Source organism: Giraffa tippelskirchi, chromosome 4, assembly GCF_054371585.1.
Source record: "Giraffa tippelskirchi isolate mGirTip1 chromosome 4, T2T-mGirTip1v1.2.pri, whole genome shotgun sequence".
NCBI lineage: Eukaryota > Metazoa > Chordata > Mammalia > Artiodactyla > Giraffidae > Giraffa > Giraffa tippelskirchi.
Genome location: NC_137278.1, coordinates 94,493,241 through 94,637,419, shown reverse-complemented (window position 1 = coordinate 94,637,419; position 144,179 = coordinate 94,493,241). Strand labels below are relative to the sequence as shown.

The window sequence follows — 144,179 nt, the reverse complement described above, 5'->3', positions numbered from 1 at the left end:
TGGGTGTACATGTTTTCCCCTTCCAGAACACCCCTTCCACCTCCCTCCCCATCCCATCCCTCCGGGTCATCCTGGTGCACCAGCCCTGAGCACGATGTATCATGCATTGAACCTGGACTGGGGATTCATTTCACATATGATAATTTACATGCTTCCATGCCGTTCTCCCATATCATCCCGCCCTTGCCCTCTCCCATAGAGTCCATAATACTGTTCTATTTATCTGTGTCTCTTTTGATGTCTCGCATACAGGGTTATCTTTATTGATTGACAAAATACCATATATATGTGTTAGTATACTGCATAGGTGTTTCTCTTTCTGACTTACTTCACTCTGTAAAATAGGCTCCAGTTTCATCCACCTCATTAGAACTGATTCGAATGTATTCCTTTTAAAGGCTGAGTAATATTCCATTGTGTATATGTACCACAGCTTCCTTATCCATTCATCAGCTGATGGGCATCTAGGCTGCTTCCATGTCCTGGCTATTATAAACAGTGCTGCAATGAACATTGGGGTACACGTGTCTCTTTCAAGTCTGGTTTCCTCAGTGTGTATGCCCAGCAGTGGGATTGCTGGGTCATATGGCAGTTCTATTCCCAGTTTTTGAGGAATCTCCACACTGTTCTCCATAGTGGCTGTACTAGTTTGCATTCCCACCAACAGTGTAAGAGGGTTGCCTTCTCTCCACACCCTCTCCAGCATTTATTGCTTGTAGTCTTTTGGATAGCAGCCATTCTGACGGGTGTGAAATGGTACCTCATTGTGGTTTTGATTTGCATTTCTCTGATAATGAGTGATGTTGAGCATCTTTTCATGTGTTTGTCAGCCATCTGTATGTCTTCTTTGGAGAAGTGTCTGTTTAGTTCTTTGGCCCACTTTTTGACTGGGTGGCTTATTTTTCTGGCATTGAGCTGCAGGAGTTGCTTGTATATTTTTGAGATTAATTCTTTGTCCGTTGCTTCATTTGCTATTATTTTCTCCCATTCGGAGGGCTGTCTTTTCACCTTGCTTATAGTTTCCTTTGTTGTGCAAAAGCTCTTAAGTTTAATTAGGTCCCATTTGTTTATTTTTGCTTTTATTTCCAATATTCTGGGAGGTGGGTCATAGAGGATCCTGCTGTGGTTTATGTTGGAGAGTGTTTTGCCTATGTTTTCCTCTAGGAGTTTTATAGTTTCTGGCCTTACGTTTAGATCTTTAATGCATTTTGAGTTTATTTTTGTGTATGGTGTTAGAAAGTGTTCTAGTTTCATTCTTTTACAAGTGGTTGACCAGTTTTCCCAGCACCACTTGTTAAAGAGATTGTCTTTTCTCCATTGTATATTCTTGCCTCCTTTGTCAAAGATAAGGTGTCCATAGGTGAGTGGATTTATCTCTGGACTTTCTATTTTGTTCCATTGATCTATATTTCTGTGCTTGTGCCAGTACCATACTGTCTTGATGACTGTGGCTTTGTAGTAGAGCCTGAGGTCAGGCAGGTTGATTCCTCCACTTCCATTCTTCTTTCTCAAGATTGCTTTGGCTATTCGAGGTTTTTTGTAATTCCATACAAATTGTGAAATTATTTGTTCTAGTTCTCTGAAGAATACCGTTGGAAGCTTGATAGGGATTTCATTGAATCTATAGATTGCTTTGGGTAGTATACTCATTTTCACTATATTGATTCTTCTGATCCATGAACATGGTATATTTCTCCACCTATTTGTGTCCTCTTTGATTTCTTTCACCAGTGTTTTATCGTTTTCTATATATGGGTCTTTTGTTTCTTTAGGTAGATATATTCCTAAGTATTTTAAACTTTTCATTGCGATAGTGAATGGAATTGTTTCCTTAATTTCTCTTTCTGTTTTCTCGTTGTCAGTGTATAGGAATGCAAGGGATTTCTGTGTGTTAATTTTATATCCTGCAACTTTACTATATTCGTTGATTAGCTCTAGTAATTTTCTGGTGGAGTCTTTAGGGTTTTCTATGTAGAGGATCATGTCATCTGCAAACAGTGAGAGTTTTACTTCTTCTTTTCCTATCTGGATTCCTTTAATTTCTTTTTCTGCTCTGATCGCTGTGGCCAAAACTTCCAAAACTATGGTGAAGAGTAGTGGTGAGAGTGGGCACCCTTGTCTTGTGCCTGATTTTAGGGGAAATGCTTTCAGTTTTTCCCCGTTTAGGATAATGTTTGCCATGGGTTTGTCATATATAGCTTTTATTACGTTGAGGTATGTTCCTTCTATTCCTGCTTTCTGGAGGGTTTATATCATAAATGGATGTTGAATTTTGTCAAAGGCTTTCTCTGCATCTATTGAAATAATCATATGGTTTTTAACTTTCAATTTGTTTATTTGGTGTATTACATTGATTGATTTGCGGATATTGAAGAATCCTTGCATCCCTGGGATAAAGCCCACTTGGTCATGATGTATGATCTTTTTAATATGTCGTTGGATTCTGTTTGCTAGGATTTTGTTAAGGATTTTTGCATCTATGTTCATCAGTGACATTGGCCTGCAGTTTTCTTTTTTTGTAGCATCTTTGTCAGGTTTTGGTATTAGGGTGATGGTGGCCTCATAGAGTGAGTTTGGAAGTTTACCTTCCTCTGCAATTTTCTGGAAGAGTTTGAGTAGGATAGGTGTTAGCTCTTCTCTAAATTTTTGGTAGAATTCAGCTCTGAAGCCGTCTGGTCCTGGGCTTTTGTTCACTGGAAGATTTCTGATTACAGTTTCAATTTCTGTGCTTGTGATGGGTCTGTTGAGATTTTCTATTTCTTCCTGGTGCAGTTTTGGGAAGTCATACTTTTCTAAGAATTTACCCCTTTCTTCCAAGTTCTCCATTTTATTTGTATATAGTTGCTGATAATAGTCTCCCATGATCCTTTGTATTTCTGTGTAGTCTGTTGTGATCTCTCCGTTTTCATTTCAATTTTGTTGATTTGATTCTTCTCCCTTTGTTTCTTGATGAGTCTGGCTAATGGCTTGTCAATTTTATTTATCTTCTCAAAGAACCAGCTTTTGGCTTTGTTGATTTTTGCTATGGTCTCTTTTGTTTCTTTTGCATTTATTTCTGCCCTAATTTTTAAGATTTCTTTCCTTTTACCAACCCTGGGGTTCTTCATTTCTTCCTTTTCTAGTTGCTTTAGGTGTAGAGTTAGGGTATTTATTTGGCTTTTTTCTTGTTTCTTGAGGTGAGCCTGTATTGCTATGAGTCTTCCCCTTAGCACTGCTTTTACCGTGTCCCATAGGTTTTGGGGTGTTGTGTTTTCATTTTCGTTCGTTTCTATGCATATTTTGACTTCTTTTTTGATTTCTTCTGTGATTTATTGGTCATTCAGCAGTGTGTTGTTCAGCCTCCATATGTTGGCATTTTTAATTGTTTTTCTCCTGTAATTGACATCTAATCTTACTGCATTGTGGTCAGAAAAGATACTTGGAATGATTTCAATTTTTTTGAATTTACCAAGACTAGATTTATGGCCCAGGATGTGATCTATTCTGGAGAAGGTTCCGTGTGCGCTTGAGAAAAAGGTGAAATTCATTGTTTTGGGGTGAAATGTCCTATAGATATCAATTAGGTCTAATGGTCTATTGTATCATTAAAGTTTCTGTTTCCTTGTTAATTTTCTGTTTAGTTGATCTGTCCACAGATGTGAGTGGGGTATTAAAGTCTCCCACTATTATTGTGTTATTGTTAATTTCCCCTTTCATATTTGTTAGCATTTGCCTTATATATTGTGGTGCTCCTATGTTGGGTGCATATATATATATTTATAATTGTTATATCTTCTTCTTGGATTGATCCTTTGATCATTATGTAGTGTCCATCTTTGTCTCTTTTCACCGCCTTTGTTTTAAAGTCTATTTTGTCTGATATGAGTATTGCTACTCCTGCTTTCTTTTGGTTTCTATTTGCATGAAATACCTTTTTCCAGCCCTCCGCTTTCAGTCTGTATGTGTCCCTTGTTTTCAGGTGGGGCTCTTGTAGACAACATATATAGGGGTCTTGTTTTTGTATCCATTCAGACAGTCTTTGTCTTTTGGTTGAGGCATTCAACCCATTTACATTTAAGGTAATTATTGATAAGTATGATCCCGTTGCCATTTACTTTATCGTTTTGGGTTCGAGATTATACACCCTTTCTGTGTTTCCTGTCTAGAGAAGATCCTTTGGCATTTGTTGGAGAGCTGGTTTGGTGGTGCTGAATTCTCTGAGCGTTTGCTTGTCTGTAAAGCTTTTGATTTCTCCTTTGTATTTGAATGAGATTCTTGCAGGATACAGTAATCTGGGCTGTAGATTATTTTCTTTCATCACTTTAAGTATGTCCTGCCATTCCCTCCTGGCCTGAAGAGTTTCTACTGAAAGATCAGCTGTTATCCTTACGGGAGTCCCCTTGTGTGTTATTTGTTGTTTTTCCCTTGCTGCTTTTAATATTTGTTCTTTGTGTTTGATCTTTGCTAATTTGATTACTATGTGTCTTGGGGTGTTTCGTCTTGGGTTTACCCTGGTTGGGACTCTCTGGGTTTCTTGGACTTGGGTGATTATTTCCTTCCCCACTTTAGGGAAGTTTTCAACTATTATCTCCTCGAATATTTTCTCATGGTCTTTCTTTTTGTCTTCTTCTGGGACTCCTATGATTTGTATGTTGGTGCGTTTAACATTGTCCCAGAGGTCTCTGAGGTTGTCCTCATTTCTTTTAGTTCTTTTTTCTTTTTTCCTCTCTGTTTCATTTATTTCTATCATTCTATCTTCTATCTCACTTATCCTATCTTCTGCCTCCGTTATTCTACTGTTGGTTCCCTCCAGAGTGTTTTTGATCTCATTTATTGCATTATTCATTATATAATTACTCTTTTTTATTTCTTCTAACTCCTTGTTAAACCTTTCTTGCATCTTCTCGATCCTTGTCTCCAGGTTATTTATCTGTAACTCCAATTTGTTTTCCAGATTTGGGATCATTTTCACTATCATTATTCGGAATTCTTTATCAGGTAGATTCCCCATCTCTTCCTCTTTTTTTTGATTTGGAGGGCACTTATCCTGTTCCTTTACCTGCTGGGTATTTCTCTGCCTTTTCATCTTGTTTATATTGCTGTGTTTGGGGTGGCCTTTCTGTTTTCTGGCAGTTTGTGGTTCCTCTTTATTGTGGAGGTTCCTCACTGTGGGTGGGGTTAGACGGGTGGCTTGTCAAGGTTTCCTGGTTGGGGAAGCTTGTGTCGGTGTTCTGGTGGGTGGAGCTTGATTTCTTCTCTCTGGAGTGCAATGAAGTGTCCAGTAATGAGTTTTGAGATGTCAATGGGTTTGGTGTGACTTTGAGCAGCCTGTATGTTGAAGTTCAGGGCTATGTTCTTGTGTTGCTGGAGAATTTGCGTGGTGTATCTTACTCTGGTGTCGGAGCCAGCCGACGAGTCAACGCAGGCTCAAACGCGGGATTCTTCGGCGTAGAAAGAGACAGACACAGAGATACAGAGAGACACAGACACAGCGGGGCGTTGAGAGGATCACTGCAACCTGTAATGCCAGTTTTACCCGTTTATTTTTACACACAGAATTATATACCCTTATACTATCATCAAAAATCACCTAAGTAACATGCATCAGAAATCACCTTAGTAACATAAATCTATCAATCAAGATCCCATGATTATCCCATGATTATTTTATGATTTTGTATCTCAGAACTCAGGTAACACCTAGGCAACATAAAGCTATCAATTAAGATCTCATGACTCCGTATCTCAGGACTCAGGTCGTATCTCTGGACTCAGGTCATAAAAGCCATTTGTCCTGCGTCAGATGCGCTCCAAAAGGCTGCAAGAAGTTTCCCTAATAAACAACAAGAGGTGGCGGGACAGAGAACTATGTCTGGACTTGACCCTTGAGTTAACAAAGGCAGCCCCAGCTCTCAAAGCAGAGCCTGCTTGTCAGGTTGCCCTGGAATTAACCCTTGAGTTAACAAGGCAGTTCTTCAAGGCACGTCCTGCTCGCAGGTTGCCCCCCGCAGCTCCCCCTTATTTTTTTACTAAAGCACTGATTTTGTGCTTTAAATGATCAGTATGAATAGCTGCTTTAATGTTAAGCAGCTCTGAAGCTAAGCGCTTAATGCAGCATGGAATGAGATACATCAACAGCAGTAAAACGGCCAGGACAACCACAAGACCGAGAATATAATGCCAAAATGTACTCAGGGTAGGGAAATGGGAAAATAGCCCTTCTAGAAATCCATTAACAGTGGAGCCAATATCAGTGTTTGGAGAGAGCGAATCTTCAATGTTTAGAATTTCTTGATGTAACTTTACCAAATCTATAGAAAGGTTATCGTGACTTCATATTCCAGCAAGATGAGCTTTAATATGTTGCCACGGTGTATCTGATTTATTATACTCTTTTTGAGTGACACATATCCAATAATAATTAGCATGACATCTCAATTTACTCCTAAGCTTCAGCTCTTGCATTTGTTCTCCTAAGTACAATACAGAATCATACAGGGCATTTAAGCGATCTTCCAATCGTTTATCAATATCTTCTTATATTCTTAAAGCATTGGATGCATTTTTGGCAAGCCCATCTACAAAAGCAGCAGTATGAACAGACTGACTAAGAGCAATAGAAGCAGAAATAGTGGATGCTATTAAAGTTATCAGAGAGATTACCCCTATTATAACTAAACCTATTCCTCTCCGAGGCCTGGAGAGTGCATCATTCAGGCGTTTCCACAATTCTATTCCTGTATCTTCATACCAGGATTCTGACACATTTACAGGGATAACAACAAAAGGAGGTTGCTTTATAATAAGCAAGCCTGACTTGTCATCAATTCCTCGAATACAATTTGACACTGTACAGTTTAAACAGGTAATATTATACATACCAAATTGTTTACGAATAGCAACAGACCCCGTTATTATCATGAAAGGTAAAGGTACACAAGCACGAGGATATCTGTAAGGCTCATTCAGATGGTTTGCGCCTGTATACGACAACCTCACTGTCTTGCTTGTAGCAGCAGCAAGCTTCCACAGGTCTGTCTGGAAGATCTTATCATCGCCGAGATTCCAAATGGGAGGATGAAGCTCCCGATAGCCAGACCCTTGTGCAGTCATCAAATCAGGACCCCAGTCCCAAAGCCTTTGTGTCTCATTATAGATGGTATACGTGGTAGCAGTTTTATTCCTACATAATGTCCAAGGCACATAAATCTGCTGTTCCCTTAGTCCAAGTCCACAAAAGGGAATGTCCTTAGGCCCTATTCCATTCCGCTGTTGGGTCTGTCCAGCCTTTTCTATTATTGATGGGAAACGTAGTATCCATGTATTCTGAGCAGCAATCTTGGTTCTGTAGAAGGTTTCTGTAATTAAAGGACAGCTAGAAGCATTATAGTTTTTATACATACATACAGGAAGTTTTGCAGAGAACCCTGTATAATTTAGAGAAGCATTTTGTGGAATAATATGTTTATCTGAGGATCCTCCCAGTGCAATAGTGTCATTAACATATACAGGAATAAATGCCATCTCCCAGGTGACTGGCTGTAACAAGAGAGGGTCAGGGACATAGGCCCAATATACCTTTCCCTGAACACCAGAAAGATTTTGCAAAAGCAGTAATAATTGAATCCACACTCTAAAAGGAGAGGTGTGTTGATCAGACCCTTGTTGGGCCAGCCACAAAAGGGCTTGTACTTGCTGTGATGACGGAAGAGACGAATCAACGCTGTCCGTCATTCGCCTCATCTGAGCTGTCAAGGACTGCCTCCGACGCGCGTACCAGCCTTTCCGGGAGCCAGCGCGGCGCTTCGGCATTCTGCGGAAACACACAAACATGGCCTCTCCCCCATATTAATACAGGATCAGGACCATTCCAAGATCCGTTCATAGGATCCTTCCATCGTACGAGTGGGAACTTCCGTGGTGGATCCTGCATCCAGAAGCGCTGGGCAGCAGTATTGCCTTTATTATCGAAGGTCAAAAAATTCAAAACATATAAAGCATGGCTCAATAGAGAAGGAATACTGCCCTGCACCCAATTCCCCCTTTTTAGTTTTTTCAGTTGATGTTTAAGGGTTAAGTGAGCCCGTTCAACAATTTCTTGTCCTTGAGGATTATAAGGGATACCAGTTTTATGCAGTATAGAAAAAGTGTCACAAAAGGAACGAAATTTATGTCCAGTGTAGCCAGGACCATTATCAGTTTTTAACACACGGGGTATTCTCATGGCAGCAAAACAGCGGAGGCAATGTTGAATACAATTTTTACTAGCCTCTCCAGAAAGTGCTGTAGCCATAAGGAAGCCAGAATAGGTATCAATAGTAACATGAAGATACTTCAGCTTTTTAAACTCAGCCACATGAGTAACGTCTATTTGCCAAAGATCATTAGGACGGAGGCCACGAGGATTGACACCAAAAGAGGGAACAACAAAGAACTGAGGGCATGTTGAACAGCTTTTAACAATTTGTCGTGCCGTTTTTCTAGGAATGTGAAACTGCAAGCGTAAAGAATGACTATTTTGATGATGTATGGCATGAGAAGCTTTGGCAGCTAAGGCTGCATCTTGAAAATAAATGCTTTTTGTCAGGGCATCTGCTATCTTATTATCCTGAGCAAGGGGTCCAGGCAGAGCCGAATGAGCTCGTATATAGCCAAAGAAACAGGGGTTGACACGAGTTTGTATAGCCTTTTGGATACGAAAAAACAAATCAAATATTGAAGTTTTAATTGAGCCAATCAGCGGGACTGTTTCAATGACAGACATGGCTCTGACTACATAATGACTATCTGAGTATAAATTAAAGGCAGAAGAAACTGTATGAAGAGCTCTCAGCACCGCATACAACTCAACTTTTTGTGCTGATTCATAAGTAGTTTGAGTAAAAAATGTTTGTTGACCGACAACAAGACTAGCTATTCCATTAGAAGAGCCATCGGTAAAAATAGTTACAGCATTAGGAATAGGATGCTCTTTTACAATAGTAGGGAAAACAAATGGATGTTGTAAAGCAAATTGCAACAACTTATCAGCTGGGTAATGCTGAATTAGTTGTCCCGGGAAGTCAGCTAAGGCAAGCACCCAGTCATCAGAAAACTGGAAAAGCCAGTTCTGTAGTTCAGAGGAAAAAGGGACACATATAAAGGAGGGATCTTTGCCTAAATACATAATAGAATCTTTTCGACCTCTAGCAATTACCCTAGCAACCTGAACATGGTAGGAATCAAGGGCCCGCACAGGAGAAGCTGCCAAATAAATCCATTTTAATGGCTTATCTTGATATAGTACTCCTGTGGGTGAATGTTGAGTAGCAAGTATATATAATCTCCATGGTCGGGTGTAATCACAGTATGCCGTGTACTGTTCAGCAAGTGCCCTTTCCACAGTTTGCAGAGCCAACTCTCCTTGTGGTGTTAGTTGCCGAGGAGACGTAGGTGATGAATCTCCTTTCAAAATATCAAACAATGGTTTCAAACTTACAGTAGGGAGGCGTAAGTAAGGGCGTATCCAATTAATATCTCCCAGCAACTTTTGAAAATCATTTAAAGTACGTAACCCATCTCTTCATAACTGAAAATGAGGGACAGAGAATTTTTTTTTTCCCAAACGGAAGCCCAAATAGGAGTATGGAGGAAAAGTTTGAATTTTCTCAGTAGCTATAATTAAACCTCTAGACTTTAATGCAATTTCTACTTCAGAAAAGGCTTTTAATAAATAGGCATAATTAGTATGAGCCAAAAGAATATCATCCATATAATGAAGCATGTAGACATCTGAAAACCTTTCACGCACATCTGTTAGGGCTGCATCTACAAACTTTTGGCATAACGTAGGACTATTAGCCATTCCTTGAGGCAATACCTTCCATTGATACCTCTGCATGGGTCGTGAAAAGTTAACAGAAGGAACACTGAATGCAAAACGATAACAATCCTGAGTTGCAAGGGGAATGGTATAAAAGCAATCTTTTAAGTCAATAATAATTATATGGGCTCCCCTAGGAACTGCCATTGGAGAAGGCAACCCGGGTTGCAAAGCACCCATGATCTGCATGGCTTTGTTAACCTGACGAAGGTCTTGCAATAAGCGCCATTTTCCAGATTTTTTTTTGATAACAAAAATGGGTGAATTCCAAGGCGAGTTAGAAGGTTCTATATGGCCCAAAGTCAACTGTTCCTGTACCAGTTGTTGCACAGCCAGCATTTTTTTTATAGTTAGGGGCCACTGATCTACCCACACAGGTTCCTCAGTTTTCCAAACAACAGGATCAGCGTGAGTAACAGGATAATCAGTAGTCCCCACTAAAAATATCCTAGCCCTGCTCCTGGTGCTAGCTTTTGAGGCTGAATTGGCGCAATTTTTCCCTGACCATACTTACCTAGGCCTTGGTGAGGCAAAAGACCCTGATCAAACATTTGTGAACTTATTGCAGTGCTTGGACTGTAAAGAAAAACTCCCATTTTTGACATAACATCCCTTCCCCAAAGATTAACTGGCAATCTAGGTAGTATGTAAGGACGTATCTCGCCCTGATGACCATCTTGATCTTGCCAATGCAGTAGCTCTGCACTCTGTTCTGGATTACTGGACTGCCCAATTCCTTGCAAAGTGGAAATAGCTATATGTTTAGGCCATCCGCTGGGCCAATGATGTTCAGCAATAACAGATACATCAGCTCCAGTATCCAAAATCCCTTTAAAATTTTTCCCATTAATTTTTAGCTCCAATTTAGGCCTGGATTCTTTAATAGCTTGGATCCAATAGGCATCTGAAGACCCAAAGGCAGCAGTGCCACGTGTCTTTTGAATCTCGCGCCCTGTGACTTTAAGAGGGAGGAGAACAAATTGTGCAATTCTTTGTCCTGAATGAATAGTACTAATAGTACGAGGTGATTCTGCCATAATTTTAATTTTTCCATGATAATCTGAATCTATAACACCTGGAGCGACACTAAGGCCCTTTAAAGTGGTACTACTTCTCCCTAACAGTAAGCCTACTGTCCCTTTAGGCAATGGCCCAAACACTCCAGTAGCAATAGTCTGAATTCCTATTTCAGGGGTTAGTACTGTGTAGGAGGAGGCACACAAGTCCAACCCGGCGCTCCCTGAGGTGGCTCTAAACAGGTCTGAGACCCGCTTTCGACTGGAGAAGTCTGTTGAATTGCCCCATAACATTGTTTCGGGGCCAGGGGCTGGCCCCTCACCCAGTTTCCCTTCAGTGGGGGTAATGGATTGCCTTGTGAATCTGTTTTTGACCTACAGTCTTTCACCCAATGTCTTCCTTTCTTACATCTAGGGCATACAGTTGGGGCTGTACCTCTTGTCCCCCTGTTAGTCCTCTGAGGACATACTGCAGCTCGATGTCCTGCTTGGCCGCAGGCATAACAACAATCATTGGATGAATTTTTCATCATCTCCTTCTTGCGCTGCTGCTGAAATAATACCTCTTTTAAGCTTTTCCCTTGCAAAGCAGCTGCAATAGCAATCCCCTGCATATAAGATGGACCAATATCAGCACAAATACGAATATAATCAGACAAAGCCCCCTTCTTTCTATATGGCCGCAAAGCAGCCTGACAGGCAGAGTTAGCATTTTCATAGGCCAATTGCTTAGTTAAAATCATACCTGCTTGATCATCAGACATTATTTTTCCCACAGCTTCCAAAAGCCGGGCAACAAAATCTTGATAGGGCTCGTCAGGCCCCTGCCGTATCTTTGCAAGATCCTCTGATCTATTAGAGGGACACGGCAATTTTCTCCAAGCCTGTCGTGCGGCGTTGGAAATTTGAGGATATGCTCCTGGCTGATAATTCAGCTGTGCATTGGTAGCCTGAAATGCACCTTCCCCTACCAACATTTCATAAGTTGTTGGAGTCCCTTGTCTTTGATTGATTTCAGCTATATTGTGACATTGTTCTGCAAATTCTGATTTCCACAATAAATAATCACCGCCCGAAAGACATGCACGAGCGATTTGTTTCCAGTCATTAGGAGGCAGATTTAAGGCTCCTAAATTCTCAATCATAGCCTGTGTAAAAGGTGCAGTAGCCCCATATTGTGCACAGGCGACTTTAAGTTCTTTTAACTGTTTAAAGGCAAGAGGATCATAATATCGCTGACCAGCATTTTCCAGTACTGGAAATAGAACTGGGAAGCCAGAAACATTTTCTCCATCTTTATATGCCTGGTGAATGGCCTGCTGTAACGGGGAAAAAACCTGAACTTGCACAGCGGCCTGAGCGGGAGGAGGATCTAACCCAGCAATAATAGAAGCGGCATAAGCGGGTGGTGCAGCAGGTACCACAATTTTTTGAGGAGGTGGTTCTTTTAAAGTAAGACGCTCCATGGGAGCACAACAGGACTGCTGCACCATTTTATTAGCAGCAGGAGGTGACTCTTCAGCTAACAGATCCCAATCATCCTGGTGATATTCAGCTGCTTGCTCATCTAAATCTTCCTCATCAGAAGGAGACAGCCCATCCTCCTTTTTTACAAGATGGGACAAAGTGACCAATTTGTCTTGACCCTCTGGAGCAGCAGAAATCGGCTCCTCATCAACCATTTGATTAATTTTAGAACCTTCTTCATGACTAAAATCAAGGCAATCACGAATTAAAGTCCACAATGAGAAAGTTTCTACTGGAACTTTGGAAGGGCCATAAAGTGTATAATGTGTTTGAATCTGCTTACCAATCTTTTTCCAAATTTCTAAACTCATAGTTCCTTCCTCAGGGAACCATGGACAGACTTCCTCAACAAACTGCAAAAATGTGCGTAATTTAGGCTTAGATACTTTGACCCCTCGGTCTCTTAACATTACATATAACATATGAACAAACACTTGACGACTATGATCTTGCCCCATTTTTTACTCTCAACTATAAACCTTCCTGCCCCGTATTTTGCTTTTTCTTTTTTCTTTTACAGGATTTTCTTTACCTATACGCGCGTTTTATCTCCGGGCAGCGGCCGAGAATCTCCTAAACGTCGATGCCCCACGTTGGGCGCCACTTTGTCGGAGCCAGCTGACGAGTCAACGCAGGCACAAACGCGGGATTCTTCGGCGTAGAAAGAGACAGACACAGAGACACAGAGAGACACAGACACAGCGGGGCGTTGAGAGGATCACTGCAACCTGTAATGCCAGTGATGCCCGTTTATTTTTACACACAGAATTATATACCCTTATACTATCATCAAAAATCACCTAAGTAACATGCATCAGAAATCACCTTAGTAACATAAATCTATCAATCAAGATCCCATGATTATCCCATGATTATCTTATGATTTTGTATCTCAGAACTCAGGTAACACCTAGGCAACATAAAGCTATCAATTAAGATCTCATGACTCCATATCTCAGGACTCAGGTCGTATCTCTGGACTCAGGTCATAAAAGCCATTTGTCCTGCGTCAGATTCGCTCCAAAAGGCTGCAAGAAGTTTCCCTAATAAACAACAAGAGGTGGCGGGACAGAGAACTATGTCTGGACTTGACCCTTGAGTTAACAAAGGCAGCCCTAGCTCTCAAAGCAGAGCCTGCTTGTCAGGTTGCCCTGGAATTAACCCTTGAGTTAACAAGGCAGTTCTTCAAGGCACGTCCTGCTCGCAGGTTGCCCCCCGCACTCTGGGACTTGTTGGCCCTTGGGTGGTGCTTGGTTTCAGTGTAGGTATGGAGGCGTTTGATGAGCTCCTCTCGTTTAATGCTTCCTGGCTTCAGGAGTTCTCTGGTGTTCTCAAGATTTGGACTTAAGTCTCCTTTCTCTGGTTTTCAGTCTTATTCTTACAGTAGCCTCAAGACTTCTCCATCTATACAGCACCGATGATAAAAACATCTAGGTTAATGATGAAAGGTTTGTCCACAGTGAGGGACACCCGGAGAGGTTCACAGAGTTACATGGAGAAGAGAAGAGGGAGGAGGGAGATAGAGGTGGCCAGGAGGAGAAGAGGGGACTAAAAAGGGGAGAGAGCAAGCTAGCCAGTAATCACTTTCCTATGTGCTCTCCACTGTCTGGATCTCTCAGAGATGTTCATGGAGTTACACAGGGAAGAGAAGAGGGAGGAAGGAGACAGAGGCGGCCTGGAGGAGAAAAGGGGGACTCAAAAGAGGAGAGACAGATCCAGCCAGTAATCAGTTCTCTAAGTGTTCTCCACAGCCCGGAACACACAAAGAGATTCACAGAGTTGTGTAGAGAAGAAAAGGGGGAGTGGGGAGATGGAGGCGACTTGGTGGAGAAAAAGGAGAGCTAAAAGGGTCTCGGAGAGAGCAATCAAGCCAGTGATCTCGTTCCCTGAAGGTTGGGTTCTCGAAGATACAAATTCGATAACAAATACTAAAAAGTAAAGATTAAAAATCTAGAGTAGAGGTTAGGTTCTCAAAAATACTCTTTAAAAAAGGAGACAGAAAAGAAGGGAAAAAAAAAGAGAAAGCAAAAAGAAAAAAAGAGAAAAAACCCACCAAATTCACAAAAATTACAAAAGATATATATCTATATCTATATCTATATCTATATCTATATATGGAGTTTACTTTAAAAAATAATGTCTTAAAGAGAAACAAATAAAAATAGGGTCTTTTTTTGCAAGGTTAGAGTAGGTTATAAAAATGAAAATTGAAGGAGTAATATGAGACTTAAAAATAAAATAAGAAAATAAAATAAGATTTTAAAAAATTAACAAAAAAATAATAAAAAAATTTAAAAAATTTTAAAAATGGTACTAGTAAAAATACATCTCGGACTTTCTCTGGAGCTGTAATGGACTGTGTGGGGTCAGTTCATTTTTAGATAGTTCCTTGGTCCAGCTTGTACTTCTCAAGGTCTCTAGGCCCCTTCCTATGTAGTCGGTGCCAATTACAGGGTTTTAATCTGTTGCATCTGTCATTTCCAAAGCAATTCCTTCTGTTTCTTTTAGCTTCTTCTGTTTGAGGGTCTCTTCAGTGTCTAATTTCCGCCCTGACACATGGGGGGCGGTGGTGGTCACTTTTTTTAGTCTCACTTGTTCAGTCGTGCTGTGGGGAGGGAGGAACTCTGCAAACAAATCTCACTGGCGTGTGCTCACAATGTTTCGGCCACTCTGGGTTTGCCCCGCTCACGGCGGGTGTGCTTTCCCAGTCTATACTGCTCAGGCTCTAGGTTGCACTGCCGGGAACTGTCTGAAGCGGCCCCTGAGGTTGCCTGTATTTCCCAGGTCTAAGCCGCTCAGGTGCTGGTTCCTGGGTACTTCACAAAGGTGCAGACTTGATTGATCCTGGGTTTTGTGCCCTTCCCAGGCCCGAGGAGCGCCGGTGACCAGGTTTTTGGCTAGCGCGGTCAGGGGCTGCACCTTTTTCCCTTCCCCCAACACAGCCGCTCGGTTTTCTGGGTGTACAATGGGCGCAGCTTCCCAGGTGTGCCGTGCTCGCCCCTGTGGAGCTGATCTCTGGCTGTGACCCTCTCGGCGGGTGTCGACGACCCTCCAGAGTTCCAAGCTGTCCTGGTTAGCAGTGAGATCTGTTTGCAGTTTGGTATAGAATGCCTCTCTGGGGCCGCGATTCCACCCTTCCGGCTCTCGCTGCCCTCCCCTTCCTGTCTCCTGCTGGGGAAGGGCTGGTCTGTGGCTGGTTTACTGTGCTCAGTCCTTTGTTCTGTGAGCCGGCCTGGTGGTGTCTTAGGTTAGGGCTTTTCGCGGGAAAGGTATCCCACGGTCTAGGTTGTTGTCTCAATCTAGTTCCCTCAGATTGCCCGCGGGGCATTCAGGCTCAGTCCTAACCCAAAGCAATGCGGCCCGCCCCTCCCTGCCCGGTCACCGCTTGCTAGTTGGGGAAGCGCGAGTCTGGGCTGCGTGCCCGCCCCCGCTGGGAACTGCTGCTAGGTACATAAACCGCGGGGTTTAAAATTTTATTTATTTTTCCTCCCGGTTATTTTGCCCTTTGCAATTCCAAGGCTCGCCGCCGACCCGCCGGAGAGAGTGTTTCCTGGCATTTGGAAACTTCTCTCTTTTTTTAAGACTCCCTTCCCGGGACGGATCTCTGTCCCTACCTCTTTTGTCTCTCTTTTTATCTTTTATATTTTGTCCTACCTCCTTTCAAAGACTATTATCTGCCTTTCTGTGTGTCTGATGTCCTCTGCCAGCATTCACAAGTTGTTTTGTGGAATTTGCTCAGCGTCTAAATGTTCTTTTGGTGAATTTGTGGGAGAGAAAGTCATCTCCCCATTCTATTCCTCCACCATCTTTGGACCGCCTCCCCTTTTCCACAATCTTGATGGTCTCTATGGTTTTCATTTTACATTTAAGAAGAAAGAAGATTTTATCCACATATTGTGTTTTAAAAGTCTGGATGAGGGGGTAAGAGGGGAGGGATAAATTAGGAATTTGGGATTAACATACACACACTCATATGGAAAATAGATCATCAAAAGGACCTACTATATACCAAAGGGAGCTCTAGTCAATATTTTGTGATAACGTATAAGGGAAAAGACTCTGAAAAGGAATATATATGTATATATGTATAATTGCATCATTTTGCTGTACACTTGAAATTAACACAACATTGTAAATAAATTATACTTCAGTAAAAACATCATTTAAAAAATAGATAAACAAGGACTTACTATATAAGCACATGGAACTTGACTCGATATCTTATAATAATCTATAAGGGAAAAGAATCTGAAAATATATATATATATACACATGTATATATGTATACACACACACACATACACATATTAAATGAATCACTTTGCTATACATTTGAAATTAACACAACACTGTAAATTAACTATACCTCAATAAAAAGAGAGAAAATTAAAAAATAAAAGTCCACGTAGCATCTCCATGGCACTCACAGTGGTTATTTGGAAAGGAAAGAATTGTAATAATACAGGTTTGATTTCATATTTATGTTTTTACTGTGTGCTATCGATATTTTACTAAAAGTCTGCATATTTTCTTATAGAAACTTTAAAAATCTATAGACTATGACATTACAGGCTCAGTGACTACAATTGGAACACTTACGCATTCCTAACCCTTCTGTCAGAGAAGGCAATGGCACCCCACTCCAGTACTCTTGCCTGGAAAATCCCGTGGACGGAGGAGCCTGGTAGGCTGCAGGCCATGGGGTCACGAAGAGTCGGACATGACTGAATGACTTCACTTTCACTTTTCACTTTCATGCATTGGAGAAGGAAATGGCAACCCACTCCAGTGTTCTTGCCTGGAGAATCCCATGGACGGTGGAGCCTGGTGGGCTGCCGTCTATGGGGTCGCACAGAGTTGGACATGACTGAAGCGACTTAGAAGCAGCAGCAACCCTTCTGTAGCTGCCACTCAAAATGTCCACAAGCACCATTGCATACAGTGCAAGGAAATCAACAGAACACATTGACTGCTTTAAATATTAACAGCCATCATCATCAAATGCATTAGGAGGTGTGCGTGTGTGTGTGTGGCCAGAAAGCATCATTTTCCAAGCTTGCTTGCCTGTGTCTGCTCAGTCGTGTCTGACTCTTGGCAACCCCATGGACTGTAGCCTGCCAGGTTCCTCTGTCCATGGAATTCACCAGGCAAGAATACTGGAATGGGTTGCTATTTCCTACCCCAAGGGATCTTCCCAACTCAGGGATAGAACCCAGGTCTCCTGCATTGTAGGCAGATCCTTTACCACTGAGCCTCTAGGGAAGCCCTTTCTATGCTTATTAGACCTATATCCTCCTAGATAAAGATTTCATGAGCAAAAAACATTAATTTTCCAGCTTGCTGCAAATATGGTTTCAATTATAGAAATCATAAAGGTAAAAAGGTCTAAACATAGCTACAAGCTAACAAAAAGCTTGTGAGTCTACTCAGTTTTTAACTCAGTGCCAAACCCTGTTCTAGAAGTAGTTCTCCTTAGAAGTCAGTTCATAATTATCTTTTTTTTCTTTTTTCTTTTTTAAGTTATGAAAGTATGATAACAATTACAGGAGACTTAGAAAATACAGAACAAGTTTATATATTGTTCCACTACATCAATTCATAATTACTATTGTACAGCAGAGATTAACACAACATTGTAAAGCAATTATCCACCAATTTAAAAAAAGACAACTAAAAAAAATACCTTAAACAATGTAAATGACATGTGAACAGCTGTAAACACAATATAAATGCTATGCAAACAGTTTCCAGTATGTAGCAAATTCAAATTTTGCTTTTTGGGAAAAACAAAGTCAGTTCAATCTCCTAACCATCCCCAGCCCCCTCACTGTTGAGGAATCCTTACTATTAATAATCATGTTCCCGAAAGTGAATGTTTCCTTTTCAGTTTTTCTTTCGGACACCCTTGCATCAGCTTCTCTAAGAAATCCGAGTGCTTGTTGTCTAAGGGATGGTTCTGCACAGCTATTCTCACCATGTTCTCCCCTTTCTATCACCGAGAGGAAAGAGCTCCTCTCCCCCCAACTACTGCCCTGTTCTATAAGGCAAGTATGGGGTGAAATGACCCATAAGAGGTTCTGCGAAATTCAGAGACTATGATTCATTTACTTCTCAGTCTATGCTTAGGATGTGAGCTCACTGCTGAGGCTCAGCTCTATCTTTGACCAGCTGTGTGGCCCTGAGCAAGTTTTCTAACATGTTCCTTTGTTTTACATCTATAAAACAGCAACAATATTTGTATGTTCTTCATTGCACTATGGAGCATTTAAAGTGAAGTCATGTACACACTGCTATGTTTAGGATGGATAGCAAACAAAGACCTACTCTATAACATGTACATGGAATTTTGCTCAATATTAAGCACCAGTCTGGATGGGAGGGAGATTTAGGGGAGGATCAGTTCAGTTCAGTCGCTCAGTCATGTCCGACTCTTTGCGACCCCATGGACTGCAGCACACCAGGCTTCTCTGTCACCAATCCCCAGAGCCTGCTCAAATTCATGTCCATCAAGTCGGTGATGCCATCCAATCATCTCATCCTCTGTTGTCCCCTTCTCCTTCTGCCTTCAATCTTTCCCAGCATCAGAGTCTTTCCCAATGAGTCAGTTCTTCATATCAGGTGGCCAAAGTATTGGAGTTTCAGTTTCAGCATCAGTCCTTCCAATGAATACCCAGGACTGATTTTCTTTAGGTTGGACAGGTTTGATCTCCTTGCTGTCCAAGGAAATCTCAAGAGTCTTCTCCAACACCACAGTTCAAAAGCATCAGTCCTTCCTTATTATCAGCCTTCCTTATGGTCCAACTCTCACATCCATGCATGACTACTGGAAAAACCATAGCTTTGAGTAGACAGACTTTTGTCGGCAAAGTGATGTCTCTGCTTTTTAATACACTGTCTAGGTTGGTTATAGCTTTTCTTTCAAGTAGCAAGCATCTTTTAATTTCATGAATGTATAAGTATGACTGAATCCCTTTGCTGTTCACCTGAAACTACCACAGCATTGTTAATTGGCTATACCCCAATAAAAAATGTTTTTGGTGTTAAAAATAAAATATCCCAAAGAAGTTAGATAATATATATAAAGCACTTAGAATAGTACCTGGTGTATGCAATTATTTACTTATCTGTAATTTTCTTTGTTCTTTTATTTAAAAAACAATGTGCCACAGAAATAAAATGAAAACAAAATTTTCCTTTGGGAGCATCTGACTCAGTGAACCATCTCCATCTACTCTGGTTTTCTTTCTGTCTCTCTGAGCCCTTCTGTATTCTGAATCCTCATTCTCTTCCTAACTTCTAGCTTCCAAGACTCCCAGGAATCACAGCTGCTAAGCCAAGTCAGGCTCTTCGTCCACCTCTTTGCCTTAACCCCCACCACCCACTCCCCCTCGGGAGGATCAGTGTGACTGTATTACCAGCTGAGCTCTGTCCTAGCTCAGACAAGTTTACCCACCCACTGGGTACTTCCCCTGTGGTTGTTCAACACTTCCCTGTCTCAAACTTGTGTTGAGTGCTGAATTGGCCTGAGAATACAGATTTGAAAGCTCCACTTTCAGGAGCCCTACAGTCAAAGGCAGTAGGATATGGGCCAGAGGGCTGTCCCGCGGATGTTCAGTTCAGTTCAGTCGCTCAGTCGTGTCCAACTCTTTGAGACCCCATGAACCGCAGCATGCCAGGCCTCCCTGTCCATCACCAACTCCCAGAGTTTACCCAAACCCACATCCATTGAGTCAGTGATGCCATCCAACTATCTCATCCTCTGTCGTCCCCTTCTCCTCCTGCCCTCAATCTTTCCCAGCATCAGGGTCTTTTCCAATGAGTCGGCTCTTCGCATCAGGTGGCCAAAGTATTGGAACTTCAGCTTCAACATCAGTCCTTCCAATGAATATTCAGGACTGATTTCCTTTAGGATGGACTGGTTGGACCTCCTTGCAGTCCAAGGACTCTCAAGAGTCTTGTCCAACACCACAGTTCAAAAGCATCAATTCTTTAGCACTCAGCTTTCTTTATAGTCCAACTCTCACATCCATACATGACTACTGGAAAAATCACAGCCTTGACTAGATGGACCTTTGTTGACAAAGTAATGTCTCTGCTTTTTAATATGCTGTCTAGGTTGGTCATAACTTTCCTTCCAAGGAGTAAGTATCCTTTAATTTCATGGCTGCAATCACCATCTGCAGTGATTTTGGAGCCCCCCAAAATAAAGTCAGCCACTGTTTCCCCATCTATTTGCCATAAAGTGATGGTACTGGATGCCATGATCTTAGTTTTCTGAATGTTGAGCTTTAAGCCAACTTTTTCACTCTTGTCTTTCACTTCCATCAAGAGGCTCTTTAGTTCTTCTTCACTTTCTGCCATAAGGGTGGTGCCACCTGCATATCCAATGTGAGTGGGGGTGGGGGGCAATTAGCACAAAATCAACTTGGCTACCTGAGCACCCCTTCCGGCTCCCCCCACCCAGGCTCACTCCACACCCACATGTCCCCCTAACTCTCATCACGAGGCACAATTATTAACACTCCCCCAGCCCATCCACACAGGCATCATAATTCTTTTACTGTCATTGTTTCTCCACATTTCATTCTTTAAATAACCCGTGGATATTGACTTGCTGCTAAGTCTCTTCAGTCATATCCAGCTCTTTTGCAACCCCATGGACCATAGCCCACCAGTCTCCTTTCTCCATGGGATTTCCCAGGCAAGAACACTGGAGTGGGTTGCCATTTCCTTCTCCAGAGGATCTTCCCAACCCAAGGATCAAACACGCATCTCACTGTCTCCTGCTTTGGCAAGCAGGTTCTTTACCACTAGTGCCACCTAGGAAGCCCAAATATTGCCTTGATTTTACCTTTAAAATTTTCTTCTAGAGAGGTGGGAAGAAAAGAGACTATCCAGTCATCATTAACATTTTATATGACAGTAGGTTGATGCTATATGTGTGTATATGTATATATATAATCATATATAAATTATATATACATATAAAGTCAGGCACAACTGAAGTGACTTAGCACACATGCAAATGTTGATGTATTGAATGGCTTATATGAAAAACCAATGACCAGAGATTCCCACCAAATCGACTTAGGAACCCTTTTGCCAATAGACTGAGGATAAAGATTTCAACCACACAGGATGAAGAGTAAGATGAAAAGCATAGCATCTCACACAAAAAGGTAGAACTCACAAAGGATTAAAACTTTCTAGAAGTATGAACTCATGAAAGATAACCCTAGAGGCAAAGAGCAGAGAAAACTGGTTGTCTCAGTCTTGTCTCTAGGTGATGGCTGACAAAGAATTGGCATCTCCAACGAAAATATGTGCCCTCTGACACACCTTTGTAGCAAGTTAGAGCCTGATTTTACATGCTTCTATATGCTCTGAAAAGGCATAAGGCAATTTTAGTAGTCCTAAGTCTCTTGGCTGAGGAAATTAAATAACCCCCGGAGGAAGTCACTAGAAACGAGCCTCAAAAATCTTTCACTGATAGATGTCAAACAAACATGCCTTCACAACCAAAAATCTAAACATACAAGTGCATAAGCTATTAAGCATTGACAGAAAAAAAAAAAAGAAGAAGAAGACAAAGAAGAACCAAGCTGACCAAAAAAAAAAAGAAAAAAGAAAAACAAAACCTTCAACTACTGAATGATCAGACATGGAATATAAAACAAATATATTTATATGCAGCCTTCCCTGGTGGTTCAGATGGTAAGAAATCTACCTGCAATGCAGGAGATGCAGGTTCAATCCCTGGGTTGTAAAGATGAGGAAATGGCAACCCACTCCAGTATTCTTGCCTGGAGAATCCCATGGACAGAGGAGCCTGGTGGGCTACAGTCCATGGGGTCACAAAGAGTCAGACATGACTGAGCAACTAACACTTTCACTTTCATATATATGTATGCGTGTATGTGTGTGTGTTTTAAAAATTAAAAGGGAATCAAAACATAGTAAGGGGCAAAAGAGTATAAAAAATACTCAAGTAGACTAAAAGAAGTCACATGTACTATTTAATAAAATTGACTCTGGAATGAGGCTGTAAGTTTAGAACAAATTTCAAATTATTGGTGTCAGACACAGACCCTATTTTCTTACTACAATGCAATTAAGTTAGAATGACAAAGACACACACATATTTGGAAATGTAAATACACACTTCTACCTAACTTATGGTAATAGCAGAAATTATAATATACTTAAAATTAAATAACACTTTTTAAAAACTACATATAAAAAATAACAGTATAAAGGGGCAATTTTTAGCTTTAAGATTATATATTTGAAAAAAGGTTAAAATTAATAAACTCAAGCTGCCAGGTTTCTTTGTCCATGGAATTGTCCAAGCAAAAATACTGGAGTGTGTAGCCATTCCCTTCTTCAGGGGATCTTCTTGACGCAGAGATGGAACCTGGGTCTCCTGCATTGCAGGCAGATTCTTTACCATCTAAGCCACCAGGAAAGCCCCAAAATAACTTTTAAAAAATATTGAAAAATAAAATCAGCTCAGGGCACTTGCATAAAGCAGACACCTAAACTTATTCTAAAGCCCCTGTAAGTAAAGAATTGGTACACAAACCAGGAACAGAACAAAGGACTCAAGAGGAGGCCCACACTGGGATGACAAGGCAGAGACAATTCATGCTCATTAAATAGGTACATGCTCTCCAATTTCACGACCTCCCTTATGGTGCGGTGGGGGCCAACTAGCTCTGGACAAGTGGCTGTGAGCACAACTGACTTGTTGAAGAGTGCAGAGTTTTTAGTTTAAGCCCTTTATACGATACTTTTATTCCATTATAAACTTCAAGTATTTTGTAATTTAAAAACGAAAACTAATCAGTGTCCCTCTCTTGTCTTCTTGCTTTTGTGCTCAGTCACTAAGTTGTGTCCAACTCTTTGCAACCCCATGGACTGTAGCCTTCCAGGCTCCTCTGTCCATGGAATTTTCTTGCTTTCAAAGAAAAAGAAAACTATGTTGTAGTGAAACATCATCAGATAAAATAGAGTTTATTAAAAAGAGGAATTTTTCTCCCTAAAGGAGACATTGGCTTCCTTTCCTTTAATCCTTTTTTTTTTTTAATATTTATTTATTTGGCTGTGTCAGGTCTTAGTTACAGCATGTAGGATCTTTGTTTCAGCCCAAGGAATCTCCAGTTATGGCTCCTGAGTTCAGTTGCTCTGAGGCATGGAGGATCTTATATTCCCAACCAGGGATCAAACCTACATCCCAGCATTGCAAGGTGGATTCCTAACCACTGGACCACAAGGAAATTCCCTCTTCCATTATCATCACTGTAACCTCTTTTTACAGCAGAGGTCAGGTTGGGTGATTTTCCCCCATGATCACTATAAAAATGGCATCATCACTACCACTGTGCAAGAATCGTACATAGGTAACTATCAGAAAAAGTACTTGGTTCATGAGGCAGCAATAAGAAGGGGTACTACAGTGGAGGGAGAGTGTAAAGTTCAAAGGTTACACTCTTGAGAAAAATTCAAAGTGGAAAATTCTTTAAGTTTTGACATATATATAAGCCTGTAAGATCATTACCACAATCAAGAAAATGAATATATACATCACCTCTAAGATTTTCCCACACCCGTTTGTAATTCATCCCCCCATTGTTCATACATATGGATCTTTATTTTTAACATTGTGTTCTATTCCACTAACCTATTTGTGTATGTGTTCAGTTCAGTTGCTCAGTTGTGTCTGACTCTCTGCGACCCCATGGACTGCAGCACGCCAGGCCTCCCTGTCCATCACCAACTCCCGGAGTTTACTCAAACTCATGTCCATTGATGCCATCCAACCATCTCATCCTTTGTCGTCCCCTTCTCCTTCCGCCTTCAATCTTTCCCAGCATCAGGATCTTTTCTAGTGAGTCAGTTCTTCGCATCAGGTGGCCAAAGTATTAGACTTTCAGCTTCAGCATCAGTCCTTCCAATGAATATTCAGGACTGACTTCTTTAGGATGAAATGGTTGGATCTCCTTGTTATCCAAGGGACTCTCGAGAGTCTTCTCCAACACCACAGTTCAAAAGCATCAGTTCTTCGGCACTCAACTTTCTTTATGGTCCAACTCTCACGTCCATACATGACTATTGGAAAAACCATAGCTTTGACTAGACAAACCTTTGTTGGCAAAATAATGTCTCTGCTTTTTAATATGCTATCTTGGTTGGTCATAACTTTTCTTTCAAGGAGCAAGCATCTTTTAATTTCATGGCTGCAGTTACCATCTGCAGTGATTTTGGAGCCCCCCAAAATAAAGTCTCTCACTGTTTCCATTGTTTCCCCATCTATTTGCCATGAAGTGATGGCACCAGATGCCATTATCTTAGTTTTCTGAACTAAGGCTGTATATTGTCACCCTGCTTATTTAACTTATATGCAGAGTACATCATGAGAAATGCTGGACTGGATGAAGCACAAGCTGGAATCAAGATTGCTGGGAGAAATATCAATAACCTCAGATATGCAGATGATACCACACTTATGGCAGAAAGTGAAGAAGAACTAAAGAGCCTCTTGATGAAATTGTTTGTGTTAGTGTGTGTGTTACCGTGTGTGCATCAGAGAACTGTCTGTTGTCACTTCACAAGAAAAAATACTTATCCTAAGAAACAGACTTCTACATACCTCCACTGCTGGGCTTGTAGATTAATTTCTTTGGAAATCAATCAAGTATAAAAGTGTCATCTTTATCATTCTAAGCATAAATGTAGCATCCCCTCACACACAGACACAACGACCCATATTCATGGGACCAAGTCATATATTCTCAGCTTTGACTTAGGAAATAGCAATCCACTTCAGTATTCTGGCCTGGAAAATCCCATAGATAGAGGAGCCTGGTGGGTTACAGTCCATGGGGTTGCAAAGAATCAGACACGATTGAGCATGCATGTGCTCACACACACACACACACACACAGAAATAGTAATGCACACTGTCATTTCCTAAATTCAATATCCAGCAACACAGAACTTTCTTTCACTTTTTGAAAAAATATTTTATTTTTTGTATTAAAGGAAAGTTGATGTACAGTGTTGTATTGGTTTCAGGTATATAGCAAAGAGTTCAATTATTAATATGTACATACATATTTTTGCTGTGTTCAGCCACTAAGTTGTGTCTGACTCTTTGCGACCCCATGGACCGCAACACATCAGCCTCCCCTGTCTTTTCATTATCTCCTGGAGTTTGTTCAAGTTCATGTCCGTTGAGTCAGTGATGCTACCTAACCATCTTATCCTCTGTAGACCACCAGGCTCCTCTGTCCATGAGATTCTCCAGGCAAGAATACTGGTGTGGGTAGCCATTCCCTTCTCCAAAGGATCTTCCCAACCCAGGGATTGAATCCACATCTTCCACAATGCAGGCAGATTCTTTACCGTCTGAGTCACCAAGGAAGACTCTCATCCTCTGTCACTCCCTATATATTATTTTTCAGATTATTTTCCATTATAGGTTATTATGAAATACTGAGTAGTTTTTTGTGCTATAGAGTAGGTCCTTGTTGGTCATCATCATTTTCTAAAATTTTGGTAGCAATAAGTTAATAGCTTTTTTGAAGTAACTGAGTGGCAAACTTGGAGTTTAACAATTGCTCTACATAAAATGCACATGAATCTTGTAGAAGATCATGTATTAGGTGTCTGGTTCGTTAATTTTTTTCAGTTTTCATTTTGTTGCACAAGACCTTTACAGAGTTTTGTGCTTCCTCAACAAAGTAAGTTAGATTGGTGGTATTTTCTTTTCCATCTTGAAATGATGGCTCATCTTCCATTTTCATTTGACCCTCTCTTCGCTTCCCCTCGTTCACCACCTTTTTAAAAAAGAGACACAGATGCATAGAACAGTCTTATGGATTCTGAGGGAGAAGGTGAGGGTGGGACGTTCTGAGAGAATAGCATTGAAACATGTATATTATCATATGTGAAACAGAACACCATTCCAGGTTCGATGCATGAGACAAATGCTCAGGGCTGGGGCAATGGGATGACCCAGAGGGATGGGATGGGGAGGGAGGTGGGAGGGGGGTTCAGGATGGGGAACACATGTAAACCCATGGCTGATTCATGTCAATGTATGGCAAAAACCACTACAATATTGTAAAGTAATTAGCCCCCAACTGAAATAAATAAATTTGTTAAAAAAATAAAAAATAAAATAAAATGGGATATAGTTGCTTTACAATGCTATGTTAGTTTCTGCTGTACACGAAGTGAATCAGCTGTATATATACATATATCCCCTCTCTCTTGGACCTCCCTCCACCCCCACCATTCATCCAACCATCTAGGTCACCACAGAGCACTGAGCTAAGCTCCTATGCCACCTTTAATCACCACTCACGCTGGGCAGTTTGAATCACAGGACCCTAAATCCAGACAAAGTTTCTGCCTCGAGCTATTATAATTACAAAGAAGTCCATCACACCAAATATTATTTTCTCATCAACCACTTAGTAAAAATAGGTGGAAACCAATTAATACCCAGTCTTTTATTTCAAAACCACTCTCAATCTAAAATTCGCTCATTCTAGGCAACATCTATATGGAGCTTTAGTTTAAGTATCTAGTTGTCTTCTTTTCTGGACTCAGTTTCCTTTTCTAAGTGCATCTTAGCAAAAGTGTACCCTTTTGACAAGATACTCTTTGCCTGCAAAAAATCATAGTCTTGGAACTGGGGAGGTGAAAACCATCTGGCCTTGGACACCCCACTCTCACTACCCCACCCTTTCATCCTTTACTTGGACTTCAATTTGCTCTTCTCCCCTCTCATCCACTCTGATACACAGATAAGCCCCACATCTGATGAACAAGAGCTCTGCTTCTAGAGGAACTAGTGTTACAAACATGCTTCCTTGTGCTCTGTTCTCTGAGTTCATATGTTGTGTCCAAAGTAGAATTTTCAGTGTTATTATTGGCATGAGCCACAGTGTTATTCATCTCATGAATGAGGAAATGAATAAGATAGATAAAAAAAAAAACACTGGTTTAAGGAACCCTGAGAAACACGGGCTTATATAACCAACTGGGAAATGGAGATCAAGATAAGACTAGCAAGAACTGCTTCTTCTGTGGAAGATGTACTAGACAAAACACACACTAGGTCTCACCGTGACTGATGATATATACGAATAAATTTAAGAAGCTTACTTTTAAAAAATATCAGAGACTTGTGAAAGTAATAAGGAGCAGGAAGACATTTTTTAGAGAAGAGAGAACAATTACATTACAAACTTATAATCATCAGCTATTTTTTTCTCTGATATTAACCAATCATGACTGCAAGCTGAGAACAGAGCTTGGCTCAAATGTAGGATGTGGCTAGAAAAAGAGAAACCAGTGAAGTTTTTCATAGTCATGTGGGAAAACTCTGACAGCTTAGGAACTCGAGGGCTCTCAAATGCATGAAAGTGAAAGTTTCTCAGTTGTGTCTGACTCTTTGAGACCCCTAACCATACAGTCCATGGAATTCTCCAGGCCAGAATACTGGAGTGGGTAGCCATTCCCTTCTCCAGGGGCATCTTCCCAACTCAGGGATAGAACCTAGGTCTCTCACATTGCAGGCGGATTCTTTACCAGCTGAGCCACCAGGGAAGCCCATACATATGACAGGTTGCAAAATAAGACATTTGCTGAGGCCTGGGTAGGGTGGGTAGCTGGTGAAGAAGGCTGAAATGCTTTTCAAATGCAGAAAGAGATCTCCTGAAGTCTTGAAGCAATCACAAGTCAAAACCTCCCTGGCAGATGGGACCTGTCTCATGTCCATAATCTGTTCTTCCCCTCAAGATCAGATTTTTCACCTCTGGGGACTGGACACTGGAGAGCAGGGTTGTGAGTCTCTGGGGGGCATGCCTGGATCTCTCATAATTTTTCAGAACTAGAGAAACAAGAGATTAACACGGCTGTCTACAAAAATCTCAGAAAAGCCTCAGTGATGACACAGGGGCACACCAAGGTCCAGCTAGTCTTCAAAACTTCCAATCTGATGGGACTGAGTTTAAACATCTCATGTGCCTAAAGAATAACAGGGGACACACTTGACACATAATAACATCATCTGAGCCTCTTTTGCACATTATCTGGCAAAAGTAAAAACTTACTGGGATTTCCCTGGTTATCCAGTCGTTAAGAATCTGCCAGTCAATTCAGGGAACATGGGTTCTATCAATGGTCCAGGAAGCTCTCATGTGCCAAGAGCCAACTAAGTGTGTGTGCCATAACTAGAGAAATCCTTGCACTGCAGCTAGAGGAACCTCCTTGAGCACCATAACCAGAGAAAGCCTACACACTGCAATGAAGAACCAGTGTAGCAAAAAAAAGTAAAAACTTACTGAGGAGGCAAGAGGAACAATAGTCAAGGGGAAAAAAAGCAGGATTCTTTTCTACAAAAGAATCATTTCAACAATCAAATGGAAAAATTAAAACCAGACCTCGAACCACCAACTGACACCATATGCAAAAATCAATAGTAGGTGAACTGCTGATCTAAATGTGAAAGGTAAAACAACAAAGGATTTTAAGGAAAACATAGGAGAACTTCTATGACTTGGGAGTAGACAAAGCAGAAGATAAGTCCAACCAAAAGTGAAGCAATATTGATAAATCAAGAGTGTTCATCACAAGACACTATTAGGAGAGTAAAAATCCAATCCACAGAGTTGAAGTAGAAATTTGCAATTGACATATCTGACAAAGTATTCTTATTTAGAACATATTTAAAAACTCCTGCAGGTCAATAAGAAAAATACAAATGACTCAATAGAAATATGAGGGCTTCCTTGGTGGCTCAGTGGTAAAGAATCCACCTGCCAATGCAGTAGACACAGGTCCCACCCCTGGTCTGGGAAGATCCCACTTGCTGAGGGGCCTGTGCACGACAAGTACTGAAGCCAACATGCCCTAGAGTCCATGCTCCACACAAGAGAAGCTACCGCAACGAGAAGCCCATGCACCACAAGTAGAGAGTGGTGCCCCCACTTGGTGCAACGAGAGAAAAACCCACACAGCAACAAATCCGGGCACAGCAAAAATAAATAATTTTTAGAAAAATAGAAATATGAACAAAAGAGTGAAGAGATATTTACCAAAAGAGAATATTCAAACAGATATTTTTTTAAATGTTCAGCTTAATTAGCCATTAGGGAAACTCAGTTTAAGCCAGAATGAGATACCAGGACACACCTACCGAAATGACAAAAAAGAAAGAAAATACCAGAATGGAGGAAATTATTGCAAAAATCTCAACACATGGAGTTCCCCAACATTCCTGCTGGGAGTACATATGAGTAAAACAGATTTAAGAAACTGAGGCAATATTTACTATTATCTAGCATCACTGAAGCAGAAGATATTAAGAAGAGGTGGCAAGAATACACAGAAGAATTGTACAAAAAAGTTCCTCACGACCCAGACAATCACAATGGTATGATCACTCACCTAGAGCCAGACATCCTGGAATGTGAAGTCAAGTGGGCTTTAGGAAGCATGACTACAAACAAAGCTAGTGGAGGTGATGGAATTCCAGTTGAGCTATTTCAAATCCTCAAAGATGACATTGTGAAAGTGCTGCACTCAATATGCCAGCAAATCTGGAAAACTCAGCAGTGGCCACAGGACTGGAAAAGGTCAGTTTTCATTCCAATCCCAAAGAAAGGCAATGCCAAAGAATGCTCAAACTACCACACAATTTCAGTCATCTCACACACTAGTAAGGTAATGCTCAAAATTCTCCAAGCCAGGCTTCAGCAATACATGAACCGTGAACTTCCAGATGTTCAAGCTGGTTTTAGAAAAGGCAGAGGAACCAGAGATCAAATTGCAAATATCCGCTGGATCATCGAAAAAGCAAGAGATTTCCAGAAAAACATCTATTTCTGCTTTATTGACTATGCCAAAGCCTTTGACTGTGTGGATCACAATAAACTGTGGAAAATTCTGAAAGAGATGGGAATACCAGACCATCTGACCTGTCTCTTGAGAAACCTGTATGCAGGTCAGGAAGCAACAGTTAGAACTGGATATGGAACAACAGACTGGTTCCAAATAGGAAAAGGAGTACATCAAGGCTGTATATTGTCACCCTGCTTATTTAACTTCTATGCAGAGTACATCATGAGAAACGCTGGGCTGGAAGAAGCACAAGCTGGAATCAAGATTGCCAGGAGAAATATCAATAACCTCAGATATGCAGATGATACCACCCTTATGGCAGAAAGTGAAGAAGAACTAAAGAGCCTCTTGATGAAAGTGAAAGAGGAGAGTGAAAAAGTTGGCTCAACATTCAGAAAACTAAGATCGTGGCATCTGGTCCCATCACTTCATGGCAGATAGATGGGGAAACAGTGGAAACAGTGGCTGACTTTATTTTTCTGGGTTCCAAAATCACTGCAGATGGTGACTGCAGCCATGAAATTAAAAGACGCTTACTCATTGGCAGGAAAATTATGATCAACCTAGACAGCATATTAAAAAGCACAGACATTACTTTGCCAACAAATGTCTGTCTAGTCAAGGCTATGGTTTTTCCAGTGGTCATGTATGGATGTGAGAGTTGGACTATAAAGAAAGCTGAGTGCTGAAGAATTGATGCTTTTGAACTGTGGTGTTGGAGAAGACTCTTGAGAGTGCCTTCGACTGCAAGGAGATCCAACCAGTCCATCCTAAAGGAGATCAGTCCTGGGTGTTCATTGGAAGGACTGATGTTGAAGCTGAAACTCCAATACTTTGGCCACCTGATGCAAAGAGCTGACTCATTGGAAAAGACCCTGATGCTGGGAAAGATTGAGGGCAGGAGGCGAAAGGGATGACAGAGGATGAGATGGTTGGATGGCATGATTGACTCAATGTACATGGGTTTGGGTGGACTCAGGGAGTTGGTGACGGACAGGGAGGCCTGGCATGCTGCGATTCATGGAGTCGCAAAGAGTCAGACACGACTGAGCAACTGAACTGAACTGAACTAAGCATCACTGATTCAGTGGACATGAACCTGGGCAAACTCCAGGAGATAGTGAGCGACAAGGAGGCCTGGCTTGCTGCAGGGTAGGGGAGGGCAGCCAGAGCCGCAAGGGTGGAATCGCGGTCCCAGAGAGGCATTATATACCAAACTGCAAACAGACCTCGCTGCTAACCAGGACAGCTTGGGACTCTGGAAGGTCAACACCTGCCAAGAGGGAGGCAGCCACAGATCAACTCCCCAGGGGAGAGCACGGCACACTTGGGAAGCTGTGACCGTTGTACACCCAGAAAACCGAGCGGCTGGGTCGGGGGAAGGGAACAGGTGCAGCCCCTGACCGCGCTAGCCAAAAGCCGGGTCACTGGTGCTGCTCGGACCTGGGAAGGGCACAAAACCCAGGTTCAACCAAGTCTGCACCTTTGTGTAGTACCCAGGAACCAGCACCTGAGCGGCTTAGACCTGGGAAATACAGGCAACCTCAGGGGCCGCTTCAGACAGTTCCCAGCAGTGCAACCTAGAGCCTGAGCAGTGTAGACTGGGAAAGCACACATGCCATGAGCGGGGCAAACCCAGAGTGGCCGAAACATTGTGAGCACATGCCAGTGATATTTGTTTGCAGAGTTCTTCCCTCCCCACAGCACGACTGAACAAGTGAGACTAAAAAAACAAAGTGACCACCACCGCCCCCCCTGTGTCAGGGTGGAAATTAGACACTGAAGAGACCCTCAAACAGAAGAAGCTAAAAGAAACAGAAGGAATTGCTTTGGAAATGACAGATGCAACAGATTAAAACCCTGTAATTGGCACCGACTACATAGGAAGGGGCCTAGAGACCTTGAGAAGTACAAGCTGGACCAAGGAACTATCTAAAAATGAACTGACCCCACACAGTCCATTACAGCTCCAGAGAAAGTCCGAGATATATTTTTACTAGTATCATTTTTAAAATTTTTTAAATTTTTAAATTATTTTTTTGTTAATTTTTTAAAATCTTATTTTATTTTCTTATTTTATTTTTATTTTTAAGTCTCATATTACTCCTTCAATTTTCATTTTTATAAACTACTCTAACCTTGCAAAAAAAAGACCCTATTTTTATTTGTTTCTCTTTAAGACATTATTTTTTAAAGTAAACTCCATATATATATATATATATATATATATATATATATATATATATATCTTTTATAATTTTTGTGAATTTGGTGGGTTTTTTCTCTTTTTTTCTTTTTGCTTTCTCTTTTTTTTCCCTTCTTTTCTGTCTCCTTTTTTAATAGGGTATTTTTGAGAACCTAACCTCTACTCTAGATTTTTAATCTTTACTTTTTAGTATTTGTTATCGAATTTGTATCTTCGAGAACCCAACCTTCAGGGAACGAGATCACTGGCTTGATTGCTCTCTCCCCCTTTTAGCTCTCCTTTTTCTCCACCAAGTCGCCTCCATCTCCCCACTCCCCCTTTTCTTCTCTACACAACTCTGTGAATCTCTTTGTGTGTTCCGGGCTGTGGAGAACACTTAGAGAACTGATTACTGGCTGGATCTGTCTCTCCTCTTTTGAGTCCCCCTTTTCTCCTCCAGGCCGCCTCTGTCTCCTTCCTCCCTCTTCTCTTCCCTGTGTAACTCCATGAACATCTCTGAGAGATCCAGACAGTGGAGAGCACATAGGAAAGTGATTACTGGCTAGCTTGCTCTCTCCCCTTTTTAGTCCCCTCTTCTCCTCCTGGCCACCTCTATCTCCCTCCTCCCTCTTCTCTTCTCCATGTAACTCTGTGAACCTCTCCGGGTGTCCCTCACTGTGGACAAACCTTTCATCATTAACCTAGATTTTTTTATCATCGGTGCTGTATAGATGGAGAAGTCTTGAGGCTACTGTAAGAATAAGACTGAAAACCAGAGAAAGGAGACTTAAGTCCAAATCTTGAGAACACCAGAGAACTCCTGAAGCCAGGAAGCATTAAACGAGAGGAGCTCATCAAACGCCTCCATACCTACACTGAAACCAAGCATCACCCAAGGGCCAACAAGTCCCAGAGTAAGATATACCACGCAAATTCTCCAGCAACACAAGAACATAGCCCTGAACTTCAACATACAGGCTGCTCAAAGTCATACCAAACCCATTGACATCTCAAAACTCATTACTGGACACTTCATTGCACTCCAGAGAGAAGAAATCAAGCTCCACCCACCAGAACACCGACACAAGCTTCCCCAACCAGGAAACCTTGACAAGCCACCCGTCTAACCCCACCCACAGTGAGGAACCTCCACAATAAAGAGGAACCACAAACTGCCAGAAAACAGAAAGGCCACCCCAAACACAGCAATATAAACAAGATGAAAAGGCAGAGAAATACCCAGCAGGTAAAGGAACAGGATAAGTGCCCTCCAAATCAAAAAAAAGAGGAAGAGATGGGGAATCTACCTGATAAAGAATTCCGAATAATGATAGTGAAAATGATCCCAAATCTGGAAAACAAATTGGAGTTACAGATAAATAACCTGGAGACAAGGATCGAGAAGATGCAAGAAAGGTTTAACAAGGAGTTAGAAGAAATAAAAAAGAGTAATTATATAATGAATAATGCAATAAATGAGATCAAAAACACTCTGGAGGGAACCAACAGTAGAATAACGGAGGCAGAAGATAGGATAAGTGAGATAGAAGATAGAATGATAGAAATAAATGAAACAGAGAGGAAAAAAGAAAAAAGAACTAAAAGAAATGAGGACAACCTCAGAGACCTCTGGGACAATGTTAAACGCACCAACATACAAATCATAGGAGTCCCAGAAGAAGACAAAAAGAAAGACCATGAGAAAATATTCGAGGAGATAATAGTTGAAAACTTCCCTAAAGTGGGGAAGGAAATAATCACCCAAGTCCAAGAAACCCAGAGAGTCCCAACCAGGGTAAACCCAAGACGAAACACCCCAAGACACATAGTAATCAAATTAGCAAAGATCAAACACAAAGAACAAATATTAAAAGCAGCAAGGGAAAAACAACAAATAACACACAAGGGGACTCCCGTAAGGATAACAGCTGATCTTTCAGTAGAAACTCTTCAGGCCAGGAGGGAATGGCAGGACATACTTAAAGTGATGAAAGAAAATAATCTACAGCCCAGATTACTGTATCCTGCAAGAATCTCATTCAAATACAAAGGAGAAATCAAAAGCTTTACAGACAAGCAAACGCTCAGAGAATTCAGCACCACCAAACCAGCTCTCCAACAAATGCCAAAGGATCTTCTCTAGACAGGAAACACAGAAAGGGTGTATAATCTCGAACCCAAAACGATAAAGTAAATGGCAACGGGATCATACTTATCAATAATTACCTTAAATGTAAATGGGTTGAATGCCTCAACCAAAAGACAAAGACTGTCTGAATGGATACAAAAACAAGACCCCTATATATGTTGTCTACAAGAGCCCCACCTGAAAACAAGGGACACATACAGACTGAAAGCGGAGGGCTGGAAAAAGGTATTTCATGCAAATAGAAACCAAAAGAAAGCAGGAGTAGCAATACTCATATCAGACAAAATAGACTTTAAAACAAAGGCGGTGAAAAGAGACAAAGATGGACACTACATAATGATCAAAGGATCAATCCAAGAAGAAGATATAACAATTATAAATATATATATATGCACCCAACATAGGAGCACCACAATATATAAGGCAAATGCTAACAAATATGAAAGGGGAAATTAACAATAACACAATAATAGTGGGAGACTTTAATACCCCACTCACATCTGTGGACAGATCAACTAAACAGAAAATTAACAAGGAAACAGAAACTTTAATGATACAATAGACCATTAGACCTAATTGATATCTATAGGACATTTCACCCCAAAACAATGAATTTCACCTTTTTCTCAAGCGCACACGGAACCTTCTCCAGAATAGATCACATCCTGGGCCATAAATCTAGTCTTGGTAAATTCAAAAAAATTGAAATCATTCCAAGTATCTTTTCTGACCACAATGCAGTAAGATTAGATGTCAATTACAGGAGAAAAACAATTAAAAATGCCAACATATGGAGGCTGAACAACACACTGCTGAATGACCAATAAATCACAGAAGAAATCAAAAAAGAAGTCAAAATATGCATAGAAACGAACGAAAATGAAAACACAACACCCCAAAACCTATGGGACACGGTAAAAGCAGTGCTAAGGGGAAGACTCATAGCAATACAGGCTCACCTCAAGAAACAAGAAAAAAGCCAAATAAATACCCTAACTCTACACCTAAAGCAACTAGAAAAGGAAGAAATGAAGAACCCCAGGGTTGGTAAAAGGAAAGAAATCTTAAAAATTAGGGCAGAAATAAATGCAAAAGAAACAAAAGAGACCATAGCAAAAATCAACAAAGCCAAAAGCTGGTTCTTTGAGAAGATAAATAAAATTGACAAGCCATTAGCCAGACTCATCAAGAAACAAAGGGAGAAGAATCAAATCAACAAAATTGAAATGAAAACGGAGAGATCACAACAGACTACACAGAAATACAAAGGATCATGGGAGACTATTATCAGCAACTATATACAAATAAAATGGAGAACTTGGAAGAAAGGGGTAAATTCTTAGAAAAGTATGACTTCCCAAAACTGCACCAGGAAGAAATAGAAAATCTCAACAGACCCATCACAAGCACAGAAATTGAAACTGTAATCAGAAATCTTCCAGTGAACAAAAGCCCAGGACCAGACGGCTTCAGAGCTGAATTCTACCAAAAATTTAGAGAAGAGCTAACACCTATCCTACTCAAACTCTTCCAGAAAATTGCAGAGGAAGGTAAACTTCCAAACTCACTCTATGAGGCCACCATCACCCTAATACCAAAACCTGACAAAGATGCTACAAAAAAAGAAAACTGCAGGCCAATGTCACTGATGAACATAGATGCAAAAATCCTTAACAAAATCCTAGCAAACAGAATCCAACGACATATTAAAAAGATCATACATCATGACCAAGTGGGCTTTATCCCAGGGATGCAAGGATTCTTCAATATCCGCAAATCAATCAATGTAATACACCAAATAAACAAATTGAAAGTTAAAAACCATATGATTATTTCAATAGATGCAGAGAAAGCCTTTGACAAAATTCAACATCCATTTATGATATAAACCCTCCAGAAAGCAGGAATAGAAGGAACATACCTCAACGTAATAAAAGCTATATATGACAAACCCATGGCAAACATTATCCTAAACGGGGAAAAACTGAAAGCATTTCCCCTAAAATCAGGCACAAGACAAGGGTGCCCACTCTCACCACTACTCTTCACCATAGTTTTGGAAGTTTTGGCCACAGCGATCAGAGCAGAAAAAGAAATTAAAGGAATCCAGATAGGAAAAGAAGAAGTAAAACTCTCACTGTTTGCAGATGACATGATCCTCTACATAGAAAACCCTAAAGACTCCACCAGAAAATTACTAGAGCTAATCAACGAATATAGTAAAGTTGCAGGATATAAAATTAACACACAGAAATCCCTTGCATTCCTATACACTGACAACGAGAAAACAGAAAGAGAAATTAAGGAAACAATTCCATTCACTATCGCAATGAAAAGTTTAAAATACTTAGGAATATATCTACCTAAAGAAACAAAAGACCCATATATAGAAAACGATAAAACACTGGTGAAAGAAATCAAAGAGGACACAAATAGGTGGAGAAATATACCATGTTCATGGATCAGAAGAATCAATATAGTGAAAATGAGTATACTACCCAAAGCAATCTATAGATTCAATGAAATCCCTATCAAGCTTCCAACGGTATTCTTCAGAGAACTAGAACAAATAATTTCACAATTTGTATGGAATTACAAAAAACCTCGAATAGCCAAAGCAATCTTGAGAAAGAAGAATGGAAGTGGAGGAATCAACCTGCCTGACCTCAGGCTCTACTACAAAGCCACAGTCATCAAGACAGTATGGTACTGGCACAAGCACAGAAATATAGATCAATGGAACAAAATAGAAAGTCCAGAGATAAATCCACTCACCTATGGACACCTTATCTTTGACAAAGGAGGCAAGAATATACAATGGAGAAAAGACAATCTCTTTAACAAGTGGTGCTGGGAAAACTGGTCAACCACTTGTAAAAGAATGAAACTAGAACACTTTCTAACACCATACACAAAAATAAACTCAAAATGCATTAAAGATCTAAACGTAAGGCCAGAAACTATAAAACTCCTAGAGGAAAACATAGGCAAAACACTCTCCAACATAAACCACAGCAGGATCCTCTATGACCCACCTCCCAGAATATTGGAAATAAAAGCAAAAATAAACAAATGGGACCTAATTAAACTTAAGAGCTTTTGCACAACAAAGGAAACTATAAGCAAGGTGAAAAGACAGCCCTCCGAATGGGCGAAAATAATAGCAAATGAAGCAACGGACAAAGAATTAATCTCAAAAATATACAAGCAACTCCTGCAGCTCAATGCCAGAAAAATAAGCCACCCAGTCAAAAAGTGGGCCAACGATCTAAACAGACACTTCTCCAAAGAAGACATACAGATGGCTGACAAACACATGAAAAGATGCTCAACATCACTCATTATCAGAGAAATGCAAATCAAAACCACAGTGAGGTACCATTTCACGCCCGTTAGAATGGCTGCTATCCAAAAGACTACAAGCAATAAATGCTGGAGAGGGTGTGGAGAGAAGGCAACCCTCTTACACTGTTGGTGGGAATGCAAACTAGTACAGCCACTATGGAGAACAGTGTGGAGATTCCTCAAAAACTGGGAATAGAACTGCCATATGACCCAGCAATCCCACTGCTGGGCATACACACTGAGGAAACCAGACTTGAAAGAGACACGTGTACCCCAATGTTCATTGCAGCACTGTTTATAATAGCCAGGACATGGAAGCAGCCTAGATGCCCATCAGCTGATGAATGGATAAGGAAGCTGTGGTACATATACACAATGGAATATTACTCAGCCATTAAAAAGAACACATTCGAATCAGTTCTAATGAGGTGGATGAAACTGGAGCCTATTATACAGAGTGAAGTAAGCTAGAAAGAAAAGCACCAATATCGTATACTAACACATATATATGGTATTTAGTCAATCAGTAAAGATAACCCTGTATGCGAGACATCAAAAGAGACACAGATAAATAGAACAGTATTATGGAGTCTATGGGAAAGGGCGAGGGTGGGATGATATGGGAGAAGGGCATGGAAGCATGTAAATTATCATATGTGAAACAAATCGCCAGTCCAGGTTCAATGCATGATACAGAGTGCTCGGGATTGTTGCACCAGGATGACCCGGAGGGATGGGATGGGGAGGGAGGTGGAAGGGGTGTTCTGGAAGGGGAAAACATGTACACCCATGGTGGATTCATGTCAATGTATGGCAAAACAAATACAATATTGTAAAATTAGAAAAGAGAAAATAAACTAATTAAAAAAAATAAACAAAAATAAAAAGCAGAGAAATATAAAAAAAAAAAGATTGTGGAAAAGGGACAAAGTGTCAGAATAAGAGGTGACATGCAGTATATGGCCCTAAAAATGATAGTTATGAAAGTCAGGTAATAACATAAAAAAACCACTTGTGATGTAATATTAGAAGAGGTTACAAAGATATATGTGCCTAGAAAAAAAAAGGAGTAGATTGAAATATTCCAAATTGCTAACTAACAGTGATGAGAATCTGGTAGCAAGATCAGGAAGAATGTTTCAGCCATCTCTTTTATCCTTCCTATCTTCTTTATCATGGTTATATTTTTTTTATAACAAAATGTTTTAAAAATCTGTACTAATTGGAATGACTGAACCTTCCTACAAACTTATTACACTAGTTAACTTGTGTCAAAGAATAACTGAAGACAGTGTTTTCTCATAAAATTTAATGGTACGATTAGTTGGGCACATTTGCTGGGCTGTGACTCATATTTAGAACTTGACACATGGTAAATATTTCATCTTACCTTATTAAAAGCAGTAACTTCCTCATTCACTGGAAGAACTGAAAATTGCACCCAAAAAAGCATAGAAATTACATCCAGGCACGGGGAGAGAGTAACGATTTTAAGGTCTCCTGGTCTGAATTCTAGTTTGAGATTTGTCCCTACTGGCTCTGTTTCTTATTTCAACATGTGAATGATGAGAAAATGCCCTGCTGAGGACACTGATTTGCCACGAGAGCAAAACAAAACCACAGAGAACAACCCACAAACTGAATGTAAAATCAGACGGCCAAGTAGAGATGGCAGAGTGGCTCCTGTGAGATGCTCATGACTACGCAGGTGGCCTCTGCTTGAGCACTTCCAGGATGGGGCAACACACCCTCTGTGGATTGACTCATTTCACTGTGGAGAGTTCTGTTGTTACAAAGTAGATGGTATGTTACATCAGGTCTTAGATGGGCCTACAGAAAGTTCGGTTCCATTGTCTTAGTTCCATCTCTGGGTTAGGGTCAGGGGTACAAAGAGTGACCACCCTCTCTTGTATTAGAAGTTAAGCTTCCACCAGGGCAGCTGAGCTTGTTTCTCTCATCACACGAAGGGTTCAAAGAGGTTCTAAGGGTTCAGTTAAAGAGGTTCTAAGGGTTCAGTTAAAGAGATTCTAAGGGTTCTGTCAACCAAAGGTTAACTGAACTTAAAAAAAGGGTCCACTGAACTAAGGGTTCAGTCAACCAAGTCCCCGACATTTGCCTGGTTTTGTCTGCCACCAGTGCTTTTGCTTTTTGTGTGTCTTGTCCTGTACTTAACAAAATTAGGCTTGGGAAGTAAGAACAGGACTTTAGATTTGTCTCTATTACATTTTATATTGTTAGATTTGGCCTCTGGTTCCATCTTCATGGGGTCTTTGGGATCCTGATTCACTCACTCTGTGAATTCAGATTTTAAGTCTGCATCTCCCATCATGTGGCGAGAGTGCCTTTATGTTGTAAGAACTTGCTCTGCAGCTTCCAGTTCCCTTCCCAACCTCTGGCTTGGGTTTGTGGCTCCCTCTCTCTCTAATTTTAATATTTATTTATTTGGCTGCACTGGGTCTTAGTTGTGGAATGTGAGATCTTTGTTGTAGGGCACAGACTCTCTAGTTGTGGTACATGGGCCCAGTAGCTGTGGCACGTGGGCTCTAAAGCACACGGGCTTCCATAGTTACGACTTGCGGGTTTAGTTGCTGACAGTCTGTGGGTTCTTACTTCCCTGACCAGGAATCAAACCCATGTCCCCTGCATTGCAAGGCAGGTTCTTAACCACTGAACCACCAGGGAAGTCCCTGTAGCCCTCTCCAGTCTGCATTCATGACCCCCAGGAACATTATCAGCATCCACTTCCACACTCTCTGGTTCTTTTGGCCAATGCTCACTTGGTAATTTTTTTTTTCTTCTTTTTTGACTTCAGATTTCAGCTTTGCTTTTTAATCTTGAATTTGCTTTTTTTGTGTGTGTGGAGGAAATGTATTCCTTCCAACCACCCTGCCTCCTCTATTCTTGACTTATTACAGCTTGAGGGTGACCATAAATTTGTCCACACCCAGCCTGGCAGCCACTTTCACGGGAAGAACCAAATGCAGTGCCCGAGGTTTTCTGTTGGTGACCACTCTTCAGATTAACCCATGTGTCATAGAGTGTGGGTTTTGAGGAAAGAATTCAACTCTGCTAACTGCATTCTTCATCTTGCTCAAAAGAAAGAGGTTTGAAATACTTCCATGAAGTCCTGCTTCATTAAATTTGCAGTATTCTGCCTAATGGAGCTTCCCTGGTGGCTCAGACAGTAAAGAATCTGCTTGAAATGCAGGAGACCCAGGTTGGATCCCTGGTTGGGGAAGATCCCCTGAACCAGGAAATGGCAACCCACACTAGTATTCTTGCCTGGAGAACCCCATAGACAGAGGAGCCTGGTAGGCTACAGTTCATGGGATCTCAAAGAGTTGGACAAGACTGAGCAACTAACACACACATTCACACTTTGCCTAATCACCTCATCATAGCCCCATCAAACAGGAGATTTGGTGAGCTTCCCCAGACTTGGCTCATTCTTTGTCTTAGTGATCATGGCTTCATTAAGTGCTGAAGACAATCACTGTAATAATCCATCTGGAATTTTTCCTGTTCACTAATCTTTGCTTGCACATCTCCTGAGACCCAGTGATGGCTGTGGGAGCTGTCTGGAGGTAGGAAGTACTAAGGGGTGGCCTTTCCCTAAGAGGCTTGGTAGGAAGCTGGAAGACAGAGTGTGACTTAGTGGTCTGGGACAGTCATGGAGATGATCTGACTTCTTGTGTGTCATTGCCTGGAATGGGAGTGAAGTCAGCCTGCAGGGTTCTGACCAGATCCTCCCAGGGCCTGACCACAAAGGTCATGGGCAGCCATTGGCCATGGCATGTTAATTAATGCTCCAGCTGAAAGGGACAAAGTTTAAACTAACAAAATGTGGCCCTGGAAGGCACTTCAGAGAATGTTTGGACCAGTGCTGCTCAAACTTTACCATGCACCCAAGTCACGTGAGAATCTTATTAAAATGCTAATTCTGAGTCAGTTGTTTTGGGACAGGGCCTGCGAATCTGCATTTCTAGCATATTTCCTGACTATGCACCCCCCCACCCCCAGTTGGTGGCCACGCTTTGTGTAGCATGGATTACACTGTATTTTTTTCCAGAGGTAGAAACTGAAGTCCAGGGAAGTGAAGTTGACCCCTCAAAGCCACCTTCATGAAGTTAAAAGTGTAAGTCACTCAGTTGTGTCTGACTCTTTACAACTCCACGGACTGTAGCCCACCAGGCTCTTCTGTCTGTGGAATTCACCAGGCAAGAATCCTGGAGTGGGTTGCCATTTTCCTCTCCAGGGGATCTTCCCTATCCAAGGATTGAATCTAGGTCTCTTGCACTGTGGGGAGATTCTTTACCATCTGAGCCATCTTAAGCCCCCCATGAAGTTAAAGCAGGCCGTTTTACCCAGGTCTCCTGGGGCCCAGGGAGGTGTTTGTTTAATTACCAAATTAACTACAAAATTGCTGAACCTAGTAAAACAGGGTTCCCACCCTTTCTTAAGGACCAGTAGTACGTGGCAGGAGAGGCAAGGTCAGATTCCAGGTATAGGCATGCTTGCACAGGCACACACACATGTGCAAGCATGCACACGCACATTCCTATGCTTTTTGCATTCTCCATTCTCATCAATTTTGATGTGTAGGGAACATGTGGACGACACATGGATTAAGGAAACACAGGAAGCACATGGATTATAGCCACACTCAAGGTATTCTTAAATGCAGATTCATTCTGAATGTGTAAACTTTTCCATAAAACTATTCTGGGGAAAGATATGAGTTATTTCTGACCTATTAAGTATAAATACAGATGTTCCAGAGCTCTGCAAAGGCCATGTTGCTGATAAAATCTGGTGACATCTTCTGAGAGTTTTCATGGTGAAAGCTCCAGGTTTTGCTCAGTGAGTTCTGTGCTCCAGCCTTTACAAAAGACCCTGGAGTTTGGAGATTTTCCGTAAACTTCTGGTATTGGATTGTTATTCCCTGGTATGACTATTTTTCTCCCCTGAACTCTGTGGCGGGGACTAAGCAACTTACAAAACCCAGTCAGGAGTGTGTATGTGTGTGTGTGTGTCTCCTTGCTGAGAAGTGGGCAGGAGGTAGGGAGATGTTGTCTGGAGTGGAAAAGAGGATCAGAAACATCCTGGAAACAAAAATCTTTCCACTAAATGTTGAATAAAGATAAACTGATTAGGGAAAAGTTGGGAAAACAAACTCCTGTTTTGGGAGGCAAATATCAATACCTACAGTGGGTTAGGCCTGTTAGTGTCTCGTCCACGGCCTCCCCATCAGCTGGGTAGTAAGTTTCTTAGGGACAAAAGCTGGTCTTACTGATTTTGTTGTTGTTGTTCTACCAAAGAGCATCAGGAGGGTCTTTCCCCTAGTGGGAGCCAGAAACATCTCTTCAGTGAGATGTCATTCACCTCCAGCATTTATAGGACCTGGCCAGCAGCCTAGAAGGTGCTAGAGTATTTCTGAAGACCTAATGGCTCAGACCAGTGGGGCTGCCCCTGGAGCTGGGTGTGGATTAGGCCTCCGAAACCTCAGCTACTCTACGTTGGAGGAAGGGTGGGGACTTCTCCCTGCTCCTCATCACCCTAGACCTTTGAGGGTTGTTGCTGTTCAGTCGCTCAGTTGTGTCTGACTCTTTGCCACCGCATAGGCTGCAGCACACCAGGCTTGCCTTTCCTCCACTGTCTCTCAGAGTTTGCTCAGATTCATGTCCATTGAGTCAATGATGCCATCCAACCATCTCATTCTCTGTTGTCCGCTTCTCCTGCCCTCAATATTTCCCAGCATCAGGGTCTTTTCCAGTGAGTCGGCTCTTCTCATCAGGGCATCTCAGCTCTTTCAGTGAGGTTATGTCTTTAGCAGTCTATTGATGCACCAGATGGCCAGGGCCTGGATACACCCGTTAAGTTAGGTTAAAAATGTCAGTGAAACTTCTACAGGTGTGGTCGCCAACCTTTTCGGCACCAGGGTAGGGACTGGTTTTGTGGAAGACAATTTTTCCACCAACTGTGGGTTGTAGGGGATGGTTTCAGGATGATTCAAGCATATTACATTTCTTGTGCATTCTATTTCTATTTTTCTTACATCAGCTCCACCTCAGATCATCAGGCATTAGATCCCAGAGGTTAGGGACCCCTGGACTACAAGAATGTTGCCTTAACCTCAAGACTATTCTGTTTATTTCCTAATGTTGAAAGCCCAGTCCACTGCAGTTCAGGTGGACCATTTGGTCTTTCAATTAAAGCTCATTAGACTACCAATTAATCACAGCTACTTGTAATTACCTAGCCTGGGAAAGCATTCTGGGAAGCCCTTCTGGAACGGCTACCGAGAAGGGTGAGGAAATTGCACCCTCCCTGAGTGCATACTCCCTGTTCCCAAATAAACAGCACAGGTGCCTGGAAAGAAAGAGTGAGGCCAGATTGGACTCCACTCAGGCTCCACCCTACCTGGCTGAGGGATCTCAGGGAAAGCATTTGCCTTTTCTGTTCCTCAATTGCCTGATCTGTAAAATGGGCTGAAAGAATCGAAGGTTCCTAGAAACGCGCCTGACACATAGTAAGTGCCCACTCTTGCTGTCTCTGTTATTTTTAGGGAGTGAAAACATGGGTTCAGAGCATGGGGCACCACCCCAAGATGTGGAAGAGGGTACTTCTGCATGAACCTTGTTGAAGACTGGAAATGTGGGGAGAGAGGGTCAAGGAGGAGGGGGAGTGTTGTGTCTGTCAGGGCTTCACATTCAAGAGGAGAAGGGGAGTCGGGTCAGGAGGGTGGCTGTAGAACCCGTGCCATTTAAATGTTGCCTTTTTTAAAGAGATTTTTTTTTTTAATGTGGACCATTTTTATAGTCTTTATTGAATTTGTTACAATATTGCTTCTGTTGTTTCTGCTAAGTCGCTTCAGTCGTGTCTGACTCTGTGCGACCCCATAGACGGCAGCCCACCAGGCTCCGCCGTCCTTGGGATTCTCCAGGCAAGAACACTGGAGTGGGTTGCCATTTCCTTCTCCAATGTATGAAAGGAAAAATTGAAAGTGAAGTTGCTCAGTCGTGTCCGACTCTTCGCGACCCCATGGACTGCACGCAGCCTACCAGGCTCCTCCATCCACAGGATTTTCCAGGCAAGAGTACTGGAGTGGGTTGCCATTGCCTTCTGTTGTTTACGTGTTGGGTTTTTGGCCGCAAGGCATGTGGGGTCTTATTTCCCTAACCAGGGATCAAACCCACACTCCTGCATTGGGAGGCAAATCTTTAACAACTGAACCACCAGGGAAGTCCCTAAACATTGTCTTCTGGAGTCAGTGGTGGCCCATCCAAGTGGGCACATAGAATTCTTTTGAAGGGCAGTGGGGACAAGGTGGAGAGGTGTGCAGAGCCTGCTGGGGGTGGGTCTTGGATACCAGGATACAAGCTTTGGCCACTTTGGTCCTTGTGCTTCAGACTCTGAGTAGGACTCTGATAGGTGGGACCTGGGTTGTGTTGAGAACATGAATCTGGGTGTGGGGTGCAGGAGGGCCCTTGAGAGACAGAGGAGGGTTTCGGCAGCCCCCTCTCTCGTGGATGGGAGCAGGCCACTGCGAGTGGGAGCCAGAGGCTCGGGCTGGGACCCCATCTCCCTGAATCCCCCTGAGTCCAGGGATGACCAGTGGGTCTCCTTGCCTCCTGGATGCTGCAAGAGATCCCTGCTGGGTCCCCAGGGCACGTGGTAGGGGTGGTGGGTGCATTAGGAAGAGACCCTGCATCTGAAACATACAAAAACTTGAAGGAAGTGTCCTTTGATATCGCTGGGAGCTCATGTCTAGGATGTCATTAGGAGAAGGATCTAGAGGTGGGAGAAGAGAGCGGAGGTGGGAGACTCCAGGCATGGCTTTGACTGGTCCAGAATCTGATGACGGGAACTGTGACAGACTGGATGTCCACGGGCCAGCCTGGCCCGGGTCTATGGCTCTGTCATTTGAGAAGAGAGACACAGCCTGTGAACTGTTAGCAGTGAGTGTTCAGTGGAGAGTGTGGTGTTTCGAAAGGGCTTGGCACGTTTTCTGAATGTTTCTGGCTGCCTGCCCAGCTCTGAGTTTCCTGTTCATAGCTCCCTCCATGTGTCACAGCTGAGGATTAAAGCCCTAACAGGCGTCACTGGAGCCCACTTTCTCCTTTCGCTCGGCCTCTGCACAGCTGGGTCTTCTGACAAGCTGTGAGGCCTCGCCCTCCTATGTGCTGACCAGACCTGGAGCTCTCTAGAAAAAGAAAACTGTCATTAGCAACTCCATTAAGGGCTGATTTTCGAGATGCACTTTTGCTCTTAATAACCACCGTCAGTTCAGCGGGCTTCACAGGTGGGAAGAGAAACCCCGTGGGCTGAGCCTGAGTTACCGCCTCTGGTGGGGCCAGCCGTTCTCACAGCCTCCAGTCATGAGGAAAGGAGCCGGTAAGATGATGGATTGGCACTTTAGCTTTTGTTTCTGCATTTTCCCCCCTCCTTTTTCCTTTGTTTTCTTATACGCTGAAGTATTTAGGAAGGAGGAATGGAGTCTGATAAAACTGACAATATTGTGCAGTTTTTAAAAACAAGATTTGAAGGATTTCTTAGTGTTATGTGGCTTTGTAGGCATATTTAAAACCCTGAGTGTGCCTGTGAGCCCTGCTAATAGATCACCTGTGATTGTTGCTGTTGTTATAGTCGCTCAGATGTGTTCGACTCTTTGCAGACCCACAGATTGTAGCCCGCCAGGCTCCTCTGTCCATGGGATTTCCCAGGCAAGAATGCTGGAGTGGGTTCCTATTTCCTTCTCCAGGGGATCTTCCTGATCTGGGGATCAAGCCTGCATCTCCTGCATTAGCAGGCGGATTCTTTACCACTGAGCCACCTGGGAAGCCCCGTCTATGATTACATATGTTTTATTCTATGGAAGATTAACTAAGAAATACGTGGGAGATATATGACTATATACTTTCTCTTGGCCATCACAGGTTTCTCTGGTGGCTCAGATGGTGAAGAGTCTGCTTGTAATGCAGGAGACCTGTGTTCAATCCCTGGGTCGGGAAGATCTCTTGGAGAAGGAAACAGCAACCCACTCTAGTATTTTTGCCTGGGGAATTCCATGGACAGAGGATCCTGGGGTCTATGGGGTCGCAAAGAGTCGCACATAACTAAGCGACTAACACACACAGCCATATACATAATGAGGTTTAAGTGAAGGATATTGTAATGTCCTTTTTTAAAAAAAGTCCTTTTTAAATTTGTTACAATATTGTTTCTGTTTAATGCTTTGGTTTTTCACCTGGAAAGCATGCAGGATCCTAGCTCCCTGACCAGGGATCGAACACACACCTCCTGCATGGGAAGGTGAAATCTTAACCACTCAACCACAGGAGAAGTCCCTGTAAAGTCCTTTTAAAATGCTGTAGCTGATGGCAGAATTAACACTTACTTCATGACTTTCTTTATGCTTCTACAGTGGCATCATCTCAGCCCGTGTTTGGCTGAGGCATTGCATTACTATAAACTGACGTCACTGATTGATAACATTTAAGATTATCAAGACTTGTGCATGCTTCCTTCCATAAAGACTTACAATGGAATCTTGAAAACTTGAACGTGGTTTTTGTTGTTGTCGCTGTTTATTGGTTTTTATTTTTATTGGGCTCTGAAAACTGGATCTGTTTTCTGGGCCCAGGGAACCACTCAGATACCAGGACTGGCCATCACCCCCAGAGCAGAGGCCTATGTAGGTCAGGGAGTCCTGGTCAAGCGTCACTGTATTGAGCATGCTTTTTCAGAGGCATTGCAAATATTACACCTGAAGTTGTAAGGAGACTGTAGGCTCTCAGGGGCTGGTCCATATTGTCTTATTGAGTGAGTGAGTGGAAGTCGCTCAGTCGTGTCTGACTCTTTACGACCCCATGTACTATGGATCCATGGAATTCTCTAGGCCAGAATACTGGAGTAGGTAGACTTCTCCAGATCTTCCCAACCCAGGGGTTGAACCCAGGTCTCGTGCATTATAGGTGGATTCTTTACCAGCTGAGCCACAAGGGAAGCCCGAGAATACTGGAGTGTGTAGCCTATCCCTTCTCCAGGGGATCTTCCCAGCCCAGGAATTGAACTGGGGTCTTCTGCATTGCAGGCAGATTCTTTATCAACTGAGCTATCAGAGAAGCCTTATTGGACACACTTGACCTCCATATACCCTATAATAGTGTTGTTGTGTGAAAGAATAAGGAAATGGGTCAGTCAGAATTCGAGATGTTTAAGGAAAGAAGAAAACAAAATGAGGTCAACCATTCAATTCAATTTAAACCTCCCTCTTGCTCTTATGCCAAATGTGACTTTGCATGGTGGCTGTGAGCATATGAAGCGCTAGATGGTGGAAAGGACAGTTCACAAGGTGCAGTGAGTGACTGGATGGTCTGGTGAATCACTGTGTCCACCTACAGGTGCCTGGGGGCCACCATGTGTGTGTTGGGGGCGGAGGAAGTCTGTGTTCCACTGGAGGTGGGCGGATTGCTGGGGAAAGTGGAGATGTGCTACCTGGAAGGACTGGGGACATTTCTCGATGTTTCTGAATTCTGATCTTCCTGATCACAGTGATGAATTTTATTTATTTGAAAATGTATTTTTTTTAGAGTTCTTCAGTATTTGTTCTAATTTACTTTATATTATTATACTTTTAATACTTTTCATGTCTTTTAAACCTAAAAGTTAACTTAGATATTAGTACATTTTATTTTTTTATTTAAAAATTTTTTTACTAGTGTATAGTTGATTGACAATGTTGACACTGACAATGTTAATTTCAGGTGTACAGTAAAGTGAATCAATTATATATACAGCCGCTTTTTTTCAGGTTTTTTTTCCCATATAGGTCATTACAGAGTATTGAGTAGAGTTCTCTGTGCTATACAGTAGGTCCTTGGTTGTTATTTTATATATAGTAGTATGTATATGTTAATCCCAGATTCCCAATTCATCCTTCCCCTCTTTACCTTTTGGTAACCATAAGTTTGTTTTCTATGTAAGTGAGTCTGTTTGTTCCATAAATAAGTTCACTTGTATAATTTTTATATTCCACATCAGTGATATCAAATGGTATTTGTCTTTCTCTGACTTCACTTGGTATGATCTCTGTATCCATCCACATTGCTACAAATGGCATTATTTCATTCTTTTTATGGCTAAGTAGTATTTTATCCTGTGTGTGTGTACCCATATGTATGCCACATCTTCTTTATCTATTCATCTGTTGACAAGCTGTGATGAATTTTAAAAGAAGCCTATGGACCGTCTCTACTCAACAGTTTTTATTTTTTATTATTCTTTATTATTCAGTTTTTATTCTTTAACACACAAACCTTTTGGGGCACTGTTAAGTTGCTGAGGAATGAAACTCTCAGGCAAGGTCATGGGGTGGCTAAGATCCACTTCTTAAGTATTGTCTTTAAAAACATATACAGGCAACACATGCTCATGGTCAAAAGTACAATTGAAAAAGAATATATAGAGATAAATTTAAAAGGTAAAACATGAAAACCTAACCTTGTGAGATAAATACTGTTAGTGTTTGAGTGGGTGTGGTTTTCTCAAAATACATTTACATTTTGGAAAAAGCATGGTTGGACTGTACATGCTGTTTTGTCACCTGCTTTTGCCTTTCAGCAGTATGTTGTGAGGGTCTTGTCCTGCTAATGAACCACTTCCTACAATAGCTTTTCAATCACATGACACAGGTGAGTTATTAAATCATATCGGTATATTTGATTTTTTTCTTTTCTATTATTAACATCCCCCAAACTAACATGCTTGTAGGGGATCCTATGAATCTCTTCTTTATTCTTTCCTTGGAATAATTCCCAGAGGTCAAAGGGCACCAGCATATTTGAAGTTCTTGATTCTGTTACTCAATTAATCTAGGAAAGTGCTAGTCATGTACACTCACTCCAGCAATGTATGAACACCTTTTTCTCACACTTTCACCAGCATTGGGTTTTTTACTTTTTTTTTTTTTTAAGTATTCTAATCTGATAACTGGAAAGGAGTCTTCTGTTGTCTTAATTTGCTTTAAGGACACTTTTTGTGAAACCTCTGGCTTCCTATTCTGCCCCTTTGGGTTCAGCTTCTTGTCTTTTTTCGGTTAGTCATCATCAAACCAATCCTCCCTCACAGTAACTTTTGCCAACCTAATTTCTGTGGTGTTTGACCTCATTTGATGTCTCTCAGCAAGCCTGCTGAGTGTGTGGGGGAGATGAATGCTTTTGCTGATTTTTTACCATTTGAACAACCCAGAGCAACTCAATCTTTAGATTTTATCTCCTTTTTATCTATTAAATTTAGAGATAAGGACTGGCTGTCCACCTCACCACATGATTGAACTGGGGACATAAAGAGAAGGGCTAGAGGAATGTTCTTTAAATAGAAAAAAAGTAAAACTACCGAATGGTACTATTACTGTTGTTATTAATATAAGTTTATATATAGCCTCACCTTATAAAGTGTCTAGTTTTCAGAGAGCTGCGTGCTGAAATTTTGACAATGTCGTTGAAATAATTCTAAACTTGAAAACATGTATGTATTTCAACATATTTCTTTGTTCTTAGATTCAGTAGCACAGGGACATAGTTTAAAAACGGATTTATTTCATTGCTTGCTTATCCGCGTATGGGATCACATGCTGTTCTTCTCATATCGCATGGTCACCATCCACTTGCTCTACTCTGATCCCCAGTCAGAACTTTTCAAAGGCAGAGGCTGGTTTTATGTGTTCATCTCTTTCCAGGACCTGGTTTGGGGTCTGACTCCCTTTGTGGGGGGGCGGAGGGGGGAGGGCATAAACGTTTCTTGAATGAGTCAGTGGAAGTGAGCTAGGAACATTTTAACCCAGCTCCCCAGTGAAATGAATATCCCCAAGAGGAATGATGGAAGATTTAAAAATGGAGCTTTTTTCCTGGGGCACATTGACTGTTGTCTTTGTTTAGTTTAGTGTGGGTTGGTTTCTGTTTCTACTGAGTACAACTTGAAAGCTCCGAATGGGTGTGAAGCAGATGAATACCAACCAGGGGTAGAACCAGGAAAACGGAGATGGCAGCTTCAGTGAGTGCAAGTCCCATGGACTTGCCACAAGAATGGAAGGCTTTACAGGGGGTACAGGGTTTCACTCTGACCCTCAGCTCAGTGGTGGGCTGTTAAAATCAGGGTCAAGTACATGTTCAGCATCGGTTTGACGCTGGTATTGGATAAGTAATAATGATGGCAAATAACCAATAGAGCACTTCCTTAATGTGGGACACCCGGTTCTGAGTGCCCTGTGTATGAGGGAGTCTTTATTATCATCTTACTTTGCAGATTAAAAAATGGAAGCACAGAGGTGTGATTTGCCTGAAGTCACATCAGTAGTTAGTGCACGTCTGAGGTTCATGAAATAGCCTCACTCTAGAGTTCACGGGCTGCTGGACTTGAGGGATGATTGATGAATAAAAACACATAGTTCATGTGCTTTTGAACAAAGAGTACACAATTTAAAAGGCTTTAGAAATGTTATTCAACCAAGTCTTTCCCTCTTTGTTATCAACAGGTGACTGTTACTAGTCTCTTCCACCTCTTTCTCACTGTATCTGTCAGAGTTCTCTCTTTGGAGAACCAGTGGGGGATTGGTATGTATGTAGATGTATTAATATATAGGTATTGATACAGCAGTTTCAATCTCCTGTTGGTTATATATGTGTTTGTCTATATCTGTCTATCTAGGAAGAGTCTTATTTTTTTAACTTTTAATTTTATATTTGAATATAGGTGATTAATGGGCTTCCCCAGTGGCTCAGTGGTAAGGAATCCTCCTGCTAATGCAGGAGATGTGGGTTCTTTGGGTTGGGAAGATCCCCTGGAGAAGGAAATGGCAACCCACTCCAATATCTTTGCCTAGGAAAACCCTTGGAGCTTCTTGGAGCACAGTCCATGGAGTCCCAAAAGAGTCAGACACGACATGACTAAACAACAAATAGCTGACTAACTATATTGTGAGAGTTTCAAGTGAACAGCCAAGGGACTCTGCCATATATATATATATGCATCCATTCTCCCGCAAACTTCCCTCCCATCCAGGCTGCCACATAACACTGAGCAACGTTCCCTGTGCTATACAGTAGGTCCTTGTTGGTTTTAAATACAGCAGTGTGTACACATCCATCTCAAGCTCCCTAACCATCCCTTTCCCCTAGCCAGGAAGAGTCTTATAATAAGGTATGGATTGGCTCATGCCATTATGGAGGCTTGAGAAGTCCCAGGAGCTGCCATCTATAAGCTGTAGACCCAGGAAAGCAGATAGTATAGTTAGAAGGCTTGAGAGCCAGAGAGCAATGGTGTAGACTCCTGTCCAGTCTGAAGGCTTAAGAATCAGAATTGCCAAGTGCAGGAGAAGATGGACGTCCTTGATCAAGTTTTCAGGCAGAGTTAATTCAACCTTCCTCTGCCTTTTTGCTCTATTTAGGAACCCAAGGGATTGGAGGAAGCTGACCCACACTGGAAAGGGGGCTGTTTGCTTTACTCAGTTCACCAATTCAGGTGCTAATCTCTTTCAGAAACACCCTCACAGATACACCAGCTGTCTGGGCATCCCATGGCCCATTTCAGTTGACACAGAAAACTAACCATCACACACTAAGGACATACACTCTTCTGTGCATGGGTGCACGCTAAGTTGCTTCAGTCATGTCTGACTCTTTTCGATCCAATGGACTGTAGCCCACCAGGCTCATTTGTCTATGAGATTCTCCAGGAAAGACTACTGGAGTAGGTTGCCATGCCCTCCTCCAGGGGATCATCCTGACCCAGGTCTCCTGCACTGGCAGGCGGATTCTTTACCACTGAGCCACCAGGGAAGCCCACACTCTTCTGTACTTGGTTCTAAATCTGCATCAAAAAAAGCTTCCTTTTAACCTCTTGCTGACTCAAGTTGTTTGCAGTCTTTTGCTGTTACAACCAATGTTGCAATGAATAACAAATAGCCATGCCTGTGTCATTTTGCAGAAGTGCTAGCAAGTGTATTTGTTGGCTGAACTCCTAGAAGTGGCACTGCCAGGTCAAAGGCTGTGTGTGTTTGTGATCTGATGTATATTTCAAGATTTCCCACCTATTACAACAGATTGTAACAATTAACACCCCTGCCAGGAATGTTTGAGAGAGTATTTCCCCATGTGCCGACCAAAATAGGTATACTAGCAAACTGGTGGGTGTTTTTGTTGTTGTTCTTTGTTTTTTTAGCTTTGGTGATCTTATGGGGGAAGCAGTTAACTCAGTGTTTTTAAATTTTTCATATCTTATATAACTGAGGGTTTTTTGACTTTATTTTTTTTAAGACTTTTTTTTTTTTTGATATAGACCATTTTTTAAGTCTTTATTGAATTTGTTACAATGTTGTTTCTGTTTTACCTTTTGGGTTTTTGGCCACAAGACATATGGGATCTTAACTTCCTGTAAGTAAGTAAGTAGGTAAGTAAGTAAGTATTAGTTGCTCAGTCGTGCCCAACTCTTTGTGACCACGTGGACTGCAGCCCACCAGGCTCCTGTGTCCATGAGATTTTCCAGGCAAGGATACGGGAGTGGGTTAGCCATTTCCTTCTCCAAGGGATCTTCCCAACCCAGGGATTGAACCCGGGCCTCCTGTATTGCAGGCAGATTCTTTACTGACTGAGCTACAAGGGAAGCCCCTGACCAGGGATCAAACCCATACACCCTGCATTGGAAGGTGAAGTCTTAACCACTAGACTGCCAGGGAAGTCCCTAGACTTTATTTTTTGAGAGCACTTTTAAGTTCACAGCAAAATTGAGGGGAAGGTAAAGAGATTTCCCATATAACCCCTGCCCCACATGTGTATAACATGTTCTATTGTCCATATGCCCCATTCCCAGAGTGGTTTGTTCATTCCTTACAACTGATGAACCTACACTAACACATCATTATCACCCAAAGTCCATAGTCTACCTTAAGATTCACTCTTGGTGTTGCATATTCTGTGTGTTTAGACAAATATAGAAGGACATGTACCCATCATTACAGTATCACACAGGACATTTCTCTGTGCTTTACCTGTTCATCTCTCCTTCCAACCCCTGGCAACCACTTAATTTTTTACTGCCTCTATGGTTTTGGGCTTCCATGGTTGCTCAGAAGGTAAAGAATCTGCCTGCAATGCAGGAGACCTGGGTTTGATTCCTGGGTCGGGAAGATCTCCTGGAGAAGGCCATGGCAACCCACTCCAGTTTTCTTGTCTGGTGAATTTCATGGAGAGAGGAGACTGATGAGTCAAAGCCCATGGGGTCTCAAAGAGTCAGACACGACTGAGTGATCAACACTGTTTCCATACTTTTGCCTCTTCAGAATGTAAATGTTATGTAGTCTTTTCAGATTGACTTCTTTCACTTAGGATTTTGCATTGAAGATTTCTTCATGTCTCTTCATAGCTTGAGAGCTCATTTCTCTTCAGCACTGAATAACATTCCATTGTCTAAATGGACCACACTTAATTTATCCATTCACCCCCTGAACGGCATCTTGGCTGCTAGCAAGTTTTGACAATTATTAATAAAGCATCTATTAAACATCCATGTGCAGGTGTTTGTGTGGATATAAGTTTTCAGCCCCTTTGGGTAAACATCAAGGAGAGTGACTGTAGGATCCTACAGTAAGAGTTTGTTTAGTTTTGTAAGAAACTATCAGACTGTCTTCCAAAGTAGTGGCACCTTTTGCCTTCTCACCAGCTGTGACTGAGAATTTCTGTTGCTTCACCTCCCTGACAGGATCTGCTGTCTGTGTTGTGGATTTTGGTTGCTCTGTTGTTGTTTAGCCGATAGGTCACGTCTGACCCTTTTGTGACTCCATGGACTGTAGCCCACCAGGCTCCTCTGTCCGTGGGATTTCCCAGGCAAGAATGCTGGAGCAAGTTGCCACTGGTCATTCTAATATGTGTGTAGTGGCATTGAGATTGTTTGAAAACCGGCTATGATCACAGCAGTTGTTTTTTTGCCTTGTGGGTGTCTAGCCATGGGACACCACAGTAGGGCAGAGCAGCCTGGTTGCAGCCTTCGAGGATCACACAAGGGACTGGGCAGTAGACTGAGGCAAGTGCGTGATAAACATTGTGAAAGACACAGACAGCTGCTGAGACAGTGGCGAAGGGGCTGGGTGTGAGTTATCTGGTGATGGGGAGTCCTTGTGAGGAGGGGTGAGGTCTGAGGCAGAGGGAGAGTGGGATTTGAGCCCCTTGGAGGGGAGAAGAAGCTCAGTGTATGGGGGCTGAGTGAGTGGGAGGGAGCTTAGAGATGGAGGCAAGGACCAGATCATGGTGGTGCAGACAGTGGTGGGGCCATGATGAGGAGTCTGGATTTCATTCTGAACTTGCCAGTCACAGGCTGGGGAGATGGTGCCTGCGTGTGCACAGCCTTACCTCCCAGAACACAAGTGTTCACCTGTGTGACATTAAGGAGACCCAATCCCTCCGTGTGAGCGCTGGGGGATGTTGTTGTATATACAAGAGACAGTGGCAAGCTGGCACCCAGGACACGGCACTCTCTCACCCAGCCCTGAATCCCTGGGTGTGTGACAAGCAACAGGTGCTCTGCCTGAACCTGGCGGCACAGACATTCCACAGAAGCACCCTCTCCCTCCCAGGAATGAAACTCGTGCACCAAGGGACTTGCTTGTCATCTCAGCTTTTACTAAATTAACCAAGAGTTTTTAGAAATGGTTCTTGAGTGTTCAGTCCAGGCTGAGCCTGTGCTCAGTGCTTCTAGGAATGAGAGGAGGAGGAGGAAGGGAAAACCCAGAGAGGAAGACAGTGAGCAGTGGCTTCCAGTGCACTTTCAAGACAGAATGGAGTGTCAACGTCAGAAGGAAGGTAAGAGAGGGTGGTGAAGAGGCCCAGCCGCTTCTGGCTCCAGATGAAATCGGAGGCCTTGCAGAGCACCGTGGGAGCTGCTTGCAGGGGCTCTAGCTTTTCTTCCGTCCTTCTGTGGAGGAGCAGGTAACATGTTCCTTCTGTCTTTAGAGGTGAAGAAAGGCCTCTTTCCTCAAGGCCACAGGGTAGGCCAAGGATGGAGCTGGGACTGGTCCCTAACACTGAGCTCCCTGGGTGCCCAAACAGATTAAAATCCCCCAGCCTCATCACTGGAGGATGGCTCTCTCTCTCTAGCCTGCATCCTCTTTCACTCTGGCCTCTCTGGTTCTGTTTTTATGGGGCTGCTCAGTTTATGAGCCTGGAGTGTTGGCAGGACCCTGCAGAAGGGCTGAACCACACCCTCAAATGCCTGATGGTAGGGCTTGAAGCTCAGAGATGCTTCCATCTTGTGAAGGAACACAAGGAACTGAGGCCAGGTGTTTTTGGGTGGGTTCTTGGGGTCCTTCCTAGGGCACACTGGTCATTTGTGGCCAGAGCAGAGTGGGAATTAGTGTGTGTGTGTGTGTGTGTGTGTGTGTGTGTGTGTGTGTAGGTGATGAGTCTGGAATGAAGGCTTTAGGAACTGCTGATCAAGAAGATGTGTTCAGGGATGCAGGTTTCCATGGAGATGGGACTTCCTGGGCGGGGAGTCAGACAGCTGGGAGATCAGTTAACATCTCAGGGAGCTTTGCCTGAGGACTCTGCAGGTGAATTCCAGGTGCTTGACCCAAACAGAGTGGCCCAAACGAACACAACATGGGGCAGAGGTTGAGATTGTCAGGTAATAAAATGTTAAATAGTTATTCAATCGTATCTGACTCTTGGCAACCCATGGACTGTAGCCTGTCAGGCTCCTCTGTCCATGGAATTCTCCAGGCAAGAATACTGGAGTGGGTTGCCATTTCCTTCTCTAGGGGATCTTTCTGACCCAGGGAGAGAACTTGGGTCTCCCACATTGTAGGCAGATTCTTTACCATCTGAGCCACCAGGTAAAAGATGGTGGCAGTCAAAGGAATGTGTACAAAGGACAAGTCCAGAAACATATTTATAAAACTGGAACTGCATCTGTACTAATTGTAATTGAAATCACTATTTTAGGATTCACAGACTTTTAGGCTTTTTCTGATATCTGTGTTCAATCTGTCTATGACAATGATATGACCAGCTTTAAAGACTAAAATTTCAGTGAGAATATTAGCAAGTTTGAGGTCTGAAGGCTTCAGACATTTTCAGAATCAGAGAACAAATGAATGATGATACTGCTATAGAACTAGGTGATGGTGTGATTATGTCTTTTGTGGAAGTTTCCCTTTTTTTAAAATCATTTGAGGGAAAATGATTGGAAATAGACAGACACACTTGTATATTATCCTCTTTTTTCTAAAGATGCTGAGTCTCTTGGCAATGGTTGAGGTTGGCAGCATTGCTTTCATGACTGTATCCACTCCATCAGTTATGCCAACAACATATTCCAACGTGGTCACAGAGCCAACACATTCCACAGCCATGACTATGACTTCAAAGGTTGTTGTGGTTTCCCTCATTTCATTCCTGGACTTAGTGAGAAGGCGGACTTGACCGGAAATCTGGGATAACTTTTCTCAGACCTTTTATTACCTGGCTTTCACTCGCTGGCCCTTTGATCTCTTTGCTCTGGGCTGATTTTTCATCATTCTGTCCTGGAGGGGCCAACAGAGCCTCCAGCTCCTGAATGAACCAGGATCAGCCATCATCCTGCTCCTCCTAGAAACATCTGGGTGCTTTACAGACATCTCCTGTGCTCTGTACACAGGCTTTACTATTTTCAATGTGTCCAAAGGGAGATGGGGTTCAGAACTGGCAGAGACAGGCGGCTGCCTTCTCCCGATGATGGCAGATGAATGGCAGAGTTATTGGTTGGGCTCCCAGTTGAGCTTCGTGCTTCATTGTGCTGACATGATAATGAGGCTCCAAGAGGCAAAATGCTAGCCAATGAATGGCTGTTTTTGTGATGTATTTGAACTCCTATTTGTAGAAGTGCTGAAGCTTTCAGAGTTTGTTCACATGAGAAACATAATTAAGGCTCCCTTCTACCATTTCTGGTGAGAATTTATCATCTAAGTTGGCACACGTTATCTATAAACTAGTTTTTAAAAAAGGCATTATGTGCAGGGTTATTTTCTGGCCTCTGAAATGACCTGTTGATAATTTTTAAGCTGAAATCAATATGATACATGCAATAAAGTAAAAATTCAACTATAGTAGGAACTCAGTAGATATTTCTCTGGAAGGTTTAAACATCCCCTGCCTGAAATAGGTGAGCGAAACCTGGTTTCACAGATTGTACCATCTATCTGCTAATGAATAGTCTGTACACCAATGAGATAATAGAGGACAAATGTTAATGAGTATGTGGAGAAAAGGGAACACTTGTACACTGTTGGTTGAAAGGTAAATGGATGCCACCACTTTGGAAAACAGTATGGCAGTTCCTCAAAAAGTTAAAAACTGAACTAGCATATGACCCAGCAATTCTACTTCTGGGTATATATGCAAAGGAAATGAAATTGGTATCGCAAAGAGATACCTATATTCCCATGTTCATTGCAGCATTATTTGTAATAGCCATGATATCGAAACTATCTAAGTGTTTGTCCTTAGATGAATGGATAAAGAAGGTGTGATATATACTGGACATACAATATTATTCATCCATGAGAAAGGAAATCCTGTCTTTTGCAAGAACATAGCTTGAGGATGTTAAGCTAAATGAGATAAGCCAGACAAAGACAAATACTCTATAATATCACTTACACATGGAATCCAAAAACGCTAAACTCATAGAAACAGAGAGTAGAGTGGTACTGCCAGAGGCTGGGGAGTAAGGGAATTGTGGAGATGTTGGTCAAAAGGTACAAACTTCCAGTTATAAGATGAATAAGTCTGGGGAATGTTCCTGGTGGCCCAGTGGTTAAGATTTTGCCTTCCAATGCAGGGGGTGTGGGTTTGATCTCCACTTGGGAAGCTAAGATCGCACATGCCTTGGGGCCAAAATACCAAAACATGAAACAGAAGTAATATTGTAACAAATTCAGTAAAGACTCTTAAAAAGTGTTCCACACCCCCCCCCAAATCTTTAAAAAAGAAACAAATTTGGTGATCCAATATGCAGTATTGGAAAAGACCCTGATGCTGGGAAAGATTGAAGGCAGGAGGAGAAAGGGGTGACAAAGGATAAGATGAGCAAACTCTGGAAAACAGTGAAGGACAGGGAAACATGGCATGCTGCAGTCCATGGAGTCTCAGAGAGTTAGAAACGACTTAGCCACTGACCAACAACAAATGGACAGCATGGTGATTGTAGCTGATGTATTGTATGCTTAAAAGTTGCTAAGAGAGTAAACTTTGAAGGTTCCCACCACAAAAAAAGAAGTGGTAATTATGTGATGAGGTGGAGGTATTAGCTGACAGTAGGGTGGTCATATCTGTCAGTATTAAAATGTATCAACACATTGTACAGCCTTAAACTTACACAATGTTATATGTAAATTGTATTTTGATTAAGCTGGAAAACAAGCAACATAATAAACTATAAAATTATGTACAAAAAATTACAGCATTTCTTTCCTGGAGAGAAAATATATGATTCTTGTCAGAGGTGATGGAATGGGTATTTATTTGACTTGTTGATTTAAAAAAATCTTATGTGATACTTGCCATGACAACCTCTTTTGAACACATTTCCCTCAAGGTTTAAGCACTTCTCTAGATGAACACAGCGGGTTACTGAGCTGACTCATAGGGAGGAGAGGTTACATTTTTGCTATTGTAATTATGTGGGAAATCGCACCCCACATCACTCACCAGGCTTAAATATTTCTCATCAACCTCAAATTCTGAGATTTACTTAACTGCAAGATCAGAGTTCTAAGATTTTCCCCCCCAGTTATAATACTGAAGAAATTTAGGTAATGGGGACATGGTGGATAGAAACTAGGTTCATAGGAAAGTAAAAAATGCTGGGGTGGGGTGGAGGAGGGGTGATGGAGACAGACACTTCCTTTAGTCTGGAACTGATGTCTGGATCATAAACTGTTGTTCTAGGGAAAACTTCTGGGTGTGAATAAGCCCCTGGAGCTGGACTCTCTTCCTCTGCCTGGCCCCTGTCTGCCCAGTCAGTGTAGAAAATGGTGTGGCTGCATTAGGGGACCCACTCAGCTACATATAGATACAACAGACATCACCCTCTATGATGTAGGCCAGTGTTTGTCCCTCTTGATTGCCTGTTGGAATCACCTAGGAGCCTTAAGAAATATCGATGCCTAAGCCCCACCCCGAGAGGTTCTGATGGAGTAAGACTGAGACACAGCCTGGGAAGAGTAATTTTTTAAAAACAACTCTCTGGAGGTAGCTGGTCTAATGTGGGCTGAGAACCACTGACCCGGGAAATAGACAGCTGTAATTTCTGTAAATTGCCCAAGTCAACAAGAATCTGGCTAGCACAAGATTTGTCCTGAGTGATTGCTAAATCCCTCTGCTGGGGGAATTTAGGTCCATTTCCCAGAAAGCTTATCCCTGGACATGATCATGGGCTCTCTGTCCTGTCCGTGTGGTTTGAATTTTCTAAGGGACTGTGGGTATAAGCAGTGTGAATGGAGTGCTTTCATTCACTGGGCAAAAATGTAAACATCTGCTCTGCTCCAGCTATGGCCAGTCAGGGGAAGAACTTACCTTTAAGCATCTGATGAGTATCAGGGAGAGAAGAACTCAGCCATACAGAATCTGGGGTGCTGGTGCTACAAGGGAGGCAGAGGTGAAGCCAAGGGCCCAGAGGAGGTGGAGATGGTCACCCTGGCTTCCCCCGGTTGGAGGGGTGGGAACTACCCTAGAATGCCCTCTGAAAGGGGCATACAGTATAGATGATGGCCCTGGGAGGAGGAGGAAGAGGAGGAGAAAAAGAAGGAGGAGGAGGAGGGAGTCTTGAGCTGGAGGAGGAAGAAGGATGACATTCTGGGTAGAAGGAATGGGGAAGAAATGGAGAAACTGGCAAGGAGACTGGTATGTGATTTGACCTCAGCCTGGAAGCATCTAGGCAACAGGGGACTTTATCAGAAAGATGGAGTTGAGGGAGGCATGGCAGGTCTGGAGCAAGAGCAAGGGTTCTCAGCTTTATCCAGAGGAGTGGGGCGCCCTGCGGGGGTGGGGTTTAACTGCCAAGACCGAAGCAACAGGCAAGTCAGGGCTTGCCTAGCATTATTTATCCAGCTAATCTGGATGCTCTAGAAGGGAAGTCTGTCTTGGTATAAACATCTCATTTGACAAGGTAGGAAAAAGCCGGTTTAGGTCCTGCACGTCCGTTCTGCAGCCACAAGGTGGGTGGGTTTTGCATCAGGTTGGGTCAGACTTCTCCTTGTCACTACCTTATCCATCTCTTCTTTTCTCTACTTTTTTCTTCCGCAGTCCTCCTCCTGAGGGAGAAATTGAAGAGCTTCCCACACATGTAATCTTGTCTCAAATAGTAACAGTGAAACTCTGAAAATAAAAAGATTCTCTGGTCATTAAGAGGTTTGATGGTTTGCACAAAATTTATTTCATTTTTGGCCATGTTGACCCTTACATAACTATGGTAACTGCTTGTTTAAAAATTCTTTTCACAATACAATAATCACATTGAAAGGTCAGTCAGGTTTTGGCACAAATGGCCAACATGCTTCTGCCAATGATGGTTCTGGATTAATTTGATTGCCTCTAAAAGTTCAAAATGTATTTTGAGAATTTTATTCATAAGAAAGTGTTGCTAGTGATTCTGTCTAAAAGGGGAGGAAAGAGAGGGAGTAATTTCCCTATAATTGAGATAACTTTGTCTAAGTCTGATTTTAAATTATCTCAGAGGTAGAACAGATTGGTCATTACCAGAGGCAGGGGGGTGGGGAGGAGAAAAATGGGTGAAGGGGTCAAAACAAGTTTTGGGATGTCACGTACAGCATAATGACCATAGTTAAGAATATTGCATGTTTGAAAATTGCTAAGAGATTAGATCTTATCACAGGAAAAAAATTTGTAGCTGTAGGTAGCAATGGTTGTTCACTAGACTTGTGATCATTTTGTAATATATACAAATAGTCAGTCATTTTGTTGTACACCTGAAACTAACATAGGATGTCAATCATATTTCAATTTAAGGAGTATTTATTTGCATTATGTTCAAAACATTAGAGAATTCCTCCCTTCCCTCCCCCCACCCCCCCACACAATCATCCTGAAAACTCTTGGGTCCACTTTTTCTCTTAGCAGAAGAAAGGAGTGAAATCACATTAGCCGACTTTCTATGCTTGTTCCTAGTGTTTTCTATATTACAAGGCTGACATTTTTCTAGATAAATTTGCATATCTATAGTTTATCAGTTTTGCTTCTTACTGTTCCCATGTATAATCCATATACATATATGTATATAGTATAAATCATAATCGCATGGCAATAGGTGCTTGACCTAGTTTGAAAGAATCTGATCACAAAGGAGGAAGGAAAAAAATTACTTTTTAAAGGGAAGGCTTATTTACATATGAATCATAGCTATGTAACAAAGTCAGGAGATAAAATATTGAAAGGTCTTAGTTTTAAATATTTGGGCAATATTTTCCATATCTTCCTGTTTTCTCATCAAACCACACGTCCAGTTTTGGACTGGAAAGGCATCTTTACTCTATGCTTGAAATCATAACACCTTCCCCACTAGTCTTTTGGGACCAAAAATAACTGCACAAAGCACCTACTATGTGCCAACCGCAGCAGTAAGCACTTTACCTGTATGCCCACCATCCTGGCCAGGTGGGCTCTGTTATCCCCATCTGGGGAGCTGAGGCTGACGTAGCCCTGTTGGAAAGAGCAGAGCTGGAGGCACCTTGAGCCTCCCATTTATGATTTCACACTGCTCATGGCATCCCCACCACGCACATTTGTGGCCTCGTTCTCCTGTTGACATTGCAACAGGATGCTTGCGTATGTTACTGTTGGTTACCTCCGACATCTCAGATCTTTAAACAGTTGCCACTGTCTTACTTCAGTCACTTCCGCACTCACAGAGCCATCTTTCAGTCTCCATCCTAATATTCTTCTCGTGTGTTCCCCGCTTCTTTATTTCTTTAGGTGAATCTTGCTGTGTTCCACAAAGGACTCGAAGCAGCTTGTTGCTTGTTGAAACATTTGTCCAAGTCTGTGTGGCCCTTTGGGGATGTGTGATGTGAGTTTCTCAGAAATACTGCTGTGTGTTGGGGCCCTGGGCACAGCTGAGCAGAAAACACCCTGAGCACTTGAGTTTCAAGAGTTACTCTCATTTATTAAGACCTTGAAAAGGGGCTAAAACTATTACCTCCTGGGAGTTTTTCATCACAATCATAGTAAAGGATATGTTTGGGAAGTATTAATTTCATGAAAAGAAACACAGACACAATTCTTTTAAAATTGCTCCAAGTAAGTACACAGCTCAGTACCAAGGAAATGTTTATAAGAAGGTAATGGTAAAAGCTGTAATTTAGTGCTGCAGTTAGATTAGAACTTTCTTTCGATAATTCAAGCATATCTAGTTGATACATAAGCTCCTTATGGCACTTCAAAGGTATGACTTTAACCACAGAGGCCTCTCAATCACTTTGTGCTGTCATGCCAAGCTGGGATATTCACTATGGAAACCAAATTGCACTTTCTTTTTTTGTGTGGTGAGTACTACTTTTTAAAAAATTGGGGTATAGTTGCTTTACAATGTTGTGTTGGTTTCTGCCATACAACAAAGTGAATCAGCTATATACATAGATGCCTTCCTTCTTGGACCTCCCTCCCAGTACCCCCACCACCATCCCACCCCTCTAGGTCACCACAGAGCACCAAGCTAAGCTCCCTGTGTAATATAGCAGCTTCCCTAGCTATCTATTTTATATATGGTAGTGTATACATGTCACGGAGAAGGCAATGGCACCCCACTCCAGTACTCTTGCCTGGAAAATCCCATGGGTGGAGGAGCCTGGTAGGCTGCAGAACCATGGGGTCGCTAGGAGTCGGACATGACTGAAGCGACTTAGCAGCAGCAGCAGCATACATGTCAATGCTCCTCTCCCAGTTCATCCCCCAGCTGTGTCCATATGTCTGTTCTCTACATCTCCATCTCTATTTCTGCCCTGCAGATAGGTTCATCTGTATCGTTTTCCTAGATTCCATGTATATGCATTGATATATGTCATTGAAGTTTCTTTCCAGAAGCTAGTCTGATGTAGAGAAATTTAAAACAATAACCTGGCAATAGCAAAAAAAAAAAAAAAGTATTTTCTAATTTTCACCAGATTAAAGAATAGGCAACATAAGAGAAAAACAAATATTGCATTTCCTTTATCTGCTGAAAATTGGAAAATAAATTTTGTGCAGTCTGCAGGTTAATGTTTTAAATCACTGCGTCAGACTAACTTCTGGAAATAAGACCCAATGACACAGTTGCACGATGTGATTGTAACTTTACCAAAGTGCCAGGTATTGAGAGAGACATGGGCACACCTGGTACCAAGTGGTCCTCTTGGCCTTGGCATGGACAGAATCGGGAACATCTTAGCAGAAATTACATCACGAGAGCAGACCCAGAAATCTTGGCTGTAAAACACTCTCATGGTCATAAACCATTCATAAGCCCCCTGTGGGGGCTCCTGTGGGAACTCAGGACCCGAAGTGTTGTCCTGAGGTGGCTCAGTTGGGACACCCCTGCCCTCAGGTCTCCAGGTTTTCGTTTCACTCACCTTTGCCTGCTTGGTTGGCCTCGTCTGCCTGCATCTCTGTCCAGAGGATTTAACGTGAAAACATTGTAGCATGGAGACTTGGATGTGTGTGTTGTGTGAGTATGTATGTTGTGTGTGTATGTGGTGGAGGGGTTGTGTTTGCTGTGTGTATGTTTTGTGTATGTTGTATGAGTGTGTGACTGTGTTGTGTGTGTATTGTACGTTGTGACTATTTTGTATATATTGTGTAAGTGTGTGTTTTATGGTATGTTGTGTGGCTGTTTTCTGTGTGTTTTGTGTGAGGGTGTACTGTTTGAGGGTGTGTTGTGTTGTATATTTTGTGTGTGTTATACTTGTGTATATTGTGTGAGTACGTAGGTATTTGTTGCATGATGTTTGGTGTATGTGTTATGAATGTGTGTGTTTGCATGTGTTGTGTGTGTAATTGCATGTTGTGTGACTGTGTGCTGTGTGACTGTTTTGTATGTTGTGCGCATGTGTATATTTTCTGTGGGTTGTGTGTACTTTGTGTTTTACATGTTGTGCGTATGAGCGTGTTGTGTGCGTGTGAGCGTGTTATGTGCATGCCCAGTGCCTGGCACCACTTCCCTGAGTGCTAGGTAAACAATTGTGAGATGGAGGAAAAGACCAGTTCCTGCCCTGTGAAGCCGGCGGTGCCAGTTCCCCGGTTGAGCCAGCAGGCTGTTGAGGACGTGACCTGCGTTGTGCTGATTTTTCTGTCCTCGGTGTTCTTCACAGGGAGGCAGCACTGGTGTAAACAAGTGCAGGGGCGCAGGTGGGGGTGAATGCTGTGTAACTGGACATGGCTTCACTCTCAGGCCCATACTCCTCGAGGCAGACACTTGTTTTCCAGCTTCACATCTCCCAATCTGTGTAAGTCCCTTCCTTATTACATTCACAGTTTACTGTCTGTCCACACCCTGCAGGATGTGGGTTCCACGGTGGGGGGTTTTCTGATTTGTTCTCAGATCCATCCTAGATCCCTAGCACACTGCCCGGCAGGTAGCATGTGCTCCACAAATATTTACTGAATGGGTACAGGTCAGGATCAATAAGTTCCAGCATGTGAGTCCAGGTCAAGGTTTTCGGTCCAGTGCTGGAGGCATTACTTTATCTGCCACTGAGCCTATTTCTATTCTCAGTAACTCCTGGGAAATGGCCTTTCAGAGTATCCCCCTCGGGCTTCCTCTGGTCCTCTCAGGTGGGTGCGCGTCTGCAGGGGTTGTGGAGGGGGGATCCCCGCTCACACACCCTGGAGGGATGTCTCATTCTTCTGGGTCAGATGGCAGCCTGGCCTTGGGTCCTTGTGGTCTCCGGTGCCCCGTGTGTCTGCCGTGATGTGACAGGTCTCATCAGGTGTGGGGCAAGAAGCCGCTTGGTACTAACAGCTGTGGGCCTTCCTATTGCCTCCCAGATATGAGGCCCCTGGACTCCAGCCTCCTGGTTCCAGAAATCCTTGGTGGCTTCTCCTGCTCTGCTGGTGGTGGCCCCCTGGCTCTGTGACTGCCCCACCCCCCCACACCCAAGTGCCCGGCTAGAAGCCAGGTCTCACTCTGAGCCCAACTCTCTGGGGGAACTTCCATCTCCCAGACCACCCCAGGGGAAGGGACCACCAACCGAGTGACCACAGGTTTCCAGCCCCACTTCCAGACTTAACCGTCAGAGCTAAGCTCTCGCTTCCTCCTCTTCTGCTTTCTGCAGGCTCTTCCCACAACCACTGTCCGTGTCCACCCCATCCTCGTCCAGCCCTGCTCACTCTCTGGTGTGTGGGTCCACTCTTCTTCCCTGATTCTTGAGAAGTAAAGACCAGTTTGAAGAGTTGCAAATAATTCCTTTTCGTTTCTTAACAAAGTCTGGAGTCTTTCCCACCACATTTGAAGATACATCTTGCAATAGATGATGTCATAGTTACTTGTCAGCATTTTTTTTTCCCTTTCCTATTGCATATATCACAATTAAGGACATTTTAGCCTAAGCTATAGCTTGGCCATGGCCTTAAACTCTACTGTGGAGTTCAAAAACGAGCAATACCTTCTTTGTTCCAGCCTCTGTCTTCCTTTCCTTAAGGTAATGGGTGTCTCTCATTCAAAGGTAGGAAGCTGCCAGGCAACCAGAAACAATGAAAGAGTGACCTAGAAAGAATATAGTTGTTTAATACAACCCTACCTCAGGTACAGCCCCCACTATTGAGGCAGGGGAAGGTTAGCTGAGGATGCAGAGGAATACGGCAGAGTGGCCATCCTCATAGCTTTGGAGGATCCCTTGGAGGCTCTTTATTAGCTACTCCCCAACTATCTAGAAAGATCAGTGCATGTTTTTTAGCAGGTGCTATCTTCTATCTGCCAAACAACTTGGTAGGAAAACCATACTAGAGGATTTTCTCTTACGACTTCCTGTATCATCTCTGCATGAAGGATAATTCTTTTTTTTTTTTTTGATGTGGACCATTTTAAAAATCTTTAAAAAATTTTTTTTATCTTTTTTTTTTTTTAACACTGAAAGCATTTTGTATTAAGATATAGCCGATTAACAACATTGTGGTAGTTTCAGGTGAACAGTGAAGGGACTCGGCCATATACATACATTCTTCCCCAAACCCTCCTCCCATCTAGGCTGGAGCATAACATTGAGCAGAGTTCCATGTGCTATTCAATAGGATTTGTTGGTTATCCATTTTAAATACAGCAGTGTGTATATGACCTTCCCAAAGTCCTTAACTATCCCTTCTCCCTGGCAACCATGAGTTCATTTTCTATCTGTCTCTTTATTTTGTAAGTAAGTTCATTTATATCATTTCTTTTCAGATTGCACATATAAATGATGTTATATATTTCTCCTTCTCTGGCTTACTACACTTAGTATGACTCTCTCTAGGTCCATCCGTGTGGCTGCAAATGGCCTTACTTCATTGCTTTAAATGGCTGAGTAATATTCCATCGTATATGCATACCATAATGTGGACCATTTTTAAAAAGTCTTCTTTGACTTTGTAATGACTTTGCCTCTGTTTTATATTTTGGCTTTTTGGCCTCAAGGCATGTGGGATCTTAGCGTCCCAACCAGGGATCTTTGTCTGCATTGGAAGACAAAGTCTCAACACCTTGACCACCAGGGAGGTCCCCACTGAAGAATAATTCTTAGGTGGGGTTTTGTCTGGTATAAACAGTATCTCCATCCTCCTTGGTCATAGGTCTTGGTAATCTTATTTTTGTTTTTTGGAGTGAGAACTTCCCCAGGAAGTAAAGGGAAGGATTTCTGATGTATGTTGAGAGCAGTCACAAAGATGGGCTCAGAATTAAGTCACATTTCACAGCCAGAGCATACACTGGTATACAGGTGAGGGGCGGGAGTCAGGAAGATGTTTACAAAGGAGAAGCATTAAATATGAAGTTCTTCCAGCCCCACTGTGGTACTTATTGCTCAGCCAGGTCAGCCAGTGTGGTTGTGTCAAGCCCTTTCTTGTGGTCTTACTGTAAAACATCAAGGCAGAGTTCACATGCATAAAAACAAGTTCTAAAAGAATGTTCACATTCTCTGTGCTTTTAAAGGAAAGCTGAGCAAAGCTGAGAGGGTCTCCTGGGGGCCTGTGCATGAAAAAAAAAACCTGTGATGCTTGAGATGCTGTAAGACTTGGCATTTGAAGTAGTTCTGTTGGAAGATTTATTACTGGATAAGTCACAGATTTTGAATGAGAAATGGATCAAGTTAAGGGTTGAACAAGCAGACAAGGACAAGCCAAAGAAAACAGTGCTTTCTTTTCCAACTAGTAGGTTTGTTCTAAGGGACGAGTTAAGAGGTTTATAACCATTTTTAAAAATTGAAGTATAGTTAATTTACCATGTGTGAGTTTCTGCTGTACAGCACAGTGATTTAGTAGTACATGTTGTTGTTCAGTCCTGTCTGACTCTTTGCAACCCCATGGACTACAGCACACCAGGCTTCCCTGGCCCTCACCATCTCTAGGTGTCTGCCCAAGTTCATGTCCATTGAATAGGTGATGCCACAATAGAAGAAAAAAGAAAAAGATCCTGCAGGATGCAATGAAGTTCCGCTGTGCTGCAATTAAGACTCAACACAGCCACATAAACAACAAAAAAAACAAACCCACAGAAAGCCCTTATAAATAACATCCAGATTCCCAGGCACTCCCTGTAGAGTCTGCTTAGGAGACTCTGGCGCACAGCCAGGCATGGGGCCCTCTGGGTCTACCCTGGGTTTGAAGGCACTGCACTGCAGTAAATAGCGTCAACAGTGTCAGTTCTCTTCTCAGCCCACTTGTGAGCCCAGGAGGCAAAGCCAGGGTTGGGAGAGCTGGTCTGAGCTCCTGCACATATCCTTCCTCTGGGCCTTTGCCTGCAGCAGCCCTGGAAATGGCTGACTACTGATTCAAACGTCAGGTTTCTCTCCTCTTCTCACTTCCCCACTGGGTCAAGGCCGAGAAACACTATGCTCCATCCTGTGAGTCCCATTGGCTGAGTCATGTCTCTATCTACCTTCAGAAGGATCCAGTATAGGAAAGTGTTAGTTGCTTAGTCATGTCTGATTCTTTGCAACCCCAAGGACTTTAGCGTCCATGGAATTCTCCAGGCTATAATACTGAAGTGGGTTGCCATTTCCTTCTCTAGGGGGTCTTCCCAACCCAGGGATCAAACCCAGTTCTCCCACATTGCAGGCAGATTCTTTACCATCTGAGACACCAGGGAAGCCCTCCCAGTATAGGAAAATTGTTCTCAAACTCAAGGCCTGCATGGTTATGAACAGTACATGGTAAGATGAAACAAAGACAGCTGAAGATTCCTCTCAAGGGCTGTGACAAAGAGTTGGGTAAGAAGAAAAAGTATTATTCAACATGGACTTATTGTACAGCACAGGAAACTGCTCAGTGTTATGTGGCAGTCTTGCTGGGAGGGGAGTTTGGGAGAGAATGGATACATGTATATGTATGGCTGAGTTCCTCTGCTGCTGTCCACCTGAAACCATCACAACACTGTTAATTGGCTATATTCCAATATGAAATAAAAAGTTAGATAAAAAGAAGATGTTAGTTGCTCAGTCATGTCCGACGCTTCATGACTCCGTGGACTGTAGCCAGCCAGGTTCCTCTGGCCATGGGGTTCTCCAGGCAAGAATACTGGAGTGGGCTGCCATTCCCATCTCCAGGGGATCTTCCCGACCCCAGGATCAAACCCGAGTCTCCTGCATTGCAGGCATATTCTTTGACATCTGAGACACTAGGAAAGCCCTTGAAAGAAGATAAAGTATTATTAAATGGAGGGGACAACCCCCCCACCCCGAAATCAAGTAAAAGAGCTTTCAATGTACAGAGTTCAGTGATGTTCATTTTTCATGATGTACATCTACCACATATCAGGCTTTCTTCTAGATAATGATAATGCGATGGTGAATAAAACAAACCAAATTCCTATCCTCCTGGGGCACACATGCTAGTAGAAACAGATGGTGAATAGACAAGATCATGAAGGACTATGTGCATTACTGCACGTAGTAAGATGCTGACACGTGCTCCGAAGCACCAGGAGAGACTTCAGTAGAGTAGGAACGTGTGTGCGTATGCACCTGGCATTTCATAGCTTGAGATGCTTATTTGGCAACGAGGAGGGAATTTCTTTGGCAGAGGCGATTGGGAGTTTATTTGTGTAGAGAGGATGGGAAAGAGAGATTGCAGTTGTTCAGACAGGAAATGATTCAAATTTGGGTAAAGCTTTTTAACAATCAAAAATGAAGAGAGACAGAACCACTTTAGCATGGCAATACTTACATTTCAGAGTTTGCGTAAGGAAGGTTGAGAAACTTCTGGTTGCCAGCCACCGTTTTGTTTCCTTGAAGCCCTTCACGGACTTGGAGTACTGTTTAGATTTTGGTTCCTGAGACTTCTTTGTAATGTTGACTATATTTAGTGTCCTATCACCTGAAACCAAGATATTTGTACTTTTCATCCCTGATTACTTTAGACTGGAGTATTTGTGCAGATAATCCCCGCTTTTTAGCTGTGGTTTTGGTAGGTGTTTTGGAATGAGAAACTTATTGGTTGGTGTATATACTAGTGTATCTACCCTTTTAGTCAGAAACATTGACCCACTCATTACCAGAAATATCCCTGGTCCAAAATGACATCACATTAGGAGTTTATGGCTCATAAAGCTTTAGTAATATTTGCCTCTTTGTGTAGTATTATTCAGTTAAAAATATTCTCAGGTACATTCATTATCTGTAAGTTTCTCACTTACCCTGTGAAGTTTCTCTGTTAACACGGCAGGAATGTTATATCCTTCCATGGATTCACAGAGCCTAAGTGGGTTGTTGTTTCATCACTAAGTCATGTCTGACTCTTTCTGACCCCATGGACTGTAGGCCACCAGGCTCCTCTGTACATGGAATTTTCCAGGCAAGAATACTGGAGTAGGTAGCCATTCCCTTCCCAGGGGATCTTCCCAATCCAGGGATTGAATCCAGGTCTCTGGCATTGCAGGCAGATTCTTTACCAGCTGAGTCACCAGGGAAGCATCTTTATTCCTGCCCCGCAAATAGGGTCATCTGTATCATTTTTCTAGATTCTCCATACATGTGTTAACATGCGATATTTGTTTTTCACTTTCTGACTTCCTTCCTTCCCTCTGTATGACAGACTCTGAATGGATGTTCTATGGAAGCATCTAACTCATTGTCAGACATGTGTATGTCCTGATGTTTGTGTGTTCTTCCTGTGTAATCAGTTACTAGGTTTGGGTCAGATGAAGAGATAGGGACCCAGTGGTGAGGTAAGCTGTAAATGACACTGTCTTGCACATCCTTTGAGAAACTCAGGCTGGGACTTGTGTAACCCGAGAAGGCAGTTAAGATCGCACCGGTGAACTAGGGCATGATTTCTCATGAGGGAGGCTCAGAGGGGCTGCTGTTTGGTGCAGTTCCATGTCAAAGTCTGGGTAACAGGTGAAGCAGCTATTGTTGGGGTGGTTCTCCCTTCTCATCCCTTGGTTGTCCCTTGAGCCTTGCCTCTGGGAAGGTGCTTCCTTGAACTTCATGGCGGTCCCTATAGAGCTGCGCAAGCTTTTTTAAAAGTAATTATTGGCTGTGTTGGGTCTTCATTGCTGTACAGGCTTTTCTGTAGTTGCGGTGTGCAGGCTTCTCATTGTGGTGGCTTCTCTTGTTGAGGCTCCTGGGCTCTAGAACATAGGCTTAGTAGTTGTGGTATATGGGCTTAGTTGCCGCACAGTATGTGGGATTTTCCCGGACTAGGGATCGAACCCATGTCTTCGGCACTGGCAGGTGGATTCTTTACCACTGAGCCACCAGAGAAGCCCTGTCCAAGCTTTTTGCTGAACAGAAGGTCTCAAACTTGTGATTTAAAGACCTCCTTTCATTCTTAAAAATTATTGCAAACTTTAAACCGATCTGTTTACACGGATTAACTATTGATATTGATCTAGAAATGAAACTAAATATTAAAATGAATTTTTATTAATCATTGAAAATAGTAACTTCATTACCTGTTACCATAAGTAACATCTCCTTTATAAAAATTGTTAGATTTTTAAAACAAAGTTTAAAACTAGAATTTTTTTCTGGCATTGTTTTACACTGTTTCCATTGTTCTGGATATCTCACTAATATTGAGCTCAGCAGAAGACAAATTCTTACATCTGCACCTAGTCTTTGAGATGTTATAGGTCATCTAGTTTCTTGTGATATTCAACCCTGAGTATTCATTGGAAGGACTGTTCTGAAGCTGAAGCTCCAATACTTTGGCCACTGGATGTGAAGAGCTGACTCACTGGAAAAGACCCTGATCCTGGGAAAGATTGAGGGCAGGAAGAGAAGAGGAGGGGGCATGGCAGAGGATGGATGGTTAGATAGCATCACCAACTCAATGGACATGAGTTTGAGCAAACTCTGGGAGATAGTGAAGGACAGGGAAGCCTGGAGTGCTGCAGTTCATGTGGTCCCAAAGAGTCAGACATGACTGGGTGACTGAACAACAATAATAAAAGCTTCTTGTGAGAAGACATGTGTAGAAAAAGAACAGGCCATCTTTGAATTAGTATCAAAGTAGTTTTGACTTCATAGACCTCCTGGGTGGGTCTCAGGGACCTTTGAGAACCACTGTGTGCTTCACTGTAGCCCACCAGGCTCATCTGTCCATGGAGACTCTGCAGGCAGAAATACTGGAGTAGGTGTGGGTTCCCATTTCCTCCTCCAGGGGATCTTCCCAACCCAGGGATCAAACCCAGGTCTCTCGCATTGCAGGTGGATTCTTTACCATCTGAGCCACCATGGAGGCCACTTGAAAACCACTAATGTAGAATATATTTTTCTCTTTAACAATCTTTTGTCAACATTCATACAATTTCCTCTAAACATCTTCCTCCTGATGCTTGTGTTCAAGCCAACGTGATGGCTAATAAGTCTTTCTTCAGTATTCTTGGGCTTGGCAAGACTGGGGACAGTGGATTCATGGGTCTCCCTCTCTCTCTCCCTCTTCACTTTCCTTCCTACCTTCACAACCTGGAGAGCTTTTCTTGTGCCTTGAGACTGGTCTCTCTGCCTCTAGAACCTGGCAATCGCCAGGCTGTTTTTCACTTGACATCATTCACAATCATTTCCTCAAAAGTCTTGATCCTGGCTAATATTTATTATTTCTGGTTTATGTTTTATAAATATTCTCAAAGCATTTCCAACCAAAATTGAGAGAAAGTGTTTTGAGATATTTAAGGAATTTGAGGCATGTTCGTGGCTGACTGTCATATCTGTGAACGTCGGAAACTGTAGCAGGATTCTGCTGCCAGCCAAGAATGAGTCAATGGGCCTGGATTGCAGGCAGATTCTTTACTATCTCAGCCACCAGGGAAGCCCTTCCTTAGTTGATACTTTGACTAATTCTGATATCCAGGGTAGTGATATGGTTGATATGAGTGTTTTGAGACAGAGAGCAGAGAGATTCCCCGTCCTCCCCCCAAAATACATGGTTTTAATCCCTGAAGATATTATATTTACCAGAGAAATAAAAAATATAGATATGAAATAGTTATGGACAAAACATTATATTTATGAATGTTAAATATGTTGTTGTTGTCCAGCTGTTCAGTCATGTCCTACTCTTTGTGTCCCCATGGACTGCAGCATGCCAGGCTCCTCATTCCTCCACTATCTCCTGGAGTTTGCTCAAACTCATGTCAATTAATTATGTTTAAAATAGACTGTGATCACTGAACTCCTTATTAACAAATTCAGACTTAAACTGAAGAAAGTAGGGAAAACCACTAGACCATTCAGGTATGACCTAAATCAAATCCCTTATGATTATATAGTGGAAGTGACAAATAGATTTAAGGGACTAGATCTGATAGACAGAGTGCCTGATGAACTATGGACAGAGGTTCGTGACATTGTATAGGAGACAGGGATCAAGACCATCCCCATGGAAAAAAAATGCAAAAAAGCAAAATAGCTGTCTGAGGAGGCCTTACAAATAGCTGGGGAAAGAAGAGAAGCGAAAAGCAAAGGAGAAAAGGAAAGATATTCCCATCTGAATGCAGAGTTCCAAAGAATAGCAAGGAGAGATAAGAAAGCCTTCTTCAGCAATCAATGCAAAGAAATAGAGGAAAACAACTGATTGGGAAAGACTAGAGATCTCTTTAAGAAAATTAGAGATACCAAGGGAACATTTCATGCAAAGATGGGCTCGATAAAGGACAGAAATGGCACGGACCTAACAGAAGCAGAAGATATTAAGAAGAGGTGGCAAGAATACACAGAAGGACTGTACAAAAAAGATCTTCACGACCCAGATAATCACGATGGTGTGATCACTCACCTAGAGCCAGGCATCCTGGAATGTGAAGTCAAGTGGGCCTTAGAAATCACTACGAACAAAGCTAGTGGAGGTGATGGAATTCCAGTTGAGCTATTTCAAATCCTCAAAGGTGATGCTGTGAAAGTGCTGCACTCAATATGTCAGCAAATTTGGAAAACTCAGCAGTGGCCACAGGGCTGGAAAAGATCAGTTTTCATTCCAATCCCAAAGAAAGGCAATGCCAAAGAATGCTCAAACTACTGCACAATTCCACTCATCTCGCATGCTGGTAAAGTAACGCTCAAAATTCTCCAAGCCAGGCTTCAGCAATACGTGAACCATGAACTTCCAGATGTTCAAGCTGGTTTTAGAAAAGGCAGAGGAACCAGATATCAGATTGCCAACATCCAATGGATCATCGAAAAAGCAAGAGATTTCCAGAAAAACATCTATTTCTGCTTTATTGACTATGCCAAAGCCTTTGACTATGTGGATCACAATAAACTGTGGAAAATTATGAAACAGATGGGAATACCAGACCATCTGACCTGTCTCTTGAGAAACCTGTATGCAGGTCAGGAAGCAACAGTTAGAACTGGACATGGAACAACAGACTGGTTCCAAATAGGAAAAAGAGTACGTCAAGGCTGTATATTGTCACCCTGCTATTTAACTTATATGCAGAGTACATCATGAGAAACGCTGGGCTGGAAGAAGCACAAGCTGGAATCAAGATTGCCAGGAGAAATATCAATAACCTCAGATATGCAGATGACACCACCCTTATGGCAGAAAGTGAAGAACTAAAGAGCCTCTTGATGAAAGTGAAAGAGGAGAGTGAAAAAGTTGGGTTAAAGCTCAACGTTCAGAAAACTAAGATCATGGCATCTGGTCCCATCACTTCATGGGAAATAGATGGGGAAACAGTGGAAACAGTGTCAGACTTAATTTTTTTGGGCTCCAAAATCTCTGATGATGGTGATTGCAGCCATGAAATTAAAAGATGCTTACTCCTTGGAAGGAAGGTTATGACCAACCTAGATATCATATTTAAAAGAAGAGACATTACTTTGCCAACAAAAGTCTGTCTAGTCAAGGCTATGGTTTTTCCAGTGGTCATGTATAGATGTGAGAGTTGGACGATGAAGAAAGCTGAGCGCCGAAGAATTGATGCTTTTGAACTGTGGTGTTGGAGAAGACTCTTGAGAGTCACTTGGACTGCAAGGAGATCCAACCAGTCCATCCTAAAGGAGATCAGTCCTGGGTGTTCATTGGAAGGACTGATGTTGAAGCTGAAACTCCAATACTTTGGCCACCTCATGCGAAGAGTTGACTCATTGGAAAAGACCCTAATGCTGGGAAGAATTGGGGGTAGGTGGAGAAGGGGACGACAGAGGATGAGATGGTTGGATGGCATCACTGACTCGATGGACATGGGTTTGGGTAGACTCCGGGATTTGGTGATGGAGAGGGAGGCCTGGCGTGCTGTGATTCAGGGTGTCGCAAAGAGTTGGACATGACTGAGCGACTGAACTGAACGGAAAATAGCTTCATGCTTCTAGAGGCTACATGTATTGGGTAGCACAGATCTAGAGGAATACAAGAAGGCATCTTTAGTGTCCATACAGAAGTCACACTCAGGAAATCTTCTGTGTCTCCTGCCCAAAACTGGTCCCAAGTCTGGATCTTGAATCTTTTATTCAGTTATTGAGGAATTAAGATCATAGGCTTCTACTATGGTCACTCTTAGGATGACTCAGGGCCCCATGGCATTGGCCTTCTCTGAGGTCAAAACCAGCTATATTCTTGACCACAGGCTGAGCTCATCAGTAGGTCTAACCATCCCAGAGTTGTGATGGCTCAGCATTGTCCATCAAGGCTCTTAATTTAGAGACTTACTAATAAGGATGCAAGAGGCAAATAAGGCATCTGTGGTCCTATGGCCTCTTCTCCCAACCCTTGGACCCAGCTCCATTCTCCCTGGGGGCAAAGTGAACAGAGGTGACTGTTGGACAGCAGCTCACCAGCTGCCAAGTTTTTGCCAAATTGTTTGTTTTGAGAAAAGAGAAAGGAATAGGTGAGTGTTAATATAACCTTTGGAAATTAAGGAAATGATTAAACAACTAGGCATTCTTGAGTCTTCCCAGATTTTTTTTCTGCTTCTGTTGTCAAAAGTCATGGCCTCGTCTTACTCTTCTAAGTATCTTTGCTGATAGAGGCTTACTTCTCACGGGTTGTACTATTTCTTGGAAAATCATGGAATAACAACACTAGAAACTAAATCATTCTTGCAGTTAGCATTAGCTGAAAAGTACGATTATAAGCTACTTCTCTTACTCTAAATAGTGTATTTAAAGCTAAACCTATTTGACCATTTCATCCCTCTCATTTTTCCTTTATTTGCTGGTGAGATAGATATTAAGGAACTCTGTGACTAGGCAGTGTTCAGAGGTGACGATGGAGAAAAGAGATCAATGTCGTTTTAATTCTGAGAGATATCGCAGGCTGAGCTGACTCGCCATGGTTCAGGACAGGCCACGGAGAATCATGGCACATTCCCGAGTGCGACCATTGCTTTGCTTGTTTGTTATTGTGCTACAAACTCAGTGACTTAAAACAACAGTGTATTATTATCACTCATGGTTCTGTGGGTTGAGGGGACTCAGCTGGGAGGTTTTCCTTTGGTGCTCCTCCAGGTATGTAGTCAGATAGCAGCTGACTAGAGTTGACTGGCTTGATATCCAAGATGGCTCTCCCATGGCTGGGGTAGGTCCTGGCTGTCAGCTGGGGCTGTGAACTGGGGTACATCCATGTGGTCTTTATGGGGTTTAGGGTTTCTAATAATGTGGCAGTCTCAGAGAGTAATACTTCTTACTAGGTAGCTTTGGGCACCAAGAGAATCCTCCAAGAGACTCAGGAAGAAGCTGAAAGGTTTCTGATGATCTTGCCTCAGAAGTCCCAGAAATTCCATTCTACTCATACTATTGGTTGGAATTGGTTGAGTAAGTCACTGATTTGAAGGGATGCCAGATTCAAGGGAAGGGAAATCTGACTTTGCCTCTAAATTAAAGGAGGAGTAGAGAATTTTCATCCACCTTTAATATATTTGTTTAGTCGCTCAGTCATGTCCGACTCTTTGAGACCCCATGGACTGTAGCACACCAGGCTCCTCTGTCCATGGGATTCTCCAGGCAAGAATATTGGAGTGGGTTGCTATGCCCTCCTCCAGGGGATCTTCCCACACCAAGGATCAAAACTCGCATCTCCTGTATTGATAGGTGGATTCTTTACCACTGAGCCCCTGGGAAATCCCTTTAATGTACTACAGTGATCATGTTGAAAGGAAGGGAACAACTTAAAGAAATTAAATTGGCAGTTATATTCCAAAAGGATCAAAGGGTTGAGAGATTGCAACATCTGGATTTTGGAAGGTGCTTGGGATGCTTGGGGAAAAGGGAAAGTGACCAATTCCAGAATCTTGTAGAAAACCAGTGATGCTGGTACCATGTAGAGTTACAAGGAAAGAGTATTAGATTGAGAACTGTGTTTAAGGAAAGCAGTACTCTTGTTACATGTTTTGTGTATGACTAAGCACAAAGGTTCACTCAACCCTTTTTTTTTTTTTAATGACGTAGGGAAGCTGGTAACGGCCGCCTTTTGCATTGTGATAGATGACGTGGTCATGCATGCTTTCGTATTATGTGTTGAAGCAGTCACCAAGTCAAAGACAGCCTGGTATAAAAGAGAAGGCCCGCCAGTCCAGTTCTGCTAGGTTACTAACAATTCTTGGAAGTTACTAAGGCAATCGGCCTCTGGAACTTGCTGTATTCTTTCTGTGCTAACATGGCAAAAAACAGATACTAGGAGCCTCTCTGGCCATTTACCGTCATTGAACAAGATTAAAGCTGCAATTAGAACCAAGAGTTGGCAGCGCTGCCTGCCATGTGTGTCTTTTCTTCTTCACAGAGGAGGTTATGTGCATGTGTGTGCGTGCTCAGTCATGTCTGATTCTTTGCACCCCCATGGACTATAGCCCACCAGGCTCCTCTGTCCATGGGATTTTCCAGGCAAGAATACTGGAGTGCATGTCCGTTTCCTCCTCCAGGGGATCTTCCCAATCCAGAGATTGAACATGTGTCTTTTGCATCTCCTGCATTGGCAGTGGATTCTTTCACCACTGTGCCACCTGGGAAGCAAAGGAGGCACCTCCTTAACAAAGGAGGTTAAGAAGTAGTTTATTGTCCATGGAAGTTTTCTGATATTTTATACTTTCTCCCCAGCTCTCCTCTTCTAGTTCACATGTAGCTGTCTGATTGGTGAAAGTCTTAAAAGTCAGAGGAACTTGAGTAGAAAGATGATCACAGACATTTCCATGTAAGGAGAAAGTTTTTCATTCTAACAATTTTTAAATTAAAAAAGTAAAGGAAAAATTGACCTAAAGAAATGAGTATGTGTTCATTCCTTGGGCACTTAACAGTGAGTCCAGCATGATGAATGTCCATATGCTGGCTGTTTGTGCTGTGCTCGTGATTGTCATCAGAGCCATTGGTCTCCACTGGCTTCTTGTCCAGTTTCATGAAGGCGCTGAGATGTCCATAGTCCACCTGAACTTGTGGAACTTGCGCTTATTGTGGAGTGATGGTGTTGAGTTGCATCGTTGATATGCAGCTTCTTCTCTGAAAAGTCAGAACTGGAGGAAATGCCATCACTGCTCAGGCCCACAGGACTCCTCAGAACAGTGAGTGGTAGCTCCTCGGCACTGTGCTTACTGACACCATGTGAGTGGGAATGCCTGTCACTGCTGGGGTGGTAGCGCTTGGAAGGAAGTTCCTCGTGCTTCTCCTTAGGCTCCCTGCTAATATTGTGGGCCTGAGTGCTTGCCCATCCCACTGCCTTCATCAGAAGAGCTGTCCTTCTGAAGAAGAAACTTTTACACTTACGTGCAAACTTTACATGTAACTACTTATGTAACTACTTATGTAGAGAAAGGGAGCGTCCAGCCCATTAAAGCTATGAAGCTGCAGTGACAGGACGTAGAAAGAGACATAGATTTAAAAAGTCATTATTTGGAGGCCAGTGGATGGAAAATGTGTGAACAGAGCAAAAAACTAGACCGTAGAAGGAAGTCCATCTAGGACAGTGGTTTTTAAACCTCTCTCAGGGAACACTGTGGTTCCGTGAACAGTTACTGGCAGTTCCATAAATAACAACAAGAAAGAAAACAGGCGTAGCCAGAGTCACAGAGGCCCCTTGTGCGAACATGTAATTTTTGAAAAACTTTTCCACGACTGAAGCCAGCTTAGCGCGTGAAGCCTCATTTCCATCTGATGTCAGAAAAAAAAATCTTCGTAATGCAGAGTTGTTTAGTCTGCGCTGGGTTACGGCTCAGTTTCTTTGCGTAACCTAAGAGGATCTGTTCAGAGCTCTTCCCTCTTCAAGCAGCTTGTTTTCCTCTGGATGGTAACTGGGATTCTTCGGACGTGATGGAGGTGGAGGTAGGGAAAACTTTCGGCTTGTCCTGGGGTCCAGATAAGGGTTCTGCCTGAAGGCCATTCTCTGGATTTACATCCCCCAGTGGAGACTGAGCTTGCCCTGCTTGTCCCCACCTGTACCAGCCCATCTCAGCCCCGCGATGTCCCCTTGGAGGGTCTGGGACTCTGAACACTGGACCTAGCAAGGCATCCTGGCCCAGGCCCAGCATTTCTACTGTCCAGCTGCCCCTTGGCCTAGGCCATGCTGGACCCCAGACTTTGCTACGACATGGGTGGTGTCCAGGGCTACACCTCGGGGAGCCCAGGGATTCTGGTCTCTTCCAGGGTCCCCTCAAGCCTCCTCTCTTGGGAGGAGGCCAGGGTCTCTCTTTTGTTTGGTGGCAGAGGAGAATGGGGTGCCAAGTTACCTCTCAGTGACTGTCCGGGGCCAGTAAACAGCAGGCATCTCTTCTCTGCTTTCCTTCTCGCTTCCTGCTTAATGCTGCTCCTCTGGGTGGGAAAAACACCTTGCGCTCTTTACATGAATGTACATCCTTCTGAACTCGATGGTTTATGATGTAAGTGAGAGGCTCAGAATTCGCCAGCACTTTAACTTTGGGGAGTCAAGGAAGCAAGCACATAAACGCCCGCTCTTTAGAGCTGTCAAGTCTGGCGTGAATGTTCCCAACGGACAATCCTTCAAAGTATCACACCTCATTGGCCATGGGCAGTGTCTTGTGTTTCAGACCACCAGAGCATGCTGTACCAGTTGACCAGGTGCTGTTTCTTTCATGCATTGTAAGACATTCCTCCCGAAGAGGGTCACATGATCTGAGGAGCTTCACAGGTAGGAGAGAGACTGAAAATTCTCAGGGAATACAGTCTCTCTTAGACTTCCTGTAGCTCAAACGGTAAAAAATCTGCCTGCGATGCAGGAGACCAGGGTCTGATCCCTGGGTTAAGAAGTTCCTGTGGAGAAGGGAGTGGCAATCCACCCCAGTATTCTAGCCTGGAGAATTCCATGGACAGAGAAGCCTGCTGGGCTACAGTCCATGGAATCGCAGAGAGTCGGACACGACTGAGCGACTAACACACACAGTCTCTCTTATGGAAGGTGGTCCAGGGGGATAGCACACAGTCAAGTCTCCCAGGCGAGAGTTGCCGAGATGGGAGGGTAGTGAGGGACACCACACTCCAGACGTGTTATGCTGTTTCTGTTTCTCACACACTTTTGTCAAACTACATGTGTCATTATTTTCATGGCAGGTCTCTGACCTAAAGTATACCCTGCATCTACAGCATTTGTGTGATGCTGAAACCAGAGCAGACAGGTACTTAGGTGACATTCCACCTCCTGAAGTCTCCAACCCAGGGTGGAGCAGGGCAGGTGGACATACCTGTTACCTAGGAAACAGAGGGAGGAGGAGCCAGGGAAGGCATTCAGCACAGCTAAGTGAGGGAGAAGATGAATTCAGGGTCCCAGTAGAACAGTGGTCACAGGTGAGAAGGGCAGGGCTTCAGGTCTCATCCCCACAATGGGGGGGTGTTTGAGGGTCCCACATGGGTCTAGGGGCCCAGGCATCTAGCAGAACAGCTGGGGTAGGGGTTTGTGGGAGGCATCAGAACATAAAGAAAAATGAAAATGTAATTATTATCTCTACATGATCGCACAAATCAATTTTACTTTCTACTTGTAAATGACTTTAAAAACTTCCATTGCATAAACAGTTGTAAGACAGTTGTATCGTTTCTGGGCTAGTTCTGCAGTGTTGAGCTGGTCCCCCGTGTCAGTTTCATTAAGTGCCACTCGGACACATGCAATGAAACAGCTTCAAGTGGAAGATGCAGAGAATCGGCAGCACTGTAGAAGTCTGGACACACACTTGTTTGCAATCCTGCACACATATTGCAATCACCTGGGTCTATGGTGGTGACACATGTTGTTGTTCAGTCTCTAAGTAGTTCTGACTCTTTGCAACCCCATGGACTGCAGCACGCCAGGCTTTGAGTTTGCTCAAACTCATGTCCACTGAGTTGGTAATGCCATCCAACCAACTCATCCTCTGTCGTCCCCATCTCTTGCCTTCAATCTTTCCCAGTATTAGGGTCTTTTCCAATGAGTCGGCTCTTTGCATCAGGTGGCCAAACTGTTGGGAGCTTCAGCTTCAGCATCAATCCTTCCAGTGAATATTCAGGGTTGATTTCCTTTAGGATTGACTGGTTTTATCTCCTTGCAATCCAAGGGACTGCAGTGGCACTAGTGGTAAAGAAATTGCCTGCCAATGCAGGAGACGTAAGAGACAAGGGTTTGATCCCTGGTCAGGAAGATCCCTTGGAGGAGGGCATGGCAACCCATTCCAGTGTTCTTGCCTGGGAAATTCCATGGACAGAGAAGCCTGACAGGCTACAGTTCATGGGGTTGCTAAGAGTTGGACATGACTGAAGTGACTTAGCACACATGCATGGGAGATTTCAAAACTCTGATATTTGGGTCTCAGCTGCAGAGATTCTGGTGACACTGATCTGAGCATCAGCAGTCCAGATCCTCTTGGTGATTCTAACATGCATGTTGGGTTTTGAGAACCATCACCTAAAATAGGAATTCACTACGAGATGGGATATGTGATGAGTTTTCATAATGCTTTATCACCAGCCCTGGATTGAAGGCTGTTCCTCAGAGAAACAGGAACCAACCATACGAATTCTGGAACCAGATAAAAGAAAAAGAAAAAAAAAAATGAGAAAATATCATCATTTGCAGTCGCAAGGCAGGCATTAGGGCAGAAGAGCTGTGGCTGCTGGACGGTTTATGCTTTCTTCCATTTCAGAATTATCTGGGGCAGCTGAGGTCATCTCAGTTCCTGAGTTTCTGATGTGGATTATCAAGAGATGGGTGAGGGACATCAGCCTCTGCCCAGGCGGGAAGGGATACAGGAAGGGGTGGTGTGTTCTATTAGGAAGGAAACAATTATCGTTGACTCCATGTCTCCTGGGAGGTCGGCCTGTGAAGTCCTCAAAACAAGCTGGGGGCCAGTCACTCGCTGGAGGCACAGATTGGAAAAGGAAGGGTTGCTTGGAACCAAGGGGGCGCACTGGGGCCTCAGCCTCCTCCCTCCGCCCACCCTTCCCACGGAGGTGTAGGTGTGACCCATTCATTGCATTCCTCTGAGTTCAAAACGAACTTCAGTGAGTTTTAAGGTTAAAAGCCCACGAGGTCTGGACAAGAAGTCTGATACCAAGATTGGACCACATGCACTGCTGTTCTCTCGTCCGGGCGCCTAACAGTAACAATAAAAGCAGAAGGTGATTGGTGGAGCATCAACTCTGCGCCTGGCCCCAGGTTTACGGCACAGCGCCTTGAATACCCGCAACTGCTCCACGAGGTGGGTGCTGTTACAATCCCTTTTCGCAGAAGAGGAAACAGAGGTTCAGAGAAGTTCAACAAAGCGCCGGAGGCTGGCTGAATGTCAGGCTTGGGGACAGGAGTGTGAGCGTCCCGGGGGTCGAGAGCTCCGCTGGAAATCGTGCCCAGGGGCCCCACCGTGGGGGTGGGGGACATCCACGGGGCCGAGGTCACAGTGAGTCGTCCCCTCTCTGTCCCGAGGGGCGCGCGCGCGGCCGCCGTCCAGGGTCCTGCGCGGAGATGCCAAGGGGAGGGCGGCGCCGGAAGGGGCCAGCGGCCTCCCGGCTCCCTGGTGGGGCGGAGTGGGAGCCGTCCCCGCCCCAGCGGAGACCGAGCTGAAGCCGCGCCCGCACTTCCCCGGGCGCGAGGCGGAGCCGGCAGGGAGCGCGGGTCCGGGTCCGGACCGCGGGGATGTGATGCGCCGGCTCCCAGGGCGCCTCCGCCCGCCCGGCCTCCCCGCACCCGACCGCCGGGCGCCAGGTAGGAGGGCTGGGGGAGAGGTTGGGGTGGGGAGGGGACGACTGTCGCTTTGGCACCTTCGCGCGGGGCGTCCCCTTTCCCTGCACACCGCGCAGAAAGCAAACGTCCTTTCTCTTACTTTTGGTTGTCAGTTTGTCTTGAAAGAAGGTGATGGCGGTTTAATCTGTTTTGTTGTTGTTGTTCTTTTTGCGGGGAGGGTGGTTGTTTTTATTCTGTGTGAACCAGGAGTAAAAGCTGTTCAAATCTGTCTTTGGGGAACTTGGCAGTCTTTCTGGAGGTTTATTCTAGGGTGTGTCTGTAAATTGCTTGCAGGCGTTTTAATCCGGCCAAGTTGAACTGGTTTGGGAGTGGCCCTCCTAGGGATTTGGGCTCGAAAGGGTTGTCTCCTGGAGGAGATAAAGTTATGAATGCCCTAAACACCGTGGGGAAGTGTAACTTGTGGCTCCTCCAGATGAAGGTTGACACTGAGTGGTGTAGCTACAGACACTAGGATGACACTCATTCACAACAGGCATGTGCAGCACTTTACAGTTTATAAGGCCCTTTACACTTACTGCTCTTTTATCCTCCCAGCAGTCTCCCGAGAGACATGCGGTTATCACCCTCCTGTTACAGCGGAGGAAACAGAAGCTTAGATGGGGTGATTACCTTGGTGGAGGGCTGGCACCCAGAAGGAGACAGAAACCTCTGGACTCCACATGCTGTGCGCTAAGGCGCTCAGTCGTGTCTGACTCTCTGCGACCCCATGGACTGTAGCTGGCCGGGCTCCTCTGTCCATGGGATTCTCCAAGCAAGAGTACTGGAGTGGGTTGTCATTCCCTTCTCCAGCGGATCTTCCCGACCCAGGGATCAAACCCACGTCTCTTGTGTCTTTTGCATTGGCAGGTGGGTTCTTTCTTACCTATTTTATATCCTATTCAGTACTTCATTTAGTATTTTATAGTCATACCCCCTGGTGCTCAGATGGTAACGAATCTCCCCATAATACAGGAGACCTGGGTTTGATCTCTGGGTCGGGAAGATCCCCTGGAGAAGGGAATGGCAACCCACTCCAGTATTCTGCCTAGAGAGTTCCATGGACAGGGAGCCTGGCAAGCTACAGTCCATGGATTCGCAAAGAGTCAGACATGACTGAGTGACTAAACAACAGTTTACTTAACAAATGTTTATCGAGTGTCTACTGTGTGCCGGGTACTCCTCTATGATAAGTCCTGAGGACAGAGTAGTGAACAAGATGGATGCTAATCGCTGTCCTTGATTGGACAGGAGTCTGCTTGGTGAAGTAGAGGACATTGGAGGCCTCTCTGCCTAATGGGATTCTTGGAGATTTGTCCCTGTGGACCAGGTGTGGTTGTCCTGAGCATCACTCGATACACTCTGGCTCAGCCATGCTCCTGGACAGGGACAGATGGAGAGCCTGTGACTGGGCTGCATCTGTGGCAGGTGTGTCCATCTGGAAGTAGGCAGAGAGGTTGTGGAGAGCATATCAGTGATCAAAGTGGCAAAGCTGGACAACTGCAGTGAAGCTCCCTTAGCACTGGGGTTAGGGAAGCACAGGGGTTATTTTTATGCTATTAATACGTGACAAACTCAATGTGAACACACCGCTTTGAAGGACAGGAGTCGTCAGAGACTCTGCCTCCTGTTGCTCCCCGTCTGCTGCTGTCAGCCGGCAGTTGCCTGTGTTTTCCTGTCTTCCAGGGTGTCAGGTGTGCTGACAGGATCTGCACTGTGAGCAGCTTTGCCTCCCCTTGAACCCCATTACGTACTGGGGCCCTAGGCAGTGCTGTTGCAGCCTCCTGGCTGTGGCACGCAGGAACTTGCAGAGTGATCTCACTGAGTGTGGAAAGGGGCTGGCTTCCCCAGGGTTGTGGGTCACCAGCATACTTTTGAGTTCAGCACCATGAATTAAAAATGGGAAGAAAGCAAAACAACAGTGGAGACAAGGACGTCCCTGGTGGTCCCATGGTTAAGATGTCACCTTCCAAGGCAGGAGGTGCGGGTTGAGTCCCTGGTCAGGGGAGCTAACACCCCACATGCCACAGGGCCACAAAACCAAAACATGAAACAGCAGCAGTATTGTAATAAATTCAATGAAGATGGTACACATCAAAAAAATTTTATTTTAAAGTGGAGACAAAGTAAAATCTAGAAATGTATAAAAGATAAAGCTTGATGAACTATGTACTTTTTAAAATTGAAGTGTAGTTGATTCACAGTAATTCAGATATACAGCAAAGTAATTCAGTTATTCAACTCTTCAGTTTCCAGATTCTTTCCCATTATGTTTTTTTAAAATTTATTTTTAATTGGAGGATAATTGCTTTACAGTGTTGTGTTGTCTTCTGCGATACAACAGCATGAATCAGCCATAAGTATATATATGTCCTGTCCCTCTTGAATCTTCCCCCCGCCCTGCACCCATTATGGTTTACCACAGGGTATTGAATAAAGTTTGCTGTGGTGTACAGTAGGTCATTGTTGTTTATTTTATAGGTACTAGTGTGTACCTTAGGGGCTTCCCTGGTGGCTCAGATGGTAAAGAATTGGCCTGCAATGCAGGAATCTGGGTTCAGTCCCTGGGTTGGGAAGATCTGCTGGGAGAAGGGAATGGGCATCCACTCCAGTATTCTTACCTGGGAAATCCCATAGACAGAGGAACCTGGTGGGCTGCAGTCCGTGGGGTCACAAAGAGTCGGGCACGACTGAGTGACTGACACTTTGACTCTCTTTCAGGGTGTACCTTATTGGGTGACCCCAGTGGGGCTGCAGGAACAAAAGAAAGCACACCGCTCCATCCTGCCGGCTTCTCGGCGCCACCCAGGGCACTCTCAGCACTGCTGGATGGGACTGCAGGGCAAACTCACAAGCATCTCGGAGTGTGCCTGGGGCACTGGGGTTCCTAGAGTCCCCAGGGTGGTTCTGACGAGTAGCTGAGGCCCACAACACCAACACATTTTCCTGCAGGCAGTGGAAAAGAGGAGACCTGACATAGCACAGCTTCCCGTGTCTTCAAGATGAGAAAGAAACGCTCAGGAGGTGCAAAAGCATTCCTGGTAGAGAGAAGCAGGCACTGGCTCCTGAAAGTCCCCATTTAAGAGGTACAAAGAGCAAGTTTCAGGCCATCACTCAAATAACCTCCACTAAAGTGCAGTTTGGTAGCTGGGTTTCACGGGGACTCAGGGTGCTGTTGATGGAGGAGCAGCTTGGCATCCCAGGCTCCGCACAGCTGGCTTCCCAAACCAGAGAACTCGTGAAGTGGACATGTCAGTCAATGGTGTCTGGCTCTTCGCAACCCCATGGACTGCAGCCCACCAGGCTCCTCTGTCCATGGGATTCTCCAGGCAAGGATACTGGAATGTGTTGCCATGACCTAGTCCAAGGGATCTTCCCAACCCAGGGATCGAACCCAGGTCTCCTACATTGCAGGCAGATTCGTTACCATCTGAGCCCCTATGGAACTCATGGACCCCTGAAAATACAGCCAATGGCTCCTGACCAAGAGTCAAATTGAGTCTGATGCTATCACTTTAGACTGGTGCCTCTCATCTCACTCAAAACACAATATCCCTCCTTTTTCTTTCTTTTTTATTTTTTAAATTATGAAAGTATGATAACACAGTTACAGGAGATTTGGAAAATACAGAACAAAATTACATATAGTTTCACTATAAATTACAATTATTTTTTAAGTAGATAAATTAATATTTTTAGTTGGAGTTTCAATATCAAATTCTCAAAAATTAATAGAATGAATGGAAAAGTAGGCTTGTAAAGCGCTATGAACCAATTCAACATAATTAAGATTTATACAGTTTTCACACAACAGTAGCATACAAATTCTATTCAAGTTCCCATAGATTGTAAATCAGGAGACACTAGAACATGTCCAGGGACATAAAACAAGGTGCAAAAATTTCATGGTCTAAACGAATACTCCCTTTTCATGAAAATATTTTAAACCCCCCCTTTACAATTCTGAGTTGATATAATAAAACTTAGCTACAACATAATTTCCAAATAATATAGTAGTATATGTAAGGAATAAGTAAAGTAATTTGGGTTAAAATGATGTATTTTGGTGTGTGGATGCTTGGGTAGGGCCAAACTGGTCTGATGAAGTCAATGGTGTTTTATGCAGACTGAGTGCAGGGGTGCAGGATGCCTGCCCATGTAGCCTGGAGCAGACACATTGTGGCAGAGATCCATGCACCCCTAGGTGAGGACTGACCCGTGATCAAGGTCTGTGTGGTGATGGAAGGCCAGTCTTCCCTCCGTTTTCACAGTGATTACATCCCAGGAAAATTCAGTATCTATGAAACTGTGCGAGCAAAATGTATTTTATCCCAGTGGAGGATGGAATAGGGGTACCAGGCTCCCAAAGTGGTAAATGATGCTTCTGTCAGCATGAAGGTCTGTGGGAGCCTGGGATTTAAGCAGGCTGAGGGCCAGGTCTTCACTGTTGGGTGGGAGGGTGCTATTCCAGACATGTGGAATCCATGGTCTCTGCCACTAAATGACCACCCAGAGAGTCCCCTTCTCCACAGTTTCCAGAGTGCTCTCTTGAGGGGCGTACTGGCCCCGTTGAGAACCACTGCTTTCGCTGCATTGATTGGTAGTAAGTAATGAAAGCACTAAAGCAGGCATGCACCCTGAAACAGCAAGGCACCGATGGTAGCAGGAGCTTCCCAGGTGACTCAGTGGTTAAGAACCTGCCTGCCGATGCAGGAGACAAGGGTTCGATCCCTGGGTCAGGAAGATCCCCTGGAGAAGGACTTGGAAACCCACTCCAGTACTCTTGCTTGGAGAATCCCATGGACAGAGGAGCCTGGTGGGCTACTCTACATGGGGTTGCAGAAGAGTTGGACACAACCTAGTGGCTAAACAGCAAGAATAGTAGCAGGTGTGAGCTGGCCATTGGGGGTGCACACGCTCTAACTGTCAGAAGGTTGTGGAGGAGATGATAGAAATCAGCTGGGTGGGGCCACATGCATTACCAGGAGGTGATTGTGCAGAGGCTCACAGGAACTCAGAGGAGATGGAAATGGAAATGTCTGTATCCTGATGGGGCTGTCTGTATCCTGATGGGGATGTTTCTACAGTTGTCCTGGTTTACAGGATTGTAGACGTAAAATTTGTTGTGTGTTTCACTGTATGCATGTTTTACTTCAGTAAGAAAAAACCCCAGGAGTGAAAACCCTGAAAGATTCTTGCAGAGACTGTCTGGTCCTCTGAGACTCATCTGTGGACCCCACTCTGGGAAGCGGGACTGTTCTCACCTGAGCAGGAGCCAGTGCTCCAGGCATCCTCTCTCTCTCTGTCGACTCTGCAAGTCTTGTGTGGCCGCACTCTGTCTCAGAGCCTTTGGCAAGTGTCTGGGTTGGGGCTGTGCTGGAGGATAAGATGCTGGAAGGGGCAAGGCAGTGTGCTTAACACGTTATTGACCAGAGACACAGCAAAACGCCTTTTGTTACGCAGATGTTATTGACTGGAGACCTTTCAGTTCAGTTCAGTTCAGTCGCTCAGTTGTGTCTGACTCTTTGCGACCCCATGAATTGCAGCACGCCAGTCCTCTCTGTCCATCACCAACTCCCGGAGTCTACCCAAACCCATGTCCATCGAGTCAGTGATGCCATCCAACCATCTCATCCTCTTTCGTACACTTCTCCTCCTGCCCCCAATCCTACCCAGCATCAGGGTCTTTTCAAATGAGTCAACTCTTCTCATGAGGTGGCCAAAGTATTGGAGTTTCAGCTTCAACATCAGTCTTTCCAATGAGCACCCAGGACTGATCTCCTTTAGGATGGATTGATTGGATCTCCTTGCAGTCCAAGAGACTCTCAAGAGTCTTCTCCAACACCACAGTTCAAAAGCATCAATTCTGCGGCGCTCAGCTTTCTTCACCGTCCAACTCTCACATCCATACATGACCACTGGAAAAACCATAGCCTTGACTAGACAGACTTTTGTTGGCAAAGTAATGTCTTTGCTTTTAAATATGCTATCTAGGTTGGTCATAACCTTCCTTCCAAGGAGTAAGCGTCTTTTAATTTCATGGCTACAATCACCATCAGCAGTGATTTTGGAGCCCCCAAAAATCAAGTCTGACACTGTTTCCACTGTTTCCCCATCTATTTGCCATGAAGTGATGGGACCAGATGCCATGATCTTAGTTTTCTGAATATTGAGCTTTAAGCCAACTTTTTCACTCTCCTCTTTCACTTTCATCAAGAAGCTCTTTAGTTCTTCTTTCAGTATTCACTTACACAAGAATCTGCTGGTCACAGGCATTAGTTTCTGCAGAAGTTCCCGGTCAATAGATTAAAAAGGCGCCAGGGATGGAGCCCAGGGTCACTTCCATCACTCAGTCTGGTTTCTCTGGTCCAGGAGCCCGAGGAAGGTAGAGTGGAGACCTTGCCAAAAGCCAGCCTGGCGGTCAAGGGCGTTCCTGTCTGTAGCCTGCTTGTGACAGTCATCACTTCCCCCTGCCCTGTGCCTCATTTTCACCTCTTCCCTGAAAACCCATGTGACACCACCAATATGGTGCTGTGTAAGAGCCGAATAGCTTAGAATTCCTAGCAACACCGGAAACCTCTGTGGCTATTTTTACTTTATCTTCATGTCCTATTCGTGATATCCTTATGATAAAAAACAAAAACTTTCCCTGCCCCGTTTGTTTGGGTAACTAAGGCAGTTCTGTGAGCTACACTTTTGCATCTGTCTGCTGATAGGAAGATCGCCAATATCTCAGGGGTTTTTGGACTTTGGGGTTTGGGGGGAGGATGTATATTCCTGCCGCCTCTGGCGGGATGGTTTTGTTTGGTCAGAGTCGTGGAAGGCTCTTTCTCGGGGGAGGATCGGTGACAGCCATGCTGGGCATGTGGTCGAGGTTTGGGATGTGTCGTTCATCTCTGCAGAATGGGAACAGTCGTGTCACTCAGGAGTACACTGTGGTGACCCCCAGGTGGACACATCCAAGTTCTCCTTCCCAGTGTAGAGCCCGCCTGGGGTCCTCTCTGTCCTTGGACTTAGCCCATGTGTCCAGCCTTGTGGGTGTGTCAGGGAGACTGAGTAGGGGTGACTGTGCTGCTTACCTAGGACAGTGCCTCTCAGGTTTTACCTCCAAAACGTTCCTCTTGGAAAATCAAGAGTGGATGCTCGGCTGAGCACTCTGTGATGTCACCTTAAGGGATGGTTTTTTGTCTCATGTTTTATCTCTTGCAGACTTTTCTTTCTGCTTCATGACATAGTACTGTATCCTCTAATATAAAAATTACTAATATAAAATAATTTGTAATTAATTTTATGTTAATATAAATGTTTATATTAATATAAGATATTGATACATATTAATATAAAAGTTTATAGTATATTTAAATACATATTTAAATTACATTTAATTTATTACTTTATATTAATATAAAATTTTGTATTAATGTATGTATGTATTATATAAATATAACATAACATTTTATATTAACATAAAATAATAAATGTAATTCATTTTATATTAATATAAAAACTTCCCCCAGAAAATCCTCACGGAGAATCGTTGCTGCAGGAAGATAGACACTGAGCTCCCTGGCTGTTGGCAGTTTCTCTCTGGGGTTGTGTGGCTCTAGCTTAAGAAACAAAGACTTATGTAAACATAGAATTCTAAAGTGTTTTCCACCATCATGTAGTTCTCTGGCTTTATAAGTTCTTTTATTGCCTTGTCTTTAAAACTGACATTTTTAGTCTTAATATCAACTGTTTAATAGCTGGCTGAATGCTTGTCAGAGGTGAAGGTCCTCATTATGGGCTTCATTTTAATACCATAATCCATTCCCCATGCATGTTTCCACTAATTTTCCATAGAGCATGTGGGTGGTGACATTTCATTAGCTAAAGAATCTGCTTTATAGTCTTTGCTTTCCCTGGGGACTCATACACTGTCTCTTTTTGTTATAGGTGAATTAGTTACAGTGTCATTCGCTGAATATTTCTCCATTATATCAGGCATACATGTAGGCTGTGTCTGTTAATTTTGGGGATGAGAAGTCATATTAAATGATTCTGTCTGTGTCTGTACAGGGAGACACAGAGTTTACAGGGAGACTCTCAGTGTGGAGAGTGAGTTGGCATGAAGTGGAAACATGGAAAGTACCATTAGGATTTCCTCCTTATGGCTCAGCTGGTAAAGAATATGTCTGCAATGCGGGAGACCTGGGTTCAATCCCTAGGTTGGGAAGATCACCTGGAGAAAGGAATGACAACCCACTCCAGTATTCTGGCCTGGGGAATTTCATGGACTATATAGTCCATGGGGTCACAAAGAGTCGGACACGACTGAGGGACTTTCACTTGACTTCCCTTCTGTATTGAGAGGCGGGGCTCTGTTACTTCAGGTCCCTGGAAGAGGGAGGGGCTCCTTAGGGCCACAATATGTTTCCTTGGGTTTCTGCAGAAACTTCCCTTAAACTCAGATAGGCTAGATCCCACCCAGGCCCTATATTTTTTGTTTGTTTGGTTTTGGTTTTGGTTGTGTGGCATGTGGGATCTTAGTTCCCCGACCAGGAATTGAACCTGTGCCCCCTCACAGTGGGAGCACAGAGTCTTAACCACTGGTGTGGTGTGTGTGCTTGGGCATGTCTGACTCTTTGTGATTCCGAGGACTGTAGCCCACCAGGCCGCTCTGTCCACGGGATTCTCTGGGCAAGAATACTGGAGAGGGCTGCCATTTCCTTCTCTAGATCATCTTCCCATCTAGGGATTAAACCTGTGTCTCCTGCATCTTGTGCATTAGCTGGAGTATTCTTTACCTCTGAGCCACTTGGGAAGCCCCTTAACCACTGGACCACTAGGGAAGTCCCCCAGACCCTGTACTCTGGAGGCTTCTGCTCTGCTTATCAGCTGGCCACAGGCCTCAGCATGGCCAGGAGTCTTAGAGCTTAGAGGATGGTCCAGAACCCAGGAGCCCTGGAATTCCCTGCCCAGATAGCCTGCTCTGGGATTCCAGGGTGGATGCAGGCCTCTTTCCTGGTGGTCCTCTGTGGACTCCACTGCCTGAGGGCCTCCCTGGTCTGCAGAGTGGCCAGGGCTGTATGTGGCAGGGTGGGAGTAAGGGGGCAGGGATGCCTGCCTGTGGGCACGCTAAGGGCCTCCACAGTATGGGATGGAGCTGGGGGCGGGCTGGGGAGTCAGGCTTGGAGGTTACTGTGGATAGAAACCCCCTGAACCCCACGTAGCAATGCCGCCTGTAGGCCCTGTGTGGACAGCGCAGCCCAGACACACATGTGTCTTCCTGCATCTTCTGTGTGTGTCTGCTCTGTGTGTGTGCCTGCTGTGTGTGTGTCCGCTTTATGCCACCTCAGCCCCTGCATGCCTGGCTTCTGTCCTGGAAGACAAGATTCACAATGAGGTGGAATTCCTCAGAAACAAGAAGGAAATTCCTCAAGAATAAGAAGGCCTTAATAGTAATAGATTCTTTGTGGCCACACGGTGGAAGCAAATGTCCCCTCCCCCTGCACTGGGACTCTGGGCCTTGAGGAAACGCCTTCGGTTCTTATGACAGCACCCCTACCCCCACCATATCTCTTTTCCTTTGTTTGCACTGGGTTTGCAATTTCTTACAGTGACAGGAAGGCGCTATGGATGAAGTCTGTCCTTCCTGGAAGTGGAGCTTTCTTGGGGCCAGTATGTTCATTGTAAATTCTGATACTTAGTCTCTGTTCTTAATTTAGCTCAATTGAAGTTTGTCTTTCTGGATCTAATAGGAAATTGCTTTATGCCTCAGGTTTTCATTTTCACAGTATCTTTAATAAACCTGTAGCTGTGTATGTATGTTCCATGGACCACCTAGTGATGCTGTGATGTGCTGGTTTCCAGATGTTATCCCCAAGAAGCAACGGCGGCTCTGCTTGGGGAGTTCATGATGGCTTGCTGTTTCAAGGAGCATCGTAGAAAGCTATGCCCTGTTTTTACTCCTGGTGCACCTGTCCTGGAGTGATGGAGGGGGTGATTGGCCCAGGCTTCCGGTCATCCCATCCCTCCATGACTGCCCTGGATCAGACAGTACCCTGGGCACCTCAGTGCACCGCTGCACCTCTGCATATCAGCTGGAAGTTGCTATGGAGACGATGTCAGCAAGTCTGGGAAATTTTGTACATAATAAAGGCAGGGGGCGGGGGGCACTTGTTCATTTCCTGGGGGAGTTAATCATCTTATTTTATGTGGAAAATTCACCTGAGAAATAACATGGTGGAATAAATCAGTGGCTGCAGATATTTTCTAAAAGGATAATTTTTATTTTTGTCAGTGTTTTGTTGCTTTACGATGTTTTTAGTTTCTGCTGCACAGCAAAGTGAGTCAGCTCTACCGAGTCTTTTTCGGTTTCCCTTCCCACTTAGGTCACCACAGAGAATTGAGTAGAACTCCCTGTGCTGTGCAGAAGGTTCTCATTAGTCATCTATTTTATACACAGTATCGATAGTGTGTGTATGTCAGTCCCAGTCTCCCAATTCCTCCCACCCCATTTCTTCCCTTGGTATCCATACATTTGTTCTCTATGTCGGTGTCTGTATTTCTGGTTTGCAAATAAGTTCATCTGTATCATTTTTCTAGGTTCCACATATATGTGTCAATATATTAAAAGCAGCAATGAAAAAGCAACAAATAACAAATAAAAGGATATATTGAATTTTATTACAAATCGATTTCAAAACACCATTTTTGAAATCTTTGCTAAGTTTCCTCTGGATAAGGGGGGCGATGCTGACCCAGAATTCCTTGTGGCATTGAAGTGCTCCGTCTCCAGTCCAGCTCCTGCTCCCCACTCCCTCGGACCTCCTCTCCCCTCCAGCTGTGCGCCTTTGTCCAACGCCTTAGGCACTGGTCCACCTTCTCCCGGGCAAGTCTCAGCCATCTCCAGCCCCTATGATGGCTCCCCTCTGTCTGTTCTCTGACTCATGGGCAGCACATGCTTCCCTTGCATCATTCCAGGTGGATGTTGGTCCCTTTTTGGTCTAGTGCAAAGATGGTGGGTGGGTTCCTTCTTCCCTCCCTCCCTCCCTCTCTCCTTCCTTCCCCCCTGACTTCTACAAGTGTTATTGAGCTCTTAACACACGCAGTATGTGTAAGGGGGCATCCTCCTCCGAGGAGTGCGGGAGACTCAGGGGGTCTGCCCTGTACCCTTCTTCCTTGGCCAGGCAGGGAGTTCCAGTGACTGGGGGAGCTGCCCAGTGTGGCCAGAGCCCTGTGTCCCTGAGGAACCCAGTGCAGGGTGTCAAGGAGAGCCTGTGTAACTTGGGTCTCTTAACTGTGGAGGAAGGAGGTGTGCAGGAGCCCGTGGGAGAGGCTGTTGATCAGAGAATCCACTCAGAGTGGATCAGAAGTCACAGGAGAAGCTGGCCGACTAGGAAGATCAGATTGAATGACAGTCGTGGGAAGCACTGTAGCGGTAGCATGGAGGCAGAAGGACACAGGGCTTACAGATGAGCTGGGAGAGGAGCCGGCCTGGAGCTGATGGAGGAGAAGGAGTGAGCCCTCATTCCAGGGAGATGGCCCAGAGCAGGGGCGGGTGGGGGTCATGTGCTGTAGAGCCGTCCATAAGATGGGGACTGGGGGGTCCCTGCACGTGGAGCAACTAAGAGCCTGTGGTGGCCTAGGTGACACATTTTACAAGGTCCATGAGACTGGGGAGCAGAGGGCAGGCCATTCAGCATGGATATAAAAATCCTTTTAAGAAGTTTCTGGGGCAAAGAGGAAGAGGGAAAATGAAGTGGTTAGGGGGGTGTGGTGTCCACTTCTCTGCAGAAGATTTCCTGGGCCTCCCAAATAAATCCGTTCTGCTCGTCCGCTGTCCCCCTGCCCCACTCTGTTAATTTCTCCCTGAGATCGTCCACAGGGCTCCCATTAGCTGTCGTCATTCTCAGCCCCTCAACGGGAGGGGCTTGGGGATGGGTAGATCCTGGAGGCTTGTCTTTGATCTGGTGTCTTATGATTCACGGTGATGAGCTCTGACACCTTGATGCGATGCCCTGTGCTTTCTCGCAGTAAATCCAAAGTGAATAACAAGGGTGGCATTTAGCACATTTAGTCTACGTGGAAGGTTTGGCATTGACTTAGGCTGTTTTACCCATTAGGCATTGAAAGCCCTTATGCTGAGGCTTTCCCAGCTTCTCAGAGGCCCAAGGAAATGATACTGACCTGAGAAAAAATAAAATATCAGACTCCAGAATACTAAAAGTAAACTGCAGACCAGGGAGTGGATGATGAAATGTCTGCAGGATGTCACAGAAGGGCAATCCCATCTCAGCTTTCTGAAGTTTTCTCAAATTATGTACCCCTTCATGGATCACAGCCTTGTCGTGATGAAGGGGCTTACATAACTCAGTGACACTATAAGCCATGCAGTGCAGGGCCACCCAGACAGAGAGTCCCTTGGACTGTAAGGCGATCAAACTAGTCAGTCCTAAAGGAAATCAACTCTGAATATCCATTGGCAGGACTGATGATGCTGAAGCTGAAGTTCCCGTACTTTGACGACCTGATGCAAAGAGCCAATTTGCTGGGAAAGACTGAGGGCAGGAGGAGAAAAGGGCAACAAAGGATGAGATGGTTAGATAGTGTCACTGACTCAGCGGACATGAACTTGAGAAAACTCCAAGAGATAGTGGAGGACAGAAGAGCCTGGCATGCTGCAGACCATGGGGTTGAAAAGAGTTGGACACGACTGAGCAACTGAACAACACAACCTCAGCAGCAAATTATGTAATTTGGAATGCAGATGTTAAAGAAGAGTGGAAAGGAAGAGTGACGATTCGTAGAGGAAGCCTGTTTTTAAACAGGGCCTGGAAGTTTCTCCTGGCACCTGGAGAGTTTCTCAGAGCGTTATTCTCAAGGTGCCTTAAGGTATGGGCTCCTCGAGGTGGTTTGACTCATTCCTGTGCCCCAGTGTGCAGCAAAGTACCAGGTGTGTGTCTTTAATTAAAACCAACTAGGGGTTGTCAACCTCCGTACTCCTCACCCCGACTTGAGAAGGACGTGCTCTTGAAATGCGTGACTCATCTTTGTAAGCTTGTTTTGTTATTTTGGGCACCTTGAGACCTGTGCAGTGGTGGATGACTTAACCGTCTCCATTCAAGTTCACGCTCACGTGTGCTCTTCGTTCCCCAGGCAGCTGTGGCCACTGAAGATGCTGACTCCCTCCTAAGAAGTGGGCCCACCTCCTACAGGAAAAGACCTTCTCCACAGTGACCAGGTTGGTTCACCCCAGGGCCTCACCTGCCCTCTCTCCTCGACAGTGGAAGCTTCCCACCGTGTTTAAGGTAGTTCTGGACTATCTCCCACTGTATACAAAATATTTTGTTTCTGTTGGTGTGTTTTTCTTTGGAACAGCTCCGGGGTTTTATCTGATTTCTGAAGGGGTCTGTGACCCTAGTAAGAATCATTGCCCACCCACTTTCCCAGGGTCACCCCACTTTAGCTCCAGCTGTGATCTTGTGATGATGTTCCCAGTGCAGGTCTGAGCTGTCTCAACTCCAGGTTGTCCCGGATCCCTTGTGGATTTCACTTAACTCTCACCTAACTCTCATGGTCTCAGGGTCTGTCATGTGGTTCCAGGAGACCCAGGCTGGCGGTGCAGTCAGTGACACCCCCGTGGGCATCTCCTCAGCTCTGTGGGCACTGGAACCCACCCTCCTCACCTTGCCCTGCCCCTTGCTGGCACCACATGCGTGACTCAGGGCCGGTGGGTCCCAGACCCACTCAGTCACCGCTTCTCTGGCTCACCTCCGAGTGAGTTTCAGATATCAGATATGCCCTCCTCTGTCCATCTGTCTCTGCTGGCTGCTCATGCTTGCATCCCTGCTCAACCTGGATGGCCCCTCCCTGGCTGCCTACTCTCCCCACCTCCTCACTCATCTGTTTATATTCCACGTGGGTGCCAAAATTTGCATCAAAAAAAAAAAAAAGAAAATCTGATCATACACTACTCTGTGGCTTAAAACCTTTCAATGGTTTTTTTTTGCCACCTACAGATTCCAGTTCCCACTCCTCAGCAAGGATCTTCATGTTCTGAGCACTTTCTGCCTCTCCAAGCTTTGCCACTTTGCACCTCAACTCTGACTTATGGTCAGGAACGTGATGAATCGCCTCTGTGCTCCCCTCCCATGAGGCTCACCTCATGCCTGGGGCAGCTGTCTCAGCATGGACAGTCCCGCATCACGGTGTGACTCTGTGGACATGCCCACTCTCCCTGCTGGCTGGTGAGCTCCTTGAGCCCTTGAGTCAGTATTTCTAGTCTTGTTCCCAGGACCAAGTATAGACATAGGCACACAGTTGTTGTTCGATTGTGTCTGACTTTTTGTGACCCCATGGACTGTAGCATGCCAGGCTCCCTTGTCCTCCACCGTCCTCTGGAGTTTGCTCAAACTCATGTCCATTGAGTTAGTGATGCTATCTAACCATCTCATCTTCTGTCACTCCCTTTTCCTCCTGCCCTCAATCTTTCCCAGCTTCAGGATCTTTTCTAATGAGTTGGCTCGTCACATCAGGTGGCCAAAGTATTGGACCTTCAACTTCAGCATCAGTCTTTCCAATGAATATTCAGGGTTGATTTCCTTCATGATTGACTGGTTTGATCTCTTTGCTGTCCAAGGGATTCTCAAGAGTCTTTTCCAGCACCACAGTTCAAAAGTATCAATTCTTTGGTGCTCAGCCTTCTTTATGATCCAATTCTCACATCCATACACGACTACTGGAAAAATCATAGCTTTGACTATACGAACGTTTGTCGGCAAAGTGATGTCTCTGCTTTTCAATATGCTGTCTAGATTGGTCATAGCTTTCCTTCCAAGGCATGTGGTAGCTCTTCAATATACAGTCATTGATTCCGCAGTGAATGAATAAAGGAATGAATAGATATCTCAAAATAATTTTATCAGAACTTATATCTGTCATCAGAACATGAGATGACTGATAATAGTTAACTCAGAGTGACCATTTGCGAGACAGTATTCTAAGCCCTTCACATGTGGTAGCTCATTTAATTCCCACAATAGTCCTTTAAGGACGAATACTATTATCATGGTTCCAATTTTATCCAAAGGGGGAACGGAGACACAGAGGCTGAGCTTCTATCCAGTGTGGGTATGTGGGATGTATCTTGTGATCACATGTGAAAGTGAAGTCAAAGTGTTAGTCACTCAGTCATATCTGACTGTTTGTGACCCCATGGACTGTAGCCCACCAGGCTCCTCTGTCCATGGAATTCTCCAGGCAAGAATACTGGAGTGGGCTGCCATTTCCTTCTCCAGGGGATCTTCTTGCACATGTGGCTGATGCCTAAATTGTGAGTGTGTTGAAGAGCAGGTTCTCATTTTGTATTTCACTTGATTTATTTTGAATTTTTAAATGATATTTTATTTATTTTTGGCCACACTAAGAGGCATGTGGGGTCCCCGGTTCCCTGACCAGGGATCGAACCTGTGCTCCTTGTGTTGGAAGACCAGTCTTCATCACTAGACACCCAGGGAAGTCTCTAGTTTGAATTTTTAGAATTATTTTTGTCACTGGCACTCCCATTCTGCCTGGCATACAACAGAACACGAATGTTGCTGAGGGATTTTCTGACTTGGCCAGCCTTTCAAGGACTCTCAGGGTGAAAGCTAGTCTGGTTTGGCTTTGCTCTTGGAATTTTTGTGTCACTTTGGGGCATAAGGGGGATTTTGTTAATTTTGGTTGGGAGCATGTTTAGTATGGCCTTGGATGGTGCATCTTTACCTACTTCTTCTCCACTGTCCTTGCTCCCTGGGTTGTGTGACTCTTAACCCCCATCGCATGGTCTGGAGCTGATCTCCTGGTTCTAGGGTCATGGGGATGACAGGGATTCATCAGGGGACAGAAAGTCCCCTGCAGAGGGGAAGGGGGTATCTCCTACCTCCTCCTTTTTCCCAGAACAGTTCCAGGACAGGCGAAGTAAAACCTGGACCCCTGGGGCTGGTCTCCTGTGTTTTATGTATCTAGGTTATGTACATTCTCAGTTTCTAAGTCTTGTCTGACTCTTCTGCCATCCCAGCAACTGTAGCCCTCCAGGTTCCTCTGTCTATGGAATTTCCCAGAAAGAATACAGGAATGAGTTGCCATTCCCTTCTCCAGGGATCTTCCTGACCCACAGATAGAACCCATGTCTCTTGTGTCTCCTGCACTGGCAGGCAGATTCATTACCACTGAGCCACCTGGGAAGTGTTTTATGTACCTAATAGGATACAAAGGGCTCTGAAGTCATCTTCATCTGTATAGATGAGGAAGCTGAATGAGGAGGAGTTGTGTCCAAGATCACATTGGTCTTGGGCTTGTCGTTATTAAACGTTGCTTGCCCACAAGTAATTCGGAGATATATCTTCAGACACACACACTATGAATTCAGCTTGGCACCTTCCTTGTCTTCTCTGCCTACTCATCGAGCAAGCCAGAGCTTGTAACTAACAGCTGGCAGAATTGAGTTGATTTTGTGATGTCTTTATCTCATTTTTAATAAACAAATGTGGGTTATGGATTGGCCTGGAACAGGTAATTGGGAAATGTATTAACCCTGTATTTTCTTCCTCTGTATTGTAGAGATTTAAAACACACTTCCTCGGGGTGACAGAAAGAGACGGCAGGACATCAAAGCCTCCTATCTTATTTGATAATCTGAGTACGTTTAAAGGTAAATATGATGATAATACTGTTAACCTCGATTATTTTGGGAGAAGGCTAATTTATGTGAGTAAAATGTCAGAATTATAGGATATTTAAGGAATGTGGCCTTACTGCTCTGAGGTAGGTTTCAAGGCTTGAACCAGGTATAGAAATCATTGTCTTCATGCTGAGGGTAAGTGGAGGAGAATGGGAATGGAGGTGTTTCTCAGGCTTGCATGTTTGTGTATGTGTGTGTGTATGTTCAGTCACTCAGTCGTGTCTGACTCTTAGTGACTCTGAGCACTGTAGCCCGCCAGGCTCCTCTGTCCATGGGATTTTCCAGGCAAGAATACTGGAGTGGGTTGCCATTTCTTACTCCAAGGGATCTTCCCGACCCAGGAATTAAACCCAAATCCTGCATTGGCAGGCAGATTCTTCACCACTGTGCCACCTGAGACGAGGCTGGTCTCTCATGCTTAGAATGCCTTTTATTCCCTGCATTTGCAGGCACACCTCAAAGATACTGCAGTTGGGTTCTAGATCACCACAATAAAGCAAGTCACACAAATTTTTTGTTTCACAGCACATATGAAAGTTTACACCATACTGCAGTCTATTAAATGAGCAATAAAAAAGCGATATATGTACCTTAACTAGAAAATACTTTATTGCTAAGAAAGTGCTGACCATCATCTGAGCCTTCAGTGAGTTACAACCTTTTTGCTGGTGGAGGGTCTGATCTGTTCTCAATAATGATGGCTGCTGACTGATCACGATAGTGGTTGCCGAAGATTGGGATGTCTGTGGCAATTTTTTAAAATAAGACAACAGTGAAGTTTGCCACATTGATTCTTCCTCTCACTTGAACACAGAGGCCATTGTAGGGTTGTTAGTTGGCCTAATTTCAATATTGTTGTGTCTCAGGGAACAGGGGAGCCCAAGGAGAGCGTTGAGGGACTGCCAGTTGTTGGAGATGTCAGAACATACAGAATATTTGTCAATTAAGTTTGCTGTCTTATATGGACATGGTTCGTGGTATCCCCAAAACAAATTACAGTAGTAACATCAAAGATCACTGATGAGCATAAACATAATAGAAATGAAAAAGTTTGAAATGTTGTGAGAATTACCACAGTGTGACATAGACATGAAATGAGCAAATGGTGTTGGAAAAGTGGTACCAATAGATGGGATCAACATGGGGTTGCCACAAACTTTGTATTTGTTTTAAAAAAACAAAACACAACATTTGTGAGGTGCAGTAAAGTGAAGTACAATAAAATAAGGTATGCCTGTATTTTAAAAGAACATTGTAACATTTTTATACATTTTAATATCACTTTTTAAAATTTATTTTTAATTGGAGGATAATTGCTTTTTAATGTTGTGTTGGTTTCTGCCATACACCAACATGAATAAAAGTGCACATATGTCCTCTCCCTATGGAACCTCCTTCCCACCTCTCACCCCATCCCAACCCTCTAGGTTGTCACAGAGCCCCAGTTTGGGTTCCCTGTGTCATACACCAAATTCCCACTAGCTGTTATACATCCAGTAACGTATATGTTTCCCTGCTACTCTCCCAATTTGTCTCACCCTTCCTCCCCCTTAAATAGAATATTTTTTCAGCTAATATTCTAATGACGTCACGTTATTAGAATCTGGGTTTGTGATGTCTTAGTGAAAATATTTTGTGTTTGCAAGTAACATGGCTACAGAAAAAATGTAGGCAAGTTTCATCTTCTGTCCAAAGCATGAGATTATATGGTCTGCCCTGGACAGTGCCCCCAAGGTTGGGTATAGAGGACAGCTATTTCTTTAGTTCATTTTCTCGCTCATTCTATGAGCACTTACCATGGGCTTCTGAGGTGGGAGGAGGGTGACCCTGGCTGAGACTGGATGGATTGGGGGATACCTTGGGAGGTGAAGGGCAGAAGGAAGAGCCAAGCCAAGGGCTCTGAGGTTGGAGCACAGGGCAAGGTGAAGGCTGACAATGGAGGGGCTGGGGGACAGGGAGGCGGAGGGTCGAGTCTGAAGGGAGCAGTCAGAGCCTCAGGGCTGCGGACTGTTTGGGGTGCACTAGGGAGCCAGTGCAGGTGTTTTGACCTGATCATTTGGTAATCTTTGGTTCAACCAGTTTGGTAATCCCTGGAGATGGACTGGTTAGTGCTGGTGAGAGCAGCTCTGGGGTGGCAGGCATCAGGGTCACTGAGCTGGCATCTCTCACTGCGTGTGTGTGTGTGTGTGTGTGTGTGTGCATGCACGCACATGTGGCAGAGTTGTCCCCTATCACTGAGATGGGGAGCAAGGTTGGTGGGGAGAATAAATTTGGTTTGAGGCCTGTAGAATATGAGGAATTCATAGGTTGTTGAATAAATTTATACATTAGAGGCTTCCCTAGTGGCTCAGATGGTAAAGAATACTGCCTGTAATACAGGAGACCCAGGTTCAATCCCTGGGTAAGGAAGATCCCCTGGAGAAGGATATGGCAACCCACTCCAGTATTTTTGCCTGGGAAGTCCCATGGACAGAGGAGTCTGGTGGGCTACAGTACTTGGGGTTGCGAAGAGTCAGATGTGACTGAGTGAATTAACACTTTTCTCACTTTCATAAATTCATTGGAAGCATGAGATTGGAGTTTGGTGCACATAATTGCAACCCCACCCCCACCCCCTGCCACCGCCTCAGGAGTACCAAACAGGAACATTCCAAAAGGAAAAGGGGCCATACTGAACATTAACTTCATGTGGGCTTGAGCAATTTAGAAAGGTAGGCAAAAGGAGCATTTTTTTTTTCCTTTTTCAATTCCAATTGATATTATTTTAGTGATGTTTAATGGATAAAGCCCTGGGCATGCTTTCCTTCTGGCATCAGTCAAATGCTTGACCTGATTATTCCCCCTGCCATGTATATGGACAAAATGTTATGAAATTAAAATCACAGGTTACCAAGGGCTTCCCTGGTGGCTCAGTCTAAAGAATCTGCCTGCAGTGCACGAAACCTGGGTTCCGTCCCTGGGTCCGGAAGATCCCCTGGAGGAAGAAATGACAACCCACTCCAGTATTGTCACCTGAGAAATTCCATGGACAGAGGAGCCTAGTGGGCTACATACAGTCCTCAAGGTCACAGGAGTTGGACACGACTTAGTGACTAAGCCACCACCAGGACCTCAGTGTAATACACAGCCCAGTGGCTGATCAATACCTGTTATAGCTGCTGCTCTATTGGTGTGGCTTCTAAATGATGCAGAGGGGCTGTGGAGTTTTTATTTTTTTGTAGTAAGGTTAATACATGTTTGTTGTAGAAATTTTAAATTGAAAGCTCTAGAAAGCCCCAGAAAAGGGGAAGACAACCAACCACAAGAACCAACCCAATTGTAATATATTGTTATTATTTCTTTTGGTCTTTCTGGTTCATTTCTATGCAGCTGTGCCATTTCATCCAAAGGGTTTAGTGTCGTACATTATAAAGGGAAGGTGTGACCTTTGGCAGGATCTGGAAGTTTAGGGCTTTGCACATGGGTCCTGGCAGTGGCTATATTCTAGGTGGGGAACAGATCCATATAAGTAGAGGCAAGATGCTTTATGGTCTAGTGAGTAGTCTACTTGGGGTGTAGCATAGGTTGGATTTGGGGGAAATTTAAATGGAAATGAATGATGGCACAGATGATGGAAGTTTTGTTCATCTTAAATTGTGTGAGCTTGTCCCCAATTCTGTTAAAAATCTTCATCCTTCTTTTACCTGTTTTGCATCACAAAGCATGATCACATAAATGATGTAGGGAGACCAGCCCATCAGTGTGACTTGGGGGTGAGGGTGAAGCCAGGTGGCGAGTCAATGTATGTAGCTTTAGAGATTTGGGGGGAATAGTTACTTTTTAAATTTTTGTTTGTTTGTTTCTCTAGGAGAATATGAAAGTATTACTCAGGCTTCTTTGTTTCATCACTTTACTGATTCCTTCTCTGGAGGCTGGTGAGTAAAGCATTTCCTTGTGTTCCTGTCTGCTAAGAAAATCTGTTATGTAGAATACCTGTGGTACCTTCCTTAACAGCATCATCTTTCTTACCTGTGTCTGTGGATTTCCAGGTCACAGAACTGTATTGCTGGATGCCTTTTCAGCATCTTTACTTTTCATTCTCCCATTTGTCCGCTGGGAAGCTGAAGCCCAGGGAGCTTAGGAGCCCACAGTCATGAGGCTATTTCAGAGCAAGAGCTGTAATCCATACCACCAATGTCTAGTCCAGGTCTCTCCCCACTTTGTTTCTGCTTAAAGAGTATAATCTGGGGGCTCCTGGTTTTCATTTGGAAGAGGTGTAAAATGCAGTCTTTATGAACCCACAGCTGATAGTTCTTTATTGTCTCCATTTATTCGTCTTCACGCTTCCCTTCTCCTTCTCTTACTGCAAATGCATTTAGCCCTACTATGTGCCAGGCACTGCTACTGGGGCTACAACCATGAATAATCCAGACAGAAATATCTGTCTGCATGGGGTTTACATTCCAGTAATGGACAGAGACAATACCTTAGATAAGTAAATATATATTATGTCATGTGTTGTTAAGTGTAGGAAGAAAAAAAGAAGGAAAAGGAAGGTATAAAGTTTTGGGATTGGGGTGGGCAGAAGGTTACATTTTTTTGATAGTGTGGCCAGGAAATATCTCATCGAGAAGTTGACCTTTGACTTGACCCTGAAGGAGGGGGTGGAGGGAGCTGTATAGACCAGGTTGGGGGTGGAGAAATATTCTAGGCAGCCTGTGCCAAGGTCCTGAGGCCAGGAGTACTGGCATGCTCCAGGAACTGAAATCTGCTGTGGCTGCAACAGAGTGAAAGGTGAGGGGTGTGATTTGAGTGATGGGGATTGGGGGAGGGTTGACCGTGTAGAGAATTTAGTGACCTTTCTAAGGATCTTGGCTTGTACTCTGAAATGGGAAGACTGTGTAGGTTTCCTGTTTAAACTTAGGTGATTTTTTTTTTTTTTTGGTTGAACTCTGTGGCTTGTGGGAACTTAGTTCCCCAACCAAGTATTGAGCCCAGGCCCTCTCCAGTGAAAGTGTGGAGTCCTAACCACTGGACTGCCAGGAACTTTCTATATTTTACAGGTTCATTCTGGTTCTTATACTGTGAACAGACCATTGGGAGGAAAAGGAAGAAATAGGCCAGTTAGGAGGTGGTTACAGTGGTTCAGGCAAGCTATGAAGGTAAGCTATTCAAGGGTGACAAGGAGAATTGAGTTGTCAGAGTCTGGATATACTTTGACAACAGAGCCAAGAGAATTTTCAGATAGAGTGGATGTGGGTGTGTGGGACAGAGAGTTTTAGCTTGAGCACATGCAAAGTGGAGTTGCCATTGATGAGAGGGGGGAAGGTCACATGTTCAGACTGGACGTGTTAAGGTTGTTGTTCAGTTGCTAAGTTGTGTCCAACTCTTTGTGACCCCATGGACTGCAGCACGCCAGGCTTCCCTGTTCCTTCACCATCTCCCAGAATTTGCTCACACTTATGTCCATCGAGTTGGTGATGCTATCTAACCACTTCATTCTCTGTCATCCCCTTCTTCTCTTGCCCTCAGTCTTTCCCTGCATCAGGTTCTTTCCCAGTGAGTCAGCTCTTCACATCATGTGGCCGAAGTATTGATTTTCAGCTTCAGCATCAGTCCTTCCAATGAATATTCAGGGTTGATTTCCTTTAGGACTGACTGTGTTTTATCTCCTTGCTGTCCAAGGGACTCTCAAGAGTCTTCTCCAGCACTACAATAGCTGTCTGTTAGATGTCTACATAGTGATTTGATTAAGCAGTCTGGAGCTAGAGATTGGAGGAATAAAGTTGAACACCTTGGCAAGCAGCTGGTATTAGAACTCTGAGACTCGATGGGGAGGGAGGATGGTTAGAAAAGAACAGAAGATCAAGGAGTGAACCCTGCAGCTCTCCAAGAATGGATGGTCAGGCTCCCACTCATCCAAGAACCAGTGAAAGACTGGCCAGAAATGTAGGAGGAGAACCAGACAATGTCCTGGAAGCCAAGTGAAGAACCTGTTTCAAGAATGAGGATAACACGTGTCCGGTGCAATGGATGGCATCACTGACTCAATGGACATGAATTTGAGCAAATTCCAGGAGATAGTGAAGGACAGAGAGGCCCAGTGTGCTGCAGTCCATGGGGTTGCAGAGAGTCAGACAGGACTGAATGAACAGCAGCAGCAGTGCAGATGTGTTAAGTAAGATGATATTTGAAAGTCATTGATTTAGCAACTTAAAAGTCATCGGTGACCTTGGTCAGAACCCTTTTGCTGGGGCGGTGGGGCAAACCCCAGATAAACAGGAGAGTGTGTTGAGCTGAGTTCTTAAGGCTTACTCTTTTATCACTGTTAATTGTTGTTGCTACTGCTATTCCTAGCAGTGAAATACTTAGCAGTCCTGGCTCAGTGCAGGTACCATGCTGAGCACCTAGCCACTTTTGTTTCAATACTGTTTTTAAGCAGCTTTGAAGGAGGTTATAATAGACTCACAATAAACCACACATTTAAGGTACACAATTTGATGTGTTGGCATACATATCCACCCATGAAACCATCACAGTCACAGATAATATTGAAATGAGTATAAATTGGTTTAGAGAGAATTGGACTACTTAACAATATTGAGTCTTCTGATCAAAGAACGAAGTATAGACATCTTCATTGTCTTTGATCTCTTAATATTTACTTAAATAAATTTAATCTTTATAAATTTATTTTGTAATTTTCATTGGATTGGTCTGATGCATCTTTTATCAGATTTATCCTTAATTACTCATATCTATTGAGGCTATTATATAAAAGGTATTTTCAAAAATCCAGTTTCTAATTGTTTTTGATAATATAAACTCATTCCTATTTGCATATTCACATTATATCCTACAACTGTGGAACCCCCCTAGATCTTTTGTAGATTTCTTTGCATATTAAAGATTTCATAGCATATTTTACATAGATAATCACATCGTGTGCAAATAGACATTTTATTTTCTCCTTCAATCTTACTGCCATTTCTTTTTCTTGCCTTAATACACTAATTAGGTTTTCCAATACAATGTTGAATATAAGTGGTTAGAGTGGACATCCTTACCCTCTTGCTAATCTTATATATGATAGCTATAAGTTTTTTATAGCTGTCCTCTATTAGATTTAGGAAGTTCCCACCTATTTCTAGTTTTGTTTGTTGTTTTTCTTGGTTAAGAACCCAACTTTGCATTCCTAGCATGTTATGTACCTCACAATGCATTGTTGGTTTTTAATATACTGTAGGATTCAATTTGCTAAGATGTTTAAAAATTTTTTGCATCTATAGTCTATGATGAAGACTGTTTTGTTGTTTTCCTGTAATGTCTTTGGTTTGGGAATTAGAATAATACTTATTTCACAGAGTGAATTGGGAAGTGTTTTTGACTCAATTTTCTGAAAGAGTTTGTGTAAAACTGGTGTTTTCCTTCTATAAATATACCAGTGAAACCATCTAGGCTTGAAATTTTGTTGTTCTTGTTGTTGGGTTTTTTCCTTTAAAAATTTTTTTTATTGAAATATAGTTGATTTACAATATTCTGAAAGAACTAGCTTTTGATACCTTTGATTTTTCTCTGTTGTTTTTGTTTTCCATTTCATTGATTTTTCTCTTGGAGCCATATCATTTACTATCTTATGCTTACTTAGGTTTTAATTTTTTATGATTTATTAAGTGGAAACTGAAGTTATGAATTTGAGATCTTTTTTCTTACAGAGGTATTTAATGCTATTGACTTTCCTCTAGGTATTTTTTCCTTTGCATGACACAAGTATTGATATGTTGTATTTTATCATTCAGATCAAAATACTTTCTAATTTCCTCTTATTTCTTCTTTGATGCATGAAATTCTTCAGAATTTTTTTTTAAGTTTTTAAACACATCGGTGAATTCCTAGATAGTTTTCTGTTATTGATTTCTAATTTAATTCAGTTATCACCAGAGGACATACTTTGAACCCTTTTAAGTTTGTTAACTGTTGGGTTATGAACAAGAATATGGTTTATCTTGATAAGTTTTCTTGTGTGCAATTAAAAAGAATGTGTATTTGGTTGTTGGGTAAGATTTTCTATAAATACTAATTATGCCAAATTGGTTGATAGTATGGTTCAAATCTTCTATGTCATTGCTGAATTTCTAATTGTTCTAATTGTTCTGTCAGTTATTGTGAATAGTGTTGAAATCTCTTGACTCTAATTGTAGGTTTCTCTATTTCTTTTTTCAGTTCTCTCAGTTTTTGCTTTCTGTACTTTGAAACATTGTCAATAGGTGAATAAATGTCTAAGATTACCATGTAGCTCTTGACAAATGACTCCTTTGTCATAATTAAATGACTTTTTACCCCTGGAAATATGCTTTAGTGTAAAATCTACTTTGATGATAATGTAATACCATTCAAATCTTTTAATTAACATAATATTTCTCTCTCCTCTCCGCTTTTACTCTTAAGGTCTCTTTACACTTAAAGTGTGTGTATTTGTGGGTTTGTGTGTATGTTAGCATATAGTAGGATCCTTTTTTTAAATCAAATCTGACTATCTCTCTGCCTTTCAATTGGTTATTTAGACCATGAAAAAAATGTAATATGATTATTAATATATTGGGGTTTTATTTTAGGAGCTTGTGATTTTATTTTATCCTTGTACTATTAATTCTTTGTTATCTTTCTCTTTTTTTTGTTGACTTTTGGATAAATTGAGAATTTTCATGATTTATCTTCTGTGTTGGCTTATAATAACTTAAAAAAAATAGCTGCTCTATTGCTCCAGTACTCTTGCCTGGAGAATCCCATGGGCAGAGGAGCCTGGTAGGCTGCAGTCCATGGGGTCGCAAAAAGTCTGACATGACTGAGCAACTTCACTTTCACTTTCATGCATTGGAGAAGGAAATGGCAACCGACTCCAGTGTTCTTGCCTGGAGAATCCCAGAGACAGGGGAGCTTGGTGGGCTGCCATCTATGGGGTCACACAGAGTCAGACATGACTGAAGTGACTTAGCAGCAGCCGCAGTGCTTATGGTATCCATCTTTAACTTATCACTACCTTCAAGTGATATTGTACCAGTTCACAAATAGTATAAAAAACCTAGAATACATCCACTTCTCCCTTCTCGAACTTTGCCCCATTATTTCCATACATGTTACTTCTTCAGATGTTATATGTCTCACAATCATTGTTTTTGCTTTAAACATTTAATTATCTTTCAGTTCGGTTCAGTTGCTCAGTCATGTCCGACTCTTTGTGACTCCATGGACTGACTGCAGCACGCCAAGCTTCCTTGTCCATCACCAACTCCTGGAACTTGCTCAAACTCATGTCCATTGAGTCGGTGATGCCATCCAGCCATCTTATCCTCTGTCATCCCCTTCTCCTCCTGCTTTCAATCTTTCCCAGCATCAGAGTCTTTTCCAATGAGTCAGTTCTTTGCATCAGGTGACCAAAGTATTGGAGCTTCAGCATCAGTCCTTCCAATGAACTCCTAGGACTGATTTCCTTTTGGATTGACAAGTTTGATCCCTTGCAGTCCCAGGGACTCTCAAGGATCTTCTCCAACACCACAGTTCAAAAGCATCAATTTTTCAGTGCTCAAATTTCTTTATGGTCCATCTCTCACACCAATATGTGACTACTGGAAAAAGCATAGCTTTGACTATATGGACCTTTGTTGGTGTAATGTCTCTGCTTTTTAATATGCTGTCTAGGTTTGTCATAGCTTTTCTTCCAAGGAGCAAGTGTCTTTTAATTTCATGGCTACAGTCACCATCTGCAGTGATTTTGGAGCCCAAGAAAATAAAGTCTGTCACTGTTTCCATGTCTATTTGCTATGAAGTGATCTTTAGTTATCTTTAAAGAGATTTAAATAAGGTGAGGGTGGGACGTTCTGGGAGAATGGCATTGAGACATGTGTATTGTCATATGTGAAACAGAGCACCATTCCATGTTCGATGCATGTGACAAGGGCTCGGGGCCGGGGCAGTGGGATGATCCAGAGGGATGGGAGGGGGAGGGAGGTGGGTGGGGGGTTCGGGAAGGGGAACACATGTAAACCCATGGCTGATTCTTGTCAATGTATGGCAAAAACTATTACAATATTGTAAAGTAATTAGCCCCCAAGTAAAATAAATAAATTTATAAAAAAAATAAAAAATAAAAAAAATAAAATAAAAAAAAAAAAAGAGATTTAAATAAAATGAAAAACTCTTTATGATTACCCATGTAGTAAACATTTCTGGTGCTATTTATTCCTTTATGTAGATTCTTTTTTTTTTATCTGATACTATTTTCTTTCTTTCTAAAGGACCTCCTTACATTTTTTGGCAGTACAAGTGTGCTGGTGATAGTTTTTATATATATGAAAATAAATATAAAAAGTAGTATTTTAAAAATATGAAAAAGTATTTCACCTCTATTTCTTTATTTTGCCTCTATTTCTGCCTCTATAATTTATTCAAGCAAGACAATCAGTGACTACAAAAATAATTGAGTGAAGAGTATTTATAGAATATGCACATAATCTCAAAATACCACCTTCCAAATTGTTTATTAATTGAAAAGAGACACTGTATAGTTGAAAGACCTGGGGGATAAAATTTAGCAGGATGATCCAATTTTGCATCACTGAAAGTGGAGCATATTGATATTATGTGTTGTCTGTGATGATGGAATAGGGATGAATATTATTAACCAGGTATTACCAATTGTCTGACTTGAGTTTTACAATGTTGCCTCTATTTCTGAAAGGTACTTTCCCTGGATGTAGAATTCTAGGTAGATGATTTTTGTTTTTCCTTTTAGTACTTATCTTTATTCTTCCCGCTTCTGGCTTGTATTGTTTCTGGTAAGAAGGCTGCATCATTTTTGTCTTATTTGGTGTGGTTTTCTTCATGTTTCTTTGGCTTGGGGATCATTGTGACTTTGGGGTCTGTGGGTACATCATTTTCATAAAATCCTGGAAAATTTCAACTTGTATTTCTTCAAAGTCTTTTTCTATTCCAGGAAGACAGGCCCTCTCCTATCCTTCAGGGATTCATACTACATGAATTGAGGAATGCTCAATTCTGTAGTCCTCCAAAACTCGATCATTCTCTGGGTGCAGCTGTAATCTCTTTGGTATTCTGCCCTCCGGTCTCTTGGTTTACCTGGATTCCCAGCTCCATCTCCTCAACTCAAGAAAGAACACTGGGTTTTGCCTACTTTCCTCCCTGCAGTGCCATGGTTTAGAATCTCCCTCTACACAGTAATTTGGGAAAACTCTAGGGTTCCCCTCCTTTTGTGTCCTGAATTCTGGTATTTCTGTCCTTTGTCACCTGACACTCAATGTTTTGAACATTGTTGTTTCATATACTTTGTCCATTTTTTTTAGCTGTTCAGGTGGGAGGGAAAATTAAGATTATTCTGTCTTTTTACTGAAACAGCTATAGAGAGGGGATGAGAGAGGTTAAATAACTTGCTCAAGGACACAGGTAGTAAGTGACTAGAAATCTTTCAGACTTCCAAGATAATTCTCTTAATCGTCAGGTTCTTAACACTCTCCTGTATAACACAAGTTAATATATTTAATAACTGGTGTTTTTATTTAGATATTCCATTAAGAAACATTGACGAATTTCTTACAGAAATGACTTTCCCTTTCTCCTTTTTTAAGATGAATGTGAGGAACATGAAGAGAGAATTACATTAGTTTCATCTGCACATGAAATTGATGCTCGTTCATGTCCTCTTATCACAAGTGTGCACAAAGAGCCTATAACTTGGTATAAAAATGACAGCACGACGCCTATATCTACAGAAAGAGAATCTAGGATTCACCAGCACAAAGACAAGCTCTGGTTTGTTCCTGCTGAAGTAGAGGATTCAGGAGCTTACTATTGCTCAGTGAGGTAAGCAAGCAATAAATATGCTACAAACCTGTGGTGTCTGTACCTGCAATACTTCAGGACAGAAAAAAAATATTTTCAATGAACCTACTTTGATTTATTTTAGAAATTCGACTTACTGCCTCAAAATTAAAATAGTTGCCGAGTTTGTGCAGCATGAGCCTAACTTGTGTTACAATGGAAGAACTGTGTTTACCCAGAGACTACTGACTGCAGGAGACGGACAACTTGTATGTCCGTACTTGGATTTCTTAAAAGATGAAAACAATGAGTTACCCCAAGTACAGTGGTATAAGGTAATTTTGTATTACATATGGCCTTTTACTTCTCTTGCAAATAAAACAGTTTGCTCTCATAGACAATAGGATGAATCCGCAAAGTACTTTTTCATTTGGCAGATTATTTGCTTTTGAGTGGTGAAACTTAATAGAACATTTTTAAAGTTTTATGATTGTATGCATTTAATTTGCAGCTTAACTAAAACTTTATGTCATTTTTGTTTAATAGGATACAGCTGAGAAAAGTATAGTGGGCATATAAGATGTTTAAAGATAAGGATGATTATAAATTTAGGATTTTTTAAAGTGACTATTTGTTACAAAGTATATTATTTCATGTTTTATTATAAATATTAAGTGGTCCTTAGATAACTTTAGTGGTTTCTGTAACTGAAAAGTGATCAGCTAGCACTGCATGGAACACATCATATTCTGGTATCTTTGATCTACCTGGCTTGTTGGAGCTTACATGGATAATCATTTTTTAGAGGTTTAAAAATACAAAATAGTATCAGTGAAGAATGCAAGGAAGTATATCATTACTAAGAAACTGTAGTTAGCATTCTTTCCTCAAAAATTTTTTTCTTACAAAGTAGATTTGTCTCCAGTTGTCTTCAAAGTGCAAGACTCACAGGCATGAAAATGTAATATCCTGGGAATATATGACTTTGCCAAAAAAAAAAAAAAGCAAAATTAAAACTTCTGTGCAAGTACCTTTCTATTCACATATACATAAATGTGTGTTCTAGTCGGTTGGTCGTGTCTGACTCTTTGCAACCCCATGCACTCTAGCCCACCAGGCTCCTCTATCCATGGTGTTTCCCAGGCAAGAATATTGGAGTGGGTTGCTCTTACATGAATATAACTATGAATAATTGGTTTTCAATACTTCCTTTCCCCCTGTCTAGGATTGCAAACCTCTACTTCTTGACAATGTCAACTTTGCTGGAGTAACAAATAAACTGATCATCACAAATGTGAACACAGCACACAGTGGGCACTATATGTGTCATGCATCGTACACACACTTGGGAAAGCAGTATCGTGTCACCCGGGCGATAAAGCTGATTACTCTGGGTGAGTCATAGCTGCAGTCCTAGGAGTTTAAATCCGGGAAGGTCCAGAGACCGTGAGTAATATCACCTTCACTGTCTACAGAGGGACTAAGTCCAAGAGAAGCTTGATGACTTGCTAGAGGACACCTGGCTTTAGTTTTTGTTGCTATATGCTATGTAAGCATTTTCATTCCTGCTTCAGATGCAGTGCTGATTAAACAGATGGGAGGAGCTGAGTTTTCCAGCTGAACTAGGAGGCTTGTTTTTGGGTGTGGCTAGAGATGGTTCTCCAGAGGCTTCAGAGACTCCTCTGGCTGGTACTGGGGAAAGGACAGTTTGAGACCCCTCACCTGGGGAGTCTGGGTGTCTAGCAGTTATTGGCATGATGGATGGATCCTAACGGATCTTGAAATATGTTACACTTTTTAGAAAAATCTTTTTATTTTGTACTGGAGTATAGCTAATTAACAATGTTGTGATAGTCTCAGGTGCACAGCAGAGGGGCTAAGCCATACATATACATGGATCCATTCTCCCTCAAACTCCCATCCAGGCTGCCACATAACATTGAGCAGAGTTCCCTGTGCTATACAGTAGGTCCTGTCAGTTATCCACTTTAAATATAGCAGTGTGTACATGTCCATCCCAAACTCAACTATCCCTTCCCTACACCCTTCCCCCCTGGTAACCATAAGTTGATTCTCTAAGTCACCACAAGGCATCTTTGATTTCCTCAATCTGCATAAGCTACTCTAAAATCAGTAAATGACTGTTCATAGTTATAATCAATCCACAGTATGGTGAGTCCTCTGCTAGGGTCAGTGAGGGAAGACCCCAGTGATGAGAGCAAATATATATTTTATATATATTGTTGGTTGTCCATTTTAAATATAGCAGTGTGTGCATACTTAGGGATGGACATATCCATCCCTAACTATCCATTTCCCCCATCCTTCCCCTTGGTGACCATAAGTTTGTTCTCTAAGTCTGTGAGTCTCTTTCTGTTTTGTAAGTTCCTTTGTATCATTTCTTTTAGCTTGATGGGAGGATGTCATACGATATTTCTCCATCTGACTTACTTCACTCAGTATGACAATCTCTAGGTCCATCCGTATTGCTGAAAATGGCATTATTTCATTCTTTTTAATGGTGTGTAATATTCCATTGAATACATGTACCACAGCTTCTTTATCCATGGAATAAGCTCCACTCTTGTCAGATCTCTGTTAACCCAGTCACATAACTTCTCTAAGCCCGTTTCCTCCTCTGCAAGCAGATTCAGGCTTCCAAGGTTGTTGTGAACTGTGTTGTTGATCAAGCATGCTCAGCTTGTAGTCATGTGCCTGGTGCCCAACAGTGAGAAATGAAAAGGTGCATGATAATTTTTCTTGTTAGTTATCCTGAGGCTTCTATTCACCATATTTCATATTAAAAACTATTTTAAAACAAAATAAATAAATTTATTAAAAAAAACAAAACAAAATAGAACAAATGCACCTTTATAAGTTACCCAGGGATGGGCAGAATGCTCAACCTTTCTCTAAATACTAGGATTTCCTGAGCTTTCAGTAATGTATGAAGAGAGTTATTCCCATGAACTTATGGTTACCAGGGGGAAAGAATGGGGGGTAGCGATAGTTAGGGAGTTTGAGAAGGACATGTACACACTGCTATATTTTAAATGGATAACCAGCAAGAACCTACTGCGTAGCACAGAGAACTCTGCTCAATGTTAGGTGGCAGCCTGGATGGGAGGGGAGTTTGGGGAAGAATGGATACATGTGTATATATGGCTGAGTCCCTTTGCTGTCCATCTGAAACAATCACAACATTGTTAATCAGCTTTACTCTAATATGAAATAAAAAGTTAAATTTATCAAGCTGTTTACAAAAAAAAAAAAAGAGTAAAGTTACTCTAACCAGGACTTTGAAAAGTTAAAGCAGTATCTATTAGTAATTACTCTGGGACAACAGAATTTGTCCTGGCCTAAATAGGGACTATCCCAGGTAAACCCAGATGATCACTTTTCAGATAGCTGTGTTTTCTCAATTCTACAATTATTTATTTTTTCCAAAGGTTAATTGTGTTGTCTCAAAATTGATTCCTTGCCTACATCCTACAAGCATCAGTGACTCCTAGATTTCAGGGGTCCTGAGTCACAACCATCCTTAGTAGCACTTCCCTGGGCATTGTGTATCTCCAGTTTGTGTTTCTTGGGGTACTGCAGCCAGACCAGCAGACCAGATTTGAGGGAAAACAGGGTACTACAGAATTTTAAGAATTCAAATGGGTTTTAACTACTTTCTGACATCTTTTCTGATCCCTTATGTAGAAATAATATAATCAGGGGTGGGGTTGTATTTTGTTTCTCTTCTAAAGGTGGATTTATAAATATTTATTAGGCATTTCCTATCTTCCAGGCGCTTTCTAGGTATACATTAGGGAACAAGAGAGACAGTATCCTGCCCTGATGGAGCTAACAATTTTTTAAAGTAGAAGAATGAATACTAGGCATTCAAATTTGGAGTTTCTCAGGTTTGGTCCCAGATAACTCTTGAAGCCTATCTTCTTGAAAATAAAAGACAGATTAATTTCTGGAGATTCTTAGTATTTTTCTGCCTACTTTAATAAAGTATGCCAAAATGTGTGTCATTCTTTGATAACTGTGGCTTTCACTCTTGGATTATTGTGAAAATTACTAAATAGACACAAATCTAGCACTAGGTGAGTTTCTGGTTAGTAAAGCTCCATCCAGGGAAGCCACTTTGTTTTTCCTAATTTGCATGAAGAGCTGCACTTGTCCGGAGACCCAGGGCCTGGTGATATTTGTGGTCTTTTTTTTTTTTTTTTTGTAGCACCAAACTGCGGGTTCAGAAGGGCTGAGGTGTTACGGTTTTGCTGTGGCCTCTGAGTCAGCCTCCTGCCTTCACAAAAATCCTGGCCCTCTGTCTCCTGCCACATATACTTTGGCCCCTAGAGGCAGATGCTGTGTTGTGTATATTAGTATTTGGTATATTTTGCCAAGTGTTGTCATCATTGGAGATTCAAATCTACAAGAGACCTTGTGGGTGTTTTTCTTTCAGAGAAATCCAGGAACACAAAACCCGAGATTGTGAGTCCAGCTAATGAGACGATGGAAGTGGTCTTGGGTAAGTGGGCTACAATTAGGATATGCTGAAATCAGTATTTTTTTGAACTAGAGAATATTATAAACTGTACGTTTACTGCATACAACCCGAGCTGTTTCCTGCATGTATCTAAAGTTAGAAAGTGGCATAGGTTGTGTCTTGTTTCTTTGGATTTCTTGCCTCTTATGGCAAACATCTAGCCACGTCTGATTGACTCAGCGTTCCTTTTCTGTGGACACTTACTATTCATGAAGACATCGGCTGAAAAACAAGTTCAGGGACTTCCTTGGTGGTGCAGTGGTTACAATACAAGGGGTGTGGGTTTGATCCCTGGGAGGGGAGCTAAGATCTCACCTGCCTCGTGGCCAAAGAACCAGAACATAATACAGAAGCAATATTATAACAAATTCAATAAAGACTTTAAAAATGCTCCACATAAAAAAAAAAAATCTTAAAAAACAAAGACCAAGTTCAATAGGCCTAGGAATAAGAAATGGAATATATTTGGTCCAGGATGGATTTCTTTTCCTGAGAGAGTTAAGCTTTTAGGTAGAAGAGTAAGACTATAGGCCCAGAAGATAAATTACTCTAGAGAATTATTTTTCCAAGTTAGTGATAATGTTTTATTTCAAAAATAAAGAAGTAATACTACAGGCATTCACATCTAAGCTGTGCAATACAGTAGCAACTAGGCATGTGTGGTTATGTACATAGCCACACCAAATTTAAATTAAGTACATTTAGTTTAATTAAATATGGACATGTGTTTGGGTAGGCTCCGGGAGCTAGTATTGGACAGGGAGGCCCGGCGTGCTGCAGCTCATGGGGTCAAAAAGAGTTGGACACGACTGAGTGACTGAACTGAACTGAGTTTAATTAAATATTAGTCCCTCAGTCAAGGGCTGACTGGCTTAGATGTGACTAGTGACTACGTATTTGACAACATAACTATAGACTGTTTTTGCCAATACTGAAAGTTTTTGGAAACCACTGGTCCCAACATAAAAACAGACTTTTCTTTTGTATCAGAGGATCAAAATTCAGGCTGGCATATAGAATTCTCTTCTGTAATAGTAACTGCATGAAGACAAAGAACAATTGTACAGAGATTAAAAGCTAAAATGTATGACCTCTGAATTCTGTACTTGGCCAAGTTGTTCTTCATGTTGGAAGGTAATATATAGACATTCGTAGATGTAAACAAAGCTATGAACACTTTAAATATTGGCCAGTAGAATTCAGAGCAGTGTTTTCAACCTTTTATTTCTCCCTTTTTTCTTTCCCTGTAGCACCTAACAGGACATTTTTTCCCAATCCTCTTTACTTTCTCAGATATTTAATGCCCAGATATGTACTCTGGCACTTTAGAGGACTACGGACCATTGCAATAGATAAGCAAGCTTTTTTTTTTGCTTTCCTCGCTAAGAAGCACATTTTTCCCTGTTGAGAAGGCATGCTCTGGGAATGTGTACTTAAGAGCGCTCCCTAAAGCCTAGATTTGATCTACAGATCTAAAAATAATAACTACATTCAGTTTAGTCTCTCAGTCGTGTCCAACTCTTTGCAGCCCCATGGACTGCAGCATGCCAGGCTTCCCTGTTCATCACCAACTCCTGGAGGTTACTCAAACTGATGTCCATCGAGTCGGTGATGCCATCCAACCATCTCATCATCTGTCATCCCCTTCTCCTCCCTCCTACATTACATTAGAAATAATTATTTTAATATATCACATTGATCAGAGGTGTGTTCACCATAGCATAAGGTTATGCTATAGTCAGGCTTTTATTTGATAAGATTTCACATTAATTACCAATCAAATGACTTAGAAAAATAGAAACAGAGGGACACTTTCTGCACTTGATGATGTTGTCATTTAGTCTCTCAGTCGTGTCTAACTCCTTTGTGACCCCATGGGCTGTAGCCTGCCAGGCTCCTCTGTCCATGGGATTTCCCAGTCAAGAATACTTGAGTGGGTTGCCATTTCCTTCTCCAGAGGATCTTCCTGACTCAGGGATCAAACCCGTGTCTCCTACTTGGCAGGCAGCTTCTTTACCACTGAGCCACCTAGGAAGCCCTCTGCACTTGATAAATAACATTAATTCAAACCAGTCATCACCAGCATTTTTAATTGTGAAACACTATAGTGTTAAACCTTATACAAGTCTCGACCTTCTCACTGAAGTCAAGAGTGAGACTAAGATGCTCACATGAACAGGTAACTGTTAACTTGTAACAGTTACTGTGACACTTAATAGTTACTTAACTTGTTCCAGAAGTGCCCACTAATGCAAAGATAAAAGAACTAAGGCTTGCTGACAGTAGGGGAGAAAAGAACTTTCTTGTTTTCTGATTATATAATTACATACCTATAAATTTCAAGAGAATTACTGGGGAAAGTTAGAATAATTATTGTATTAACTGGCCAGATATAAAATTAATATACTATAGTAATAGACTTGTTTAGCAAAAACCAGCAAGTAAACATAACAGGAAAAGAGATCCTATAGACAGCAACAGAGCTGTCTATAAAGTATCTTAGCAAAATCTTTAAAAAATATATTGGATTTATAAGGGAGAAAAAAGCCATCCAAACAAAAAAATCCCCCCAATCTCTGACTTATAAACCTCAAAAAATTGAGGATAATATTTCAGAATATGTACAATGTTGATGTACAGGCATGTTCAATGGTATATTAATCATAATTAAAAATTAGGAAATTATGTTTTGCAATAGGAAAGGAGCTTGTCATAATATGTCTGTATAATGGAATACTAAACCGCTATGAAATAGCCTGTTTTGGAAGGCTGATCATGTGAGCCGAAATTCTCAATAATCAGAGTAGATGATAATGCCCCATTTTAAAAGCTGCATAGTGCACAGAAAGGTAAGGAATAAGATACATGAAGTTACTAATAGTGGTCATCTCTCAATGGTAGATGTAAGGGCAATTTCTTTTTCCTTTCTTATATTTTAAAATTTTTATTCAACAGTCATTTGTTAATCTAGATAGACCAGAGTCCATTAATGTTATGATTTAAAAATACATTGCTTTGCAGGATCCTGGCTTCAATTGATCTGCAATGTTACTGGCCGGATAAGTAACTATGTCTACTGGAAGTGGAATGGGTCAATGATTAGTACATATACTCCTGTGCTAGAGGAAGACTTTATAATGTAAGTATGCCAAGAGTCAGTCATGCCCTAGACAAACTGTGGTATTAAATTCCAAGGGTAGCAAGGGTTGACTTCTCTGGTGGCTTGCTCATAAAGAATCCGCCTATAATGCAGAAGATGCAGGTTCAATCCTTGGGTTGAGAAGATTCCCTGGAGGAGGAAGTAGCAACTCACTCCAGTGTTCTTGCCTGGGAAATCCCATGGACGGGGGACCTGGGGGGCTGCAGTCCATGGGGTCATAAAGAGTTGGACATGACTGAGGGGCTAAATGACAAAGCAAGGGTTAGTACCAAGGATAAGTGGTCATTGTGCTTAGTTGTTGTGACCCTGTGGACTGTACCCCACCAGGCTCCTCTGTTTATGGAATTTTCCAGGCAAGAATACTGGAGTGGTTTGCCATTTCCTTCTCCAAGTGGGTCTTTGATTGACCTTTGAGTTTTGCTAAGCTAAGTAGAATTCATAAGATCTTGTACAATACAGGTGAACTACATGTTATTATGGTACCAATCCCAGACCATTTGGAAGGCTTTCTCTGAAATTCAGTTAAAAATTGCAACATTCCAATGATGCAATCATCCTGAACTTCATGTCATTTCATTTTTAAAGTAGTTTAGAGAAGACTCATGAAATGTAACCAAGAATTAAAGCACTCCCCCGCTCAAGTCTCTGATGGCTCCCTGTTACTTCTCCAGGGAGAAACTCCCAACCCTTAGCATCATCTGGGAACCTTGCCCATCTGTCTTCGATCTACTCGTGTTGCATATCTTCTCTGTGCCCCATGGAGCCCAGAATGCCTGCATCCCCATTTTTCTTTTTGGAAGCTGGTGATTTTAATTTGATTTCTCTCTGCTAGTAAGTGGTCCCAGAGCTGTCAAATATCAGATCAGTGTGCTGCTTACCTGTACTTTAGGCTGGTGATTCTTACTGCTGTGTTTATGCGACAAAGATATAAACCAGGTATATGTATTGTTTCCATAATTGATGCCATCTATACAATTTTACTTACTCTTTTGAACAGAGTGGAGAATCCTTTAAACAGAAGAAGGAGTACAGTCCTTGCACGGCTTAATATTTCGTCAGTGGAAAGTAAATTTTTCCTGCATCCATTTACCTGTTTAGCCAAGAATACAGAAGGAATAAGCACAGCATATATACAATTAATACATCCAGGTAAACAACAGTCGTTTATTTGAAATGCAGTTTTGTTTTCCCATGGTAAGATATCATGACCTTGAGATTTGCAATGGTATTTTCTCTTCCCACAATGCTCTTAGATTCCTTTTAACCTGGGGACTTCCATTCACTTTACTTCTCAGGTGAATTGTATTTTCTGTGAAGTTTTTCTGACCTACTTTCCTTCTCTTAACGCATCTCTCTGACCCAAAAGATAAGGTATTAGGGCCTCAGCTATGTATTTCCATATCTATCTATCTTAGTTTTCTTTACTTGATTGTAAGTTCCATGATAATGCAGACAATTGCTAATCATTCTATTTCCAGAGCTAGTTAGCAGCTTAAGTCTGATCATCAGTTGAGTTAGTCGCTCAGTCGTGTCTGACTCTTTGTGACCCCATGGACTGCAGCACGCCAGGCTTCCCTGTCCATCACCAACTCCTGGAGCTTACTCAAACTCATGTCCATAGAGTCGGTGATGCCATCCAACCATCTCATCCTCTCTCGTCCCCTTCTCCTCCTGCCCTCAATCTTTCCCAGCATCAGGGTCTTTTCCAATGAGTCAGTTCTTCACATCAGGTGGCCAAAGTATTAGAGTTTCAGTTTCAGCATCAGTCCTTCCAATGAATATTCAGGACTCATTTCCTTTAGGATGGACTGGTTGGATCTCCTTGCAGTCCAAGGGACTCTCAAGAGTCTTCTCCAACACCACAGTTCAAAAGCATCAATTCTTTGGTGCTCAGCTTTCTTTATAGTCCAACTCTCACATCCATACATGACTACTGGAAAAACCATAGCTTAGACTAGATTGACCTTTGTTGGCAAAGAAATGTCTCTGCTTTTTAATATGCTGTCTAGGTTGGCCATAACTTCTTCCAAGGAACATCTTTTAATTTCATGGCTGCAGTCACCATCTGCAGTGATTTTGGAGCCCCAAAAAATAGTCTCTCACTGTTTCCATTGTTTCCCCATCTATTTGCCAGGAAGTAATGGGACGGATGCCATGATCTTAGTTTTTTGAATGCTGAGTTTTAAGCATGAACTTTTCACTCTCTTCTTTCACTTTCATCAAGCGGCTCTTTAGTTCTTTCTGCCATAAGGGTGGTGTCCTCTGCATATCTGAGGTTATTGATATTTCTCCTGGCAATCTTGATTCCAGCTTGTGCTTCATTCAGCCCAGCATTTCGCATGATGTACTCTGCATATAAGTTAAATAAGCAGGGTGACAATATACAGCCTTGACCTACTCCTTTCCTGATTTGGAACCAGTCTGTTGTTCCATATCCTGTTCTAATTGTTGCTTCTTGACCTGCATCCTGATCATCCTAGGCACCTAATGAATATTTTTAGGTAAACAACTCCATGATGGATGCACAGGGGAAGCCAAAATATCTACTTTTCAGAGAGGATGTCATAACTTACTGGTTTTCATACATTGTATAATCAAACACAATATTGACAGTATTTGTGTTCCAGCTCATGGATTCGTTTTTCTGTCTCATTTACTCTACTATTGACTCCTTCTAGTGTATTTTTCATTGCAGTTATGGTATCCTTCTGCTCTGTTGGGTTGTTCTTTGTTAAAACTTCTTGTAACATCTCACTCTGTGCATCCACCCTTTTCCTGAGTAGAACTTTATGATCAGTATACTGAACTCTTTCTCAGGTAGACGGCCTATCTCCACTTCAGTTACTTGTTTTTCTAGGTGAAGGGTTTTATCTTGCCCCTTTGTCTGGAATGTACTCCTTTGCTGTCTCATTCTGTGTAGATTTCTATTTGAATTTTTGTGTATATGGAAGGTTAGTTATGTTTCTTGACCTTGGAGAAGTGGCCTCTATAGGGAACATTCTATTGTCCCATCAGTACACCTCCCTTTCATCACCCAAGGGCCAGGGGCCATGGTCCCAGGGTAGGTTCTGACCTGTTTGTGTACTCAGTTCCACAGGCTGTAAGATGACAGTTTTCTTGTGTCTGCCCTCTGCTGGGTGAGGCTGGTTTAGAGGCTTGTTCAGGCCTCCTGGTGGGTGGAGCTATGTCTTGGCCCTCCTGCAGGAAAATAGAGGCAGGACACTCTTTGACATACATCACGGCAATATTGGACTTCCTTGGTGGCTCAGTAGTAAAGAATATGCCTGCAATGCAGGAGAAGTGAATTTGATCCCTGGGTGGGGAAGATCGCCTGGAGAAGGAGATGGCAACTCACTGCAGTATTCTTGCCTGGACAATCCCATGGATAGAGGAGCCTGGCAGACTACATACAGTCCGTGGGGTCACAAGAGTAGGACATGACTGAGAAATATTATTTCTACCACCACAGCAATATTATTTCTGATCCATTTTCTAGATAATGCAAGTAAAAACAAAACCAAATGGGACCTAATTAAACTTAAAAGCTTTTGTACAACAAATGAAACTATAAACGAAATGAAAAGACAACTTCTAGAATTAGAGAAAATATTTGTAAACAGTGTGACTGGAAAGGGATTAATCTCCAGTTATACAACTCAATAACAACAAAAACCCAGTCAAAAAATGGGCAGAAGACCTAAATAGACATTTTTTTTTTCCAAAGAAGACATATAGATGGCCAACAGGCATATAGAAAAATGCTCAACATCAATAATTAACAGAGAAATGCAGATCAGAACTACAATAAAGTATCACTTCCCTCTGGTCAGAATGAAAGTGAAAGTCGCTCAGTCGTGTCCAACTCTTTGCGACCCCATGGACTGTACATTCCGTGGAATTCTCCAGGCCAGAATACTGGAGTGGGTAGCCATTTCCTTCTCCAGGGGATCTTCCCAACCCAGGGATCGAACCAAGGTCTCCCACATTGCAGGCAGATTCTTTACCAGCTGAGCTACCAGGGAAGCCCCTGGTCAGAATGGTCATCATCAAAACATCTACAAATAATAGATGCTATAGAGGGTGTGTAGAGAGAGGAGCCCTCCTACATTGTTGGTGAGAATGTAAGTTGGTACAGTCTCTATAATAGAGAACAATAGAGCAGTTCCTTGAAAAACTAAAAGTAGAGTTACTATACGATCCTACAATGCCGCTCCTGGGCATATATTCAGAGAAAACTATACATGCACCGCAGTGTTCATAGCAGCATAATGGAAGCAACCTAAATGTCCATGGACAGATGAATGGATAAAGAGGATGTGGTATATATTTGTAATGAAATATTACTCAGCCATAAAAAGAATTCCATTTGCAGCAATATGGACAGATCTAGAGATTATCATACTAAGTGAAGTAAGCCAGATAGAGAAAGGTATATATGATATCGCTTATATATGAACTCTATAAAAAAGATACAAATGAACTTGTTTACAAAACAGAAGCAGATTTACAGATATTGAAAACCTATAGTTAACACAGGGGAGTGAAGTGAAAGTTGCTCAGTCGTGTTCGACTCTTTGTGACAACGTGGACTATACAGTCCATTGAATTCTCCAGGCCAGGATACTGGAGTGGGTAGCCTTTCCCTTTTCCAGTGGATCTTCCCAATCCAGGGATTGAACCAGGGTCTCCCGCATTTCTGGCAGATTCTTTACCAACTGAGCTATCAGGGAAGCCCTACCAAAGGGGAGGGGGAGGGATAAATTAGGAGGCTGAGATTAACATGTACACACTAGTATATATAAAATAGATAACCGACAAGAACCTACTGTATATAGTAAATACTATATACTCAGTATTTTGTAATAACCTATAAGGGAAAGAAAATCTGAAAAAAGTGTATATGTTGTATGTTGTTGTTTAGTTTCTAAATTGTGTCCAGCTCTTTTGTGACCTCGTGGACTGTAGCCAGCCAGGCTCTTCTGGCTGTGGGATCTTCCAAACTCAGGGATCAAACCTGTGTCTCCTACAGTGGCAGGCAAATTCTTTACCTCTGAGCCACCAGGGAAGCCCATACACACACATATATAAAACTTAATCACTTTGCTGTACACCTGAAACAACATTATAAATCAACTATACTTCAATCAATAAACATTTTAAAGTGTGTGAAACATTTTAAGATAATTTATAGTTGAATTAAAATACTTATGAATGTGTACATGGAAAAAAACCTAAAAGAACCTATGGACAAACTATTAGAATTAGTAAATGAATTTAGCAAGATCACTAGTGAAACTTAGTCACTCAGTCATGTCTGACTCTTTGTGACCCCGTGGACTGCAGCCAGCCAGGCTCCTCTACTACCCCTGGAATTCTCCAGGCAAGAATACTGGAGTGGGTTCCTATATATGTGTATTTATAGTATTTCTACGTATATCTTTAAATACCAACAATGAAGAAATAGAACTTAAGTTTAAAAAAATAGCATTTATAATAACATCAAAACTATCAAATACTTAGTAATAAATGCAGCAACAATTGTTCAAAATCTGATACAAACTAAAAATAATTACTGAGATAAAGACCTAATAGATGGAGGGATAAATCATCATAGATTGAAAGACTCAGTATTTTAAATACATTCAGTTCAGTTCAGTCACTCAGTTGTGTCCGATTCTTTGCGACCCCGTGAATCGCAGCACGCCAGGCCCCCATCACCTCCCAGGCCTCCCTGCCCATCACCAACTCCCGGAGTTTACCCAAACCCATGTCCATCGAGTCGGTGATGCCATCCAGCCATCTCATCCTCTGTCATCCCCTTCTCCTCCTGCCCTCAATCCTTCCCAGCATCAGGGTCTTTTCAAATGAGTCAGCTCTTCATATCAGGTGGCCAAAGTATTGGGAGTTTCAGCTTCAACATCAGTCCTTCCAATGAACACCCAGGACTGATCTCCTTTAGGATGGACTGGTTGGATCTCCTTGCAATCCAAGGGACTCTCAAGAGTCTTCTCCAACACCACAGTTCAAAAGCATCAATTCTTCGGCACTCAGCTTTCTTCACAGTGCAATTCTCACATCCATACGTGACTACTGGAAAAACCACAGCCTTGACTAGACGGACCTTTGTTGACAAAGTAATGTCTCTGCTTTTTAATATGCTGTCTAGGTTGGTCATAACTTAAAAATACATTAGTTCCCCTCAAATTAGTCTGTATGCTGAAAGCAGTTACAATCAAAATCTCAGCAGTATTTGTGCAGGTGTGGGTGTGTTTATTCTAAAAGTCATATTGGAAATGTCAAGGACCCAGAATAGTTAAGGTCGTCTTGAATAAAAACAGTCTGGAAGATTTACACTTCAGATAAGATGATCTTATACAAAGCTACAGTTTGGGACTTCCCTGGTGGTCCAGTTGTTAAGAATCTGCCTTGCAATGCAGGGGACATGGATTGGATCATGGTTGGGGAACCAAGATCCCACATGCTGTGGAGCAACCAAACCCGAGCACCGAAACTAGAGAGCCTGTGTCCTGCAACTAAGACCGGACACAGCCCAATAAATAAATAAATATTTTTTAAAAGCTACAGTAATTAGTATAAATGTGAACTACCAGTGGGGCCAATCGGACATTAGTCTACCTTGATTTTCACTTCATACCCAGTTCAGCTGCAGGTGGGTCAGTGACCTAAACTGGAAAAGCAAAATAACCGAGCTTTTAGATTCTCTTTCCTGGTTGTCTCCTTGGCCGCTGATGTTTAGAAGGCTCTTTCTTCTTTCTCCACCCTCCTCCCCCTTACCTCTCCACCAGACTCCTCTGTGGTCATCAGCTGAATAACCATCCTGTGGAGCTGGGAGAATGTGGAGTGTGAAACACTGTCTGGCAGTCCTAAACTCTTCTTTCCTTTCCTCTAGTCTACCACTTTCTCCACCCAACTCTTCTACTTTTGTAGAATGCTTGTAGCCTTTTGAGTGACTTTGACTTTACTCACATTCCTACAGAGTGCTCTATCTTATGGTCTTCGGTGTTTTTTCTATGTTATTGCATACTACTTAAGTGGAAATTAAATACAGTGCACCTTAGTTTTATACAGTATCCATCCTCAATGCCTTTGTAGATTAATATCTATTAATAGGGGCTTCCTGGTGGCTCAGTGGTAAAGAAACCACCTGTAAATGCAAGAGGCACAGATTCAATCCCTGGGTTGGGAAGATCCCCTGGAAAAGGAAATGGTAACCCACTCCAGTATTCTTACCTGGGAAATCCCATGGACAGAGGAGCCTGGCAGGCTATAGTCCATGGGGTCGCAAAGGAGTCAGACATGACTTAGAGACTAAATAACAACAACAACAACAATAACCCATTAATAAGATATGGTAATGAATGAGTTAATATTGTCTGGAATTTGGGCTTACAGGCTGATCCCAAATATGGTTTCTCTGGGATGGTAATGTTTAATTTGCTGTGCTCAATTTTTAAGTCCTTTGGGTTCTCATATGTTTTTCCTTCTTCTCTGCTATAGTCCCTGATTACCAGAAGCCCACAGTTGGTATATTCGTCATGTTAACATTGGTAATTACATGCTCTGTCTGCATCTACAAAGTCTTCAAAGTTGATATTGTGCTTTGGTACAGAGATTCCTTCTATGATTTCCTCCCGAAAAAAGGTACAATTTTGTATTCTATGCAGTATTTTCCTGAGAAAGTTGGGGTAGTTAAAGAGGTTTTTATTCAAATTTTAAGATGAAATGTGGTCCATACAAAATAATGTAATTATACATAATTACAGTTTCATAACTGAATAGACTGAATAGTATTAATATTTTATAAGTTACTGCTCTGGTGTTCATAATGGTGGGATAGCCTGGCATTTAGAGCATCTGCTTATAAATCCAGTTATTCAGAAGCCATGGTTGAAGACTTGCTCTGTGCTAGGTAGCACAGAGATCACCCCATTATCTGCCATAAAATGAAAGAAATGACTCAGTTTTCATGCACCAGGGAAGAATTCTCTATTTCGTTTAAACCTCAGAAAAAACTACTACTCCCCTAATATATGGGCTTCGCTGGTGGCTGAGTGGTATAGAATCTGCCTGCCAGTGCAGGAGAAACAGGTTCGATACTTGGGTTGGGAAGATTCCCTTGGAGAAGAAAATGGCAACCTGCTCCTGTGTTCTTGCCTGGAGAATCCCATGGACAAAGGAGTCTGGTGGGCTACAGTCCATGGGGTCACAAAAAGAGTCAGACACAACTTAGTGACTAAACAACAACACTAATACATAAAAGGAAGAGTGGATAGAATTCAGGACTGAGACATTAGAGTAAGATGAGAACAAGGAAATGAAGATAGTTTCATTCTAGGCAGGTAGAGAATCTTTCCTTATGGGGGACTATTGAATAATATAAGAGCTTTGTAGTGAAACACAATAAAAAGAAACTTGTCAGAGATGAACACTTTAAAAAGACATTATATTTTTGGTATTGTTGCTGCATACCATTGTACACAAAATTAGTAATTCACTATGAAATGCATGTTTGTGATACTGACTTTACCAAATCTCATTTTTTCTTTTGGTTCTAAATCTATTTCATTTTCCCTTTTAGTTTCAGATGGAAAGACGTATGATGCATACATACTATGTCCAAAGACCCCTGGGGAAGGGTCCACCTGTAACTCAGATATTTTTGTGTTTAAAGTCATGCCTGAGGTTTTGGAAAAACAGTGTGGCTATAAGCTGTTCATCTGTGGCCGAGATGACTATGTTGGGGAAAGTATGTATGCAGTGGAAAGAAGTAACATCTTGTATAACTAATTGAATTACTAAAGTTGGATAACTAATTGAATTACCAAAGTTGGGTTTCCTGTTTCTGGAAGACTGCAGGCTGGGTGTACATACTTGACAACTTGAAGAGCCTCTTAAGTGGGACTTGCCTGGTGGCTCAGCGGTAAAGAATCTGCCTGCCAATGCAGGAGATGCGAGTTCAGTCCCTGGGTCAGGAAGATCCCCTGGAGGAGAAAATGGCAACCCTTTCTAGTGTTCTTACCTGGGGAATCCCCTGGACAGAGGAGCCTGGTGGGCTTCAGTCCAAAGGGTCGAAAAGAGTCGGACACGACTGAGCAACCAAACAAGAATAGCATAATGGCACATGATGATTTTCATACTAAATGCAAAGTGTTTACTTTTCTCATACTCTATTGGGGCAACAGTTAACTAAATTTTATTTCGTTTTGCAGAACTTAACTAGTTAGATCTAGTAGTTACTTTACAACTGATGATAAAATAGGAGTGATATAGATCCAGTGGTTTAACAAGAAAGTTTATAAAATTTATTCTTAAAGTACTCCTACTCCTACATGAAATACTCACCTTTTGTGGGTCAGTGTTTGAGCTCTTCTATAAAATGAGAAACTCCTTCAATTTTAAGGCAAGAAGAAAGAGTATCGGGAGATATAGGTGATAGGGTGGGAAAAACCTTGAGGGGTCTTGGTTCTGGAGGAAAGGATTATATATGGAAAGTTTACTTACTATGCTGTGTCTCATGTTTTTCAGGCATTGTTGAGGTTGTTAATGAAAATGTAAAGAAAAGCAGAAGACTGATTATTATTTTGGTCCCAGAAACGTCAGGATTCAGCTGGCTGGGGAATTCATCTGAAGAGCAGGTGGCCATGTATAATGCTCTCATTCAGGAAGGAATTAAAGTTGTCCTACTGGAGCTGGAGAAAATTCCAGACTATGAGAAAATGCCAGAATCCATTAAATTCATTAAGCAGAAACAGGGGGTCATACGCTGGTCAGGGGAAATTAAAGAGGGGCCGCAGTCTATGAACTCGAGATTCTGGAAGAAGGTCAGGTACCATATGCCAGTCCAGAGGCAGCGGCATTTATCCAAGCACCAGCTGCTGTCCTCGGCCACTCTGCTGGACTCTAAGGAGAAACGACCCATTGAGGTCCACGTGCCTCTCGGGTAGTGGAGAAGCTTGGCCAAGAGTTCCTTGGTGACTCTTGTCTTTGGGCTTTGTAGGCTGGGCCTCACTGACTTGCAGAGTCATCCTACACACCTGTTTAGTCCCTTATCCCCGAGGTCACCTGGGACCGGATTAAGTGAACAGGATGTGGCGACAGTTGCTCTGTAGCCAGGGCAACTCCAGGCAGAGGGCTTGGGAAGTCCTTTAACAAGGCGCTGGATGCCCTGTTTGAATGGTTGCACTGCTGAGAAAAGGCACTGGGCAGCAAACCAGAGGAATGAACATGCAGGTAACATTCACCATCTATAGACAGCTTTAGGAAGTCTCCCAGGGTCCGAGGGTAGGGCTGTGGCCCAGTCTGGGGACAGCAGGCCCTTGAGTGGTTCTCCTGGGCATTGCTTCAGGAAGACTGAGACCTGTACTTCCCAGAGGATGTGGAAGCATTCTTGGAGAACTTTCCATTTGCTTTGTATTTCCCATACCTCTCGACAGACAGCTGGCAGTCACTTTCCAAAAATGGAATTTCATTTCATGGAACCTTTAAAACTGTCATTTCAATGAACAAAGGAATTCCCCTGACCCTTAAGGGTTTGAAATAACCTTAGCTTTCTGCAGGAGAGAGAGAATTTTGAGAGCAAGAATAACAGAGAATGGATCCATCTCTTAATGCCTTCCCCCTGCAGTGACCGCTTGGTTCCACCTTATTCTTCTGCCTTTTCCTGGACTTGTCACTTCTCTGGAAAGTCCACTTCCAAGTCACCTCCTCCTTACACTCTGTCACACACACGACCTACAGATGAAACATCTTTCTACAATGCTCGGATCTTAAAATGCCCTTACTAGACCGCCTCCATGGGCTCCTCCTGGGTCAGGAGCGAAAGCCCACTTCCTCCCACAAGCATCTGCCCACCGCCCTACGCAGCTCAACGCCTCTCAGTTCTGCTCTGCGCACCTCCAGATTGTTCACCTTCACACCTGTCCCCAGCCTCCCTCCATCTCTGCCTCTCCTTCCTGTCTCCTCTGACCAGAAATGCTCTTCACATTTTCTCTAGCTGACCCAAATTTTACTAAAACTCAACATTTACTCCAAGTCACTTTCCCCAAGAAACTGCCCTCAGCACTTGTTCTGTTTCTGTCAGTCTGATTGTACTTAGGCTGTCTCTTTGTGGGAAGTTGCTTCTGTCTCCAGCTCCAAGCCCTGTTCTCTGCAGAAAAGCCAGGGGTGTCTCTTTGTTGGCAATGCCTTCAGAAGAAATTTGCACATATAACGTAGACTGGTGTAGTGCTTTACTGTTTAAAAATGTGCACAGGTTATCTTATTTTTTGAAAACCTCTGTTAAGTTTCCCTTCAACCTCTTCCTTTCAGGCCTTCCCCATTAATTAGATTTTACTGCAAAATCTGATGGGAATTTTTCTTCTTGGTCAGTGTGAGTGTTTAAGAAAAGTTTGCAAGTATAGCGAAGTTTTCCATTTCCAGTTGTTAAAACTGGCTTAGCGGAATTTTTATTTTCCCCCTTCTGCCTCTATTTGCAGTGAAAGAGGGTATTGAGCCATTTTTTAATGAGTTTTTTGATAAATTATATTTGTACTGGTTAATGATTTTTTAAAAAAAACTTGTTTGTATAATTCTGCAGCAGATACCAAATATTTTTATATAGAAAGACACCAGATTCACGTACAGCATGTATCATTGATCAACGGACTGTACTTGTTTTCCAATAAAATTGTCAAAACCTGGTATTGATTGTTTTCCTTCAAATCTGTTTCTTTGTTGGCTCTCTCCCAAGTTTACCTGTGTGCTCCCAGGTGGGGTGGAGAGTGAGGACACCTTCTTGCTGGGGAGGTCAGAGGTCATTAGCTGAGGGCTGACTACCCTTTGTAGCTTCAGCTGCACTGCATCTGTTTGCGTGCTCCTAAAATAGATTAAATATGAGTCTTATTAACTTATTACCAGCCCCAAAACTCATAAGGGCAACATGTGTATAGACTTCTACATCTATTTTTTGCTTTTTACAAAAAACTTTATTGGGGTATAACCAATTAACAATATTGTGATAGTTTCAGGTGGACAGTAAAGGGACTCAGCCATACATACACATGTATCCATTCTCCCCTAAACTCCCCTCCCATTCAGGCTGCCATATGACATTGAGCAGAGTTCCCTGTGCTGTACAGTAGGTCCCTGTTGGTTATCAGTTTTAAACCTAGCAGTGTGTACATGTCCATCCCAAACTCCTTAGCTTCCCCCACCATAAGGTTGTTCTGTAAGTCTGAGTCTGTTTCTATTCTATAATTAAGTTCACTTGTATCATATTCCCATCTGAATGCAGAGTTCCAAAGAATAGCAAGGAGAGATAAGAAAGCCTTCCTCAGCGATCAGTGCAAAGAAATAGAGGAAAACAACAGATTGGGAAAGACTAGAGATCTCTTCAAGAAAACTAGAGATACCAAAGGAACATTTCATGCAAAGATAGGCTCGATAAAGGACAGAAAAGGTATGGACCTAACAGAAGGAGAAGATATTAAGAAGAGAATACACAGAAGGACTGTACAAAAAAGATCTTCATGACCCAGATAATCACGATGGTGTGATCACTCACCTAGAGCCAGACATCCTGGAATGTGAAGTCAAGTGGGCCTTAGAAAGCATCACTACAAACAAAGCTAGTGGAGGTGATGGAATTCCAGTTGAGCTATTTCAAATCCTCAAAGGTGATGCTGTGAAAGTGCTGCACTCGATACGCCAGCAAACTTGGAAAACTCAGCAGTGGCCACAGGACTGCAAGAGGTCAGTTTTCATTCCAGTCCCAAAGAAAGGCAATGCCAAAGACTGCTCAAACTACCGCACAATTGCACTCATCTCACATGCTAGTAAAGTAATGCTCAAAATTCTCCAAGCCAGGCTTCAGTAATACGTGAACCGTGAACTTCCAGATGTTCAAGCTGTTTTAGAAAAGGCAGAGGAACCAGAGATCAAATTGCCGATATCCTCTGGATCATCGAAAAAGCAAGAGAGTTCCAGAAAAACATCTATTTCTGCTTTATTGACTATGCCAAAGCCTTTGACTATGTGGATCACAAGAAACTGTGGAAAATTCTGAAAGAGATGGAAATACCAGACCACCTGACCTGTCTCTTGAGAAACCTGTATGCAGGTCAAGAAGCAACAGTTAGAACTGGTCATGGAACAACAGACTGGTTCTAAATAGGAAAAGGAGTACGTCAAGGCTGTATATTGTCACCCTGTTTATTTAACTTATATGCAGAGTACATCATGAAAAATGCTGGGCTAGAAGAAACACAAGCTGGAATCAAGATTGCCGGGAGAAATATCAATAACCTCAGATATTCGGATGACACCACCCTTATGGCAGAAAGTGAAGAAGAACTAAAGAGCCTCTTGATGAAAGTGAAAGAGGAGAGTGAAAAAGTTGGCTTAAAGCTCAACATTCAGAAAACTAAGATCATGGCATCTGGTCCCATCACTTCATGGCAAATAGATGGGGAAACAGTGGCTGACTTTATTTTGGGGGGCTCCAAAATCACTGCTGATGGTGATTGCAGCCATGAAATTAAAAGACACTTACTCCTTGGAAGGAAGGTTATGGCCAACCTAGATAGCATATTTAAAAGCGAGACATTACTTTGCCAACAAAAGTCCGTCTAGTCAAGGCTATGGGTTTTCCAGTGGTCATGTATGGATGTGAGAGTTGGATGGTGAAAAAAGCTGAGCACCGCAGAATTGATGCTTTTGAACTGTGGTGTTGGAGAAGACTCTTGAGAGTCACTTGGACTGCAAGGAGATCCAATCAATCCATCCTAAAAGAGACCAATCCTGGGTGTTCATTGGAAGGACTGATGTTGAAGCTGAAACTCCAATACTTTGGCCACCTCATGCAAAGAGTTGACTCACTGGAAAAGACCCTAATGCTGGGTAGGATTGGGGGCAGTAGGAGAAGGGGATGACAGAGGATGAGATGGTTGGATGGGATCACCAACTCGATGGACATGGGTTTGGGTAGACTCCGGGAGTTGGTGATGGACAGAGAGGCCTGGCATGCTGCAATTCATGGGGTCGCAAAGAGTCAGACACGACTGAGTGACTGAACTGAACTGAACTGTATCATTTCTTTTTAGGTTCCACATATAAGGTATGTCATAACATATTTGTCTTTCTCTAACTTACTCCACATGGTATGGCAATCTCTAGGTCTACCCATGTTACTACAAATGACATTATTTCATTCTTTTTAATGGCTGAGTACTATTCCATTGTATATATTTACCACATTTTTTTTTATCCATTCCTCTTAGACTTTTACATCTCACAAAAAGTTTTATTTATTTTTCTCCTCTGACCCAGAAGCCTAACAAAATCAACAGATTTCATATCCAAATGCAGGCTCTAATGTTCACAAACTCTAAGGAGCAGGGCACCCTTCACAGCTTGTCAGTGCCTCTTTCTTCTTACCTTGTAGCTGTTCTAACAAACAGATGGTGCTATGAGTACCTGAGGAGAAGAGCAGAGGCGGCAGGTCACCTTAAAGTCCATAGGGTCAAGCAGATGGCCTGTCCTCAAAATGGTAGCTTTGTTTCTAGTAATTCTGTGAATAAACTGGGTTTGTCCAGTCATATTGAAATCTGCAAATAGAATGGATAGAGAATTATACAATTGGTGATTGACACTAAGGGAGGAAGCAGAGTGATGTAAAAGTAAGGACAGAGCAGAGAACAGTCAGGTGACGCAGTGATGTATGGAGACCAGAAGCCTGGCTCACCCCTCAGCCCAGGTGTTTCTGAGTTGCTCAGGGCCAATGACTGTGTCCCTATGACCCTCTGCCAGCCCTAAACTTTATAGGATGTTTAGCACTCTGAAGAAAGAAGGGGATTAGTTTAACACATTTCTGAGGGATTTTTCAAGAAAAATTAAAAATACAAGAACTTAGGAAAATTGGGGAGTCAGCTATCCAGAAAACTTGCCTAAACAGACTATCTCAGGGGAAGGATTCAGAGAGATTTCACCATATTTTGGTGATTTTTTTTTTACCAGTTAATATATTTTTAGCAAACAAAATAAAACAACCAGCAAACAAAATAAGAGCAATTGTCTATTTTTTTTTTTTGTCATGAGAATTTATATTCTTCTTTTTACCAGGTAAACTTTCCTCAGAGTAGCCTTTTTTTTTGGTCTCTGTAATTATTTCTCACTAGTGGTGCTACCTAGTTGGAAAGAGACCTGAGCATAAATTTCTGCACTGTCAAAGTTTTGAAACTCGTACACCATACAAGGTTGTTTTGACCTTTCATGCCAAGAAGAAAGTGACATGATGTATTTAAAGTGTGCAGTGCAGTGCATGCACACTCAGTTGTGTCCAGCTCTTTGTGATCCCATGGACTGTAGCCCACCAGGTTCATCTGTTCATGGTGTTTTCCCAGCAAGACTACTGGAGTGGGTTGCCATTTCTTTTGCCAGGGGATCTTCCCAACCCAGGGATCAAACCCTTGTCTCCTGCATCAGCAAGCAGATTCTTTACTACTGAGCTACCTGGGAAGCCCATATTCAAAGTAATAAAAGGGAAAAGGCTACAACCAAGAATACTCAACCCAGTCAGGCTCTCCTGACTTGAAGGAGAAATCAAAAGCTTTACAGAGAAGCAAAAGCTAAAAGAATTCAGCATCACCAGACCAGCTTTACAACAAATGCTGAAGTAATTTCTTTAGGAGGAATAGAAAAGGCATAACTAGAAATAAGACAGTTAGGAAAGGGGAAAGCTCATAGGTCAAGACAAATAAACAGTAAATGTAGAAAATCATCCACACACAAATATGATCTCAAAGCTAGCAATCCTGAGAAGAGGAGATCACAAATATAGGATAGTGTAAACATATTTAAAATTAAGAGACCAGCAACTTACAAAATCTTACATATACATAGACTGCTATATAAAAACCACAAGTTAACCAAAACCCCCAAATCTACAGTAGATAAATGCACAAAAAGGAATCCAACGTAACATAAAAGAAAGTCATCAAATTACAAGAGAACAGAGGAGGAAGGTGAATTCTACCAAATGTGTGTGTGTGTGCTCAGCTGTGTCTGACTGTTTTGCAATCTCATGCACTGTAGCCTGCCAAGCTCCCCTGTCTATGGGATTCTCCAGGTAAGAATACTGGAGTGGGTTGCCATTTCCTCCTCCAGGGGATTTTCCTGATCCAGGGATCGAAGTCATGTCTCCTCTCTCGGCTCCTGCATTGGCAGGTGGATTCTTTTTTTTTTTTTTTTTTTTAATTTTTTTGGCAGGTGGATTCTTTACCACTAGCGCCACCTGCAAAGCCCCCTATCCTTCTGAAACTTTTCCAAAATATTGCAGAGGAAGAACACATTCAAACACATTCTATGAGGTCATCATCACCCTGATACCAAAACACGACAGAGATACCAAAAGAAAAGAAAATTACAGGCCAATACCACAAAATTACAGGCCAATATCACTAACAAATGTAGAGGGGAACATCGTCAACAAAATACAAGCAAAATGAATCCAACAGTACAATAAAAGGATCATCCACCATGATTTAGCAGCATTTATCATAGGAATGTGAGGATTTTTTAATATCTGCAAATCAACCAGTGATACACCACATTAACAAACTTCAGAATAAAAAAACATATGATTATCTCATAGATGTAGAAGAAGTTTTTGACAAAACTCAACCCCTATTTTTGATAAAAACTCTCCAGAGAGTAGGCATAGAGGAAACCTACCTCAACATAATAAAGGCCATATATGACAAACCCACAACAAACAACATTCTCAATGATGAAAAGCTGAAGGCATTTCTTCCAAGATCAGGAACAACACAAGGATGCCCGTTCTCTCCACTTTCATTCAACAAACTTTTGGAAGCCCTAGCCATGGCAAGCAGAAGAAAATGAAATAAAAGGAACCCAAACTGGAAAAGAAGCAGCAAAAATCTCAGTTTTCGTATGACATAATACTATACATAGAAAATCTTAATGATGCTACCAGAAAACTACTAGAGCTCATTAATGAATTTTTTTATAGTTTCAGAAGACAAAACAAAACAGAGAAAATGTGTTGCATTTCTACACACTAATACTGAAAGATCAGAAATAGAAATTAAGGAAATAATATCATTTAGCATGGCATCAAAAAGAATAAAATACTTAGGAACAGCATACCTAACAAGGCAAAAGATATGCACTACAGAAACTAAAGCATGCAAATAAAAGAAGTAGAAGATGATACAAATAGTTGTGTTTAGTCGCTCAGTCATGTCCGACTCTTTGAGACCCCATGGACTGTAGCCCACCAGGCTCCTCTGTCCATGTGGATTCTCCAGGCAAGAATACTGGAGTGGGTTGCCATGCCCTGCTCATGGAAAGGTAAATCATGTTATTGAATAGGAAGAATAAAAGCTGTCAAAATGACTACATTAGCCAAGGCAATCAAAGGGCTCAATGCAATCGTCACCAAATCACCAAGGCTTTTTTTTTTTTTTTTTTTTTGCAGATCAAGGACAAAAAACTTTAAAATTTGTATGGATACTTAAAAGAACCTAAATAGCTAAAACAATCTTGAAGGAAAAACCATGGAGCTGAAGGACAAATAAACTTTAAAATTTGTATGGAGACCTAAAAGAACTTCAATAGCTAAAGCAATCTTGAAGAAAAAACCATGGAGCTGAAGGAATCCAGCTCTCTGATTTCAGATTATACTATAAAGTTAATCAAAACACTATGGTACTGGCACAAAACAGAATTAGAGATCAGCAGAGTGGACTAGAAAGTCAGGAAATTAATGTGTGAAACGATGGTTAGTAAATCTACTGAAAGGAGGCAAGAATGAACAATGGAGAAAATGAAGTCTCTTCAATAAGTTGTGCTGGGACAACTACATGCAAAAAAACAAAATGAGAACATTCTTTACCCTAAAAATAAGTAAACACAAAATGGATTGAAAAACTACGTATGACCAAGTACAATAAAAACTTCTAGAGGAAAATATAGGCAGGATATTCTCTAACATAAATTGTACTAATACCATTGTTTACTTAGTTCAGTCTCTCAGGCAATAGAAAAAAAAAAAGCAAAAATAAATAAGACCTAACCAAACTTATGAAATTTTGCACAGCAAAGCATAAAAAAAAGTTAAAGATTGAGAGAAGATATTAATATTTGAAAATTAGGTGACCAAAAAGCAATTAATCTGCAAAATATGAAAATCTGCAGCCATGAAATTAAAAGACACTTGCTCCTTGGACAAAAAGCTATGACCAACCTAGACAGCTTATTAAAAAACATAGACATTTCTTTGCCAACAAAGGTCCATCTAGTCAAAGCTATGGTTTTTCCGGTAGTCATATATGGATGTGAGAGTTGGACCATAAAGAAAGCTGAGTGCCAAAGAATTGATACTTTTGAACTGTGGTGCTGGAGAAGACTCTTGAGAGTCCCTTGGACAGCTAGGAGATCAAACCAGTCAATCCTACAGGAAATCAGTCCTGAACATTCACTGGAAGGACTGATGCTGAAGCTCCAATACTTTGCCCACCTGATACAAAGAACTGACTCACTGGAAAACACCCTGATGCTGGGAAAGATTGAAGAAAGGAGAAGGGAACAACAGAGGGTGAGATGGTTGGATGGCATCACCGACTCGATGGACATGAGTTTGAGCAGGCTCCAGGAGTTGGTGATGGACAGGGAAGCCTGGTGTGCTGCAGTCCATGGAGTCGCAGAGTCAGACACGACTGAGTGACTGAACTGAACTGCAAAATATAGAATTTCTCATTCACTTAAATATTAAAAACACCAAATAAAAAAATTGGCAGAAGATCTAAACAGACATTACTAAAAAGAAGACATAAAGATGGCCAAAGAGCACACGAAAACATACTTAATATAGATAATTATTAGAGAAATGGAAATCATATCTACAGTGAACCATCACCTCACACTGATGAAAATTTCTGTAATTAAATTATCTACAAATAACAAAGCCTGGAGAGAAAAAAAATCCCTCCAACACTGTCATAGGGAATGTAATTGGAAAAAGCTAATATAGACAACACTATGGAGACTCCTTAACAATTATGTTAAACTTTATTGCTAAAAAAAGAAACACACTCACAGACTCACAAACTAGGAAAAATTAGCTTTACTACTTGAGAAAGGTGGCAGGATAATTTAAAAAGTTAAGATTAATATACATATACTATTATATACACAAAAGATAGTTCATAAGCAATGCTGTATAACACTGTACTAAATATTCTTTATTAACTTATATGTAAAAAGAACATGAAAAAGAATAGATACCTGAATAAGGAAATAATTTTGCTGCACAACTGAAAATAAAATAACGCAGCATATCAATACTCCACCAACATACAAAAAAAATTTAAAAAGGGGAAAATGTTATGCATATGTTACAAGGACACAGAAATCTGATAGGGGAAAAATAAAATAAATAAAATATTTAAAAATAAACATTATGTAGGAGAAAGTCACATCAAATAAAATATTTAAAAATAAACAAACACATAGGTGAAAGGCCTATGCCAAGATCTATAAAATAAAAATAAAGGAAACTGAAGATGATTTGAAGAAATGGAAACATACCATACTCTATGATTAGAAGTATTAATATTTTTACAAAGGCCATAGTTCATAAAACAATCTAAAGATTGAAGGGAATCCCTGTCAAATTACCCACTGTAATTTTCACAGAATTAGAACTAGTAATTCTAAATTTATAAGGAACCATAAATAACCCCCAAACTGCCAAAGCAATCCTGAGGACCAAGAACAAAGCAGGAGGCGTAACCCTCCCAGAGTCCGCACAACACTACAGAGCTATAGGATTCAAAACAAGGAGGTCCTGACAGAGAAACAGACCTATGGGGCAATGGGAAAGAACGGAAACCCCAGGCGCAAACCCACAGACCTATGGTCAATCTTTGACAGAGGAAGTAAGACTATACAACGGGGAAAAACAGTCTCTACAGCCAGTGGAGGTGGGGAAGTTGAACAGCCAGAAATAATCACTGAAATTAGAACTACCCACACAGCTACCCACCGCTCCCCCCAAAAATGAACTCAAAATGGCTAGACGACTAAAACAGGAAAACACCACACCACAAACTCCTAGAGAAAAACAAAGGGAAATCACACTGTCAGAAATCATCCCATTGTTTTCTTACTTCTAGTTCCCAAGGTAATACAAAAATAAAAAATGAGACTTAGTCAAATTAGTGGCTTTTGAACAATAAAAAAGTAACAGAGAATGGGAGAAAATAGTTGCAAACAATATGATCCACAAGACACCAGTCTCAAAATATACAAAAAGCTCACTCACCTCAATATCAAAACACTAGCAACTATACAAAAAAACAGACAGAAGATCTACATAGACATCTCTCCAGAAAAGACCTTCAGATAGCCAGGAAGCATAGAAAAAGATGCTCAACACTGATAATTTTTAACAAAATGCAAATCAAACCAAATTGAGCTATCATAATAACATTCAAAATTTCCATGATTAAAACATCTACAAATAAGAAATGTTTGAGTAGGTGTGAAGAAAAAAAAATCCCCTACACTATTGCTGGGAAGATAAAAGTGGTACCACCATTACGGAGAAAAGTAAGGAAGTTCTTTAAAAACTAAATGAATTTACTTCAGTCAGTCATTTGGTTCAGTCACTCTGTCATGTCTGACTCTTTGCGACCCCAAGAAGTGCAGCACGCCAGGCTTCCCTGTCCATCACCAACTTTCAGAGTTTTCTCAAACTCATGTCCATCAAGTTGGTGATGCCATCCAACCATCTCATCCTCTGTCATCCCCTTCTTCTCCTGCCTTCAATCTTTCCCAGCATCAGAGCCTTTTCCAATGAGTCAGTTCTTTCTATCAGGTGACCAAAGTATTGGAGCTTCAGCATCAGTCCTTCCAATGAATACTCAGGACTGATTTCCTTTAGGATTGACTGGTTTGATCTCCTTGCAGTCCAAGGGACTTGCAAGAGTCCTCTCCAACACCACAGTTCAAAAGCATCAGTTCTTTGGTGCTCAGCTTTCTCTATGGTCTAACTTTCACATCCATGCCTGACTATTGGGAAAAAATAGCTTTAACTAGATGGACCTTTGTCGGTAATGTCTGCTTTTTAATATGCTGTCTAGGTTGGGTCATAGCTTTTCTTCCAAGGAGTAAGCATCTTTTAATTTCATGGCTGCATGCTAAGAAGCATGAAATACTAAAAATAAAATTGAAGATGACTTATAGAAATGGAAAGATATCCCATGCTTTTGGTTTGATACCAGTAATATTTTTAAAATGCCCATATGACCCAAAACAATCTACAGATTTAGTGCTATCGCTATCATATTCCTTGTGATATTTCACAGAACTAGAGCCAATGATTCTAAATTTTACTTGGAACTATACATGGTCCAGAATTGCCAAAGCAATCCTGAGGACCAAGGACACAGCAGGAGGCGTAACCTTCCTAGTAGCCACATATAAATAATCACTGAAATTAGAACCCAACAAATAGGAGCTCAAAAAAGCTTGAGAAGTTAATAATGGACATTAATAATGGACATCAACCCATAAACTCCCAGAGAAAAAGGTAGGCAAAACATTCTCTCACAAATGGTACCATTATATTTTTGTCTCCCAAGGCAATTGAAAATGAATGAAAGATAAACAAATGGGACCTAATCAAACTTATGATCATTAGCACAACAAAGGAAACCCATTTTAAACATGAAAAAAACCCAACTCACCCAATGGGAAGAAACTAGTTTCAAGCTTTGAGATCAAGACCGATCTCCAAAATACAGAAACAGCTCATTCAGCTCAGTAACAAAAACATTAACAAGCCAATCAAAAAATGGGCAGAAGATCTACATACACATTTCCCCAGCAAAGACATACAGATGGCCAAAAAGCACAGGAATAGATGCTCAACATCATTTATTATTAATGAAATGCAAATTAAAACCACAATGAGGTACCACAATGATCAGAATTTCCATAATTAAAATGTCTACAAATAAGAAATGTTGCACTGAATGTGGAGAACTGTTGCACTGCTGTTGTGTTGTGTTGCACTGTTGTCAAGAACAGAAAGTGGTACTGCCACTGTGGAGAACAGTAAGGAGATCCTTAAAAATTAAGTGAACTTACTTGAAAAGAGAAACAGATACACAGACTCACAGAGTGAGTAAAGAGACTTATGGGTACCAAAGGCAAAAGAGATGGGTAGGTATGATTTAGGAATTTTGGCATAATTTAGATACACTACTCTTTACAAAATAAAAAATATATCATCAACAACAACCACAGGGAACTTTACTCTCTATGTCATATTTGAAAAAAGAAAAATGCACATATATGCATAAATAAATCAATAGGCTCTACAAGTGAAAGCAGCACAACATTGTAATTCAATGCTACTTTATCATCAATACAAATCTTAAATAATTAAGACAGTAAAATGTTATGTTATGCATATTGTACCATAAAAAATGTGAATAAACTGAAATGAAATAAAATGGTAACAAAGTATTAAATAAAATACTTAAAAATTAACCTGATAAAAGAAGTGAAATACTTATGTCCTAAAAACTATGAAATATTAATAAAGGAACTTGAAAATGTTTCAAATAAATGGAAGACTATCACATACTCTTTTTTTTTTGGAAGCATTAAATTATTAAGTGGTCATACTACCCCAAGAAATCTACATATTTAATTGCAATCTCTATCAAAATACCCATGGACTTTTTTTTCAGAGCTAGAACCAATAATACTGAATTTTATATGGACCCATAAAAGACCTAGTATTGCCAAAGAAATCCTGGGCACAGAATAAATTGGGAGGCATAACCCTCCCCAGAATTCAGGCAATACTACAGAGCAACAGTCATCAAAACAACAGTGGTACTGGCACAAAAACAGACCTCTGGATCAATGGAATAGAAGAGAGTGCCCAATAGTAAACCCATACACCCGCAGTCAATTAATCTTGCATAGAGGAAACAAGCATATACAGTGGAGAAAAGACAGTCTCCTCAGCAAGTGGGGGTGGGAAAGTTGGACCGCTCCATGGAAATCAGTGAAATTAGAACACAACCTCACATCAAACACAACAATGAACTCAAAATGCTCAAGACTTAGTATCCAGACATCACACTATGTACGTTTTAGAGGACATCATACACAAAACGTTCTCTGACATTAATTGTACCAGTGTTTTTTTAGGCCAGCTTCCCAAGGCAATACAAATAAAAGCAAGAAGAAACAGGGTTTCCCTGGTGGCTCAATAGTAAAGAATTCCCCTCCTAATGCAAGAGATAAGTGTTCAGTCCTTGATCTAGGAAGATCCTAAATGCAGCAGAACAAATAAACCTGTGCACCACAACTATTGAGCCTGTGCCCTAAAGTCCAGGAACCACAACTTCTGAAGCCTAGAGCACGTGTTCTGCAACAAGAGAAGTCACCACAATGAGAAGCCCGTGCACTGCAACTAGAGAGTAGCCCTCACTCTCCACAACTAGAGATAAGCCCGCACAGCAACAAAGACCCAGTGCAGCCAGTAAGAAATTATATATTAAAATTATATATTAAAAAAAAAAGCAGACTAATCTAAAAAGCAGACTAATCTAAAAGCAGACTAATCTGACTCATGAGCTTTTTCACAGCAAGGTAGCCATAAACAACAACAAAAAATGACAACCCATGGAATGGAAAAAAATATTTGCAAATGATGGGACAGACTAGGACTAATCTCCAAAATACACAAACAGCCCATTCACCTCAATATTAACAACAACAAAAAAAGAATCTATTGAAAAACTGAGCAGAAGATCTACACTGATGTTTCTCCGAAGACATACTGATGACCCAAAGCACATGTAAGTATGCTCAACATCAACAATTATTAGAGAACTGCAAATCACATCTACAATCAGTGATCACCACACCAAGTATCAGAAATTCCATAATTAAAATGCCTACAAACAACAAATTCTGTGGAGGTTGTAGACAAAAAGGAGCCCTTTTACTCTTCTGGTCAAAATGCATATTGGTTCAGTCAGTATGGAGAACTGTACGGAGGTCCCTTAAAATTTAAAGATTCAAAGACTGAGAAAACACACCCATCCTTACC

At 42.3% G+C, this 144,179-nt stretch overlaps 1 protein-coding gene and 1 non-coding gene across 35 annotated transcripts; one reads left to right on the top strand and one right to left on the bottom strand.

The window, feature by feature from the left end:
- Positions 1-45,876: 45,876 nt before the first annotated feature.
- IL1R1 (interleukin 1 receptor type 1) lies at positions 45,877-131,722 on the top strand. 34 transcript variants are annotated; one of them, XM_081591508.1, is made up of 16 exons: positions 83,668-83,788; positions 84,365-84,673; positions 96,944-97,028; positions 97,807-98,034; positions 100,388-100,478; positions 103,076-103,219; positions 104,356-104,422; positions 112,130-112,364; positions 112,468-112,657; positions 113,548-113,716; positions 116,779-116,844; positions 119,884-120,001; positions 121,020-121,171; positions 127,541-127,684; positions 128,622-128,789; positions 129,569-131,722. In XM_081591508.1, exons 7-16 carry the CDS (start codon positions 104,362-104,364, stop codon positions 129,985-129,987), a joined length of 1,722 nt encoding a protein of 573 aa, XP_081447634.1. In that variant the 5' UTR covers positions 83,668-83,788; positions 84,365-84,673; positions 96,944-97,028; positions 97,807-98,034; positions 100,388-100,478; positions 103,076-103,219; positions 104,356-104,361; the 3' UTR covers positions 129,988-131,722. The 34 variants fall into 34 exon arrangements, with proteins under 34 accessions (XP_081447613.1, XP_081447625.1, XP_081447637.1 ...); XM_081591501.1 differs by lacking the exon at positions 84,365-84,673; XM_081591504.1 differs by lacking the exon at positions 97,807-98,034.
- LOC145504125 (small nucleolar RNA SNORD86) lies at positions 47,622-47,707 on the bottom strand. The gene has a single exon (XR_014052107.1). It is a non-coding gene; the product is annotated as a small nucleolar RNA SNORD86 (small nucleolar RNA).
- Positions 131,723-144,179: the final 12,457 nt, after the last annotated feature.

Bases quoted from the DNA above. Each gene is read 5' to 3' on its own strand.
- IL1R1 (XM_081591487.1), top strand. From the start codon at position 104,362: ATGAAAGTATTACTCAGGCTTCTTTGTTTCATCACTTTACTGATTCCT. The intron at 112,658-113,547 runs GTAATTTTGTAT...CCCCCTGTCTAG, and splicing joins CCCAAGTACAGTGGTATAAG to GATTGCAAACCTCTACTTCT. The intron at 113,717-116,778 runs GTGAGTCATAGC...TTTTTCTTTCAG, and splicing joins GATAAAGCTGATTACTCTGG to AGAAATCCAGGAACACAAAA.